Source organism: Schistocerca gregaria, chromosome 6 (assembly GCF_023897955.1).
Source record: "Schistocerca gregaria isolate iqSchGreg1 chromosome 6, iqSchGreg1.2, whole genome shotgun sequence".
In the NCBI taxonomy this organism is placed as follows: domain Eukaryota; kingdom Metazoa; phylum Arthropoda; class Insecta; order Orthoptera; family Acrididae; genus Schistocerca; species Schistocerca gregaria.
The window spans coordinates 321220332-321364510 of record NC_064925.1 but is presented as its reverse complement, the minus strand read 5'-3'; the positions used below and the strand labels follow the sequence as shown (position 1 = coordinate 321364510).

The following is a 144179-nucleotide window of genomic DNA, read 5'->3' as shown; positions in this document are numbered from 1 at the left end:
ACTTCAGAAGCAATGCTGCAAAGTGCCATCTGCCCTACACACACCAAAATTCCGGCTGCAACTGGACTTAGGTGCACCTGGCTGCATTGCAATATCAAAGCATCTCTGGCTGTGTGAAATACCTTATCAACATGGGTTCTGACCTTTCAATATTCTTGCAAGCTATGCTGAAAGACCACAGCACCATCAGGCACTGTCTTATGATGGTTAACAACAACAGCATAAAAATGTGTGGTACAAACCAGTGGGATTTTGAACCATACATTCATGTGAACATTCACTGTGGCTGGTCAATGAGCCTACCCTGGATGCAGATTTTCTTCACTACTAAAAGATGCTATCCAACATTGCAAATGTCCTACTAATTGAATTAATGATGAATTTAATGATATTCAGACCATGGCAGCAGTCTGCTCTCTTTAAAATGAAACTAGGAAACTAGTGCAGTGCCCAAACCATACACTAAAATCTCAACTAATTTCCATAGCTCACTCACCCACCTCGTGCACTTGGAGGACATTAAATACTGATAGTCCAACACATTGTAACCCTTCCCAGTACTCTCTGTCACCACTATTGGCTTGCACGGTCAGTCTTGTATCCTCAATGTTTTTCTTGCAGCATATCTGAATAAAAGCTTCTCGGTTTTCAAGCAGTGTCAGTTCGAATAAAATTCACGAGCTTTCAATAGCTATCTCCTCCATCATCATCAGGAGTAAAATTACTGACTGCCATGGCTGGCATGATTTTCTGCTTATATACCCACAATTAGGTTGCTGGCACTAATAAGAGAGGGCCAAAATGATGTGTGTGCAGAAGGCGAGTTGAGCAGCTCATAGCAGCTCCGACCCACCGCAGGAGTGAGTGACATCAGGTGGAGCGAAGGACCAGCACCATGTTTGAAACTGCCACTCCCTTCTCCCTACAAGCATTAAACATTCACCGTTGCTTCCTTTTGACATACAGAGCCCGCCCCTATGCCCTGCTCAGTGTGTAACCCTGGTCTTTGTTAAAATAGTTGCTGTTCATTCTAATCTCAACACGTCTTTTATAACAGAATTCCAGTATGTTGGCACATGAGCCTAGACTCTTGTGTTCTCAAACTGTATTTTGTGTCCATTTTCCAAGGAGTGCTCAGCTATGACCAACTTGTTGTTTAATATGTCTCTTGTGGTCAGTATAATTCTATGCAATTGTGCACAATGTCTCGCCTATATATATGCTGCCGCACTTGCAGGGGACACCATATGCACCAGGTCCATGAACAGCTATGTCATCTTTAACAGGGTGCAGCAAATCTCACATCTTGGGGGCAGGCTAGAACACTAGTCTCAATCCATGTACCTGCAGTACACGTCCTAACATGCTGCTCATTACCTCACAGCATGGCAGGAAAGTCATCAGCTTGGCTTCTTCTGCCAATTCACAATGTGTCCTTCTTTGCTGACACCTGAAAGTGCTTACAGTGTCTCTTCTGCTGTAAACATTCTCTCTGAACACATGTCTCAATTGCTGCAATTCAGACTGTAGGTGGTTGTTGTCAGAAATAATTTTGGCTCTGTGTTCTAATTTGTTCAGGACCACTTTCTTGTGTAGAGAGTGGTGAAAACCATTGACATTCAAATATCGATCAGTGTGAGTTGTTTTCCTGTAGACTGAATGACCAATTCAATCTCCTGCCTTTCACTCAACTAAAACATCTAAAAATGGTAGCTTTGCCATCCTTCTCCATCTTGGTGGTAAATTTAATGTTGGGACAGACACCAGTTATGTGATCCAGGAATTGCTGCAGGGTGTAGTGTATTTTCACTGTGAGGCCATATCAGGAAGGTGTCTTATAAAGCAAGACAGACACAACATCACAGAATTCAGAGCCTGCTCCTCAAAGTGCTTCAAAAAGAAATTTGCAACTGCACGAGACAGTGCTGAGCCCACTGCCATACAAGAAGTATATTGTCGTTAGAACATGATGGAACAACTTTTTGATTCCAGGTGGAAACTGTTGGGCCAAAAGATCCAGCATGTCTTGTACTGGCACCCCTGTGAACTGTGATGCCTGTTTTCATTTTCTTGAGTGTTTCAACAAATGTCTGTGAGTTTACAATATGGTGTTCACAATGTCCTAGTTTTGGCACTAATAGTCCTGCAAGATGTTTTGCCAGTTTATAGGTGGATGAGCTGATGACTAACATGAGGATGAGGAATGTGTTCCTTATGTATCTTTGGCAGCCCATAAAGCATGGGAGGTCTGGTGGCACAAAGCATTAATTTCTTCACCACTTCATCTGGTAAAGCAGATTCTTTTAATAACTTCCCTGTCTTCCTGATTCCAGATGCTGTTGGAATGTGACTGAGCTTCCAGTATATGTAATCTTGTAATAAATGTGGCACCTCCAGATGATAGTCTTCAGTGTTCATAAACACATTGGCATTTCCTTTGTTGGCTGGCAATATGATAATGTCTTCAATTCTCATGCAATAAGCTTAAGCAAGCCATGCCATTCCTCCTGGCTAATACTTGATTTCAGTAGCTTAGCGTTTGACAGTATACGGCTGTTGTGCCTCACATCCTCAGCATCACCATGCAAGAGATGACAAATGCACTGCTCTATTCCACTAATGTGTTTCAGCCCTTTCTGATTGGTGCCAGTAGCTGTAATTGTTGGTATATAAATGGTAAATCTGTCCCAGGAGTCAGTTGTTTTACTCCAGATGAAGATGACAGAGATAGCCATCAGAAGCTTGAGAATTTTATTCGAATTGACAGGGCTTGAAAACAGAAATTTTATTCAGTGTCAGGCTTACTACAACTAAGACTGATTTTGAAGCTACACTGTGACAAGGCACCATTTGACCATCATGTAATCCATGGTCCTCTACCTTGGACTTCCACCCCAAGAAGGACACTCTGTGTTGCCCATGAGAGGACTACTGTGCCCTAAATTCATGAACAGTGCTGAACAGCTTTCCGGAACTGCTCCTGTAAGACTTCAATCATGGTTTGGTAGGGCCAGCTATATTGCAACTGTACTCAGGCTCATTCACTACCTATTTATTCACATGGCTCATCTGCAAAGGGGGTTGGTAGTGAACAGTTGCATTTGCGACCCTAATACTGATTCATATATTGACTATCCTTTGAACAGCAGTGAATTGAATACACAATTGTCTATACCACAACCTTGCACAAAATGAGGTACACTATACAAGTTCAGATAGAAACTTATTTATTTAAGAAAAAAAAGAAACACTTTTAACTTTGTGCCCATGGATATTAATGCTCACAAATAGATCCGATCTGGATAAATAATAATTGGTGCAAATCATACACATGGTTTATTGTCTCATGCCTGCACACTTTCACGTTGTTCCTTCACAGTTTATTCGCATACACTGGCGTCCATGCTTACACACACTTTCACGTTGTTCCTTCACAGTTTATTCACATACACTGGTGTCCATGCTTACACTCACAGCACTTTGCCACTCCGAACTTACCACCACAACAGACAACGACCAAAGACCCCCTTTTCCCACTCATATCCCCAGTCCAGAGTTGGGTTACATGACACTACATTAATTAAAATAATTCCTAAACATGGCCACAATTCGTTTACAATTTTATACGATTTAAATACCTTCACTAAATACATTACATAATTTTACACACATTTATCACCGCATCATTTTATAATTTGTTGCAATAATGATAATAATAATAATAAACACTATGCAACAGAACTACAATGCTCATCAAAACACAAAACAAGTATTCTCATGTCCATTTTGCATTACACTATTTTCACTCTGCATTTAATACGTAATTTTATTCTTAAGTGTGGAAAATTAAAATCAGGACTAATTTATGACATGCTATCAGACTACATAATTAGAAATAACTCCATTTTTTGGCACAGCTTCACCCCTCTCCCTTCATTTAATGACATCTTTGCAGAAAATATGAGACATAAAAGTACTTTTCTGGCAGTACATAGATCGAAACTGAATGGTGTCTTCATAATAAAATAACGACTTACTTGGCAGTTGTTCTAAACATCTTTATAACTTAATTCTACTATGAAACATTTTGATTGAAGTACACCAGCTGCTGCTGTGCTGTAAATTTAAATTATGAACCACTTGGAAGAGCTCCATATTATCCCCCATTACGTTACATACCCCCACTTCATGGAGACATTACCTTAGTAATGGCAACATGAAGTAGCACCATACATAGCCATATTACTATGTATAACATTTTAATCATAACTATAATAGCACCAAAACATGTAGAACAATGTTATAGTGGTGAGTTAATCAGTGTGAGTACTGTCATCAGAAAACTTACAAACATTATCTGACAATGTATCTAACCTAAATATACTATTAGATAGTCTCATATTGAGTCTGATTGGGCTGTCAAAATGCAAAGAAATTTTTGTTATATAAATGCCCATATTAGTATATATGTAGGCTGCACACTTACTGCACATTAACACTTCCACTTTTTACACAGTTGTTTATGTAGTTGCACGAGGTGGTTGTAACTATATCCTTGTGTTCACAGCTTTATGCATTGAAATGCCAGATTTACAAACTTGTCAGCCAGCAGTATTATGTTTCCTCTCATTAGCCAAACTATCCTATTAAAATTTAATCAAATCCTCATAAATATTGCCTAGACATGCATACCCACATTTCCCAGCAGTCAGGCTATCCAAACCCTCTCTGGAACATCCTGTGTTCACTGATCAGCTCTTATTGTAGTATATACAAATGACAAACATGCACACAAATCAAACACAAACATGGTATGATTAAATATATTCTATTTCCCCCCTCAAATGTTCCCAAATCAGGAGCTCTGACATATTTCTACCTCGCACCAAGAGAATTTATTCCCAGATGCAGTTTTTTTTTTTTTTTTTTTTTTTTTTTTTTTTTTTTTTTTTTTTTTAAAAAAAAAGCACCCATACATCTACATCACTGTACATAAATAAACTCCAAATTTTTTCATGACTTCCTATATCATTTTGCACATGATATTTGGCAATATCTTGAAACCCATTATTTTCTACCATTTCCATGGATAACTAGATTTAATCATAAATTGCAAATAAACTCACTAAGGTCATAAAACTTGTACATGCATCCACTTAGCCATTAATGTTCTTTCCCTTACTTCCCTCATTAACATCTTATAATAAGGAAGTTAATTATTTCCCATATGCCTCTACAAGTTGCACATTTAGTAAGTGCTGTACATGGCTATCCCAGCAACAATCCTACCCCTCATGTACCAGTATCAACTCCAGATGCCACAGATACATTAGAAATTTTAATAAAATCTCAACTATTTTCAAACAAACTATTTGCAGATTTCCTCCCTGCTTCTATATTCTCCACACTTATTTATACAGAAATAGAGACTACATGTACAGTAGGTTTCAGTTACCGTATGACTATTTCCAACAAGGCTTCTATCACACCCACACCAGTTGTGCAAATTCATTCGACAAAAGATTCACTTAATACAAATACATGCAGTATAATGAAGTTTGTTGACCACCAAACAATGGCATTGAAACATACATAGTTCCACAAATAATCCTCTAATTATAAATACACATATACATAGCCTCCAATATTTTTTTAAAAGCTGAAAATAATAGTCATATCACACACCCTAAAATTTTTTAACTAGACACAATAGTAAACTTGTGAATCTCTTACTTCCTTACACTTTATTCTTTCACCACATATTTTTCAAACTCCATTACATTTCTCAGTTCAAATGGCTTTTTGGATACTAGATATACCGACCTACATGCATTAGGGTAAAGACGACCAGTTATCTTGAAGGGACCATGGTACAATTGAAATAACTTTTTGATTTCACTATCAATGTCACTGGATTTTTTTCTTGTTCCTCACCAGCACCTTATCTCCTTCCTTGAACTTTGTTGTCTTATACCTTTCTCCGTGCCTCCTCTGTCTCTCATGTCCTTTCTTTAACATTTGCTATCTGGCCAGCTGCATCTTTTCTTGACTTGTCAAGCCTTGAGATGAAAGAAAATCCATGTTTTCTGCTATTAGATTGTCTGGTTTGATATCTTTCTTGAGCTGATAGGGTGAGAATCCTGTCGCAAACCTCTTCACTGTGTTCATAAGCTCCTCGAACACAGTTATACAGAGGGGTCCAAAAAAGTGTATCTACTGGTTAAAAGTCCATAACTGGCAAACTAATTGATGGAGTTGTCTCATCTTTGGTAGTGTAATAGTTTGTAGTTCCGCCAACTGCCACACAAGTGTTGTAGTGCATTGTTTTTGTTTTGGCAGATGACAGTCACCAGACAGTCAGTGTTTTGTTCTTAGGTTGGTTGGTTGTTTGGGGAAGGAGACTAGACAGCTTGGTCATCGGTCTCATCAGATTAGGGAAGAGTGGGGAAGGAATTCGGCCATGCCCTTTCAGAGGAACCATCCCGGCATTTGCCTGTTTTGTTCTTAGTTGCACCTAGTTACTCGAGTAAACATGGCTGGCTCAAAGCTTACATTCGATGAAAGGAAGTCAGTTTTGAAGCGGTATTTTAAGTACAAAAACATTAATGAGGTTCAATGGCAATGGCGAAATGAGTATCAAACAGAGCCACCAACACGTTTAGCGATTCATTGCATTCAAGACAAATTTGAAGCCGAAGGCTGTGTTAAAGATGTACACAAACAATGATCTGGATGACCTGTAACAGTAACAAGTCCAGTTAACTCCCGTCGTGTCTTACAACAATTCACTCGCTCACCACAGAAGTCTGTCAGAAAGTGTGCTCGTGAAACTGGAATGAGTCACTCAAGTGTTTGATGAATTTTGAAGACAGAAAAGTGATTGCTACGCGCAATGAACAAGGATGACCCAGATCATAGAATGGAGTACTGTGAGTGGTTTACTAACATGGTGCGCAATGATGAAGAGTTTGCAGAGATGATTGTGTGGTCTGAGGAGGCACAGTTCAAACTCAGTGGTACAGTAAATCACTACAGTTGCATCTACTGGGCCGCCAAAAATCCGAACATCCATGTAGACAAAGCCGTGAATTTGCCAGGAGTAAATGTTTGGTGTGGGTTGCCTTACTGGGACTTGATTGGGCCATTCTTCTTTGATGGCACAGTTACCGGTGAAGTGCACCTTCAGAAGCTTAAGACATCCATTCTACCTGCCATCTAAGATTTGTATGGAGAGGGAAGAATTTACTTTCAACAAGATGGTGCCCCAGCCCACTATCAAAATTGTTTTAGGGTGTATCTCGACAAAAACCTACCAAGAAGATGGATAGGCCATAGAAGTGCTGTGGAGTATCCACCACGTTCCCCAAACCTAACTCCTTTGGACTTTTATCTGTGGGGAACACTAAAGGACATCATTTATCGACAAAGGCCACACACATTGGATGAAGTTCTAGAATCCATCATACATTCATGTGCAAATATCCAACTGAACACATTGCAGTCAGTAGTTCATGCTGCAGTTCGGTGGCATCATTTGTGTGTGAATGTTAATGGTGACCATTTCAAACACCTACAGTGATGTCTTTAAGTTGGACTTTAAGCTACACTTTGACCAAAAATGAGACTGTCAATTAGTTTGCAAGTTATGAACTTTTAAACAGTGGATACATTTTTTGGACCCCTCTGTATATTCTGCCCAAGTGCTATGCTTTTTACTGCAATGTGTCCTACATAGCCTACCCAGCTCCCTGATATACCTCTCAGCCAGGTTTCCTGCAGGCTGATACACTGAAATTCTTATATGCTTTATCCCAGATCTTTGCATAAACTTCGCCCACACACTAGATACAAATTGTACTCCATTATCAGACAGAACATTCTCTAGTTTTATAACATTTACAAAGTAATCTTTCTCTAGCTTGTTAATTATATTCTGGCTAGTGGCCTTTTTCGGTGGATACAGCTTTACAAACTTGGAGAATACATCAACAGCTAAAAGAAGATACTTCTCACCTCCCCAGCCTGTTGGCAGCCTCCCAAACAAATCAATACTGAGCAGTTCACTATTTCTTTTAGGAACAATATTCTGCATCTCTTCTTGTACTGCAATAGTATTATACTTCACTTTTGGACCCTTGTCACAAGAAGCCAACTGTCTCTTTATCCTCCTGGCCATGTTGTTAAAACTAACATAGTCCTGTAGTAATTCCAAACATTTCTGAGCCCCTAAGCCCATGGCTAAGGTGAATGTAATTGAAAAATGTTTCCACATGCTCATCTGGAAAACATACCTTCCACTCCTCTTTCTCCAGATCGTAGGCTAAATAAAATCTTCTTATAAATTCTATAATATTTAGAATCTTTTTCATATTCTTTACTTCCAAAGTTTGTTTTGGTAAACTTCAAGGTTTGGTCCCCATTCTGAAGTCTCCTCATGTCCTTACAGATGGATCTGATTTCCTTCTCAGCACTCACTCCTTTCATATACAGTATTTGTAGTTCTTTCTCACCTTTAAATATGTCTGCTTGTGTCTGTGTATGTGCGGATGGATATGTGTGTGTGTGTGTGCAAGTGTACACCTGTCCTTTTTTTCCCCCAAGGGAAGTCTTTCCGCTCCCGGGATTGGAATGACTCCTTACCCTCTCCCATAAAACCCACATCCTTTCATTTTTCCCTCTCCTTCCCTCTTTCCTGATGAAGCAACTGCCAGTTGCGAAAGCTCGTAATTCTGTGTGTGTGTTTGTGTGTTTTGTTCATGTGCCTGTCTGCCGGCGCTTTCCCGCTTGGTAAGTCTTGGAATCTTTGTTTTTAATATATTTTTCCCATGTGGAAGTTTCTTTCTGTTTTATTTACACCACGTATTAACCTTTACATCACACTGAATAACCCTCTCCGCACCTTTTCCATAATTCTCCATACTATTTCCATGGACATCTCTACCCATTCACAAATTGCAACATCTTCTAGACTTTGCACACTAATTAAGGCCATAACAGCATGATGTTTTCTGATGGTACTTCTGACCAAAAACAATTCTGGCAGCTGGAGTTGGAGGTCATTGTTAGTCCTGTACAGGGTGTACATAAAGTCTGCTAACACTTAATTATTATAGGCCTATATAGACCTCCATCTGGTAGCCTAGATATTTTCTTTGATGTTCTTAACGACCTGCTTGTTGACATTGACAGTAAACACTGCAGTAAAAATGGCTGGGTTAACATAATACTAACTGGAGATATAAACATTGACCTGTTGTCCAATGACTCTATCTCTAAAAAACTAATGCTAATACTAGCACAGTTTAACTTAACATTTCTGATAAATGAGCCCACTAGAGAGGTCAATAGTATCAAATCATGCATTGACAACATTATAACTAACATGTCCCACTTTACATGCAGTGCATCAGTTCTGAAGCTTGCCATTTCTGACCACCACGCAATACAGGTATTGATAGAAGCTGAAAATCCTCATGTCAATAGAAAAGAGAAACAATATGTAACAAAAAGAATCACCAATGATGACAATGTTAAAGATCTCAACAGTTTGCTGAAAAGCTTACAATGGGGTGAAAAAAACAGTATTACTTTCAGTGAATTTGCATCAGATTTTTATTATTGCTTCAGTATTTCATGCCCAGAAATGACCTTTACAGTAAATGACTGCAAAAAGAGACAAAAAAATAACTGGATAAATCATGAAGTAAAAACAGCAAGAGAGAAACTTAGACTTTTCCAATATGCAATGGTAAATAATAACAATAATAATAGACTAAAGGTAGAATTTAAGAACTATCATGATTATTATAAAGATCTGCTGCTAGAAACTAAAAGTAAATATGTAGCCACAATGTTAAGGAACTCTACTAACACTGGACTAGCTGTTTGGAAAGTAATAAATAGCTTTAGGGATTGTAAGGACAGATCTACTAGTGATTTTACTATAAACCATAAAGGGCGTATCATGAAACTTCAATGTCAGATTGCAAATGTTTTTAATGAGTACTTTTCTTCTGTTGGAAAATCTGTCAATGACCATTTTAAGAATCTTCAGTATAGATATAAGGGCATTCCAATCAAACAAAGCATATACTTGGCCCCAACCAATAGCAAGGAAATCCAAACCATAGTAAGGTCATTAAAAAATACAAAATCAGCAGGCTATGATGGATTGTCTATCAGTACACTGAAAAGATGCATAGACAACATATCTGATGCCATGGCCACAGCAGTAAATGATGTAATTGCATCAGGTTGTTTCCCAGATAGTCTAAAGATAGCACAAGTAACCCCGATTTACAAGAAAGGTGATAAATCAAAAATTGAGAACTACCGTCCCATCTCAATCTTACCTGCATTTTCTAAGGTAGTTGAGAAAGTTATTTATACTAGATTAATGACATTCCTGAGTCAACACAATTTAATATTTGAAAATCAGAATGGCTTTATGAAAAACAAGTCAACTTCAGTAGCCGCAGCACAATTAATAGACAAAATAATAACTGCCATAGAGAATAAGGAGTATGTAACTGGAGTGTTCCTTGATCTAGAAAAAGCTTTTGATTGTGTCAACATCACCATATTACTTGACAAGCTATGGAACCTGGGTATTAGAGGAACTGGCTATGATCTAATAAAATCCTATATGTGCAATAGAAAACAATTTGTCTTGCTTAAAACAAAAAATGGGTCTTTCAAATCTAAAATTACTGATATCGAATATGAAGTGCCTCAAGGTTCTGTCTTGGGACCCCTTCTTTTCTTAATTTATGTTAATGACATACAGTATTGTTCCCTTAACTGTAAAAAAATATTGTATGCAGATGATACATCAATTGTGTGTAGACACGAAGACTATGACAGTCTGGAGGTGCTGTGCAACAGTGTAACTAATGAAATAGTGAAGTATTTTAATGAAAGCCATCTAAATGTAAGTGCTTCAAAGACTGCAATGATGGAATTTAACACAAGGAAACAAATAGAATTTGGTATGAAATTATCCATAGGAAATGACATTGTGAAAAAAGAAAAATGGACAAAGTTCTTGGGAATTACAATCCAGGACAGCCTCAAATGGGACATGCATATCGATTCCTTAGCCTGCAAGCTGTCGAAGAATGTATTTGCTATAAATATGATGAGCAAATATTGTAAGGATATGGGTGTACTAAAAACTGCTTATCATGCACTATTCTCATCAAATTTAAACTATGCTGTAGAAATATGGGGTGCAACAACTCAAGCCAACCTAAGCACATTATTAATACTACAGAAAAAAGTTATCAGAATTATTTGTGGTGCCAAACCCAGAGAATCATGTCGAAATCTGTTCCCAAAATTAGGAGTGCTTACCATTATAGGTTTATACATACTGAAAGTTATATTGCTCGTTAAAACAATAAATCCAAATTTCAACTGTGACCTGCACCAGTACGATACAAGGCAAAAGTTCAGATACCATGTAAATAGCCACAGAACAGCTTTATATGAAAAAAATGCACTTTATGCTGGGCTGAAGCTAGCTAATGCCCTACCAAAAAGTTTCACAACCCTTCCTAGTAACAAATTAAAAGATCAGCTAAAAAAAATTCTAATTGAAAACCCTTTTTATTCCTTAGACGAGTACTATATCTATACGAAAAGTGCTTCATAAGTATGTCAAGCTCATAGTTTAAAGTAACTTACAACTAATACGATGTTGATAACAACAATATTTGTAATATTGTGATTGTATACTACCAAATGTAAAATGCATCAAATGTAAAATTTATTAATAAAAAAAACCCATTAGTTTTAAAATTTATAAACTGACGTATTCAGAAGAATAATCTATATGATGTCCTGAAACTGTATTATTTCTAGGGATTGTATTTGATTATTCGATGTTGAATAAATATTATTATTATTATTATTATTATTACTTTCAATTATTTATTGCATTGTACAGATATCATACATATGTCATTTTGAAGAGAAACCCTGAATGGTTGTCCCCTCACCAGCCACCCTACGTATACCACCACAGTGTAGTTTGGTAATTTGCAGGTAGTCAATGCTAGTCATAAACATGGCACGTTCAGGTGCAGAGCGAACTTTCTGTGTGTTGGAGTTTGACAAAAACAAGTGTGCTACACCTGTTCACTGGATGTTTAGACCCAAGTACAGTAAGAAGCCACCAACAAAGAAGGCCATTTACCTCTGGCACAATAAATTCACACTGCAAAGCTGAACGTAGTGAATCTATGGTAAATCTACACTCAATCCCAGTACATTTTATCACTTCTTGTCCAAAATATTATAATCTTTAATTAAGTTTACTCACAGACTTACTCTTGGCTCACACTTATGACAATATGCATGCCCATAGCTGACATCAGTGCCAAATCTGTTGCATTTGTTGACTCCCTCAGACCTGCCACTCATGTCTAAATAAGATTTCAATTGCAAACTTTTGCAAATCATCTCTTTGTGTGTGTGTAATCTGTTCTTTATTGTGAACATATATGAAAGCCGGATGAATTATTCATAAATAAATATTGTGGAAACAACTAATTTAATAATTTTTTAAGTACTTGTCTTCATTTTATTGTATTTCACTGTCATTTTTGGCTCAGTTAGAAATATGATTTTTGCTTGCAGAAGAATATTCAGGTTTTGATTTACAATATATACTTGAAATGTGCTGTTAGAGCCTTATTATCTTTTGCAGAAATTTTTGTCATCTTTCTCAAACATACAGTACAATTTCAATAAATCAACAAGTGCATCACTTTCCGCTAAAGTCACACAATCAATGATTATAGATATTTGATAGTAATTGTTTTATATAATGAACAACTTTAAATTGATAATTTGTTATAAAATTATTTTAAAAATATATAACTGCAATTTTAATGTTTATGACAACCCCTCACCAACCCCTTACCATCCCTAGCCATTTCATGGAGCACATGACAACTCAGGTCCACCACTGGCAGAATGTCTCTGCAAACACATGGTCAGCATCCAACTGCATACACCAACATGGTATGACATCAGCAAAGTCTTCACACACATACCAGACCTGCAACACTATGCTCACATCATGATGAGCAGTGACAGTACAGCCACCACTTTGGCAGCCTTACTTGAGACCACACCACATTTTTTTCCATAAAGGAGCAAGAGAACACTCAGCATCAAGTACGACTGTACCCAACATGCCGGCTGCCATTTATCATTGAGCCCTCACAAGCTCCTCAGCCTCATCTGACTTCACCCAGACAGCTGGCACAACCACCCAGACTGCACCCATCACAGTCACCCAAACAACCCACTCCACAGCTGCCAGCAGAAGACATCACACCACAACTGCCAGCAGATAAGTCATGTGTGCTGGTCACAGAGTCTGCTTTAAATGCCTGTCCTGCAGCATAACCACATATCGGGCTTTACCACTGTATACCTGGAATCTGCGCTGGAGTCATGGTGCCACTATATTTCTGTGAGTGTAGACACTGTGTGCTGTCTCCAAGCCTCTGCTGTGTCAAGAAATGAGGATGGATCAACCGCCGCAAGAGAGTGCATCATGAACTCTAATGCCTGCCAATGGGAACATCCATGTTATTATGTGTTCTTCAGAAACAGCACAACTCTTAAATGCTTTATTTTATTATGTTGTCTTGATTGTCAGCGTTATTGGCATATTTTTGTGGTATCCACATCCTTCAAGCATACATAATAAATTACTATGGACAGTGGCTCATATTTTGTGTTGACTATACATCAGGCACACTCATTGGTGCCATGATAAAGACACACTTTCAAATCAGAATGACAGGCAGCCCGAGCTGCCCCCATATAGCCATGTGGGACAACACCGACCATGATCACAGCTGTTCACAGCCAGTAATACCTGTGACTGCTGTCACTAGCTGGCTGCATGATGACATATCTGCTGTGTGCCCATTCAATCCAGCACTATAGTGCTGGTGCTGACTTTACCATACCATCGCCACATCACCACCAGCTGGACTGCTGTCATTGCATTCACACTGATGTTCTACAAGGCAGACAAGCCCCAAACATGTCACATAACACAGGCTGATAACCTGCACTTTCTCATAGCTCCCGAGCTCTGCTCTCTGAGGGATTTGTGTGGCAGCAATACCACAAAAATATATGAATGACTGTTCACAGCCAGCTAAGAATGAGCGGTGCCTCGTATTTATCATTACACAAAATTTTGGCAGTGGAGTGGTGCACACAGATGTGAGGAAGACAAAGTAGTGTGTGCTGTGCCACTGTGCTGTAAAGGTGGATTTCTTAGTTCGATTCTGCAAGTCTTGGACAACATGGGTCAATTTTACTGTGAGCTCCCCAAGAATGTGCACATGGTGTCACTTTGGCAACATTCATGTCATTTTCTCACATTGTCAGCAGCAGAACAACAGAAAGGGAATTCTGAAAGCAAGAAAATGCAGGGCAAGCTGGAATTTTGTAACAGGAAAGTGTATTGCCAAAGCCATAAAATCTGCACTATGGAGCAATAGAAGAAAGTTATTTGGTCAGGTGATTGTTGTTTTGTGCTGCTTCCAACTTCTGACTGCGTTTACATCTCAAGAATGAAACATGGACAGGGTTCAGTGATGCTTTGGGCAACCATATCATTATATTCCATGGGCCCAGTGGTTGCTCCATACTGTGACAGTACTGCCAAGAATTATGTGACCACTTTGATTGATCTGGTCCATCCCACAGTACAATGTTTGTTCCCCAACAGCGATGCTGTTCATACAGCTTGCGTTGTCGAAAACATCTCCTCTAATCACTACAGTCACCAGATCACAATATTATTGAGCCTTTCTGACCTGAACTTTCCACCATCTTGCAGGTATAATGGTATACGATTCCCCTGAATGCCATACGGGATCTGTATTTATCCATTCCAAGATGACTGCATGCTACATTGTATTTGACATCCCAATATGCTATGTTCTTGATGTTCTGTATTTTTGTCCATCCCATGAGCATATAGTACAAGTTTCTTTCTCATTAGGTTTATATTAACTTAATAATTCAATTTTTCATAAAGTTATTTTTCTACAATGTTTCACCAATCCTTCAGATTATGTGTGGAATAATTGAAACTAGCTATTACTAATGACAAACACTTTCATTCACATCTCTGCCTCCAATACTATCCTTAATAAATTCTGTATTTTGCAAGTTATTATTAACTTTGTTACTGTAGCATGCCAGCAGAAACAAAACTAACTCCCCTACATTTCCACAGCCTTCCAACGAAGAACACAATTTTACGAATTACCTGTAGATAACCAGGTCTTTTACATACAGACCACTATATACATTAACTTGAGTATCACACAGTATAGCTAATCTTGTTTTCAACATAAAATGTAGATAAGACAATATTAAATATTTTAAAGCTCAGCACTAACAATAATTTATTACCAGAACAAAATTTTCATTCTGCAGCGGAGTGTGTGCTGTTATGAAACTTCCTGGCAGATTAAAACTGTGTGCTGGACAGAGACTCGACCTCGGTACCTTTGCCTTTCATGGGCAAGTGCTCTACCAACTAAGCTACCCAAGCACGACTCACACCCCATCCTCACAGCTTTACTTCTGCCAGTATCTCGTCTCCTACCTTCCAAACTTTACAGAAGCTCTGCTGCGAACCCTGCAGAACTAGCAGTCCTGAAAGAAATGATACTGCAGAGACATGGCTTAGCCACAGCCTGGGGCATGTTTCCAGAATGAGATTTTCACTCTGCAGTGGAATGTGTGCTGATATGAAATTTCCTGGCAGATTAAAACTGTGTGCTGAACCAAGACTCGAACTTGGAAACTTTGCCTTTCACGGGCAAATGCTAGTTATGCAGGGTTTGCAGCGGATCTTCTGCAAAGTTTGGAAGGTAGGAGATGAGATACTGGCTGAAGTGAAGCTGTTAGGATGGGGTGTGAGTTGTGCTTGGGTAGCTCAGCTGTTAGAGCACTTGCACGCGAAAGGCAAAGGCCCCGAGTTCGAGTCTTGGTCCAGCACACAGTTTTCATCTGCCAGGAAGTTTTAATAATATGCTATTTAGACAGTGCTTAGGAAAATCAGTAAATGCACTGTAGTGAAAAATTACAGTCCATATGGCAAATAAAATAAAACAAGAAATTAACGTATTCACTTATGAACAAAAATTTGCATGCATCACTATACTTTGTTGCTACCCATCAATTTATCAGATGGCTTCAATCATTTATTTATTATCAAACACTCTGGTACTTTACTTTTGTATTCTACTGTTGATCTTTGTAAATTTGTTTCACATGGAGACTACATGACATTTGAACATAAACCAACAAAGTTTTAGTATCACAGATTACAGTTCCTATTTCTCTCTCAACAAGTATTACCTGAACATTTTGATAGTTATTGACAAACTCTCAAATTTCATGTAAATTAGTCACTTCATTGGCATTGTTACAGTGTTGTTTCAAAATAAGGTTGCATAATTTCTGATCAGTTGTCGATGTATGATAGGCAAAATTACAAAATTTTGCATCTGGGTTGGGTGTTGATGTATAAATCCACATTATTCACAGCATTACTACAAAATTGAATATTACTGTTTCTAAGCTGACTGCCAAATTCATTCAAGTATTTCAACCATGAATTACGTGGTGGTTGACTACAAAATCTTAATAAGCTTTACAAAGCAGATACAGTTTTGAAAATCACTGGTACTTTTTTCAATACAAATCAATTGCAAATGGCAGATTCCAAACAGTTTTCTGTAACTAGGGTTGAAAGTTCATCTAGTGTTGACACTTCAGGCAAGGATTCATCTTTTAAACCATGAAAGAAAAACCAAGATTATCTACTGCATTTTTAACATTCTCTAAAAATTGTTCACTTCACTCTCAGTAAGATTTTCTATGTCATTAAATACATTATTTACATGTTCCTCTTTCCTAGCTATTTCAGACACATCACAGTTTTCAACAATAATAACAGAGTTCGATTCAACTACAAAAATAGTAAGTCACATTTTTGTCTACAGTTTCAACATTGTCTTCAGCATAACCAATATAAACTTTTACTTCACTACTGTAATAATGCTTCCTTAGTCAAAATCTCCCAGGTTCAGTTACTGACAGCTCAATTATTGCTTTGCCCTCCGCAGAAATAATTGAATGTTGCATAAGTCTTAAACGTTCATCATTTTTCAATCATGACTGTACAAATAGCACAAACAATAATCTTTTCAAGTCTGAGTCCCTCGATTATACTGGTTAGACTTATTGTCTTCTGTGTGCCGGACAGACACTCGAACTCAGGACCTTTACCTTTCGTAGGCAAGTGCTCTACCAAGCACGACTCATGCCCTGTCCTCACAGCTTTATTTCTGCCATTACCTCATCTCCTACCTTCCAAACATTACAGAAGCTCTCCTGCAAACCACGCAGAACTAGCACTCCTGAAATAAAGGATATTGCAGAGACATGGCTTAGCTACATCCTGGGGGATGTTTTCAGAATGAGATTTTCGCTCTGCAGCAGAGTGTATGCTGATATGAAAATTCCTGGCACATTAAAACTGGGTGCTGGACTGAACTTGAAGTCGGGACCTTTGCCTTTCAGGGCAAGTGCTCTACCAAGTACATCTCATGCCCATTCCTCACAGCCTTACTTCTGCCAGTACCTCATCTCCTACCTTCCAAACTTTACAGGAGCTCTCCTGCAAAACTAACATTCCTGAAAGAAAGTATATTGTGGAGACATGGCTTAGCCACAGCCTGGGGGATGTTTCCAGAATTAGATTTTCACTCTGCAGCAGAGTGTACGCTGAGATGAAACTTGCTGGCAGATTAAAACTGTATGCCGGACCTAGTCTCGAAATCGGGACGTTTGCCTTTTGTGGGCAAGTGCTCTACCAAGCACGACTCATGCCCCATCCTCACAGCTTTACGTCTGCCAGTACCTCATCTCCTACCATTCAAACTTTACAGAAGCTCTCCTGCAAACCAAGCAGAACTAGCACTCCTGAAAGAAAGGATATTGCAGAGACATGGCTTAGCTACAGCCTGGGGAATGCTTCAATAATGAGATTTTCATTCTGCAGCAGAGTGTATGCTCATATGAAACTTCCTGGCAGATGAGGTACTGGCAGAAGTAAAGCTGTGAGTACAGGGTGTGTGTTGTGCTTGGTAGAGCACTTGCCAATGAAAGGCAAAGGTCCCGAGTTCAAGTCTTGGTCCGGCACACCATTTTAATCTGCAAGGAAGTTTAATATCAGTGTACACTCTGCTGCAGAGTGACAATCTCATTCTGGATTTCATGTTCAAAAATGGTTCAAATGACTCTGAGCACTATGGGAATTAACATCCATGGTCGTCAGTCCACTAGAACTTAGAACTGCTTAAACCTAACTACCCTAAGGACATCACACAACACCCAGTCATCACGAAGCAGAGAAAATCCCTGACCCCACCGGGAATCGAACCCGTGTACCCGGGTGTGGGAAGTGAGAATGCTACCGCTCATTTTCATGTACTTCAGGCAACACAAACTGAATAAAACACCTTAGTCATGTATCTACATTACTGCTCGAAGTCCAATTTGAAGGTTCATTATTGGTCATCATATTACCATCCACCACTACTGATTGATGGACAGTCTGTCCATAATGCTTGCATTTCAGAAATAATGTTGTTGGCTCTTATTTCAGTGGAAATTCATACGCAATTTGTCATTCTTGATCCCTAAATCATAAATCCCCAGCAGTAGACACATCTTTGTCTTTTAAATATTCTAGACAATTCCCCAAATTACAGTGACCCACAGCTCTATTATTGTAAAAATCAGGTAAAAATTTTTGAATCTGAAAACGTCAAATGAAGTGCATTTTCTTAGCAGTGGTAATACTAGTGTAATGCAGCTAATGTCTGAGAAAAAAAGATCATTCAATATTAACTTATATTACTCATGAAACCTTGCGGCTTATTGACAGAAATGTCATTCATTGAAGAAATATGGCTCACTGTAAGAATAGTCTGCACCAAGGGGGTAAGATCAAGGTTTTTACTTTCAATTAAGAACATTGTGACATTAAATTTTCTTCATTTCACATATAGTATTTTAATGTTCCCACAGTGGTATTATTACATCTGTTCTATGAGCCAATTTGCACCAACAATGACCCCATTACTTTTGCACCAAGTACATACTCCTACTTCATCTTACAACAGAACAAAAGAGATTTTTCGTCTTACATGCACCAAAACATGTTAAAACAGAAAGACAGACATTTAAAACTCACAATAAAGCGATCTTATGGAGTATTGGTTTTACTTCTATAGAGATTTATATGTGTTTTTTCCTTCATAAATGCTTTCTAATTATTACAAAGAGTACATTATAGAAATAACAATAATGTCAATAAAAATAATAATTTTAAAAGTCTTCCCAAAATAAAAAATAGTTACTATAAATTTATGATACCATCTGACTTTATATTTTTGTAATTAAATGTAAATAATACTTCATGATTTTGTTTACTCTAGCATAAGAAGCAAATATTTTTATGATCACATTGAAAAATGTACTGTGTGATTTGGTTGTCTTAGTGTATGAGGTACTCCAAGTATTTGTATATATTGAGTACTCCCATGGATTGTGTATTGCGTATTCTTGTTTGTGGTGAAAACAGGCCCATTGATCAGTTCCATTACAGCAACAGAGAAAGACATGGCACCCCACAGGACAAGCAGACAGTCATACAAATGGAAGACAAAACCTTTGTCTTTCTGCAGTCACACATTGGATAATGTACTCATTCCACTAACCTTTTAAGTGCTCTAGACATGTTAACGTGTGCACCTTTGTACCTGTCCCAGTGTGCTCTGAACGTTTTTATGCACACCACCAGTCCTTCTACCTGGTACTCTGAACATGTCTACCGGTAGACACATTCAGAGTACCAGGTAGGAGGACTGGCAGCGTGTGTAAACACGTCCAGAGCACACAGGGACAGGTACAAAGGCATGCATGTTAACACGTCCAGTGGAGTTAAAGTGTTAAATGCCCCTACAAAGTGTTACACCCAGGTATTCATATGAGTGTCTGCCTCTGTAACTTAGTGGTCAACATAAGTGACTGCCATTTGGCAGACCTGGGTTTGATTTCTGTTATTTCCAAGGAATTCTCCTTGGTGAGAGGACTGGTGTGGGCTGCACTGAACCTGATGATGCCAATTTAAGAACTATTTGAATATGAAATGGCGGCTCCATGGTCTGGAAAGTCAGTAAATGGCCAGGAAAGCAGTGAGATGACCACATGCTCCTCCACACATTTGCATAATGCCACAATGGATAGGAAAACATGATGGCTGATTGAGCAGCTATGTCTCTCCCCTCCTTTTTAAAAAAAAAAAAAAAGAAAGAAAAAAAAGGTGACTCATTTATATTGTAGTCACAGGATAGCACATTTTCTCCGTCTGTGAAGTGGACAATTTTTCATTGCTGAACACTGAAAGCAAATTGGTAATCTTTGCAACACTTGAAAATCTTATTAAGATCTGAGTGAATATTTATGCAGCTTCTTCCATACAGTTGGCTGTGTAATTTTGTAAACATACCAGTACCTGCCTCCTTCCTGAATTTAGTGTGTGGATGCAGCAATAAAGCCAGTTTATAGTAAGACTAAGTTGTAAGCAGCAATTCGCCTGCTCTCCCATTTCATTGTTTGAAATCTTGACTCCAGTTCATTCTCTGAATTACACATGCTCTCTCTTCCTAGCACAAGATACTATAATTCTTGTAATTATTGAAGCCCTAGACCTGGCTTCTGTTCAGTTTCGCCCTTTATTTTAAGAGAAAGGGAATAGATCTGAAGCATAGATAAAGTTTACATCAACGTTATCTATTTTATAAATTTCTACCTAGCATTCTTTCCATAATTTCTCTCTAAATGTGTACCTGGACTGCAGACTTCTACCTACAAACAAACACAAATATTACATAACTTAATTTTTACTAGGTGATAATTAAAAAGTTATGACCATCCCTTGCACTTACTGTATATAAAAAAATTATATGCTTAAGTGAATAGTGGTTACTGTTATGAAATGTAATCAGGAGGATCACAGGATGGTTCAAATCATACAAATAACTAAAGAAATACTTAGACATTAATTAGTAAGTACTTAAGAAAATATGTGAATAAATTTAGTTAGTAAGTTATGTGGTCATAGTAATAAAGAATTACACACAGGAAAGTTCAGGATGAAATAACAGCAATACGGAAAGAATCGATTTCTACTCACCACACAGAGAAGGCTTTGAATCACATACAATCACAATGAAAAAGAACACTAAAAATATTTTAGCTTACAGACAAAGTGCTCCTTCAGAAGTAAAAAAAACACACATGTTTACTAGACAACTCACTCACATGTAGTCATTGCCTCTGAGTACTTGATTATGCTTAAACAGTGGAAATTAGGATTTATATCTGTTATTGATTTAAAAATTATTTAATATGTGAAATTAAAATCAAATCCAATTTTGGTCAATAAATTAAGTGAAATAACTTTTGACATTAATACCTCTTAAGTAGCACAGAAATAAATGTGTTATTATCTCTTCTAAGTTGTTTGTTGTTGTGGTCTTCAGTCCTGAGACTGGTTTGATGCAACTCTCCATGCTACTCTATCCTGTGCAAGCTTCTTCATCTCCCATTACCTACTGCAACCTACATCCTCCTGAATCTGCTTACTGTATTCATCTCTTGGTCTCCCTCTACGATTTTACCCTCCACGCTGCCCTCCAATACTAAATTGGTGATCCCTTGATGTCTCAGAACATGTCCTACCAACCGATCCCTTCTTCTGGTCAAGTTGTACCACAAACTTCTCTTATACCCAATCCTATTCAATACTTCCTCATTAGTTATGTGATCTATCCATCTAATCTTCAGCATTCTTCTGTAGCACCACATTTTGAAAGCTTCTATTCTCTTCTATCTAAACTATTTATCGTCCATGTTTCACTTCCATACATGGCTACACTCCATACAAATACTTTCAGAAATGACTTCCTGACACTTAAATCTATACTCGATGTAAACAAATTTTTCTTCTTCAGAAACGCTTTCCTTGCCATTGTCAGTCTACATTTTATATCCTCTCTACTCCGACCATCATCAGTTATTTCTGTTCAACTACTCTTCCAAGTCCTTTGTTGTCTCTGACAGAATTACAATGTCATCGGCGAACCTCAAAGTTTTTATTTCTTCTCCATGGATTTTAATACCTACTCTGAACTATTCTTTTGTTTCCTTTATTGCTTGCTCAATATACAGATTGAATAACATCGGGGATAGGCTACAACCCTGTCTCACTCCCTTCCCAAACACTGCTTCCCTTTCATACCCCTCGACTCTTATAACTGCCATGTGCTTTCTGTACAAATTGTAAATAGCCTTTCGCTCCCTGTATTTTACCCCTTCCACCTTCAGAATTTGAAAGAGAGTATCCCAGTCAACATTGTCAAAAGCTTTCTCTAAGTCTATAAATGCTAGAAATGTAGGTTTGCCTTTCCTTAATCTTTCTTCTAAGATAAGTCATAGGGTCAGTATTGCCTCACGTGTTCCAACATTTCTACGGAATCCAAACTGATCTTCCCCGAGGTCGGCTTCTATCAGTTTTTCCATTCATCTGTAAAGAATTCGTGTTAGTATTTTGCAGCTGTGACTTATTATACTGATAGTTAGGTAATTTTCACATCTGTCACCAGCTGATTTCTTTGGGATTGGAATTATTATATTCTTCTTGAAGTCTGAGGGTATTTCGCCTGTCCCATACATCTTGCTCACCAGATGGTAGAGATTTGTTAGGACTGGCTCTCCCAAGGCTGTCAGTAGTTCTACTGGAATGTTGTCTACTCCCGGGGTCTTGTTTTGACTCAGGTCTTTCAGTGCTCTGTCAAACTCTTCACGCAGTATCGTGTCTCCGATTTCATCTTCATCTACATCCTCTTCCACTTCCATAATATTGCCCTCAAGTACATCGCCCTTGTATAGACCCTCTATATACTCCTTCCACCTTTCTGCTTTCCCTTCTTTGCTTAGACCTGGGTTTCCATCAAAGCTCTTGATATTCATGCAAGTGGTTCTCCTTTCTCCAAAGGTCTCTTTAATTTTCCTGTACGCAGTATCTATCATACCCCTAGTGAGATAAGCCTCTACATCCTTACATTAATCCTCTAGCCATCCCTGCTTAGCCTTTTTGCACTTCCTGTCGATATCATTTTTGAGACGTTTGTATTCCTTTTTGCCTGCTTCATTTACTGCACTTTTATATTTTCTCCTTTCATCAATTAATTTCAATATTTCATCTGTTACCCAAGGGTTTCTACTAGCCCCCTTCTTCTTACCTATTTGATCCTCTGCTGCCTTCACTATTTCATCCCTCAAAGTTACCCATTCTTCTTCTACTGTATTTCTTTCCCCCGTTCCTGTCAATTGTTCCCTTATGCTCTCCCTGAAACTCTGTGCAACCTCTGGTTCTTTCAGTTTATCCAGATCCCATCTCCTTAAATTCCCACCTTTTTGCAGTTTCTTCAGTTTTAATTTACAGTTCATAACCAATAGATTGTGGTCAGAGTCCACATCTGCCCCTGGAAAAGACTTACAATTTAAAACATGGTTCCTAAATCTCTGTCTTACCATTATATAATCTATCTGAAACCTTCTAGTATCTCCAGGGTTCGCCGGCCACGGTGGTCTCGCGGTTCTAGGCGCGCAGTCCGGAACCGTGCGACTGCTACGGTTGCAGGTTCGAATCCTGCCTCGGGCATGGATGTGTGTGATGTCCTTAGGTTAGTTAGGTTTAAGTAGTTCTAAGTTCTAGGGGACTAATGACCACAGCAGTTGAGTCCCATAGTGCTCAGAGCCATTTGAACCATCTCCAGGGTTCTTCCATGTATACAACCTTCTTTCATGATTCTTAAACCAAGTGTTAGATATGATTAAGTTGTTCTCTGCGCAAAATTCTACCAGACGGCTTCTTCTTTCATTTCTTGCCCTCAATCCATATTCACCTACTATGTTTCCTTCTCTCCCTTTTCCTACGCTTGAATTCCAGTCACCCATGACTACCTGAATAATTTCTTTTATCTCATCATACATTTCATCAATTTCTTCGTCATTTGCAGAGCTAGTTGGCATATAAACTTGTACTACTGTAGTAGGCATGGGCTTCGTGTCTATGTTGACCACAATAATGTGTTCACCATGCTGTTTGTAGTAGCTTACCCATACTCTTATTTTCTTACTTATTATCAAACCTACTCCTGCATTACCCCTATTTGATTTTGTATTTATAACCCTGTATTCACCTGACCAAAAGTCTTGTTCCTCCTGCCACCGAACTTCACTAATTCCCACTATATCTAACTTTAACCTATCCATTTCCCTTTTTAAATTTTCTAACCTACCTGCTCAATTAAGAATCTGACATTCCACACTCCGATCGGTAGAACGCCAGTTTTCTGTCTCCTGATAATGACATCCTCCTCCCCGCCCGGAGATCCGAATGGGGGACTATGTTTCCTCCGGAATATTTTACCCAAGAGGACGCCATCATCATTTAATCATACAGTAAATCTGCATGCCCTCGGGAAAAAGTACAGCTGTATTTTCCTCTTGCTTTCAGCTGTTCGCAGTACCAGAACAGCAAGGCTATTTTGGTTAGTATTACAAGGCCAGATCAGTCAATCATCCAGACTGTTGCCCCTGCAACTACTGAAAAGGTTGCTGCCCCTCTTCAGGAACCACACGCTTGTCTGGCCTCTCAACAGATACCCCTGTGTTGTGGTTGCACCTACGGTACGGCTATCTGTATCATTGAGGCACGCAAGCCTCCACCAATGCCAAGGTCCGTGGTTCATGGGGGGAGGCTCTTCTAAGTAATGGGGTGAATTTTTAAAACATGTGGTACTACATCTGCGTACTGGAAGTATTGACCCACACATATTTTATGGGCATCAAATTGGCCCCTCCAACCCCCTGAACACACCCCCACAAACACACTTGCATGCGCGCTTCAAATGAGCGTTAGATTTAGCTTCTCAAATAAATTTTGCAGTGTTGTTTCCTTTAGATCCCATCACAGCTCAGTTAGCTTATTCTGTAGCCTAAAATCCTCTAGTGGATTAATTTTCTTAGACCCCAGAAAATTATTTTCTGCCCAATGAGTGGGAAAACTATATAATATAGTTTTTTATGGCTAAATTCATGATATTGGATATGACATTCATGATACAAGTGAGAATGTTCAGCCAACTTAGTAAGTTGTCCACATGATTGCTCCACAATTTATTTTGCTTACTAGTACACCAAGGAATCTGACACTGTTTGCAGTGTCTAGGCTTTTCCCTATGTAGTATATTTCACTTATACACTACGCTGATTGTTTTGTGGTAAAATGAATAGTTCCAGAATGAGATTTTCACTCTGCAGCGGAGTGTGCGCTGATATGAAACTTCCTGGCAGATTAAAACTGTGTGCCCGACCGAGACTCGAACTCGGGACCTTTGCCTTTCGCGGGCAAGTGCTCTACCAACTGAGCTACCGAAGCACGACTCACGACCGGTACTCAAAGCTTTACTTCTGCCAGTATCCGTTTGGAAGGTAGGAGATGGATACTGGCAGAAGTAAAGCTTTGAGTACCGGTCGTGAGTCGTGCTTCGGTAGCTCAGTTGGTAGAGCACTTGCCCGCAAAAGGCAAAGGTCCCGAGTTCGAGTCTCGGTCGGGCACACAGTTTTAATCTGCCAGGAAGTTTCAAAATGAATAGTTTTTATTTTTTTTTTATTTTAATTTCAAATTACCATTTTTGGTCCATATCTCCAGTTCCCCAAGTGTCTACTCAATATGTTGGATTAACTTTTAATCAGTTTCACAATAGACTGTCACAGTTAAGTCATTTGTGTCGAGGACAGTATCAGACTGGAAATGTCATGTCATATCATTGGTGTAATACAAAAATAGAGAGAGAGCATCCAGCCAGAGAGGAAATTCTTGCCACTGTTAAGATAAAGTACTTTTTGTTTTCTATTTACTAAATATTATGACACCCAAATAAGAGATTTTTCTTGAGGAACCATACCTTATCAATTTACAAAGAAGCAGGTTATGATTTACAGTATCTAAAGCTTTTGTGAGGCCACAAAAGAAAAAGCACATTCTGTTAGTGAGACAGTTTCTAAATTTTGTGCCCAACTTATTTACTACACGAGTTGTGCCACATCCTTTCCTGAAGAAGCCAAACTGATTCCATAAAATAATACTGTGTGGTGAATTATTATTTCATATCTGGACCTATGTTTAAGCATTTTCAGAGATAACATCCAAAGACGACATTACAATTATATATCTCTATATACAGAAGCTGCAGGTAGCTGAACAGTTCATTTATTTTGTGCCAATAATTTTCTTATGTTCAAGTAGGACCTTAGTCAGTTTCACAAAATTGTTGAGCCTTTTGTGGCCACTAGTTGACATACTGCCATTTGGCTTCTGTGTCAGACTTTTCAACCAACATTTGTTTGATGATTTTTCTGATCTTTCGCCAGCACGAGCAGTTTGGCATAATCAAAGCATGAGCAGTTGGCATAATCAAAGCTTCACCCTGCATTTCTTTAGGCAATTTTGTTTTTTACCTATTAGTGTTGTTTAGGAATGACATATTATTTATAATTAAATTTTTAACACAATTCCTCATAATAGACATTTTACAGAAAGATATTTATCAAACAAAACTTTTTTTGCCCACAGAATTTTATCTCCGATGTTTATGTAAACCTAGTAGAAGAAATGCATTCAACAGTGCACAGTTTGTTAGATGGAGGAGACAAAGCTTCAGAGAAAACATATGATGTAACCAATGATCAAAAGTATTTTTTTGCAATTGAATCAACTGAAGAAGGAGACTATGAAAAAGCAAATCAGCTTTATTTAGAAGTAAGTTTGTGAGCATACAAGCTAAATCACTTTATTAAACTTGCAAATGGCATTACGCAATATTTTACTGAATAATATATCCATACATACCATAAAGATGGATTTGTGTATGTGTGCATGTGTTTATGTTCCACATCTCCTCCTAAACGACTGGACAGGTTTCAATCAAACTTGGTACACATACCCATTACTGCAGGCAACAATTGCTATCAGGTTAAGAACCACTCACCCATCATAGTTCAGGAGATGTGATTTCCTAAACAGTGAGATGTATGAACAACTGCCATATCATGCATGACATTTAAATTTATTACTTCCTTGTTACTAATTCTATTCACAAAACGTTTTTCATGCAGTATGTTCATAACCTTCTGAATGGACCTACAAAATTACATCATTGTACGAAACATAAATCAGGAGATATGCTGGCATAAACATTGAGATGCATTAAAAATCTGTTGTGTCATGCACGATGTTTAAATTTATTACTTCTCTGCTACTAACTCTATTCATTACATAATGTAATTGCACAGATATATCATTGTAGGAACACAGTTCAAGAGACATGATCTCATAAACATTATGATGCTTGAAAAAAAATGCCACATCATGCATAAAGTTTTAATACATTCATTCTTCACTACTAACACACTCCTACAGCCAGGTCAGCTCAAGGAAATTCCTGACATCTGGCAGCACTTTTAAAGCTTTCAGCTTTCCAGCACATATTTTAATTTATTTTCCCAGGGATCATTCTATTACGATATATTATTTTCATCTTAATACAATGAAGAAAGATGCCATATATACAACACACATAAATATAAACAGATGTGTTTAATGAGGATAAGACAGGAGTTGGTCATGGCCTTTTGGAATTACTATCCTGACATTTACCTGAAATGTTTTGACTGATATCATGTGTAGAAAGCAGAGAAGGAATGGTGGTGCAGGTACTTTTGTAAGAGAAGGAGCAAAATTTTCTAAAATTTATGTAACAACTTGTAGCTTAGAACTACATGCAGAGTTCAGTTGTGCTAAGCTGCTGGATGAAAACATAATAGTAGTTAGACTATATAGATCCCCAGATGATGATGATAACCTATTTGTTGAGAAATTTGAATTATTAATTCAAAAAAAATTTTAAATTTAAGACAAGAATTGCTGTCTGTGGAGATTTCAATGTTTAAATGGCTAATACAGACAAACAAGTCATAAAAATATTTTTGAATGTACGGTGCTAAGTTCATTAAACTTATACTGTACAAATAAGTGTCCCACTCATATGGATGCATGCTTGGACAACATTAAAGTTAATTTCATTGAGGAAGATTTTAGAGTCACATTTGTAGGAGGACACTTTGCAGATCATTCTCCTTTGCTCCTGACACTTTATAAGAGGCAACCAATTAAAACTACTGAACCTAAGTCTGTACTGGTGAGAGGACAAAAAGAGGAGTTGATTACACTGTTTTTTGATAATTAAGGAAGGAAAAGTGGAACTGGGTATACAAATGTCAACCAGGGATATTGGGAACAGAAATAGCCTTTGATAACTTTTTGAGAAATTTATAGAACTATGGTGTTCTTGTTCTCCATTAACAAAAACTAGAGCTACAAGGAAACCTAAATATAAAATGCTTAACTGGTTTACTAAAGAACTTTCTGAAATTAGGGAAAACTTGCACACATTACAGCAGATTTATGAGCATGCCTGTATTCACAGGACTGAGCAGTGAGAGAGAATTTATAACTCTTATACTAAATCCAAAAAATTCTACAGAACTAAGCTCCTCCTCACAAAAAAACTAGCATCTGAAAAGTACATAGAAAGTGCTCCCAATAAATGCAAGGCAGCATGGTAAATTATAAATCAACGCCTCACTCCCAAACACACTCAAGTGCTTTTGATGGATCCTGGGGTACTAAATAACTTCTTTATTAATTCAGTTCAGGAAGTAACAAATAGTATTAAAGAAACAAGTTCTTCTGCAATGGACCTGCTGACTACCCCTCTGCCCAATGAACATGTATTTTACTGGAATCCTATCACACCCACTGACATTTTAAAAACTGTTGCCAAATTTTCAAATTCAGAAAGCATGGATTGCTAATGGTTGCCCAATTACATTATTAAAAAAACAATACACTTAATATGCTCACCATTAGACAGTATTTTCAATAAATGCTTAGAATTTGGAGTTTTTCCTAATCCTATCTAAAGTCATCCCAGTTTATAAAAAGGGGAATAACAAACTACCTGAAAGCTATTGACCAATTTCAATTGTGCCTATATTGTTAAAAATATGGGACAGTAATGCACAACCAGCTACATACCTACTTTGACGATCATGGATTACTTTGTAACTTTCAGTTTGGATTTCGCAAGGGAAAAAACACAACTGCTGCTGTTTTAGAAATCATTGATCAAACATTATCTGCTATTGAATACAAAAACAAAGTATCACTTGTTTTATGTGGCTTAAGCAAGGCATTTGATTGCATTCCTGTTGGCATCCTACTAAAGAAATTGGAATACTATGGGTTGCAAGAGAACACTTTAGCCTTCACTTCTTACTTGAACAACAGGAAACTATTCGTTTCAGTCAGGAATATGCATTCTTCCTTGCTTGAAATAGACACACGTGTTCCCGAGAATCTATCCTCGAACCCCTCTTTTTCATTGTTGCAATCAATGGCCTGCCTTACAACATACTACATCCTGTTGTATCTTACACAGATGATACTACACTGTTTACCTCTCATCAGAACATCTCTGAATTCAATCACATAACAAAAGAATCTCTTGACATAGCATTGGACTGGTTTACTGTTAATAAACTCTTATATAATCCCAATAAAACACAACAGCCCATAATAGGCATGATAAAGGATATAGAAACTAAATCAGTAAAACTTCTAGGTATTCACATTGACTCCAAACGTAATTGGCAAGAACGTATCAATCATGTCTGCTAACAGACATCTCAGGTATTATACCTCTTTTTGAAACTAAGGGATGTGGTAAGCATGGATTACCTTCGGATGACATACTTGGACTTTTCCAATCATATATATCATATGGCCTTATTATATGGGGACATTATCACAATGTTGATAACATTTTAAAAATACAAAAGAAAGTTTTGCATTTCATTTGTAAGACAGGTCATTTGGAACATTGTTTGCAGGATCAGGGGGGAAGTTCATGATCACAATATTAGGGCTAAGTCACCTAGGCACAGGTTAGCAATGACTGGAAATTCTCATAAAGTAAACCCACTCAGAATTTTCAATAAATTACCAAACTTTGCTTGTACCATGGATATAATTAGTTTTAAACATAAGTGGTACAACTCGTTGACAGATCACCCTGTTTATAATATTAAAGAATACTTTGATTTACCAGATTATTATATTAACTTTCAAAAACTGTTACTTTTAATTGTATTATTATGTACTGCATAAACATTTTAGAACTAATATTTAATGCTACACATTGTACTACTGTGAATTGTATGTACTTTATCTTGTATGAAATTGACAAAACCCAAATCATTGTGAAATGATTTATGGTGAATAAAGATCCTTGATTCTTAATTTAGGAAAACATTGACAATCTTGAATTTGAGGTCAGTGTCTTGAAAAATGCACTATCTCATTCACTATCTCATTTGATTCTTACCTAGTGTATTTAAACTATATGGAATGAATTCACTTATTAACATATAAAGTATATATGTACATTGTTCATTCTGACTCCCAACATATATCACTGCACATACTGTACACACTTATAGGCAACTTCTGGACCACATCCATGCTGCCACACCTCTGCCAAACCACCATATCTTCCCTTCTTGCATGTCTTAAAAGCTTGGTCAGTTTCCCACATGGATTAAAGACATGTTAAGCTCAGGAAATGGTGAGAAATTACTTTCATGCAGTACAGTCATTGGATGTATGACTTCCGCATTTATTCATCACATTCTGCAGATGCCATCAAGAAAGAGAACCTTCAGGGATTTCCATTGGGTCAAGGTATACATAGAACCTTAATCTGCATACAGTTCTAACAATAACTATCTTGTCAAAAGTAGGTATCATGAGAACTGTGGCTGTAGTGTAAATGTAAGGTTTATAAACTGAAACAGCAGTGGCCACAAGTGGCTTATAAGTATCACTATACTGCTTAATGTTATGCAATCTAGATTTAATCAATGTATTAAAAAGAAAGAAACTGTAACATTATGAAAAAATATTACAGTGTGACAGAGGTCTTATAATAGTTGTCACTGTCTTTAGTACTCTTCATCTATATGTAACTTTTCATTGTGTGGTATGCATTATTTTACAGATATGTTTTGACTGTATTTTTAAATAAATATAATTTAGGTACTTCTTTCATCTCCTTGGTGAACTATAAGTCCAGACTGACTCTTGGTCCATTATTAAGTAATAGCACTATTAGTCATATACTTACTAATGAATCCCTGATGTGCACAATAGACTGGTATATGTAGTCAGTCGGCACAATAAAGATGATCAATGGTTTTAAATAGTTCTTTACAATGAGTTTGGCAACTACTTTTAGTCATTGTGAACCTTTTCTAGAGTTGGAAAATTGTGTCCATATTTAGGGTATTTGATTCCCAGAAAAGTATTGTGACGTCTCCCACAGGATGACAACTGCCTGCCACCCACGGATGAATGGTCTCACAGGACACTTTGATAAGACTGTGACAGATGTGTTATTGATGTATGTTGATGTCAAACACAGAGATATGGATAAAATTCCGCTTATCATGACATTCACATACAAAAGAGTAAAACAAGACACTTCTTTCCACTCCATGGCCATGAGGCGAAACAACAGTGGATACACTGTTCTCATTTCAGTCAGATGATTGTATAACTGCATAAAATACTGCATTGTCAGAACTAAAGAACCAAGAAAGGTGGCTCTCATATGGGTCCTGGACTGAGAACACTGTGATATCAAGCATTGGCCAATGAAATACAGCCTGTGGAACTTGGTATGGATTTTTATGCCTGTGCAGAGAGTGAGATTGTCAGAAAAGTTGCTTAAGCACTCCTTTTGGCTGTAGCATGCCCATTGTTGCTTGGATATCACCTATGAAGTTGAGGACTATGAGCTTTCAAGTAGAGAAATATTGTCCATGTCCTCTGTATCCTGAGGTACAGATCAGTGATGGGGGTCTCTCATTCGAGGGAACTGAGATACCCTCAATGACTCAATGGAAAGGGGTACCTGGCCATCACAGTAAAGATGGTATGACAACATGACCAGAATATGAGGCTCTGCCAGCAATGCCATACAGAGGACAACTGGCAAGATCTAGATCCAGGATGTTGCAGTCGGCTCCAGTGATAACTTCAGAAACAGCAGCTATAAACTTTATATTATAAATTCTGAACTTCATGATTCTTACTTGATATATTCAGAAGAATATTCTGTATGATGTCCTGAATTTGTATTATTCTGTAGTACGTGTTAATTATTCAATGGTGAATAAATATTCTTATTATTGTGGCATTCAGATGGCTTTTTCTGTGGATCAAACTAGTTGTTCACCAGAAAAGCAAAATATCATAGAGTAGTTTCTGTGTTCACAGGTAAGACACAAATTACGTTGTACTATTCTTTTATTTCTTTTGTTTCCAAAAATAATTTTCTTTTTTCAGAATACTCAAATGTTCCTCTGAACTAATCTCCCCCACAGTTATGGAGCAGTACTCTAGTAGCTTACTTGTCACTCACTACTACCTTTTCTTTGTTGTAGAGAATATCAAAGTTCAAGAAAAATCCAGATTTTTGGCTTGATTATGCACTATTCTGCATGCAAACTAGTGACACAGCACAAGCAAGAGAATCTATCAGAGAAGCTCTTTCCTTGGACATCAGGCATCCAATTGGGTAACTGCAAAGAATTTCTTTCATAAAATAAGATTCATTATACATCTGCCACCTGGATAGCCACTCTAGTTTATGTGCTTAAACTTAATGTTATTTTAAATTACAAATGGCATCAAAATTACTAAATAGTATATTTCAATTAAGGGCAAACCTTCCAAATAAATGCAAAAATGATGGAAGTGTCCATGTCTAAGAGACCATTGATCTCCAGTAGTATCAATCTGATGGTCATGAAGTAGATTAGACCAAGACAGCCATTCCTCTAAATAGTATTTAAGACACAGAAAAGCAATTGTGCATTCTGGTCAGGTCATACATGAGCACACATAACTATATAATTCAAAGACTGTAATTTATATCTAAAGACAAAGACGATGTAACTTACCAAACAAAAGGGAGGGTGTAACACTGTGCCAAGATTTGATGGCCATGCACCAAGGCATGTTCAGCCACAGGGTGATCCTCATTACCAACATACACTGTCTGCCTGTGTCCATTCATGTGAATGGACAGTTGGTTGCTGGTCATTCCCACATAGAAACTTCACAGTGTAGGCAGGTCAGTTGGTAAATCACATGGGTGCTTTCACACGTGGACCTGCCTTTGATCGTGTACACCTTTCGGGTTACAGGACTGGAGTAGGTGGTGGTGGGAGGGTGCATGGGACAGGTTTTACACCGGAGGCGGTTACAAGGGTAGGAGCCAGAGGGTAGGGAAGGTGGTTTGGGGATTTCATAGGGATGAACCAAGAGGTTACAAAGGTTAGGTGGACGGTGGAAAGACACTCTTGGTGGAGTGGGCAGGATTTCATAAAGGATGGATCTCATTTCAGGGCAGGATTTGAGGAAGTCGTATCCCTGCTGAAGAGCCACATTCAGAGTCTGATCCAGTCCCGGAAAGTATCCAGTCACAAGTGGGGCACTTTTGGGGTTCTTCTGTGGGAGGTTCTGGATTTGAGGGGATGAGGAAGTGGCTCTGGTTATTTGCTTCTGTACCAGGTCGGGAGGGTAGTTGTGGGTTGCGAAAGCTGTTTTCAGGTTGTTGTTGTATTGGTTCAGGGATTCAGGACTGGAGCAGATTCGGTTGCCATGAAGTCCTAGGCTGTATGGAAGGGATCGTTTGATATGGAAAGGGTGGCAGCTGTCATAATGGAGGTACTGTTGCTTGTTGGTGGGTTGATGTGGACGGATGTGTGAAGCTGGCCATTGGACTGACCTGCCTACACTGTGAAGTTTCTATGTGGGAATGACCAGCAACAAACTGTCCATTCACATGAATGGACACAGGCAGACAGTGTTTGTTGATAATGAGGATCATCCTGTGGCTGAACATGTCTTGGTGCATGACCAGCACATCTTGGCACAGTGTTACACCCTCCGGGTTATCTGGATACTTCCCACTAACACCAACCTATCAGAACTCTGGAGATGGGAACTTGCTTTTCAATATATCCTTTCTTCCTGTTACCCACCAGGCCTCAACCTCCGCTAATTTCAAGTTGCCGCCGCTCATACCTCACCTGTCATTCAACAACATCTTTGCCTCTGTACTTCTGCCTCAACTGAAATCTCTGCCCAAACTCTTTGCCTTTACATATGTCTGCTTGCATCTGTATATGTGCGGATGGGTATGTGTGTGTGTGCGACTGTATACCTCTCCTTTTTTCCCCCTAAGGTAAGTCTTTCCACTCCTGAGATTGGAATGACTCCTTTCCCTCTCCCTTAAAACCCACATCCTTTTGTCTTTCCCTCTCCTTCCCTCGTTCCTGATGAAGCAACCATGGGTTGCAAAAGCTTGAATTTTGTGTGTGTGTTTGTGTTTGTTTGTGTGTCTATCAACATACCAACCCTTTTGTTTGGTAAGTTACATCATCTTAGTCTTTAGATATATTTTTCCCACTTGGAATGTTTCCCTCTATTATATTCAAAGACTGTAATTTATTAGAAATGGAGATGGAAGTCTGAAATACATTGGCTGTGGTGCTGCATCATAATTAAGTAAAGAAAGGACAAATTGCACATAATTTAATTAAGTTCATAACAAGTTTTGAGTTCTAACTACCAGCCCAATCATGAAATCGTGAAATGTGAACTAAAAATTATGTAATAGTGCAACTGGAATGACTGAAGTACTATTACTACTACTACTGCTACTACTATCACACAGAAAAGGAGGACAATAGATTTTTATATGCAAAATATTCAGAAAATGTACAAAATTGTGATTTGTGGGAAATGTTATGAAATGAGTCAGTAGGCAAACAATACCTGGCTTTATTGTGTGAAATAGTTAGACTGCATTTTCTAGAATTAGTGACCATAATTTGTGAGACTGTAGCTAATTTATTAGTGTATAGCCAATTACAGTTAGTAAACTGTCATCCACAATGGTTTGGAATGATGTAGTGGCAGTGGCTGGAAAATGTGTAGCAAGCTGATATCACGCATTTCCTGCAGGTGAATGTAAAACCTTTCATTATCATTATACCTATAAATGGGTTACCACAGGTATTGTTGCACAGAAGCTCTCATAAAGCTAACTAGATACTGGCAGGAGTCAGTATATCTGGCCCTTTGTACAGTGTGGATATTTATCAAGTTAAATTTCAGAACCGATGCAAGGCAAGAAATACAGTTTACAGTATTTTTGAACCTAGTGTTGATCAGATGTTCCTCTTATTGTTTAAGCCCCTTGGAGAAAAATTTTGCTAAAAATAAATCATTTTTGATAGCATCACATACATACAACTGACATCAAGCAAAGCAGTGAGAATGCTCCCTACACTAGATGAAAATTATATTTTGGATGTTTGGATGCTTCCCTTTCATGCCCCTTGACTCTTATAACTGCAATCTGGTTTCTGTACAAATTGTAAATATCCTTTTGCTCCCTGTATTTTACCCCTGACGTCTTCAGAATTTGAAAGAGAGTATTCCAGTCAACATTTTCAAAAGCTTTCTCTAAGTCCACGAATGCTAGAAATGTAGGTTTGCCTTTCCTTAATCTATCTTGTAAGATAAGTCATAGGGTCAGTATTGCCTCAATGTGTTCCAACATTTTTATAGAATCCAAACTGATCTTCCCCAAGGTCGGCTTCTACCAGTTTTCCACTCGTTTGTAAAGAATTTATGTTAGTATTATGCAGCTGTGACTTACTAAACTCATAGTTCAATAATTATCATACCTGTCAACACTTGCTTTCTTTGGGATTGGAATTATTATATTCTTCTTGAAGTCTGAGGGTATTTCACCTGTCTCTTACATCTTGCTCTCCAGATGGTAGAGTTGTGTCTGGACTGGCTCTCCTAAGGCTATCAGTAGTTCTAATGGAATGCTGACTACTTCTGGTGCCTTGTTTCGACTTAAGTCTTTCAGTGCTCTGTCAAACTCTCCATGAATTATCATATCTCCCATTTCATCTTCATCCACATTCCCTTCCATCTCCACAATGTTTCCCTAAAGTACATCGCCCTCTATATACTCCTTCCATCTTTCTGTTCTAACTTCCCTTTTTTTGCTTAGAACTGGTTTTCCATCTGAGCTCTAGATATTCATACAAGGGTTTTTTTTGTTTTTTTGTTTTTTTCCCCAAAGTTTCTTGTAGGCAGTATCTATGGTACCTTTGTGATATGTGCCTTTACATCCTTACATATTCCTCTAGCTATCCCTTCTTAGCCATTTTGCACTTCCTGTTGATCTCATTTTTGACACATGCTAGAAGTACAGAGTGAAAATTTGAAGATGAATTTAATGGAAAGGTGATGAGAAGTGAAATGAACATTGCAATTAAGAACTAGCATGACAGTGGGAAATGAAAATAAATCGCAGAACAAGAGAGGAGCAATGATGATAAGAAGTACTTACTAAAGACATAATTGATTAACAAAAAAATTAAATACTACCAACAAGGGGAAGAGGAAGGTTGTTAATTACATTGGCTGAACACAAGGATTTGTTAGAGAACAAGTTCCAGGCTAAATAGTTCAGGGAAATGGGTCCCGATGGAAGGATCCAAATGGCCCCTGTAGTGTACCTCTCACATAAGTCCATTTAATCACTTTGAAGAGCATCCTGAGCAATTGGCTGCTGAGTATCTCAAGGTACAGGGTTTGTCTGTGTTGATTCATGTGCTCAGGTAGTTTAGTGATGGCCATTACTATGTAAAAACCCATGCAGTCAACACATATTAGTTGGTAAGTGACATGCATGGTTCCCATGTTGTTCTGCCTTTGATGTAGAATTTTTGGTAGTGCACTGGGAGTATGTGGTAGCAAGTGGACGCACAGAGTGGGTTTTGCAACAGGAACAATTGTAGGGGTAGAAACTTTGGGGTACATATAGTGGGATAGGAATGTTACATGGGTTGCAAATGATGTTATGAAGGTTCTAATGATGATGTAAAGTGATGGTTGACAACAATAGGTGGGTTTGGGAGGATTGCTCATACTTTCAAATTGTCATTGTGAAAAGCTGCTTTAAGACTAGCTTGTGACAGCTTTACAGTTATATTATCGATATTTGTTTTGTGGGCATAAGGTCATGGTCAAAAACATAATTGTCTGCCTAACATTTTGTCTTCCAATGCTGGAGACGCTTGAGTGACAGAGAAAGCAGTTACAGTTTCAAATAAGCTTTGTAGTGATGAAATATTCACACATCTTTCTTATTAGTTTAAACATTGTGTCTATACTGTATCTTCTGAGTACTTTGATGATCATGCTCCATGACAGATTTTACAAATGAGAGGAAAACTTTCCCTTCAGCTCATTCTTTCTCAGTAGAATCTCTAGACCTACTATGGTGTAGTGCCTTCATAGCAATTCCAGTTGTCATTCTAAACAGAAAAATTGAGTTTTCAAAATCATTGGTGAACCACACTGAAAGAATCTATGAACTACAGTACTTGGAAGATGAGCTCAATCATTTATGAACTCCCTCAGAAATAGCTACTCTTACAAAGATAAATAAGGCTCTACACTGTAAAAGGTCTAGAGTTTCTCATGAAAAAATGAGTTACTAAATGGACAGTTTTCCCTCCATTTGTAAAAACTCTCAGAGATCACATCACCAGAGTACTCAGAAAACTTAGTATTGGTATAGTAATTAAATCAACACCAAAGATGTTTGGACACTGTAAAGGACACAATCCATTCTGCATGCCACATCAGAAGTATATAAAATCCCTTGCACTTGCCATCAAGAGGACATAGAAACTACCAAAATAAGCATTAACACACACCCCAAGAAATAGAAGAGCAATTGTCACCTGGGTTAGATGGAAAAATCAGCAGTGGCAGATCAAATGTTGGCACCAGGAAAACACCAAATTCATGTCTCTGACACTGTGGTTTTAGCAAGATCTAGACATTACTGTGGTAGAATGTAGAGAGAGGCATCAGAAATTCAAAACTGCAAAAACAATTTTAGCTGAAAAGATGAAGGATTGAAACTAGACATTTGTGTGCCTTAGTACTAAATAAAACAAATAACACCAACACTTCCCCAATACAGGCTCCGTTGGCATGACACTGTTATCTTAGGCAGCATCCTGATGACATCATGAACCAACTGTTGTGTGGAACAATTCAGTTTGCTGAGCTTGTTTGAGGCTGTAACTGCTTTCTTAGACATTAACGTTTTTGATTATGTCTCCTGTATTGGAAAATGAAACACTTGACAGAGAATTATGCCTTGGACAATGGTCCTATGTCCATAAAACAAATATCAGCAATAACACAATTACTAGCCATGAAGTCCTGCATTCTATTATCTTTACAGTCAGTTACTTCTTCAAGGAGACTATTCCCTCACTCCAGGGAGAGAAGGAGCGGGGAGGGGGGGAGTATCCATGCTAGCGAATGAGTCCTTAACTGCTGAATTTGAAGTAATCCTGCAGTGAAGTTATTCAAAATGTACTGCATTTCCAATGACATGGATGGTTTAGAACATGACATAATATGAGAGGAGTGCCAGGAAGGAAGATGTGGCATTAGGATTACAGTGATGATGATGACAGTGATGACTTAGATGTTAGGCAAAAAGAGAAGTGAAGATAAAAGTTAATGTAAGTCATTTCCATTCTTTTTATTTTATTTCTCCTTGTATTACCAAAATCTGAATAGTCAATAAATGGCTTGAATTCAGAATAGATATAATGTTAGCTTTTTAAGCACATACTTAATATCAGTGAAGTAGTTTAATGTAATGGGATAGATGAACTTACTTGGAGTTGCTTCGCCGATCTTCTTTACATGATAGGCAGCTGCATTGTCCTGCACAACTTCTTCTCCGAAGATAAGATGCTACTTTGGAGGAATTTTCTATACTTTTAAAATAACTCCATACACTTGATAATACTTTGAACTCAATCTCACTGTATTTTCATCACACATACCAGTTTTCATACAACTAAAACATTTTTCGTAACCTCGCCACCTTCCGGTCTGTCAGAAACTATCACATTCATTTGTCCATAAATACAGTCTACAAATCTCTCCAAGTTTAACAAGACAACAGCCCAAATCTTACGGAAGTAAGAGAAAGAATGAATAAGTAACTGTCTCTTCTCTTCTTTCAAAAACATCCAAATGTTCACACAATAATGTTTGATGTCGCATGGAGTACGACACGTTTATTCCTTAAGCTGGACATGTAACTTCTTAGGCAGGCTCGGCCACTACCTGCCCATGCCAATCATCCATCCGATACACGTCCATCCTGCACACACATAATTGTGGTGCAGTGGACACAATTCTACTTTACCACACTCATCTCTAAAATAACGCATGTTCGTCACAGTCGAAATATGAGGGTCTTTAGAATTTACCCCAAAATTCTCAAGGCACTACAAGAGTTGTGAAAAGTTTCCCATAATCCATTTCAGGGGTTACTTATCAAATGGGTTGAGAAGAAAAGAATAGAAAGAATAATACCTAAAAAAAAAAGGTCAGTTCGACTCTTCAAGAAAAAGGAGCCATCATATCCTCAGGATCATCTCATAATCAGATAAATACGGTAATTGCAGTAAATATAAGAAAAGACCTCTTCTTGGAATTTCCTGATAGATTAAAACTCTGTGCTAGAATACATTCAAAACCAGACCGTTGTCTTTTGTGGTCAATTTTTTTACTTCCTGAGCTACTCTCCACCCAACTATAAAGATTCAGTTGTGTCAGCACATCTCTTCTACTTTCAAAACCCTTCAAATTCTCTTTTGCATAGCTTGCTGGATCTACACTCCCTGCTCTTCTAGGATATGTAAGAGATCTTTTGTAGGGTTCGGAGAGTGACAGAGAAGTACTGGCAGAATTGAAGGTCAAAAGGTGAAGTATGCTTAGATAACTCAGTCAATAAGACTATTGCCCATGTAATGTAAGGATTTGGGTGTATCATTTAATTATAATATGTCAGGAAGTCTCTCAGCTGTGACATTCTGCTGCAGAATGATTCATTCTGAAGTCTTCTTGGCTCACCTTTGATGTCCTTGTTATGTAAATGTATGCATTCCAAATTATTTATGTATTTAACCAAGAAAAACAGAGTATGCTCTTCTTATTCTGGCTACAGGTTATTACTGTATGGTATATTTCATTCAACAAATGGTGATCGGCAGGAAGCAGAGCTATTCTTTGGGGCTGCCATTTATTTCCACCCTCGTATTATGGAAGCATGGATAATATTACACTTGTTCTATGTAAGCATTGAAAAGAATGAAGGTGCTGATATTGCCCTAAGGAAAGGTGAGTGATGCTTAAGTGACATTTCTGATCTCAAAGTAGAAAAGTAAATTAAAGATATGTAAATTTAAGAAAATGGAAGCAAACAGTATTTTCACCTCACCAGTAATTATATAATTATGTGGATATGGTGTCTGTTCTTTTGGACATGTCCGAAAGAACAGACGGGCATTGATATATGTGAAAATGTGTGCCCTGACTGGGACTCAAACCCAGGATCTCCTGCTTACATGGCAGACGCTCTATACATCTGAGCCACCGAGGGCACAGAGGACAGTGCGATTGCTGGGACTATCTCATGCACGCCTCCTGCAAGACCCACATTCCCACCTTATATGTCCACACACTACATTCATAGTGTCCCTGCCCAACACTGTCCCTACCCAACACATTCACTACTCATGGAAGACATTCTTACCAAGTCCCGTAAGAGTTCAGGTAATATGTGTGCATCCGCACAGAAGAGGAAGGTCATAGTTGGTATTGCCAGAACTAACTACTTGTATGGATATGGTGTCTTTTCTTTCAGACATATCCATATCCATAATTGCCAGAACTATATACTTATATGGATATGGTGTCTGTACTTTCGGACATGAGTAGCTATTTGTAACTTATTATGCTACTATCACTATTTTCCAGTTAACAAATTTAGATAATCAGATAATTTACTGAATACTCTCGCACTGTTACCCCACACTGAAGGCTAAACAAGGAAGTAAAATGTATGTAAAACTACTTTTGTGAATCATTTTGCATTTGTTTAAACTGATTTTTTATTAGTCACATCCACCATTCAGGAATAAATGTGTAAATGAGCACAAGAATTGCCTGAGCTTTGATGATGATTGTCCAAGAAGTGTAGTTATTCACTTTCAATAAACTTTTGTTATTCTTTTTCCAGAGTAAATGCTTCACCAATTTTAGTTTGCTATCCAAGAATAAAGAAATATCACCAGAGCAAGTTGGGTTTGTATGTAATAAAGGAACACAAGAGCAGATTCTCAATGTCAGACATATCACTGAAAATTGTGGGGGATTCAATACTACATTAGTTCTTTTTTTCTTGGACTGTAGCAAGGCTTTTGACTGTGCCAAATGAAAAGAACTGTGGAGCATACTAACAGAAATGGGTATTCCTGATCATCTTATTATGCTTAGGTGGTGGTTGGTGGTTGTTGGGATGTTTAAGCGGGACTAAACAGCTAAGGTCATCAGTCCCCCTTATTATGCTTGTCAGAAATCTCTACTCTGATAGTAAGGCAACAACCAGGTTGTCCTTTTAAACATATAAAGGAGTTAGGCAGGGATGCATTCTATCACTGGTTCTATTTAGCATCTATGGAGAATATGTTATGAGCAAATGCCTCAAGGGCTGGACTGGTAGGATCAAAATTGGAGGATGAAGCATCAGTAATGACACCACACTGTGTGGGGCTGCAAATGGAAATGAAGGAACTACTGGATAGAATTAAGAGAGAAAGCAAGAAATGAGGATTGTCAATTAATGATAAAAAGTCAATTAATAATAAAAAGTCTAAGATTACACAACTGAGTCATTATGAGCTATTGATGAACTATCAGAATATCAGCATAGGAAGAAGTAGATCACTTTGCCTACCCCTTGGGCTCAGTGGTTCAGAGAGAGGGTGGTTCTACACAGTAAATATGACATAGGATTGTTCTGGATAGGGAATGTACATCAAAGCTGACAGTGATGTGGAAAGACTGAGCCCTAACCAGACATACTAAGCTGAGAGTGCTGAAATCCCTGATGTTTTTGGTTTTTCTTTGTGGCACTGAAGGGAACTACAAAAGAATTGATGCTTTTGAGATGTGAATGTGTAGGAGGTTGCAGCAAATAGTAGGGATGGACAAACAGACAGCAAATCAGTCCTTCAAGAACTCAGGACGGAGAAGAAGTTGTCCAGTATAAGTTTCCAGCAAATCCTGTAGTTCTTCGATCACATAATTCGACGATAGGATGATACCTCAGAAATGGTGATCATCCCAGGCAAAGCTGAAGGGAAAAGATTGCAGGGAAGACCTCTGAGATGAGATGGTAGATATACCAGATAAAGGATAAGACAAACAAACCACTGAGCCACCTACTTTGAGATGCAGAAGACCAGGGAAAATGGAGACAGACTGATAACAGGATTTTGTGATGGGTCACCAATATATGAAGGATAAAGTGTTGATGATGATGATGATACAAGAATATAATTTCATATATAAAAAGGAGCAAGCATTTTTGCGTACATGTTAACTCATGAGATGCACAGCTAACAGTATCCAAAACTGAACTTATTGTGCTACCTCAGTTTTTGATCACCGTTAATCTGGATCACAAAGAATTTTATACATATATTTTTCTTTAGTCTGTGACCATTACAGTCTATTTATTGTATATGTAAATTATTTATAACTGTATAATGTAATTGGATAGGGAATAGCTCCTTCCTCTGGCAGAAGAGTTGAAAGGGAAAGGAGAAGGATGAAGGAAAAGGACTAGTGAGGTGTAGGAAATGAGGAGAGTTTGACAAAGATGCCCAGAAGCCGGGGTGAGAGGAGACTTACCAGACAAGATGAGAAGGAAGAATATTTTTAAAGTGCAAGTGTCTATCTTGTCAGCTGATTGCGTTTCAGTTTACATTTCATTAAAAATGATAGTGCTCTGTGGTCTGTGTGCACAGTGATGTATCAGATGGAATCAAAACTTAACTAAAGGCTTAAACAATGGTCAATTCTTCTCTCTCAGTAATGACGTACTTTGTTTCCCACAAAGTTAATGTCTTGCTAGTGATGGCAGTCATGTGGTGCCCACATACTATTGACCTCGTACACTTGAAATAGAGGGGAACCTATCCCATCCTCACTACCATCTGAACCTGTGTAAAATGTTGTGCCAAATTCAAGTGGGTCAGAATGTGTGCTGCCAGCAATTCAAAATGAATATCTTCAAAAGCTTTCTGCTTCTCCTCTCCTCAGGTCATACTGCATCTCTCTTTACTAATTTCAAAATATAACGTGACTAAAGGGTGTGTCCAGCAAGGAAGCAATGGTAACACTCAGTGGAAGTTCTCAATGGTCTTCAGGTTAAGTCCCTTTTCCAATAATCACACGTCCTAGAAATATTATTTGCTTCCTTCCAGACGCCACCTTCAGCAAGTTTATGTTAAGTCCAGTTCTCTTAAATGCACTTAGGAGATGATATTAACTGTCAAAATGTTCCTCCTATGATGCTGAACCAATTAAAATACCATAAACATAGGTAGTAATGGACGTAGGTAGTTCTGGCCCTTTTACCTGATCAGATGCTCTCATTAAGGCAGCAGATGACACATTCAAAACAAATGCTGTTCTTTATATTGGTGTCTCTTACCATTATGTAGAAATATAGTATATTTTTTGTGAGGTCTAAACTGCTCAGATGTTTTGACACCATTAAATCATTGTAATAGTTTCTCAGAATTCTCAGGTTGATTCATTTGTGAAATAATGATTCTGATGATTACTCTAGCATCTAATAAAATCTAATACTATTCTGACAGTTTAGTTTTGATTCATTCCTTACTCTATGATTGCTTAATGATACACTTATCTAATATTCTCTGGATCTCTTAGTCAGTAGCAGGCTTCTTGACTCATGCAACTAAGTAAGATATTATTTGAAATGCTTCTTGATGTTGTATTTTTAGCTTGCAAATACATCCTTTCATTTGTCCTGCCTGGAATGAAAATACATCTTGGTGACACCAAAATGTCTCTCTCAACTTTACCTTGTGATGCTTGGCAAGTGCTGTTAGCTTGCTTAGTTTCACTTGAATCTTTCCAGCAGCATTATTCACATCCTGTAGCTTCATGTCATTCTCTTTCTCTCGAAATTGTAGCATCACAATTCTCGTTTCTTCTTTCACACTAATAACACAAAGATTCATGTGCATAGTGCCTTCACAATCTTCATCTAAAATTCCTTTAAAGAAAATTGCCATCTCTTCCTCCTGGTCCTTATTTGCAAAACCTTCCTGTCATCCAATTTGTACTGAATATGATTCCAAGCACAGAAATGGAATAAGAAGAACTGGATGCTCAATTTTTCCCCAAAGTTTGATATTTCAATAAAATTTGCTTTTCTAATTGGTTTGCTTCTACTCTCAACTATGATTGCAAGTTTTAGTCCAGTTAACAGAAAATAGTTATCTTTACATTATCATTGAGCTCTTGAAAGTTACTCATCTTCCCTTAATATCTTCCACAAACTTGTGTCCTTTGTATATGTGCATTAAATACCACAATCATAAAGTTTTGAGAAAAAATATCTTACTTACATAATGCCAAAGCTGTAAAAACCCAAAAATATTATGTTGGTTATAAAATTTTCATGCTACTTTTGTTATCATAACATCTCTCTGGAATCTTAAACACACATAGATGTTGACAAGAATATTCATTTTTAAGGATATAGAAGTACAAAATTGTTACTCAGTACTTACAGGAAGAAAATGTAGTATCAGTTTATAGTGACATCAAAATTAGAAAATTGTTTAAAAAATGAAATCTTCTTTTGCTGTAGATGCACATCAACTACAACTGCTTTGTGTTTTTATTATGTATAGCAAAGAAACTTATGACCCAGTATAGAGAGGAGCTGAATTACCTATATATGTCAAGTGAGCCTTTGGCATGGTCACCAACAGCAATGAAGGATGAATCAGTGTTCCTGTTAACTGCAAAACTTCTGCTGCAACTTCATGCATATCAGGTGAAACATAATGTTATCTGAAACATTTCATTCTAAAAAATATAGGCGAGTTCTGGTTTGCTGAATCAGTGGTAGAGATATGTAATAATATAATGTTTTAGCAGATCAAGTTGTCTGCCAACCTAAAATGTCAAATTTATTTTTGAGTGCTGAATATATAAACAGTATCTGCTGTAACCATCATATAATACTATGCATGAGTATACACCCCCTTGATAAATAAGGACAAACTTTTTGAATTGGGCAATAATATAAATAACAGACAACTAACTACTACCATATAAAGGCAACACTGGCCTGCAAATAGGCATCTGCGCAAGATCTCTTTAGCTCAACTTTGGATATTATATCCTCCTTCAGGTGATGTACAGATGTGTGTGCGAGCACGCGCGAGCGCACGCGCGCGCGCGCACACACACACACACACACACACACACACACACACACACACACACACACAGTCATTCTTTCTCCCAACTTAATGATTCAGCTGGAGTATTTGTCTTGGGTGTGGGTGCAATGGATAGGCAGAGTAAGCAAGATGTGAGGATTCTAGTGAGGAGATATGATCGGCAGGAAGTGGGAGGGACAGGGAGAAAGGGACAGGAATTCATGAACACAGTTGTCTACTGTACATACAATCAAATCCAGATGTGCATGTGCATAAGAAAGGTATGTGGGAGTGGGGGAGATGGCTAGTAAATCAGGTAAATCAGTGTGGAGCAATGTAGAGAAAATGCTGTATGAGAGGTATCCAAGAATAATAGGGGGATTTGTACCAGGTTGAAGATATGAATATGATAGGATAAAAAATGTGTTGGGAAGACATACATTCTGCTCTTGGATGGAGGGAGAAGGGAATGATCTAGATACACAAATTACAACACTTACTGAAGCAATCTTGTGCTAATTATTGTGATCTGAAATTGGATGGTCAAGCATGCCCAGTATCTCTGTTCATCATTGCCTATTTATGGAAGAGATCAGATACCTGGTGATTTTTTCCACAAAGGAAGCTATGCAGGGATTGCCAAAAGTAGTGCTTTCTGCAATGGAGTGTAATACACTCACAACAAGACTGAAATGGTGTGTCCTGACAGGTTTTGCACCTTGAGCTTTCAGTCATATGGCAAGAGAATGGGTAAAAGAGAATGCAGAAGGATAGACAAGGATATTTTATAGGATGCATTTGACTTACTAAACTGCCTGTTTCAAGGGAGCAGTCAGGAAATAGAGGCAGAAACCAGTAAGATGTTGTTATTGTTGTTGTTGTGGTCTTCAGTCCTGAGACTGGTTTGATGCACCTCTCCATGCTAATCTATCCTGTGCAACCTCCTTCATCTCCCAGTACCTACTGCAACCTACATCCTTCTGAATCTGCTTAGTGTATTCATCTCTTGGTCTCCCTCTACGACTTTTACCTTCCACTCTGCCCTCCAATGCTAAATTTGTGATCCCTTGATGCCTCAGGACATGTCCTACCAACCGATCCCTTCTTCTAGTCAAGTTGTGCCACAAACTTCTCTTCTCCCCAATCCTATTCAATATCTCCTCATTAGTTATGTGATCTACCCACCTAATCTTCAACATTCTTCTGTAGCACCACATTTCAAAAGCTTCTATTCTCTTCTTGTCCAAACTATTTATTGTCCATGTTTCACTTCCGTACATGGCTACACTCCATACAAATACTTTCAGAAACGACTTCCTGACACTTAAATCTATACTCGATGTTAACAAATTTCTCTTCTTCAGAAATACTTTCCTTGCCATTGCCAGTCTACATTTTATATCCTCTCTACTTTGACCATCATCAGTTATTTTGCTCCCCAAATAGTAAAACTCCTTTACCACTTTAAGTGTCTCATTTCCTAATCTAAATCCATCAGCATCACCTGACTTAATTCGACTACATTGCATTATCCATGTTTTGCTATTGTTGATGTTCATCTTATATACTCCTTTCAAGACACTGTTCATTCCGTTCAACTGCTCTTCCAAGTCCTTTACTGTCTCTGACAGAATTCCAATGTCATCGACGAACCTCAAAGTTTTTATTTCTTCTCCATGGATTTTAATGCCTACTCTGAACTTTTTTTTTGTTTCCTTTACTGCTTGCTCAACATACAGATTGAATAACATCGGGGAGAGGCTACAATCCTGTCTCACTCCCTTCCCAACCACTGCTTCCCTTTCATGCCCCTCGACTCTTATAACTGCCATCTGGTTTCTGTACAAATTGTAAATAGCCTTTCGCTCCCTGTATTTTACCCCTGCCACCTTTAGAATTTGAAAGAGAGTATTCCAGACAACATTGTCAAAAGCTTTCTCTAACTCTACAAATGCTAGATATGTAGGTTTGCCTTTCCTTAATCTTTCTTCTAAGATAAGTCGTAGGGTCAGTATTGCCTCACGTGTTCCAACATTTCAACGGAATCTAAACTGATCTTCCCCGAGGTCGGCTTCTACCAGTTTTTCCATTCGTCTGTAAAGAATTTGCGTTAGTATTTTGCAGCTGTGACTTATTAAAATGATAGTTTGGTAATTTTCACATCTGGAAACTCCTGCATTCTTTGGGATTGGAATTATTATATTCTTTTTGAAGTCTGAGGGTATTTCACCTGTCTCGTACATCTTGCTCACCAGATGGTAGAGTTTTGTCAGGATGAGCTCCCCCAAGGCCGTCAGTAGTTCTAATGGAATGTTGTCTACTCCCGGGGCCTTGTTTCGACTCAGGTCTTTCAGTGCTACATCCTCTTCCATTTCCATAATGTTGTCCTCAAGTACATCGCCCTTGTATAGCCCCTCTATATACTCCTTCCACCTTTCTGCTTTCACCTTTCTGCTTTCCCCTCTTTGCTTAGAACTGGGTTTCCATCTGAGCTCTTGATATTCATACGAGTGGCTCTCTTTTCTCCAAAGGTGTCTCTAATTTTCCTGTAGGCTGTATCTATCTTACCCCTAGTGAGATAAGCCTCTACATCCTTACATTTGTCCTCTAGCCATGCCTGCTTAGCCATTTTGCACTGTATCTATCTTACCCCTAGTGAGGTAAGCCTCTACATCCTTGCATTTGTCCTCTAGCCATGCCTGCTTAGCCATTTCGCACTTCCTGTCGATCTCATTTTTGAGACGTTTGTATTCCTTTTTGCCTGCTTCATTTACTGTATATTTATATTTTGTCCTTTCATCAATTAAATTCAATATTTCTTCTGTTACCCAAGGATTTTTACTAGCCATTATCTTTGTACCTACTTGATCCTCTGCTGCCTTCACTACTTCATCCCTCAAAGCCACCCGTTTGTCTTCTACTGTATTTCTTTCTCCCGTTCCTGTCAATTGTTCCCTTTTGCTGTCCCTGAAACTCTGTACAACCTCTGGTTTACTCAGTTTATCCAGGTCCCATCTCTTTAAATTCCCATCTTTTTGCAACTTCTTCAGTTTTAATCTACAGTTGATAACCAATAGATTGTGGTCAGAGTCCACATCTGCCCCTGGAAATGTCCTACAATTTAAAACGTACCAGTAAGATACTGAAAATAATCATTCATCTTGTTAAGAAGATGTCTCTACAAAAGAATTTAAGCTGACTCAGTAGGTTCCATCTTCAAGTCTATGACTGGAAATTACTCCAAGGATCTTTCATAAAAGACTGAGACATACAGTATTAGTGCATGTATATAAAATATGTCTAGGCGCGCAGTCCGGAACCATGCGACTGCTACGGTCACAGGTTCAAATCCTGCCTTGGGCATGGATGTGTGTGATGTCCTTAGGTTAGTTAGGTTTAAGTAGTTCTAAGTTCTAGGGGACTAATGACCACAGCAGTTGAGTCCCATAGTGCTCAGAGCCATTTGAACCATTTATAAAATATGTAAGATAAGCAATTAATTTCTAACCGTAGACTTGTCTCACTCCTGTGATTTCTCAAAGATGTTTGATAGAACATGCATCTTCTTTCATGCCAGTAATATATTAATTACTGCGTGGGCACACCCTCTGCAATACACGTCACTTACGAATTGTAAGTGGAATATCTGAGACTTGACCAAAGACTGCAGTGTGTTCTGAGTCATGCTCAGTATAAGATAGGTCTCTGTCTGTTTTGGTTCAATAAATTTTACTGAGTTATAACTGCCCTGCATACATTATTGGCACACTACCTGTTATCTGCATAGGGATATCATCAACAATTGTCCTCTTAGTTTGATTTCTGTTAAAATTTCTCTAAAGAAAAAACAATTGTTTTATTTGCAGTTTGTATTAGAATAACAGAAATTTCAGGGTGGAAATAAAAGTAAAAAATAAGGAAAGGCCACCACTCACCTCTAGCTATGAGTGGGTGCATGTGGAAGTATAAAATGGTTACATGTGTAAGAGAAAATGTTTCAAATGGCTCTGAGCACTATGGGACTTAACATCTGAGGTCATCAGTCCCCTAGAACTTAAAACTACTTAAAACTAACCAACCTAAGGACATCACATGTGTAAGAGAGTTTACTTTATCTAGAAAAAGAATGCTTGCTTAGAAGCTAATAATTTCTCTGTTCTGCCATATTTTTTAATATGGCATGCATCAGTCAACTACAGTTGAAAGTTTGCCTTTCCTTATTTTTGATTTAATCGCCATTTTGATGACCAAAGTTTTTAACCATTTGCGTATAAATATATAGTTTCAAAAGAAAGATGTGCTATCAATGGTATCCCACTTCCATGATTACAGACTTACCTCAGTTAACAGAAAACAAAGCTCACATGAAAAGAGTACACAATATGAACAAAATTACAATCAGAATGGTATAAAATAAGATATTTACAATCTTTGTTACTTAATATGTGTCAGTTTTTTTATTTACATAAGTAACTTAACATAGTCATTGAAACCCTCTCAAAAACTGCAGAGTTTCCATTTGCATAGTTACAAAGGTTCTTTCAAGTTATTGATATTTTTAATACAAAGGGGACTGATGATCATAGATGTTAAGTCCCATAGCTCAGAGCCATTTTAATGCAAAACATGTAATAGTAATTGTGCCAAAATAGAACTACCTGTGTTGGTACTTTGATCTATGAAAATTGTGCATTTAGCAGGGTTCTGGTTATGTTTAAGCAGCAGGGTAGGTTGATTGATTTGGGAGAGTGGACCAAACAGCGAGGTCATTGGTACCATTTGATTAGGAATGAAAGGAAATCGTCTGTGCCCTTTCAAAGGAACCATCCCGGCATTTGCCTGAAGTGACTTAAGGAAATCATGGGAAACCTCAATCAGGATGGTCGGATGCGGGTTTGAATTGTCATCCTCCCAAATGTGAGTCCAGTGTTCTAATCACTGCGCCACCTCCAAACAGCAAGATAAAAAAATGTACCAGTGTAACTCTGGCATGGAAACCACTGAGAAAGATAGTATGGCATGTGAATAGTAAAGAGTATGTAAGCAAAAATGAAGACCAGACATTAATAACAAGCTGAGTGTCAAAAATTCTATCCTGAGTTATTTGATTTTATTCATTATGTCAAAAATCTTTAAATAAAAAATTTGAACCATTCTTTTTTTATTATGTAGGGTGTAAATCATATTAATATTGCTAATTTTTTGACTAACCTTTTTCTTGAGACTAAAAAGTAGTATTTTTTCAGATAAATGTAGAGTGTGCAAAGTACCATACTCTTACTAGAAAAAGCAAAGTAAATGCCAATGAATAATAAATCTCAAGCTTCTCTGGTACTTTTTAATAACAACATTGCACAAGTACATGATCATATGACTAATTATTTTGAAGCCTTAATTTTACTTATAAAGAACTTAAAGCAGTTTTAATTCATTAATTATTCTAAGAATGCTCTATTATCTTCATTATAATATGGCAGTATCAGTTACAGATAACTCTTCTACTCAACTGACAAGCTGTATTTTTATGGTTGCAATGGTAAAACCAAGTCCTTGAATATATGAGGTCTGTTCAAAAAACTCTGGAACTTTGTCCACAAAATTTTTCTACACTCGCCTTTTACTTATTGTGCATGGTCTCCTTTGAAATACTCTCCTCCACAATTGATTCACCACTCCCACTGCCGTTTTCACTTCCAGAAGTAGTCTTAGTACACCTCTTTCTGGACCGCACGAAGCACCATCTGCGAATTTTCTTTCATCTCATCTGTCTTTGTAAATCTCCGTCCTTTCAATGGGATTTTCAAACTTTGGAAATAAAAAAAAGTCCAGAGGGGTCAGGTCATAAGAGTATGGAGGATGAGACAGCACAGTGATTTCACAGGTGAAGATCTTTCTGGTCTTGACTCATGAGCAATGGGACAAACTGGCAGTAACACGATGCATTCCAAAATGCTGTGTCAGGATTTCATGACATAATCCAACTGAAATGTTATGTTCACCTGCAATCTCTTGGACTGCCACTCTTCAATTGTCATGCACAATTTTGTTGATGTTCCTGACATGAACATCATTGGTAGGTGTTGAACAGCATCCTGAAAGAGGGTCATCTTTAACTTCCGTCTTGCCATTTTTAAACCATGTGAACCATTCATAAAATTGAGTATGACTTAACTCATCATCATAGGCTTCCTGCATCATTTGGTGTGTGATTGTAAAGGTTGTCCTGAGTTTCATGCAAAATTTAATGCAGACATTCAAAATTTAATGCAGACGCTTTGCTCCTCTAACTCTGTCATCTCGAAATTCGCAAACTGTGCAACACAATGTTCTACTCAATACAATACTAAACTATAACTAACAGACATACCACAATGAAACTTCCAGCACTTACACATTAAACACATGTGTGTGCAGGGATGTCAATGACATTTCGCCCCAACAAGCCATTGCCGCGAAATTATAAATGTTCCAGATTATTTTGAACAGACCTTATATAAGTGGTAGCCCGTTACTGTTTTAGGTCCTATTATCCTGTGAACACTATATTAACTTCTTTTTTGGGTGACACCAGATCATTAATTACTGAAAAAAACATACATAAAAATGTTCTTACTGACCATCCCATCTCCCAATAAATAACAAACTTTAGTTTCCTGTCTTCTGTCCTTTGCCCTATCAAACTGACCATGATACCCCTCCTCCCCCTTTTTTTAAGGGCATAGAAGTTGGGGAGAAGAATCTTCTTTGTTTAATTCAGGCCCAAACACACCATAGAGTACATGTAGCTTAATTGAAACAAAGCAAGACATAGATTCTGCCATCAAGCAGAGTAAGGAATGAGTAGTAGGTCATTCCTTTGAAAAAATTACGAAAACTAGTCATATATGAAATAGTAACATTGAATATTAAAAATAAATGTTTGATGCATACCTCTTCTTTAGGCTAAGTTTTTACTTCCACTAACACATTTTTATTGTTTACATAAATTTTACCTTCATTTCAACTGTTATTCTTTACATCCAAGGTTGATTCTTCACTTTTTTCTTTTTTACTTGTGTCACTGTTGATTTCCACTTTTGAAAGACAATGTAAAAACTAAAACTGAAAACCATAAACTGAAGTCTTAATCAACAGATTTCACTCCGAAGATTAACATTAGAATTCATAATGAACTGTAAAGTACAATGTTAAGGAATATCTTGAGACGAAGTCCAAAAGAAATTAAAAAATATTGTAGTACTAAAGTAATATCCTGCAACATGTGGAACATATACTGTGTCAGTGAGAACTGCAGTGAAAAGTCTTAATAGCCCACTTTAGGCTCAGAAATTTACCAAGACATACCTCTCATGTCATTTGCTGAGCCTTATATGCACCACTATAGATGGTTGTGGCATTTAGCCTGCTTTTGAGCTTATTAGTATTGGCATCTATGTACCATATGTTTTTGGGTTAACTCTTTTTTTTTATTTTGGCCCCTTTCACTTAACTCATTATTTAGGACTCTTATTCAAACAATCTATATAGTCTAATAAGCTTGGAAAACAATGGGTTCATGTGCACATCTGATGTTAATTCCACATATGTCAAATATGTTCAATAGCTCCTCATTGTGAACTGATTCTATAAGTGTCTGTGATTTTGCAGCAGAGGTGAAAATCAGTATTAGAATAGAAAAAAATAGCAAATAATATGGAATGACATATTCAATATTTTTCTAGTAAGAGTGTATTTTTTACTTTTGTTGCATATTTTCAAAGTGATCTTTGCTTTTCCCTCCTGGAGGTCAGATTTGATTAATTCTTTGGGAGTGGAATTTTTAGTAGCTCACAAGATACAAATACAATCTTTCTTTAGGCACACAAATGGCGAGTCCCACAAAGTGATATTTAAGACTGTGAATTCACAAACACTGTCTGATATACTGGGAACAATGAGTACTACGCTAATAGTCAAAATTAGCACAAGTCTGGTTTTGAGTGTCAAATAGTACACACTATCCATAGCAAAATTCAAGACCATTATGAGCAGAGAATCAACAATGCAAATCATATCCACCTCAAAAGTTCATGAACAAAATGCAGTTCACAACAATACGCAACTATTGCACATCAATGAAAGCTTCATACACATATACTGACTGACTGAACTTACCTGTATTCATGTCCTTATTTGGAATCTCTATCAAGGAGTCTGCCCAGTGCAGCTGTTTTTGCTCATGACATCTGCCAGTGCTAGCCTTAAATGCAGAACACTGCACCCTGCTGATGCAGTTTATAGCCTTGATTTTCATTTCACTGCCTGATAAAAATACAGGCGGGTCTGTCTGTGCATTGCTTTTCACTAGGCACTCAAAGGACATTGATACCACAAAGCCATAATTTCTCTTACAAAATGTGATTTTGTATACAACTGAAACTATCAGAAAGGATAAAGAAACAGGTAACAAGATTGTTGGATGCAAAACTAAATGTCATTTTTTATGCTTTTATCAACGAAAGTTGCCACTTTCTCCTTCAGTTTATTGAGAATTGGACTTTGAATCAGAGATTCACTGCACAGATATCAAAGATTTTAAATTCTATCTGCATTAATTTAAGCTCACTGTATTCAAATTCTTATGCTTAGCCCCCCACAGGTTACTACCATTAACTAATACAGGTGAACCAATTATAAAACCAGCTCGCATTTAATATTGATTTATAATGAAAAATATATCAGTGTATGTAACCATGTATCAACCTACTACAAACACTGTGTAAGCAAAACAACATTACAGTTTTCAGAACTGGCCTTGTCACAAGAGCTCTTACTGCATGGGACTTCCACTGCTTACAGATACTATTTATCTGTTGGACATTACTTATCAGGGCGGTATGATGATGCCATATCACATCTGCAACAAATTGTTGATGGAGATTTCAAGGTGAGAACAGGTATAGAATTTAATAACAACAATAATTTAACAATAGAATCTGCAAGAAAGACTTCTTAAAAATGCAGAATTGAAACTACATTGGTACACTACTTTTGGAAAGTGATTTTTATGTGCTATTCCATACATTTGTGCGGTGACAATACTGCAGCCTCAATTGAACTTCAGTCATAATTATTGTCTTCTTCTTCTTCTTCTTCTTTTTGTTTTGGTCATTTGAATATCATGTTATTTAGGTCACTTCATTTCTTCTGGTCTTTATCCTTGTCCAGTATTCTTCCATTCTCACGCTTTGCAACCTTCTTTGCTCTTCTGTCTTTTTATGATTTTGCACTGTGTCTACTTCTATCCTGAAAACCTGTAAAATCCAGAATCTTTTATTTGAGAATCATCCAATTGTAAATATCTGATTTCTGTATTCCCAATTCTTCCAGATCCCTCTGCACCTCTTGGGTTTAGTGTACTTTGATTTTCTTGTCGCAATAAACTGTATTATTTGATCCGTCAACATCCCATGGTCCATTTTAAGCATGGGTCCAAAGAACACACTCCTCCTTTTCCTAATGATGTCCAAGATTGTCTCTATCTTGGTATACAGTTCTTGTTTCATCCACTTTCTATATTGATCATCTCCTGTTCTTTGAAGTTCTGTTATCCTCCTGAGAATTCTTTGTTCTAAAAGTTCAATGTAATCTATACTGTCACTGATGCATCCATACCTAAATCATCAGGCTGCCACAGAAGGCAAACTGTCCCTTGGTGGATCGATCAGTGTAGTGGCACTATACAGGACAGGCTGACAGCACTCTGCAGATTCATGCTTGGTCCGACAGCAGAGAACCTTCGAGCCTTTCAGTTAGCAAGAGCCAAAGCCTAACAGATAGTGAAGGAGAGCAAGAAGTAATCATGGCATGAGTTTCTGAAGTCCATTTAATTACTCAGCTTCCATTACTGCTGTATGAGAATCTGTTTCTTACTGAACGTTATTTCTGGTTCAGAGTCAGGAATACTCTTTCTGATCGATTTCCTCAAGTTCATGGTATCCCACAGGGAAGCATTTAATCATGACTTTGTTCATAGTCTCGAGCAAAGGCATATCATCTGCAGTGAGGGATCCCGTGCATTGCTCATGGTTTGTGGATGATTTTTCTATTTTCTGTCCCACTTTTAGTCCCATATCTTCCTCTCATCAGCTACAGATGACACTTAAGTGACTGGAAGAATGGTCTGCTCAGACAGGTTTTAATTTCTGCTCAGAGAAAACAGTACGTATTGATTTTAACCACAATCGTTCTCTTTTTACACCTCCAGAACTAAGGCTGTGGGATACGGTTTTACATTTTAAGGAAAAAATGTGATTTTTAAGTCTGTTATTTGATAGCAAAGTTACTTGGTTGCCACATCTCAAGGAACTCAAAACACGAGCCCTTAAAGCACTGAATTTCATGAAGTGCTTGAATGGGAAGAAATGGGGTGCAGATAGATCCTGCTTGCTGCTGTTCTACAAGGGTTTTCTGTGATTGCCTCTTCATTATGGTTCTACAGTCTATGGCCCATCATGACCAACATATTTAAAGAAACTGGACTCTGTACCCCACAAGGGCATCAGATTTGCCACTGGAGCCTATAGGACAAGCCCTATGCTGAGCTTATGTGCAAAGGCAGGGGAGCCACCATAGCTGCTCAGCGGCACTTCCTTGTGGCTAAAGTTCTTGACTTTTCTGACTTTCCCTGCAGCAATTAATAGCTATGAATCCTTAGAATGACTCTATTGCACTTGTCCATGAGGAGTGAAACTGTTCAGTATATGAGCAAAGCAGCTTTCATTCAATCTGGGAATGTCTCCACCATACATACAGAGGGAGGCTTGGTGCAAAGCTCCACCCTGGTTGTTATTGAAACCTAGAATAATTTTAGGCTTGTCAGAGCACAACAAATTGCTTATTCCAGACTTTGTTTTTAAGAATAAATTTATTACCATTTTAAATGAGTACCGGGTCTCTAATATAGTATACAGAGATGGAACTAAAGAGGGGGATTCTGTCAGTTGTTCTGTCATTTTTCTTGCCACTATCATTAGGTTTCATCTGCCTTGTGCATTTACTATCTTTCACACCAAACTTTATTCGATTTTTTAAGCTGTGGTTCAAATGAAATGTGAACATGGATCCAAATTCCTCAGCTCTGACTCGCTTAGTGCACTGCAGACTATCTAGTATACATACCCAGCAGATAGAACTGTCCAGAACATCATGATGTCATCCAGTATTTGCACTAACAAAGAAAGGAGATCTCATTGTGCTGGTTACCAGAACATTTGGGTATCTGTGGGAATGAGTTGGCCGATACCATGGCCAAGGAGGCATGTACCCTTCCCAATGTAACGGACTGCCCTGTCCCTGTGCATGCTGTACTGTCATTACTGATAAGGTCTGTCATGTGTTTTTGGTAGGAGGAGTGGCTGAGTGTGATGGAAAATAAGTTATCAATAAAGGATTTTGAGGCCATGGCACACCTCTTTCCGGCCAGTTAGAATTGATGAAGTCTGTTTAACTTCGAACAGGACACAGCCCCCTGACCCATGGGTTCTTCCTCAGTCATGAAGATCCACCTGTTTGTGTTTTTGATGCATGTGGTGTGCTGATTATGGTTCACCACATTTTAACTGACTGTATTTTACATAATGATGAGAGTGTTCAAGCTGGGTTACTGACAGACCTTGCTCTTAATCCTAGGTGATAATGAATTGATTGTGGCTTGTGTTTTACAGTTCTGTGTTTTGTCTTCACTTCTACTTAAGCTCTTAGTCTGATGCTTGTAGTATGTTAGAGAACAACTGGCTCATCAAGTTACTATTTTTATGCTCCACCAGTCTTCTTTCCTGAACTTGCCTCTTAGTGGCTGTCCAGATCAGATATCATTGTTTATAATGGCCTGCCTTGATTCATTTGCTCCATTGTACCATTTAGAAGAGTTGTGTGTGTTCATGTAAAAAGAGAGTGTATGCAGTCATATGTTGTATTTTAAGCTACCTCGGTTTGTGTGCCCCATTCCTCTCACACAGTTAGCATATGGGCACTGATGACCGCGATGTTGAGCATCCTCCAGATGCAGCAACAACAAGTTCAAGTCTCTAAGGTGCTTCTATTCATACTAAGTTCAGACTTTCTGCTGTGCTTAAAGTTTCAGGATATATCACTATCTAGTGCTGTCTCAGTTTTGCACTGATCAAGATATTCTTCTTATTTTAGATGTTCATAGTTAGTAAGCTTATTTCGTTCTGTTTGCTCATGCTTCTTTTTGTGACAGACCATTGCATCTGTTTTCCTAGGTATTTGAATCTCACTGCCTTCTGAGTGTTCCTTCCTCCTGTTGTCATCCATCTAGGACAGCTTTGCTGTTTGTCGTATACTGTGCCTTCTCAACAGACTTTTGTAGGCCTGCTTTAGCTATGTATTTCTGTAGTGGCATTCACCTATTTTAATGATTTCAGCAATATCAGAATACCATCTACAGTCAATTGATCCTGATTCATTTTTCCCTACACCCCAGTTGTAGGCCACACATTGCTTTCGTTTCTCATCGTCATTCCTAGATCGCCTTACCAAGAATACGGTTACAGAACAAAAGGGAGAATCCATCTCCCTGACTGACCCCTGTTTGGCCTTACTATAAGAAATCTGAATCACAGACAGGGTCTTTTGATGAACAACAGATAATTGTACCTATCCTGACTGACAAAATTTGTGATTCCACTGTTTTATTAGCTATGTTTTGTCTAAAATGACAAATCAGGTATTTAAAAGGGGAGCCTATGGGATAAATGTATTGTGTGGGAACATTTATTTACACTCCTTTCTTTTCCATGTCATCTGTACTACTTTGAAACTCCATTTCTATCTCTGATTTTTAAAGAAGTTAATCATCCTGTAAATTCCATATGACAATAATAGGCATAATATTGTTTTATGCAATATTTGGTTACAAAATTTTCTAATAACATTTATCTAACAATGGAAAATCCAGGATGGAATAATGACAATATAATAATGTGCACACACACACACACACACACACACACACACACAAACACACACACACATATTTACCCCCACCATCTAGATTCCTTTTTCCGTCAAGCACAGTTGCTCGCCGTCTGTTCTCTGTGGCAGTGGTCGTGTGTGTGTGTGTGTGTGTGTGTGTGTGTGTGGTTTGTGCTTGCATGAATGAGTTGGTGTTGTTTACTTTAGAAGAAGATCTTTTGGCCAAAAGCTCAAATGTTTAGCAGTCTTTTTGGTGTGCCTGTCTACCACTCGACATCTCCTCTATATGGTGAGTAGCAATCCATCCTTTTCATAATGCTATCACTAATAACTTTTCATCACAGGTTGTTGTGCTCATTTCTGAATGGTGTGTCTCCATGAACCAAGTGTCTCCATCTTGGATAGTTACCAGCTTCTCTGCTGAGGAGATAGACCAGAGATCTTCTTTCTTTAGGTTCTCTCTTCTCACAATGTGGCCAAAGAAAGGTAGAATTTTTTGATTAGCATGAGAAGAAATGAGCATGGAGATGTTGAGTTGCTCAGTGATGCACATATTTGTTCTCCATTTTATGTGCAGCCTCCTGTGTCTGGCCATAGCTCAAGTGCTTTGATGTGCTGTTTGTTTATGACTTTAAGGGTTCAAATCTCAGAACCATACAAAAAGATGAAAAACATAAGTGTTTCAACAAGCCAGAACTTTATAGTGTTCATTACTGCCCTGTTCTGCCAGATCTTGTTGGGCTTCTTCATAGCCTTTTGCCCTAGTGTGGTTCATCTTTTCATCTCATCACCAGTTTCCCAACTCACAGATGACTGACCCAAGATAGATGAAATATTGCACAACTTCAAGTTCCTTTAATTAGCCTGTGAACTGAACTTGTGCTCCTCAATCAGTTATCATGATTATGGAGTTGCTGGGATTGAGGTCCAATCCATATGTAACATTTATTTTCCATTACATTAAGAACTGTTATAATTTTCCAGTCACTTGGAAGAAAGTGCAAGATCTTTGTTATTTTAGCCATGTGACATACTTCATAAAGTTTATATAATCTCCATTTCAAAATTGATGTCTATAAAGTTTGCTTATCTCAGGAGAAATATTTTCTTTGTAACTGTTCATCTATGTATGCAGAAAAATATGTAGCAGAATGATTTTGATTAACTACTGGTCCTGGAAAACCTAGAAATCCAAGCTGCAATATATCATTGGGCTATGCACCAAAAGTTAGAGCAGTATTTATTTGACTTTCATGTAGAACAGTCTTTGTTTAGCTTTTATGTAGAGCAGTCTTTGTTTTATAGCTGCCTTGTATGTTTCGTCTGGGCACTGCCAAATTAAGTGTACCTTGTGTACATCATTTTTATTCAAACTTGTGACTTCTAATTGAAAATGTACCTTAAATGTAATACAATCTTATCAGTTTGTAGACAGTTTTTATTATAAAATATGTGGAAGTCTCCCTTTAGCAACGTGCACAAGCTATGGCGTGAAGCTGACTGTTTGCCCTCTGTGAATTGGAAATAAATCATGATGTCTTTAGAAGTTGAATAAGTATCTTCATTTATATTTAAAACCCTGGACCTAAACATTATCCCCTAGAAAACTAGATGATGTTCACTAGGGCCAAAACACTTTCATAAATCAAGATGTGTATTTTAAAAAAATCTTTCTGCTCATTATAACAACAATTTTAGAAATAGTCTTCTGAACTACTGTTTCTCATTCTATTCAACAAAGCATTTACCAACTGATTGACTTGCTGAAGAAATGCAAATACACCAATAACAGCTTATGTAACAAAGATTTTTAATTGGAGGTAGGGAATGACAGTATTGGAGATCTCAGATGGTTTCATCTGAACTTGACTGAGGATGTTCTGTTACTTATTTTCTGTGCAATCTGTTCACTAAATTTTGTATCAAAATCTCTGAATAGGAGTGTAAAATTTTGTCTCCACTGTTGTTGTTGCCCTGGTCTTCAGTCCTGTAGCCTTTTGCTCCCTCTATTTTACCCCTGCCACCTTCAGAATTTGAAAGAGAGTATTCCAGTCAACATTGTCAAAAGCTTTCTCTAAGTCTACAAATACTAGAAAAATAGGTTTCCCTTTCCTTGATCTAGCTTCTAAGATAAGTCATAGGGTCAGAATTGCCTCCCGTGTTCCAATATTTCTACGGAATCCAAACTGATCTTCTCTGAGGTTGGCTTCTACTAGTTTTTCCATTCGTCTGTAAGGAATTCGCATTACTATTTTGCAGCAGTGACGTATTAAACTGATAGTTTGGTAATTTTCACATCTGTCAACACCTGCTTTCTTTGGGATTGGAGTTACTACATTCTTCTTGTAGTCTGAGGGTATTTCATCTGTCTCATACATCTTGCTCACCAGATGGTAGAGTTTTGTCAGGACTGGCTTGTAGACAGTGTCTATTTTACTCCCGGTGAGATCAGTCTACATCCTTACATTTGTCCTCTAGCCATCCCTGCTTAGCCATTTTGCACTTCCTGTCGATCTCATTTTTGAGATGTTTGTATTCCTTTTTGCCTGCTTCATTTACTGCATTTTTATATTTTCTCCTTTCATCAATTAAATTCAACATTTCTTCTGTTACCCAAGGATTTCTACTAGCTCTGGTCTTTTTACCTAGTTGATCCTCTGCTGCCTTCACTACTTCATCCCTCAAAGTTACCCATTCTTCTTCTACTGTATTTCTTTCCCCCATTCTTGTCATTTGTTCCCTGATGCTCTCCCTGAAACTCAGTACAACTGCTAGTTTAGTCAGTTTATCTAGATCCCATCTCCTTAAATTCCCACCTTTTTACAGTTTCTTCAGTTTTAATCTACAGTTCATAACTAATAGATTGTGGTCAGAGTCCACATCTGCCCCTGGAAATGTCTTACAATTTAAAACCTGGTTCCTAAATCTCTGTCTTACCATTATATAGTCTATCTGAAACCTTTCAGTATCTCCAGGCTTCTTCCATGTATACAACCTTCTTTTAAGATTCTTGAACCAAGTGTTAGCTATGATTAAGTTGTGCTCTGTGCAAAACTCTACCAGGTGGCTTCCTCTTTCATTTCTTACCCCCAATCCATAGTCACCTACTACGTTTCCTTCTCTTCCTTTTCCTACTACCGAATTCCAGCCACAATAGTGCATTCACTACGCTGTTTGTAGTAACTTACATGCATTCCTATTTTCCTATTCATTATTAAACCAACTCCTGCATTACCCCTATTTGATTTTGTATTTATAACCCTGTGTTCACTTGACCAAAAGTCTTGTTCCTCGTGCCACCGAACTTCACTAATTCCCACTATATCTAACTTTAACATATCCATTTCCCTTTTTAAATTTTCTAACCTACCTGCCCAATTGAGGGATCTGACATTCCATGCTCCGATCTGTAGAACACCAGTTTTGTTTCTCCTGATAACGACGTCCTCTTGAGTAGTCCCCGCCCGGAGATCTGAATGGGGAACTATTTTACCTCTGGAATATTTTACCCAAGAGGACGCCATCATCATTTAACCGTACAGTAAAGCTGCATGCCCATCGGGAAAAATTACGGCTGTAGTCTCCCCTTGCTTTCAACTGTTCGCAGTACCAGCACAGCAAGACCGTTTTGGTTAGTGTTACAAGGCCAGATCAGTCAATCATCCAGGCTGTTGCCCCTGCAACTACTGAAAAGGCTGCTGCCCCTCTTCAGGAACTACGCATTTGTCTGGCCTCCCAACAGATACCCCTCCATTGTGGTTGCACCTATGGTACGGCTATCTGTATCACTGAGGCACGCATGCTTCCCCACTAATGGCAAGGTCCATGGTTCATGGAGGGGTCTCCACTGTTATTGATAAGCAATTACCAGTTTCAGGCTCAAGATTTGTTCTATGTATGGTCTCCCTGTCTGAAGCCTTCATGATACACAACCAGTTCGTGAATTCAGTTGCTTTTCCCTTGTTCAGCATTTGTTTTGAGACTATTGTATAGATCTCTGGCATTAATGATATTCCTCTGCTGTTCCCAGCATCTGACATCTACTTTTTTGTGTATAAGATGTATTAGTGCCAATGTCAACCCTCTTTAAAGCCGCTCTTCATCCAAAATTTTGCTTATAATAAGAGTCAGTTCAATGATATTATTTGTATTAGCATACTTCAAGAGTTCTTCAATGATGCTACCTTTCTAACTCACTTTCATCTAATATGTCTTCCTCTGTCTCATGGCACTCACCACTGTTTTTAATCATCCACAACTTAACAGGAAATATCCCTTCATGTAAGGATTAGGTATAAGTAAATGAAATTATACCTCATCAGCATCTGGTATATTCAAGCAACTGTTTAAACCCTTGCAAACCTGCATTTCCTAGATTACCACATTTTTGGAAGCAGTAAAAGTAACCGTATGTTCATCACTCTGAAATCACACTCCCCTGTAACAACTTTGGTTCACCATTTTCTGTGGCAGCACATGTTCACACTGCCTCCAAAGGTTTTGACAGTTACATTTTTCTCGTACTCTACAACACAAATTCACTTCCATTTCTGTTAAAATCTGTACCCAAACATGTCTTGCGACAGCTCTCTCTGTGATGAAGCAAACTGGGATCATTTTACTCCCTCTCTGCCTCCTTAAATTCCTTTTATTTTCATTTTTGCCTAATCACCATTAACATGCTTGAGTATAATCTGCATTTCCATAAAGGTGGCCCTCAGTCTTAAGGACTATAGCACCAGGTCTAATTTTGTGATTAGTTTTGTGCATGTAATTAATTTCCTAATTTATTTTGACCATTCCTAGTTAATATCTTTTGTTATAGGGTGAAATCAGTAATTGTTTCGTGACTTAGATTCTGTTGTTGACTTATAAACAAATACAAATTCTGTAATAATTATAAACATTTGGAAGACGAACTACTAGGATTCTTAAAGTATTTATTTGGCTCTATTTGAAAACATATTAGTAAACATCCCTGAATTAATTCCAAAATAAGTACCATGTTTGTCAAAAGTGTTGTTTGTATAACTATATCTGTTAATTTCATTACTTAGACAAATAATTTGGCCTAAACTTTGTGGTAGAAGAAACTGTTAAAAAGAAGGAATTTTTCGATGTATTCAGTTAAATGAATGAGTTATGTTTTAACTGTAATTTCTGTAAATTAAACATTGAACAATGTATAGTTTCAGTACCTGTTATTGTGAGGGTATATAAAAGCCCAATTTTTGGTCCCAAGTCGGTCAGTCCACGGCCGATTTTGGTTTAAAAATGGCTCTGAGCACTATGCGACTTAACTTGTGAGGTCATCAGTCGCCTAGAACTTAGAACTAATTAAACCTAACTAACCTAAGGATATCACACACATCCATGCCTGAGGCAGGATTCGAACCTGTGTAGCGGTTGCTCGGTTCCAGACTGTATCGCCTAGAACCGCACAGCCACTCCGGCCGGCGGACAATTTTCAGATGGGAAGTCTGTACCAGTTAAAGCAACAACAATGCAATAACTTAACAATTAATGTAACACAAATAGGTCATGTGTTAAGGCAATGACAATGTCTGTTCAAGCTATCTGAGAAATAGTGTCACACATACCTTATTATTCTGCAAAAACTGTGAACTGTGTGTTTAGGTATGTACTGCTCATAGATGTTCAACAGCAAACTATTGTAGCAGTATCCTGATGTTTGCCTGCAACCTATTAAAGAGGCTTAACATTTAACAGTGAACTGACCATAGAACTGTGTAATTTTGGGGGGTTGGGAACAGTGAAAGTAAAGAACTGTGAAATGCAACTGTCAACTATATCATTTACAGTAGTCAGTGTTGAACTTTCATCCTCCATTTGATCCCAGTATAAAAATGTAGTATTCCAACACTGAGGACTATCAGCAATAAAATAAAGCAGGCAAACATCACATCTCTCTCTGTACTTCACATTCTATTCTGAATGGTAAACACTAACATGGCATGCACCCATCTGCTCCCCATCACTTCAAACTTTATCATAAACTTCAAAGTTTTCATCACTTCACAAGACATTATTTGAGCGTACAGCATGCTGTACCCCACTGTTACCAGAAATATCACAAATGTCTGTCATGGAGCTGTCAAAGTCAGCTGAAGCAGAGTGCTCCGCCCCCTCGACTTACTTAAACAGCTGTTCGAGTATCATTACTGTGAATCGGTTCATTTTACATACTCTACATTCTCTGGCAACTTACACCCTTTCTGAACACCTCCCATCCTTACCACTGAACATGGTCAACCAAAACCTGCTTCCACTGCAAACATGTTTGCTTTTTCATTTCCTTTATGTTGCTCTCCAGGATTTGTTATTACCAATCATGGTACTATTTTGTTCCCTAAAATATCTTCTCCTTTAGACCATGAGCACAGCATAAATCAGCTTCCCTATCTTTAGCCTTGTCTAAACCTACCTCACTGCCCATTTCATCTTCCTCCATTAAAACCAAGTGAGGAAGCACAAGCACACTGGACTCACATTCAGAAATGTGATGGTTCAAATCCAGTCCAGCCATCCAGATTTAGGTTTTCCATGCTTTCCCCAAATCACTTCAGGCAAGTGCCAGGATTGCACCTTTAAAAGGACATGGTTGATTTCCTTCCCCATCCCTGAAACAGTTAGAGCTTGTGCCCCATCTCCCATTGCTTCATTGCTGACAGGGCACTAAATCATAATCTTCCTTCTTTCCTTCATTAGAATTGTTTTTGGGGCATTAAAATTCCCTTGTAACACTTTGCCACACCACTTTCTGAATTCGTGGTGGTGACTGCTAAAATAGTGCTAGTAACTCAGTTCCTTGCCACCTTGTAACTTTTAATAACTGCCGACTCCATCAGATAGCTACGTCAAAACACCTCTTGTCACTCACCTGCTGAGGCAGGTGCAACATTTTACACACAGCCTTGCCAGCCTTGTATTTTGTATCAATGTTTCCTAGCACAGTGCTCTAGTCAACCTCTGTAATGTTGCAGTGTAGGTACTGTGTGGTAAACTGCACAAGGATAAGACATGATTTTTTCCATTTGTAAACTAAGAATTGAATTATTAATTAATGCATGAAATAATTTCTGTTGTAGTCTACTGGAACAAATGATGTTTGTCATCTGCACTCCAAACTCGTACTTGACTCATTCCAGCAACTAGCAGAGAATGTAGTGAACACTAGATCTGCTCAGTGAGTTTAAACAAATTTGATTGTGTGCAGTATTGTTTCCAGAACTGATTGGGGCCCTGTAGTTCAGAGCTGCATAGAAGACTTGAACCAAAGACTTCAAAGATACTGTGCAATATGGCGGAAAACTGTATGGTCATGCTAAATCACTCAAGAGTACGCTACACATCAGGGGTCCCTATCCACTGTGTGTGAGGTACACACAAAGTTGGTTTTTTTGGGTGGGGGTGGGGATTGACTCTCAATCTGAGACAGATAATGATAGCTGTAGGAGAACTGGGAATTTTAGCGAAATGGTAATCTCCTTGATATCACTGCTAGAACATCCACAACATGATCCCAAGAGTTTGAAGAAGTCCTGAAAGGCAGCAAAGCTCTTGAAAGACTAGGCACAGAAAACTGGCCTAGCTAAAGTTTACAACACTGAGGATTTTTAGTAAATCTAAATGTATATTGTGACATCGAAAACACACTCAAGTGAAAATCCAAAGGAAGGGCCATCAATAAAGTACAACACTTAGAACTGAAAGTTTGTTCATAATTGACATCAACATAAAGCCAGGACAGAACTGATCACCTGGACAGCAAGTTCAGTTATTTGTACAAACATCAAATATTCCAGATATACAAACATTACAAACTTAAGATATTTTAAGAACCTTCTGTAAATTATAAATTAAAAATAACAAATAATTGCTGGTGGTCAGTTTGAACCAGCAACCTGCAGCACACCAGCAAGCAATGCTAACTACTACACCATGCTGTATGCACCAGAGCTCTCCACAATTCTCCTTGTCATGGAGAAACAGCAGCACCACTTCAGAAGCCCTCACTGGAGCTGACTACAGTGTCCTGGATCTAGATCTCATCAGTGCTCCTCTGAATGGTGACACTAACAGATACTCACATTCTAGCTTGTTGTTACTTCCTCTTCGTTATGATGTGTATCAAAGGTAGCCCTTATGATTATATTCTTTGGGATTTTCATCAAGTGGGTCTTAAGTTCTTTTCATGCTCCCGCCATCAATCTGCACATCTGGGCCCAATGGGGCTTCATGTGGAGGCTGTGGATGCAAGTCTCTGCGATTTTATATTCTTGATGAAGGGTCATAATTCTTGATTTCATATGTGATCTTCAACAAGCAGTGAAGCAGCACTTTAGTTTCTTCTCCGATAACTTGTTGATGGCACTAACAACTTTGAGGCACTCTTTTACAATTGTAGAATAGTTGTTCTTGAACTTGCTCTGAAAGCATAAGCTATCACCTCAACATGTTTCTGAATTTATACTAGAATGGCCCATACCCCAAAACCACAAGCATTGGTGTGAAATTTTGTTTAGGCATTCTTATCATATAATGCTACAATTGGAGAAGATGTTAGCACCTCCTTAAGAGCAAGGAAAATTTGGTGTCTCATTCAGTAGTCTTGCCAGGAACATGCCTTGGTACAGAAGTTCTTTAGGAATTGCCATTAGCGCGAGCACATTCTGATTAAAATTTTCACATCATGAATGTGCCAAAGAACCAGAAAATCTGAGACTGCTTTTATTTTCTTTGGATATGGATGGACCCCACTGCTGTTAACTAGGTGCCCCAAGATTTTTATTTCTTGTGCAATGAATGGATAATTTTTTGGATTCAACTGGAGGCCTGCAGTTTGTTCATACTTTGATACAGTTGTGAAGTGGCTTAAATGTTCTTCAGATACCACTGATAAAACGACACTGTCATCCAGAAAGCAAAGACACATTGTCTATTTAATGTGTCAGAGCAGATATGTACAAGCAATACATAGTCCAAATGGTATAATTTGAACTCATAGAGGCCATCAGCTGTTGTGAAGGCAGTCTTTCTTGCACAACCTCATCAACCTCAATTTGTCAGTAGCCTCCCCACATCTCCATAGTTGAGGAATAATGTGCTCCTTTCAAGCAGTCTATGGTGTCATTAATGCAAGGTAATGGACAGACATGTTACTTCATGATTTTGTTCAGTCATCAGTATTCAGCACAGAAAAGGACATCTGGAGAGTACAAGGGACTCCTTGATGATGGTTCACTGATGTCATCTTACAGCACCTTCTCCACTTTCTCTGGGATTATCCATCATTTAGCTCTGTATGAGTGCTTGCTAATTGGTGAATTATTGTCGGTGTTGATACAGTGTTTTTATCATTGGCTGATTAGTCTGTCTTTTCTCAACATCAGAGTTAAAAACATCCAAAATTGAACTTCTTTTGACTCATAGCATGGATGGCAGTAACATAATATGAAGAAACAGTCTTTGTTATTTATTTACCAACGACATATTTGGCCTGATTCAGGCAACTTCAGATTGTCCTACACAAAACAGTGGCATGACCCCATTTTGCAAAATTGGAGATACTGACAAGAAATTTTGACACATCATATTGGTATTAGGTGGTGTTATGCACATGGGATACCAAGCATACAAATGTCCCAGAAAAAATACCCTGATCAAATTATCAAAAACATTGTGCAGTTTCCTATAAATAAACAGAATGGAGCTGTAAAATGGTCAGGACCCAGTGACCAACTTTTTCATTAAAATATATATTACACAGCACGAAAAAAGGAAAAGAAAAAATTACAGGTTGAGGCATGCAACATACTCCAATGAATACAAAACAGGATTGGCTCCACTTAGATCTGCCACTATGTAAACAAGTTGTGGGTTTAATTGCTTATATTCAGTCTACACAAATAGTACTGGGCACAGGAACACACAGAAGCGTGCACCCAGCATCAGTAGCTTACAGTAGATGGTGTCAGTGAGTTGTGAATTATTGTTTAACTGTCATATATGGGTTAGGGTTAATCAGCAAAATATGAGAGCTATTAGAAGTAATGTATGAAGTGATATGAAACTAGCTTTTTTAATAATTGTGGATAATCTATTTGCAGATGTGAGCCAAAGAACAAGTAATAAATAAAAATGCGTGCTGTAGTGCAAAGACATGAGAATGGTTAAAGGACCCTTAATTGGTAATGACAATAATCAAAGATGTATGCAAGAGGTAATTGTTGGCACAAATCCAAGGAGATATAAAAATTAAAAAGGTTAAAATTTAAATAAGATTGTAGCATTAAGTACTAGAGGCCTACAACACTGTTAGTGTGAGATGCACAAAAATTGTGAGGTCGTCCATAGGGAACAAATGTAGAAGCATTTCTTAAGTACCAAAACATTTTCGTATGAAAGGATGTGTCGAGGCACATGCCAGCAGTAGTGAGCAACCCTTAATCTTGAAAGTATAAAGCAAATCTATGGTTAATAACTAATGTATAAAAGTGACTCAGCTTCAAATATCATATTATGAGAACTTTACAAAACCCTGGAGAGTCCACCCAGAAGTCTCTCAAGCAACTGCTGAAAAAAGAATTTATCTTTGAGCAGAATTTTGCAGTTTCCCATCAAAAAGACCTGGTTGCTCTACTGCAGAGACAGACCTTTCCACAACTATCATGCCTGTTGTTATAAAATATCAAAAATTTATATATTATCTTCCCCTTATAGGAGACTATCCTCCTCACACAATAAAATTTATTCAAGAACAACTGCACGATTACAGAGTAAATTATTAAGGTAACTTCTCCCCTATGACTGCTCACATTACACAATTATTTTACATTTACCAGTCACTTTTAAAAGCAATGTGATGGACTCTCAATTGGTAGTTGCTTGGTTTGTTTTCTCGTGAACATCTTTGTGAACCATCTTGAACGTAACTTTTTCAATAGAAATTCACCAGTACGCAATAAGTCCTTCTTTTACCAGTCTTGTGTTGATGATATTGTAGCTGTTTTTAATGGTGAAATGTCCTAGACTTTTATGCTGACTAATGAATTTAGTGTGATCCATCCAAAAGTTGTGTTTACTTATGAGAACGTGGATTTGGATGGAGTGCTTAATTCCTTGACTTATGGTTACACCCAGTAGATAGCAAAGTCCATATTGGTGTTTTCAGAAACGCAACCACCAACAAATCTATTATTCATATGTCATCATGCCACTCCTGGAGATATAATCTTAGCTTTTTTTAAAATTGCTCCTAAATGATTCTGGCATCAGTGCAGAACTGGAGAATCTTAAATATGTTACTACAAAAATATTGTTATAGTAGTTCCATTGCAAACCATCTTTATGAACTAAAAATGATCAAAGGCCGCAAATGTTTCCCACATAATTTGTCAGTGGTAGAAAGCAACTGTGTGCGCTTGCCATTTGTGTGCAATTTTTTATGTGATTTGGATAGATTTTTTTCATGGGATGGACATACCAACAAGCACAAGCCTCAGCAACCTGCAGGCGCTGTGCTGCTTCAGCCATGCTACCTTCCTGATTTTCCCCATATACAGCCAGCTCATATTTAATTTGTTGTTTTGTCAAATAAGAAATTCTGACCACTGGTCTTGGAACCATAATCCACCTTCATTAACAAATATACCTGAAACCAAAAATATCCAAACATTAATTTGATTCACATAAATTTAATAATAAAATTTTACCCCTACCACTAGACTGGATCAGAACCCTTCCACTCATTTACAGCCACGCTCCGCTACCATTGAAATGCACTAGGGAGCTGGTGTTGAGTACAAAGGCACTGAGCCATAATGAATTTATTAACGTTTCTAAAAACACTAACGAATTTATTTTTAAAAAGTAAAAATCCAAGAATAACATCAAATTGCCTCCAGAACTGAAAAGGCTAAATTACAAAAACACAACTGAGAGCAAACACTTTAAAATGGCCACAGTGTAGATTGTAGATTGTATTTTATTGGTCCTGTTGTCTACATAGCAGCTTATGCATAAGACATTGGACAAGTCAAGTTATAAATATACAGGCTGAAAGTAATTTCAAGGCATACATATTTAAGCGTACAACAATACACTTTACATGTAAGTAAGTATTTATATTACACATTTCATAAATTTAAATATTCTTCAATGGAGTAAAAGGAGTGATGCTGTAAATATGACTTTAGAGATTTTCCAAATGTATTGGCCTCAGTGATAGATTTTATGTTTTCAGGAAGTTTGTTATAAAGCTTAACTCCCATGTGAAAAGTACCTTTTTGACACAGTGCTGTTCTGATTTGAGTCATATGTAAGTTTCTGTTTTGTCTGGTAAAGTGCTCATGTATATCACAGTTTTTTTGTAGTCTCCGGTCCTTGCCTATTACATTTAATTAAAAGAACAAAAGGGTTTCCATAATGTATACACATGGTAATGGGGGAATACCAGATATCTTAAAGTTTACAAGAGTCTCTAGGCTTGCACCCAAACAAGATTCTAATGGCCCTTTTTTGTAGTTTAAAAGTGCTATTAGCTGTTTTAGAGTTTCCCCAGAAGGTGACCCCATATCTAAGACGAGAATGAAAGTATGCATGATATGCATTCAATACTGTTTTCTCACTGCAGCATTATTTTAATGAACAAAGAAGATAACATGTTTTGCTCAGTTCTGCATTGAGATTTTCAATATGCTTATTCCATCTGATGTTACTCTGCAGCCAAAGTCCTAAGAATTTGGTTTCAGTACTGTTACCAACTGGTTCGTCATTGATAGAGACTGATGGAATAAACATGTCCTTGTTAGGAATATTGTGGAATTTTAGAGCAACAGTTTTCTCACTGTTTATTACAAGCTGATTACTCTGTGCCCAGCTACTAAGTTGTTTCGTGACCGTGTTTACTGTCTGCTGTAACTGTTCATCGTCATCTCCTTTTAGTAGAATCGTGGTGTCATCAGCAAATATGATTGTTTTGTGTGTATCAATATTTAAGCTTAGATCATTTATGTACAGAAGAAACAGAAGGGGTCCCAATACGGATCCTTGGGGTACACCACATTTTATTTGTTTATAGTCAGATAAGTGATTAGATACAGTTTTTAGTTCAATATTTGTGTGCTTGACTCACACTGCCTGCATATGATTTGTCAGGAAGGAACTGATCCAATTGTTGGACAGACCTCGAATACCGTATCTTTCTAGCTTTGATAGCAGAATTTTATGGTCCACCATGTCAAAAGCTTTTGACAAGTCAATAAAGACTCCTATTGTTTCCTGTTTTTTGTCCATCAGGTTTAGGATGGAATTGATACACTCATAGATAGCAGTTGTTGTTGATCTCTTATTTCTGAATCCATGTTGATCATTACATAGGATGCCATTTTTATTAATAAATTTCATAAGTTTCTCATACATCACTTTTTCCAGTACTTTAGAGATGCAGGAGGAAATTGTGATGGGTCTGTAGTTATTTACATCATCTTTATCCCCTTTTTTATGTACAGGAATAACTTTTGATGTTTTCAACACATCAGGGAAAGTGCCTGCCTGAAGTGAGCAGTTGCATAAATGTGTGAGTACTTCAATCAGGTTTGATGCACTCTTCTTTAACATTGTTGCAGGTATACCATCAATACCTGCCGATTTGGAAGTTTTTAGTCCTTTTGTTGCTTTAGCTACTTCATCTTTTGAAACAGAACTGATGTACATTGATCCTCTACATGCACTTATTTTATATTCATTTGCCTGGGTGCTCTTAAAGTTTGATTGTAACATATTTTCAGCAACACCTGTGAAAAAGTTGTTAAATGTGTTGGCTACTTCTAAGGGGTTTGTTACTTTTTTATTTTCATGTGATAGTGTTATATTTTTCCAAGGTTGTCTGTATTCTCCACATTCTTTTTTTATAACACTCCACATAGCCTTTGATTTATTAGCTGAATTATAAATGATTTCATCATTATGCATTATTTTTGCTGCTTTTATTACGTTTCTTAATATTTTGGAGTATTTTTTATAGTATGCACGTACTACAGGTGAGGAATTTTTTGAGTTACATATTTCACACATATTTCACACATATTTTCACACTTGCTCTCCTCACTGCTCATGTCACACTCTCCACTTTTTCTCCAGGTCTCCGCAGCCCTTAACTATTTTCTCCTCTAGCCTACCCTCTACCAGCAACGGTAATGCTCCATGCCCTCTTGTGGTCTGAGGGATTCCAAACCAACAGGAATTATGCGAAATTAAATGCAGGTGCACAGCACAGATTCCATGCAACATGTCTAAACTATCTTGTGTTTGTAAATAAAATTAAATAAATAAATAATATTGGTTACATTTAAATTGTAATTTCTAGCCTTCATGTTTCATATATAGCTTTATTATTGGGTATGGTACTGGGGTCAAACAACTACCTGAAGTAATCTTTTTTATATGTACTTGTTGGAACTTCATGAACCTGGAGCTCCTGATCTTCCATGGTTTATGATTGCTTGCAAGGCCTGTAAGGTGTCTAATCTGAGGATTACATCATGACATTTTGTTAAACCATCAAATTTGATGGGATTTGTTCTGTCATTGACAGTTATTCTTGCAATAGATGTTCCTGTTGGCAGGACATGATGATATCAATAAGATGTCCTAAAAATCTTGGTAACTGTTTTTTCATGGAGAATTTTAGTCTGTGGTGCACTCAACTCCTATAGATGGTCACCTTGTTTAGTTTTCCTAAATTTGGCAGCTAGGTGAGTGGTTGATTCTCTGATTCTCTGTATAGTAATGGGGAGTGGATATGGTGTGTTCAGGAGTGACCTTGTCCATGGAAAACTGACTGGCTTGCTACCATTGGTCAACTATAATTGTCTGTCCTTCCATGTGATGTTATACTCAGTGAAGGAGCTGGTTGTACCTGCATTAGTTGAGTACTGGGTTCTCGTTTGTTGTTGGCAGCATTAACCCTAGCTACCCAAGTCGAATCTTTATGATCTGATAGTCAAATGTAAATACAAATATATTCTCTTATTATTTGTTGTATTGGAGAAGCCAGGGCATGCTGGTTTTCCACAACTGCCATAGGGACCACATTCAGGAGTCAGTTATATCTCCTTTTCAGGAGTCAGTTGCATCTCTTTTGTCCAACTTTTTCTGTTGCACTTCCTTCATGTTCTTGCACCCCTAGATGGATTCTTCTGTTCTTGTGACATCCTTTACCAGAAGAGCTTGCTTGGTATTTGTCTTCTGTAACTCCTTTCATCAAATGAGACATTTTGTTGACTTCTCTCATATTTGGATTCACAATGTTGTGAAAGGCCAAACAATTTGTGAAAGTATTCAAAAAGATTTCGGGCTTGCAGCCAGTCATCGTTAGCTTCTGTCTACGATATTTTGACTGGACATCTGCCAGCCATCCTCAGGTGAGCCATCGAAGACTGACGAAAACGCCCTCCATTCCACAATATGTAGCGTGCAGCTAGTATTCCGCGCATGCGTCAAAATCATATTGACAGGCGAAACACATTGTCCGCCAGCAGCGCCCTTGCTGATAGAACTGCAGAACTCATCTGTCTTCGGCATTATCAATTGCCGTGGCCACGGAGTACTCTGATGTCTTCATCTGGAGCAGATCTTAGAGATGATGGGATTCCATGCATTATCTAGCTGGTAGCCTGAAGAGTTTTTTTTAAAGAGAATTGATAGCAAATTAGCAAGACACTTGTAATTAAGCCAAAGAAACAGGGAGTAGAGAAAGATGAGAACACGCCTACTAAATCTTTAGCTTTTCTTCCCTTTGTTGGCAACATTTCCTTCAAAATTGCAAGAATCCTCCATGGTTTCGAAGTAAAAGTGATTTTCCATCCACCATCCAAGATTTCCGACCTGCTGGGATCAGTGAAAGACGATCTGGTATTATGGAAGCCAGGAATTTATAAAATACCTTGTCAGTGTGGCATGTCATATATAGGACGAACATTGCATACAGTAGAAGAACATTGCACTGAACATCAACACTGAACTAGCCTTTTGCAGCCAAGCAAGTATGCAATTGCTGAGCATTGCATTTCCACTGGACACTCAATGGAGGATGACAAGACAACAATTTTGGCCACAGCAACGTCCTTTTGGGACGCTGTCATAAAAGAATCAGTGGAAATTCACATAACAGACAATCTTATGAACCGTGCCAGTGGCTACCAGCAACATAATGCGTGGAACCCCATCATCATTAAGATGTGCTCCAGACAAAGACATCAGAGTACTCCGATGGCCACAGCAATTGACAACGCCAAAGACAGCTTAGTTCTGCTGTTACACCAGCAAGGGCGATGCTGGCAGGCTGTGTGTTTCATCTGTCAATATGATTTTGATGCATGCGTGGAATACTCGCTGCACGCTATATATTGTGGAATGGAGGGCGTCTTCGTCAGTCTTTGAAGGCTCACCTGAGGTTGGCTGGCAGTTGTCCAGTCAAAATATTGTGGATGAAAGCTAATGACGACTGGCTGCAAGCCAGAAATCTTTTTGAATATTTAGTTCACCGGGAAAATTTTTAATTTCACAATTCGTGAAAGGCCAAACCATTCTTTAAGCATGACCATGTCATTTTACGATGATGTTGGCACTTTTCTTGAATTTTATTTCTGCTAACAGACTTAATTGTCACCAGATTTTTTTTTTTTTTTTTTTTTTTTTCAGCTTAGCCTGGAATTTGTCCAGCTATTGAGCTTCTATTCACTGTTGTTCATCCATTGCTTGGATGTGTCATCCATGTAAAAGTGTATATTCATCAAACCCATCATGTCATCCCACCTGTTGTATTTGGTGACTCGGTTGAGACCTTTCAGTCTTTTCATCTGGATCTGACCTATGACTCCAAGATACACTGACGGATGTGTGATGTGGTGATGTGCAGCTGACTTACCATTTTCTAGAATCCATATGTTGCCTGAACATATAGATTTTAGGAACAGTGTATTGGCTGTATTTTGGTTCCTGTCTATGTAGGCAATGGCTTTTACATTGCCTAATTGGAGCCAAAGGTGATACACCCCCCCCCCCCCCCCCCCCCCTCTCCACTTTCCTCTTCCTCGGTGAATTTTTTTCTGACACCAGTGTATAGCCAGAACACAACTGACCTCCTGGATGAAGAGTGCAGTTATTTATACAAACATTGAATACTCTGGTTATACAAACATAAGGTTTTTCAAAAACTTTCCACAAATGTTAAATCCAAAATAACAAATAACTGCTGCTGGTCAGGTTTGAACCAGTCACCTTTAGCACACCAGCCAGCAATACTAACCACTACATCACAGTATTGAAAGGATTGGCTAATGGGAAAATGAAGTGGTTTATTTGTCTCACTAGACAATGAACTCAAATTCACCAAAGATAGAAACTGCAGCTGCATGTAAAATTGTTTGGGTAAGACTCTCTATCAAGGTTGGAGATCAACTTTTAATTTCAAGCTTCTGTCAACCACTAGACTCTGTTGCAGTGTTTGTAGGCTATGAAACAAATACTAACAAAGAGTTTGGGGGGGTGGCCAGTACTTACCTCAGCTCAGTACAGCCAATAGATACACAAAAAACAACCGAAAATTTACATTCCTAGTTTTCGGAATAAATGTTGCTTCATCAGGGAGGAGAGAGGGGAAAGAAAGGGAAGAAGGGAAAGTGGATTTAATTACTCACAATCCAGGTTATGAAGCAACAGGGAAAGGAAAACAGGGAGGGTAGCAAGGATGGAGGCTTACTACTGTAAGTACTGTGCCAGCTTCACACCAAAGAGGATGCATACAGAAGTAAAGAGGTATATAGTATAAAGATAAACACAACTATGTAGGATGAAAAGATGCGTGAATGGCTAAAGACGAAAGGGAAAGAGGAGAAGACTGAAGAGTAAATGGGAGTGAGGTTGTGTAATGTAGGTTCAGTCCAGGGGGATGGCGGGATGAAAGGATGTGCTGGAGTGCAAGTTCCCATCTCCGCAGTTCAGAGGGACTGATGTTGGGTGGGAGAAGCCAAATAGCACATATGGTGTAGCAGGTCCGTAGGTCCCTAGAATTATGCTGGAGGACATGCTCCGCTACTGGGTATTGGACACCTCTTAAGCGGACAGTTCGTCTGTGTCCATTCATGCGCTCAGCCAGTTCAGTTGTTGTCATACCGATGTAAAAGGCTGTGCAGTGCAGGCATGTCAGCTGATAAATGACATGTGTAGTTTCACACGTGGCCCTGCCTTGAATTGTGTACATTTTACCAGTAGCGGGGCTGGAGTAGGTGGTTGTGGGGGTATGCATGGGGCAGGTTTTGCAGAGGGGTCCCTTACAGGGGTAGGAACCGCTGGGTAGAGAAGGTAGTCTGTGAATATTGTAGGGTTTAACAAGGATGTTACGGAGGTTAGGGGGGCGATGAAAGGCAACTCTGGGTGGTGTGGGGAGAATTTTGTCAAGGGATGATCTCATTTCAGGGGTTGACTTGAGAAAGTCATATCCCTGGCGGAGTAATTTATTGATGTATTCGAGGCCAGGATAATATTGGGTGACAAGGGGGATGCTTCTGTTTGGTCTGGGGGTAGGAACATTGTTGTTGGACGGGGAGGAATGTATTGCTCAGGAGATCTGTTTGTGGACAAGGTCTGCAGGATAGTTGCGGGAGAGGAAAGCACTGGTCAGGTTATTGGTGTAATTGTTGAGGGATTCATCGCTGGAGCAGATACGTTTGCCACGAATACCTAGGCTGTAGGGAAGGGAGCGTTTAATGTGGAATGGATGGCAGCTATCAAAGTGAAGGTACTGTTGTTTGTTTGTGGGTTTGATGTGGACAGAGGTGTGGATGTGAGCTTCAACAAGATGAAGGTCAACATCCAGTAAGGTGGCTTGGGTTTTGGAGAAGGACCAGGTAAAATTCAGATTCGAAAAGGAGTTGAGGTTATGGAGGAAATTAAGGAGTGTTTCTTCACCATGAGTCCAGACCACAAAGATGTCATCTATAAACCTATACCAGGCCAAGGGAAGCAGCTGTTGGGTCTTCAGGAAAGCCTCCTCTATGCGACCCATGAAGAGGTTGGCATAGGACGGAGCCATCCTGGTTCTCATGGCAATTCCCCTTATTTGCTTGTAGGTCTGGCCTTCAAAAGTGAAGTAATTATGGGTGAGGATGAAGTTGCTAAGTGTGATGAGGAACGAGGTTTTTGGAAGATCTTCGGGTGGGCGTTGGGAGAGGTAGTGCTCAAGGGCAGAGAGACCATGGGTGTGTGAGATGTTTGTGTAAAGGGATGTAGCATCTATGGTGACAAGAAAGGTTTCAGGTGGGAGAGGAGTGGGAATGGATTTGAGGCATTCTAGGAAGTGATTTGTGTCTTTAATGTAGGATGGGAGTCTGCGGGTGATAGGTTGGAGGTGTTGGTCTACCAGAGCTGAGATACGTTCTGTTGGGGCCTTGAAGCCTGCCACAGTGGGATGGCCATGATGGTTCTCTTTGTGGATTTTGGGTAATAGGTAGAAGGTAGAGGTGCGTGGCTCAGGTGGAGTGAGTAAGTCTATGGAAGCTGTTGTGAGGCCTTGTGAAGGACCTTGGATTTTTAGGATTTTCTGCAGCTCAGTCTGGATGGAGGGAATGGGATCCTGGGTAACAGCTTTGTAGGTTGAGGTGTCGGAGAGTTGACACAGTCCTTCTGCCACATACTCCACTTGGTCAAGTACCACAGTTGTGGAGCCTTTATCCGCCGGGAGGATGACGATAGAGCGGTCTGTTTTCAGCTCCTTAATGGTACGGGATTCAGCTGGGGTGATGTTGGGGGTTGTCGGAATGTTTTTCAAGAAGGACTGGGAGGCAACACTGGATGTGAGGAATTCCTGAAATGTCTGCAAGGGATGGTTTTGGGGGAGGGGAGGAGGATCCCTTTGAGAAGGCAGCCAGAACTGTTCTAGACAAGGTTCAACACTGGGTCTAGTATTTGGGGGCTGTGGTTGGGTAGTGAAGTGATATTTCTAGTTGAGGTTCTAGGTGAATGAAAGGAGATCTTTAACCAGGGCAGTGTGGTTTAATTTAGGCGTGGGGCTAAAGGTTAAGCCTTTTGATAGAACAGATGTCTCTGGAGGAGAGAGGGATCTGGATGAGAGGTTTAGAACTGAATTGGGACTGGTGATATGTGACATTTGACTGTAGTTATAGTTAAGATTTGGTCTGTGTGGGGTATGTGCTGGGATGGGGAGATTGAGTAGGGTGGCTAGGCTAGGTTTGTTGGCCATGAGGGGGGTTTGTTGACGGTTCTGTTGTGGTTGGTGTTTGTGAGGGATAGGGAGAGGGATCCCACTTCTTAGGTGTTGCACTAGCACTGTGGATAGTTTTTCAGGTATTGTGTGGCATGGAACTGGGCTATTGCTGTCTGGGTCTCCTACTGATGTTCTGTACATCAATTCTTCAGTATTGGTATTAGATGTTTGTTCTGTTTGTTAATTCTTCTTTCAAGATTTTTAATTTTTAAATTTTTATTATTTTTTTTACACTTTTAATTCCTACTAAAAGAAAATGTACATGGTATGGGATAAAAAAAATCATCTCTTCTATTAACTGAAACAGCTATAAAGTGTCTTGTAACAACCAATCTCTTGCAAGTCTGATATTTTTAAATTTTTGTATTGCAAGGAAATTGTAAGTAATTTCTTCCAGAGCCAAAGGTAAATTGATATCTACTTAAAAATCTGTTTTACTTATAGTATTTTATACTATTGTGTGCGCCAACAACAACTCAGAAATGTTGCAGCAGTAGTACAATTTATAAATCTCTCACTTAATTATTATTACTAAATTTGGTTGTACAAATACTTTTTATATAAAATGTGAATAGGAATGCTCACTGTTTATTGCATCTATCACTTGCTTGTGCGAATTTCTTGCACTACACAACATGTGAAATGTTCTTTTTAATGACTTTTTTTTTTTCACAGAATTATCTTGCCCGAAGTCTCATAGGACACTGTTACTATAAGCTAGGTGATAAAAAAAGGGCTGCTGAATATTATAACTTCGTTGTAGATGCTGAAGATCGTCCCAAAAACCTACACCTGGTAAACATTAGGTAAACTCATGTATCACACATTACTTCTGTTTTAAATTTTTCATAGTGGACTTTAGAAAGTAAATTACACTTGTTGTTCCATGTTAAGACCTCTGCAAAACAAGATCGATGCAATATGAAAACAGAGTAAGTGTTCCGGGCTTCCTGCAGACTCAGTTCTGCTATCACACAGTTAACAGGTGCGTCATGACAAGGAAGTCAAATGGCACAGCAGCTGGAAACATAGACCAAAATTAAAATTCTTATGGACAAAATGCCTATAACACATGCAGCATTCACCATCACATTCTGGAAGTATATGGACCAATACAATGTTGCATCCAGCCATGGTGAAATGATGCCAACAATTTAACCAAGGCTGCACAGATGGTGATGAGGAAGGAAGGCGATCAAGATCAACCACAGACAACAATGTCCAGGCAATTGAGTAAATTCACAACTCATAAATTATTCAATAAAAGAGTGCTCACATGGCAGTTGTCAAATGGCTCCATGATCAAGGACAGGATTTCTATTATCAGGCAGGTGAGCTATTGGTAGAACATTCTGACCATTGGTTATGGAGACTTGGTGACTATGTTGAAAACTAGTGTCATACATCTGTGTCATTTTGAAGTGTTGTGCAGCATTCAATAAAAGTTATTTGGTATGTCACAATAATGTGGAACTTACTTTCTGAAGTCCCCTCATATGAAAGGTATCTATATATTGTCTGCTCCTACTTTAAGAACACCTAATGTGAATTTAGCGTTATCTCCATCCACACTGAAACACACACAAGTGTGATTTTCTTTGTAATTTTCTGTTGATAATAATTAGTTTTGCAAGCAAAATTAAATCATCTTATTCAACAGTCAAATGAGTTTTGTTGTTCAGGCCCACTTACTTATACCAGATAAATACACAAATCATATGATTTTATTTAATTATGCCATCCTAGCACAAGCTTTACAAAACTGTGCTCTTTTAACCCAATCAATTCATCCTTAACTATGATTTGTATTTGTATGATTTGTATTTGTATTTCTTTATTGGTCCTGTAAATCGTGTTTAGGTACATATTCTGCACAAACAATGTAGGACAAGTCAGGTTGGTACAGTATATACAACATCATACACATTGTTATTTTGAAAAGATAAATAATTAAAAATTATTCAATACATGTTGAATATTGATGACAACATTTATATAATAAAATAAAATGATAGATTGGTTAAGAATATTTGAGCAGCTACACTATACTTTTCTGGTACTCTAAAAACTCATAAACAGAATAGAAGCAAGTACTCTTTCAGTTTCACTTTAAACTTTTGTAAATTTTGCATATGTTTCAAATAAGATGGCATGTGATTGCGCAGCATTATGCCAGTATGATACACTCCTCTCTTACAAATGTTTGTACTTACTGTACTGACATGCAAATAACGCTTCTGCCTAGTATGATGAGGGTGGAAATCACAGTTATACTTGATGATATTTCCATCTTTTAAAATACTTCCTTCTGTGAAATTTAGTATTTCATACATATATAAGCAAGGAAGAGCCAGTATATTGAGATTTTTAAATATTGGTCTACAGGAGTCTCTGTACTTAGAATGGTTTATTATTCTAACAATCTTTTTCTTGCACCCCATCTCTGAGAATGAGACCTATGCCTTCCCATCTGAAAGATGAATAGTCACTACATTATGTTAAAAAGCTATATAAATTTCCTATGTCCCTTTCTTACCTGGACTACCACTACTGCTGTTGTTGTTGTTGTTGTTGTTGTTGTTGTTGTGGTCTTCAGTGCAAAGTCCAACTTCTTGCAACTCTCCATGTTATTGTATTCTCTGCAAGCTTTTTCATCTCTGGACAACTGCTGCAGCCTACATCCATTTGAACCCACTTGCCGTTTTTAAGCCTTAGTCTCCCTCTGCAGCATCCCCCACCCCTAACTGATCCTTTCTTTTAATCAGATTGTGCACAGCAAATCTTCAACACTCTTCTTTAGTACTATATTTAAATATATATTTGAAACTTGACCAACGTGACTTTGCCACATTGGTCTCACTGATGTCGTTTTGGTATCTGGTTCCTTGCTGTAATCTGATTCTATAAAAAAATTAAGTAATGGATGCAACACTGTACTAGTTAGCTTGGCTTCTTATTATATTTATTATCATTCATAGTTTTATGATGATGATCAGCTTGTCCATATGTGTTCACACAGCATTTTGATCACAGGTAGTAGTTGCACTACGTCATGGAGTATTTTGACAATGGTGACTTAATTTTGGTATTTTTTCTCTCTCCTATTCTTTTAATGAAACATAGTAAGACATTTACACATGTTTACATGTTGGTGACTAAATGAGCACCGAATCAAAGAACTAGCAAAAAGATATTTACACTGGCACAGAATAACAACATGTAGGTGTCAGCAATTTAGTTACTAGATGACAACTGAAATTGAGAAGTTAACTTGATGCTTTCTTATCATGTACAGCTAACTCTTATACGGAGATGATGATTGAGTGAATACTAACCATGAACATTGAGACGTTAATGTTAAATTGCTGCTTGCTGTACACACACTGACAGAAGCATTTTCCATTACTCACATTTATAGATGAACATAAGAATAAATTACAAAATATGAATATACATTCAGGTAATTCACACAAAAGAGAGCAAATTTAGAGGTTACTGAATTATACTGGGAAAAATAACAAGTCTATTTCACAACATAATAGTAATAACTATTTAAAAATGGTTTGAATAACTTTAAAATTAACAAAATAATAAGAACCATGCTAGGAATACAATGTATACATTCATGAGTACTTACCAAGCTACATGTAAATTTCACAGGTTCTTAATTTTGTTAATTTACTTAATTTCTTAACTAACACATTATTGTGATAACTAAAAGTATTTCCTAGGTCAGAAAAATTAGGGCAAGAAAACACATTTAAGGCCAAATAACACAAGTATTTACCTGGGTGGTAACTTTAATTATTAATAATTTCTGAAATAGAAAGTTCTTGAAAAAACCATAATGCTTGTTGAAAAGAGGGACTGAAGAGGTTTTGACTGAGGTTCATTATTTTACAAATTGCTTTTGCTTACTGAAAATCTCAACTCCATGTGTTATGAAGGTATCAAAAATGTTTAATTATGGTAACTTTTAAATAAATTTTTAGGTAAATTAATTATTTATTGGTAGTTATCCATAATGAACATACTTGGTGAACAATTAAATTTTGTGAACATTGGACTTAATAATAAATTGGTCATTTCATGTAGCTAAATCATATGTATTGCATAAATGAAAAAGAAAATATATATGTATATTTAAGGAGCAGAACTGTAGTAAGTGCAGCCATCTTCAGAATATTATGTTTTGTATTCTCTTCTTGTCTGAACTGTTTTTCCTCTTAAGTTTCACTTCTGTAGAAGGCTACACTCCAAAAAAATATTTTTGGAAAGGGCTTTCTAGTGAAGGAGATATCAAGGTGGTAAGGTAATGACCATGGTTCTTTCTTCTAATCATCAATACTTTTATTACACAACAAATGTCCAGGTCGAAGACTAGGCCAGAACTGAGGTCCTGGTAGCATACAAACAAAGATCAACTCGAAGACATAATACACATATGATGTTCTGGCCTATCGATCCATGGATCAACACCACATAGCCTCCACCTCCGCACCCCACCTTGCAGTATGGAGTACGTACTCGAAGATGGGGGGGGGGGGGGGGGGAGGGGGGGGTTTGGTGAGAGTTTAAGTGGGTTACAGTGAGTTCCTTTGCACCGTGTGGGAGGAGAGCATGTAGCACATCCTGGAATGCTGATGCTGAAGTCTTGAAGCGATGTCGGCGGTTGTAGTCGATGGCTGGTGCGGGAGCGCTGGTGTGGAAAAGTGTCGTTGGCAGGGAATCTAATGATCACCTTTCCACTTGGCCTAACGTAAGCATGTAGGTTACCACATGTAGCACTTCAAGAGATTTTGCAACACTTCACTACACATTGTGACACACCAACTAATAAGTCACACGAATAGTCACATGCAAGCAGCACTAATGCGGTATCACCACTAATGACGACAGATACACCACAAATGTCATTAGGATGAACGTGGGTAGAGAGCTCATAAGTGGCGCCTGCTAACAGAGAGGTATGCTGAGCCGGTGGGGTGGGGAAACCGTAGCAGGGTGAGGGCAGTGTGCTGCAAGTAGAGGGGTGAGTGTCAGACGGTGAGGTTTGAGAGGTTGTAGCAGGAACCTGCAGGCTACACCAGTTAGAAGAGCGGCGCGGTGTGCTGTTGCACGAAGATGGAACTGTTATATTACAGCCCTGGGAGCTGGGGCCTCTGCTATGGGAGCCAGGAGGTGGAAAACTCCAGAATGAGTGTGGGCTCGTTGACGGGGCCAGTGTAGGAATGAGTTTACTCGAGTCATGAGCAGAGGAAGAAGGCCAAGGGTGGCCAGAGAGCCAATGGTGGGTGAGGTAGGGGAAAACTTGATGTGAGCAGGTTTAACCTTTTTGAGGGAGACAGTAGTTACTGAGCCCTTAATTACGATGTCCATTGTGTTACTGGTTCATTTGACAACTCTGTGCAGGCCTGTGTAAGGGGGCTGTAATGGAGCTTTTACAGTGTCATCATGAAGGAACACAGATTCGCAAGTGTCGAGCGCCTTCAGAACATATATGTGCTGTGGAGTGTGGCTGGTACGGGGTGGGGGTTGAAGCTTGTTACAGTGTAACCTCACCCATTCTACCAAAAATGGCAGTTCTGATGGTTTGGCGACTGGAGTAGGAGCAACAAGTTCACATGGCAGTGTAAGGGACTGGCCATAGACGAACTTGGCCACTGAGCCTTTAAGTTCTTCCTTGAAAGTGGCTCACAAACTAAGATGAATGGCAGGGCTTCCATCCAAAGGAGGCCATGGCAACGTAGGGCCGTCTTAAGCGTCCTATCCCAGTGTTCCACAAGGCCGTTGCTTTGGGGGTGGTATGATGTTGCACGAATTTTCTTGATGCCGTACAACTTACATAGTTCAGAAAACAAGGCAGACTCAAATTGAGGGCCTTGGCCGGTTGTCAAGTAACCAGGGCAGACAAAGAGTGAAATCCAAGTGTCTATGAAGGATCGTGCCACTGATTCGGATGTAATATTGGGTAGCAGGGCAGCTTCCACCCAACGAGATGTTCTGTCTATAATAGATAGAATGTATCTGTAACCCTTGGAGGTGTGAGGGGGTGGACCAAGTCGATGTGAACGTGCTGGAAGCGACTGGGAGGAGCGGTGAAGCTGCCTAGTGGGGGCGATGGGTGCCGCAAAACTTTAGGAAACTTTATTTGTTAGCACAGAATGCAGGCACAGGCCCAGGCTTGGCAGTCATGACGCATGTTGCGCCAGACAAAGTGCTCTGAAATAAGTCTGGTGGTGGCTCTCACACCTGGATGAGCTAGGTTGTGTAATTTGTCAAACACTTGTCTCTGTAGAGGTTTGGGTATGAAGGGATGCACCGTACCACTTGATTCATCACACCAAACCTCATCTGTGACACCAGGAAAGGTGGATCGCACAGCTTTGAGTGATGAGTTGTGATTGGTAATAAGGTCCATAGTGACCATGTCGGCAGACAGCAGTTGAGGCAAGTTAGAGAGGTCTATCACAGTTGTGAGAGCGCTGACACGAGACAAAAAATCTGTGAACCCATTACGTGTATCCTTGATGTATCATATGTCAGAGGTAAATTACAATATAAAGTCCAAATAACAGAAGCGTCTTGGTGGAGTGTCGATTGGGGGGTTCTTTACAGCAGCAACCAAAGGTTTATGGTCAGTTAAAATGTAGAAGTCCCTACCCTCAAACCTCGGCGTGAAAGTGTTTCACAGCCTCATAAACTGCCAAGAGCTCCCTATCAAAGGCTGAGTACTTTTTTTTTTAGCACCATTGAGCTTCTTAGAAAAGAACTGCAAAGTAGAGGTAGTATCTCCGACAGTTTGGCTGAAGACAGCACCTACTGTGGTATCACTGGCACCCACGGTAATAAAAAATGTAGCGTCTGGATGCGGGTGGGCAGCAGTCACTGTGTTTGCTAGTAGGTGCTGTTTGTCAAAAGCTTGTTCCATGACAGGGGTCCAGGGGACCGGTCGGATACCAGTCGTATTTTTGCCAACAAGGGCGTCTGTTAGGGGAGCCTGAACCTCAGCTGTAGCAGGAAAGTGCTTCCTATAATAGTTAACTGTTCTGATGAACCTGCGCAGCTCCTTAAATGAGAGAGGGTGTGGCAAATCGAACACAGGTTTTATTTTATCCTTGGGAGGAGTGAGGGCCTTAGCTCACACGATGTTGCCTAAGAATCTTACCGAAGTCTGGTTCAACTGGAGCTTCTTATTATTGAGTTCAATACTGCAAATGTTCCTTGCTCTTTTGCAAAGTAGGACTGAAAATAAGAATTTCCTCCAAGTAAACAAAACAAAAATTCAGATGAAACAACACCTTGTTTATGAATCTCTGCCAAGTTTGTGCAGCGTTGCGGAGGCCAAAGGGCATGAAGTGGTACTGGAAAAGTCCAAAAGGTGTTGTAACAGCTGTCTTTTCAATATCCTCTGGTGCCATCGGAATTTGATGATAGGCCCTCCTACAGTCCACTACCGAGAAATATTTGGCGGCTGCAAGAGCATGGTTAAAATCTGCAACATTAGGAACCGCATACTTGTCTATGATAGTACGAGTTCAACTTAGTATAGACACCAACCATATGCCAGGTGCCGTCACTTTCTGTGACGAAGTGGATAGGTAAGGTACAGCATCCAGCAGATGGTTTGATGACGCCGGTTGTTAAAAGGTCGTCTATTTGTTTACGAGACACTTTCATGAGTTCTTGCTTGAGACAGCGTGGTTGGCAAGAGATAGGCGGTCCATCTTGCAAACGAGGTTTGTGGGCAGTGCTGTCTGTAGCCACGGAAACGCACGATGTGGTACACAAGGCGACAGTCTGTAGTATAGTGTGCGTGTTGGCCACTAGACTGGGTTGTGTCACGGATGACAAAAGTTAGCTTAAGTGCCAACTGTTGGGTGGCTGGGAGTGACAAACAAGTGAGCCACGTGAAACAAGGTTGGTACACTGTTTATTAGTAACCAAAGGCGCCACTGTCAAGCTTGGTGGTGGTAGCGGGTGCAAATGAACAGCTGATGGTCAGACGGCAGCCACCCAGAATCTTGCGCAGAGTCAGATGTGCTGTTGTTGTGCGGACGTGAAGGTGCAGGTAGTGCAGCACGCTTGACAGACTTAGGTTTAGTGGGGCATCCACATTGGTGCCCTGGTTGTGGTTGGAAACTGGCATAGGTGCAGGACTGCTGGGCACGGCATTCACGTAGTACAGCGGAGTAAGCTTGGTCGGCAGCGCACAAGCATTCACTATTTGGTCTATCTTCGTAGGCGGAGATGGCCGTTTGGGCAGACAGAGGCAGCTTTTCCCTCCAAATCTCAGTAAGTGTGGCATCTGGCATGTTGCATTGAACGTTTTCTCTTCTTATCTTGGAGACATGTTCCAGTATTGCTTGTTTAGCTGTAGTGTACTTCTCGTTTGGAGGAGGTGACTTAAATTAAGTCAACACGGTTGTGAAGGTGGTTCATGAGGCATGTGAAATGGGCGTTGTCATCAAGTACACAGACACTGAAAGTTTGCTCGACCAGATTGAACCAGAATTCCAGGTGGGCAGGTTTGAAGGCCGGAAGTTTCGGTAGATTCTATGAACTGGCAGTCGAAGAATGTGGACAGCCGCTCATGGACACAGGAGTATGCAAGTCAAAGTTAACAATGTGTTCATAGTAGCTGGAGGGCAAGCGAAATCCGTTAGCAGGAAGCCCGGTGTGGAGCGAAGCGGGACCAGTTGTTGCGGCAGAAGGTCAAAGTGGACACAGCGGTTGCGGTTGCTAGACAGGTTATTATGCAATTGGTCCTCCACATTTGCAATGAAATTGTCCATCACAGAGTCACTGATGAGCTTGGTGGAAACTGATGCGCTCAAATTACTGCACTGATGAACACTCAGAGTAACAGGCTGGCGAATGTCATTCACATAGTGTGTAACCGGCATGAAGTGATATACATGTGGAGCTTGCACATTCAAAAAGGCATCATGTTGTGGCACATTATGAAACTTATGCTCCCCATTATTTACAGTACTTGCATTAAAGTTCGGTATCAGTGTGCAGTGGTTTCTTGTGCTGCTGTGGGGCGAAAACTGAATCACTTCGAGGCTAACAAAGCTGGAGTTGGAGACTGCTGGCATCATGTTCAAAACCTCTGCACCTGACAAGGTTTCTGGGTTCTCGAGGCTTTAGGACTGCGGAAATTCATGTCAGGCACCAACTACAGCTGGCGTGCTTGAATTTAGTTGCTGTTGCTGGTGAAAACCGGGCGGTGGTGGTGTGTTGTAGAAGGCCATTGTGTAGCAGACAAAGGTCCATGCAGAATGCGGAAGCCGGGCGCGGTAGTCACTTTGTACTCGGTTTGACGGATTATTCAAACTACGGGGGCACGACTGAAGGAGATAAAAGGTGGTAAGGTAACAACCATGGTTCTGTCTTCTAATCATCAATACTTTTATTACACAACAAACATACAGGTCAAAGACTAAGCTGGAACTGAGGTCCCGAAAGTATACAAACAGAGATCAACTCGAAGACATAATACACATATGATGTTCTGGTCTATCGATCCGTGGCTCAATGCCACACTAGCATTTTTAAGTTTATATTCAGTGGACAAGGTTTTTCTTTTTCAGAAATGCTTTACCTCCTACTGCCGTTCTGCATTTTATATCCTCTCTATTTCAGCCATCATCAGCTGTTTTGCTGCTCAACTGTTAAAACTCAATTACTACTTTTAGGCTGTCATTCAGTATTGCCTGATTTAATTTGTCCACATGCCACTATTTCTGATTTACTGTTGCTGGTGATCATCTTATAATTTCCTTTCATGACAGTATCCATTTTGTTCACCTGCTCTTCCAAGTCCCTTATTGTCTCTGAGAGAATAACTGAATTACAATGTCACTGATAAAACTCAAAGTTACAATTTCTTCTGCCTGGATGTTAATTTCTTTTCCAAAATTTTCCTTGGTTTCCTGTAATGTTTGTACACTGTGTGAGTTCACAGAAATGATAACCATATTCCTTGGTAGACTTTGTATTTCCTAAGTTCATTTATTGATTACAAGGAGCTTTAAATGATTTTTAAAATAGTCAGACATTACGTCATTGGAAGAGATTTTCAATCTTATGTTTATTAACATTATTTGTCATAATGATGATGATGAAAGTGTTGAAGAACAGATAAAAAATAATGTGTACTGTGTGTGTTTTTAATGGTTGGAAATCATAAAAGGAGCAGTGTGAGTTATCTAAGTGCTTCTAAATGAAAACCTGTGGGGTTGGTTGTTATAGCAACGTAGCAACTTACATAGTTTCTAATCTGTGTTGTGTGTCTAATTATACTAACAATAAATAGAAAACAAAGTAATAAAAAAAACAGGTTATGGGCATAGAGCTCTAAGAATATAAAAATAAAATACAATAAAATCCACTTAAAAGGTGTTTCAAGGAAACAAAGGACTTTGTCATGTACAAGTGCTTAAAGACAGAAGTACATTCAGCCTCTGGTATGATGAAATTAGAATATTATTTAATACACAAGATTTGTATGATGATGTGGGTGGAACCAAAACACTAGAAAATGGTGAAAATGTTAAAATATTCCAAGACAAGCTGTCACAGTTGGAAACTATTTTCACAAAGGATATGGTAGATGTCTTTACACCATATCTCTCATTAACTTGCTTTCAGTGGGACAACAAATTCTTTGAGAAAATTGATGATGAAGGTGTAGGGAACCACTCAGCATAGTCGTGGTGAATTTTTACATGGAAACACTTGAAGAAACAATGATTGAGATGGTGAAGAAGAAATCATGACATTGGTTTCAGTACATGGATGATACTTTTTCAGAAAAAGAAATTGTGAATTTCTAAGTTTTATGAGTAATATTAATTCTAATATAAAGTTCATTGTAGAAAAAGGAAAAAAAGTCAGATTATATTTCTGGATGTACACATACCCAGAAAAGTTGACAGAACTTTATGGGATAGATTCTACAAAAAGCCCACTCACTCAGGTACCTTTAAAAATATTCCAGTCACCACCTCAAGCAGAAAGGATGAATGATCAAAATGTTGGTGGACTAGGCTAACAGAATCTGTGGAACCATAGTACTTGGACGACCAGCTTGATCATTTACTAATGGCCTTCAGCATAAACGGCTACTCTGACAAACAAATAGACACGGCACTGCATCCTAAAAGGTCTACATCTTTGAATTAAAAATAACCAACTAAAGAGAAAGCAACAAAATACCTGAAAGCACAGTATTGATACAGCGGTATTGACATGATGTTTAAACCAATAAGGAGGGTATGAAAGAATCTGACCACAGCAAAGGATCTATGCCCACAGCTTGCCACAGTGGGTGTACATAAAATTGCTTGCACTTGCTGCCTAGTATACAATAGGAACTACAAAAAAGCATTAAAACCTGACAAAAGGAACACAAGAGTAGTTGTTGCCTAGGCAAGATGGATAAATCAGTAGTAGGAGATCATGCATTAGAACTGGGAAAACACTACATAAGTTTCTATGAATCTGTGGTTTCAGCAGGAGCTAACGATTACTAAAATAAAATGTATGAAGAACCTTTGAAATTCAAAAGCACAAAAACAATTTCAACAGAAAAGAAGTTGGATTGAAATTATACAAGTGCTAAGTAAAAGAACAGTGCCAAATCCTACTCACTACAGGTTCCATAGCAAATTTCAGCACAACTCCGTGATCTTAGGCTGTGATCTGATGACATCACAAACTGGCTGTTGCCATGGATACATATAAACTGTCTGGCATGCCGGTCTTGTTTGAATCTGAGTCATTATAGCCTCTGATGATGCCTCCAATACTTGTAGACAAAACATTACACGTAGAATTATGTGTCAGACCATTGTCTTATGCCCATAAATCAAATATCTGTGATATCACAAATACCAGCTATGTTTTACTAGAAAAATCAGTTAATCAAAAGATATCCCAAATATAAACTTCCTCCTGATTAAGCAATAAGAAAAACCTTGTGAGATAATATGTATTTCTGAGCTTAGTGAAACCACTAGTTATAGAGATTGGCAGTTCAGCTTTTAAATGACATATTTCAGATTCTGTGAAATTAATTGATTTATGGGATAATTAAAACTGAATTTCTGAAGTAGCTACATTTTCCATTGCAAATTTTGCCTCCAAGCTTTTGAAATGTGAAAGTTTGCCATTATACTTTTGTAGGCCTCATTTTAATGCACAAGGTGAGACACTACATAAATTTAACACATCATTTATTAAGGTTTTTACATAATTTACCACAAATTCCAATGCACCATTTGTACTCATAAGTCTGATATTAGCACAGAAGGTAAAATGATGCCATGAACTTTTCTAATTTCCTTAACAGACATATTTTTCACAAACCAAATTTTTATTAGCACTTATATCCCAAATAGCAAACTCTAACGTAGCCATTTTTCAAATAATTGTCTAGTTTCTAAAATGGCAATTTTTCACATGCCACTCTTTAAAAGGTATGACATCACTCAAAATTGACAGTCTGAAATCCCTCCTTGTTGACCTAACAAACATGTAACATCTCACTTGAGTCTGCTCCCAGTGTATGCTCATTCAAACGCTACGTAGAATTTTGTTCATAAAAATATGTGTATCAGATAGGCAAAAGCTCGGTAGTCTCTGTGGTGGTGTATGCTGTCGACACCACACCAGGCTCTTCATTGTGAAATTAGTTGTTGTTGTTGTCGTGGTCTTCAGTCCTGACACTGGTTGGATGCAGCTCTCCATGCTACTCTAATGCAAGCTTCGTCATCTCCCAGTACCTACTGCAACTTACATCCTTCTGAATTTGCATAGTGTATTCATCTCTTGGTCTCCCTCTACGATTTTTACCCTCCACGCTGCCCTCCAATACTAAATTGGTGATCCCTTGATGCCTCAGGACATGTCCTACTAACCAATCCCTTATTCTGATCAAGTTATGCCACAAACTTCTCTTCTCCCCAATCCTATTCAATACTTCCTCATTAGTTATGTGATCTACCCATCTAATCTTCAGCATTCTTCTGTAGCACCACATTTTGAAAGCTTCTATTCTCGTCTTGTCCAAACTATTTATTGTCCATGTTTCACTTCCATACATGGCTACACTCCATACAAATACTTTCTGAAATGACTTCCTGACATTTAAATCTATACTCGATGTTAACAAATTTCTCTTCTTCAGAAACGCTTTCCTTGCCATTGCCAGTCTACATTTTAAATCATCTCTACTTTGACCATCATCAGTTATTTTGCTCCCCAAATAGCAAAACTCCTTTACTACTTTAAGTGTCTCATTTCCTAATCTGATTCCCTCAGCATCACCTGACTTAATTTGACTACATTCCATTATCCTCGTTTTGCTTTTGTTGATGTTCATCTTATATCCTCCTTTCAAGACACTATCCATTCCATTCAACTGCTCTTCTAAGTCCTTTGCTGTCTCTAACAGAATTATGATGTCATCGGCGAACCTCAACATTTTTATTTCTTCTCCATGGATTTTAATACTTACTCCAAATTTTTCTTTTGTTTCCTTCACTGCTTGCTCAATATACAGATTGAATAACATTGGGGAGAGACTACAACCCTGTCTCACTCCCTTCCCAACAACTGCTTCCCTTTCATGTCCCTCGACTCTTATGACTGCCATCTGGTTTCTGTTCAAATTGTAAATAGCCTTTCGCTCCCTGTATTTTACCCCTGCTACCTTCAGAATTTGAAAGAGAGTATTCCAATCAACATTGTCAAAAGCTTTCTCTAACTCTACAAATGCTAGAAACGTAGGTTTGCTCTTACTTAATCTAGCTTCTAAGGTAAGTCATAGGGACAGTATTGCCTCACGTGTTCCAACATCTCTACGGAATCCAAACTAATCTTCCCCGAGGTCGGCTTCTACAAGTTTTTCCATTCGTCTGTAGAGAATTCGAGTTAGTATTTTGCAGCTGTGACTTATTAAACTGATAGTTCGGTAATTTTCACATCTATCAACACCTGCTTTCTTTGGGATTGGAATTATTATATTCTTCTTGAAGTCTGAGGGTATTTCGCCTGTCTCGTACATTTTGATCACCAGATGGTAGAGTTTTGTCAGAACTGGCTCTCCCAAGGCCGTCAGTAGTTCCAATGGAATGTTGTCTACTCTGGGGGCCTTGTTTTGACTCAGGTCTTTCAGTGCTCTGTCAAACTCTTCACGCAGTATTGTATCTCCCATTTCATCTTCATCTACATCCTCTTCCATTTCCATAATATTGTCCTCAAGTACATCACCCTTGTATAGACCATCTATATACTTCTTCCACCTTTCTGCTTTCTCTTCTTTGCTTAGAACTGGGTTTCCATCTGAGCTCTTGATGTTCATACAAGTGGTTCTCTTTTCTCCAAAGGTCTCTTTAATTTTCCTGTAGGCAGTATCTACCTTACCCCTAGTGAGATAAGCCTCTACATCCTTACATTTGTCCTCTAGCCATCCCTGCTTAGCCATTTTGCACTTCCTGTCGATCTCATTTTTGAAAGGTCTGTATTCCTTTTTGCCTGCTTCATTTACTGCATTTTTATATTTTCTCCTTTCATCAATTAAATTCAATATTTCTTCTGTTACCCAAGGATTTCTACTAGGCCTCATCTTTTTACCTACTTGATCCTCTGCTGCCTTCACTACTTCATCCCTCAAAGCTACCCATTCTTCTTCTACCATATTTCTTTCCCCCATTCCTGTTAATTGCTCCCTTATGCCCTCCCTGAAACTCTGTACAACCTCTGGTTCTTTCAGTTTATCCAGGTCCCATCTCCTTAAATTCCCACCTTTTTGCAGTTTCTTCAGTTTTAATCTACAGATCATAACCAATAGATTGTGGTCAGAGTCCACATCTGCCCCTGGAAATGTCTTACAATTTAAAACCTGGTTCCTAAATCTCTTTCTTACCATTATATAATCTATCTGAAACCTGTCAGTATCTCCAGGCTTCTTCCTTGTATACAGCCTTCTTTTATGATTCTTGAACCAAGTGTTAGCTATGCAAAATTCTACCATGCGGCTTCCTCTTTCATTTCTTAGCCCCAATCCATATTCACCTACTACGTTTCCTTCTCTCCCTTTTCCTACTACCAAATTCCAGTCACCCATGACTATTAAATTTTCGTCACCCTTCACTATCTGAATAATTTCTTTTATTTGATCATACATTTCTTCAATTTCTTCATCATCTGCAGAGCTTGTTGGCATATAAACTTGTACTACTGTAGTAGGTGTGGGCTTCATATCTATCTTGGCCACAATAATCATTATTAAACCAATCCTGCATTACCCCTATTTGATTTTGTGTTTATAACCTGTAGTCACCTGACCAAAAGTCTTGTTCCTCCTGCCACCGAACTTCATTAATTCCCACTACATCTAACTTTAACCTATCCATTTCCCTTTTTAAATTTTCTAACCTACCTGCCCAATTGAGGGATCTGACATTCCACGCTCCGATTCGTAGAACGCCAGTTTTTTTTTTCTCCTGATAACGACATCCTCTTGAGTAGTCCCCGCCCGGAGATCCGAATGGGGACTATTTTACCTCCGGAATATTTTACCCATGAGGATGCCATCATCATTTAATCATACAGTAAAGCTGCATGCCCTCGGGAAAAATTACAGCCGTAGTTTCCCCTTGCTTTCAGCCGTTCACTGTACCAGCACAGCAAGGCCGTTTTGGTTATTGTTACAAGGCCAGATCAGTCAATCATCCAGACTGTTGCCCCAGCAACTACTGAAAAGGCTGCTGCCCTCTTCAGGAACCGCATGTTTCTCTGGCCTCTCAACAGATACCCCTCTGTTGTGGTTGCACCTACTGTACGGCTATCTGTATCGCTGAGGCACGCAAGCCTCCCCACCAACGACAAGGTCCATGGTTCATGGGGGGGTGAAATTAGTATAAGGAAAAATACCTGGGAAGAATGCACAAGAAAGACCAAGTATTCAGTACATCTGGCGGATGGAACAAGATCTGAAACGAACAACTCAGTCTGAGCTGAAGATACTTACAGAAGACAGGGAAATTTGAAGAGTGAGAATTGCTACCAATCAATCTGTGGAATGAGAACAAAAGAAGAAGAAACATAAATTCCTCTGAATTATTTTGAGCTACATGCACAGTTATCCACATTCAGAATTTAAATGAAAAAAAAATGAAAAAAATCAAAGTAATCGAAACACAATAAAAGAAAACCTAATCTACACAAGAGAAAAATTGTCGCAACACATTCACAAACAATATTCAAAAAGCCTTTTCTATTCAAATGGCTTCTCCACCATGCAACATGCACTGTGCATGCCACCATGCTACCAATCTCTTCAAACCACAAAAGAGAACAATACTAACTCGCTAAAAATGTATAACAACAACAACAATAATAATAATAATAATAATAATAATAATAATAATAATAATAATAATAAACCAACTGGAAAATGATTTAAATCCAAATAGAAGGAAAACAAAGACAGAAGATGAGATGGTCATATGAAGTTAATGAACACCTCATGTTCTGTTATTACCAAGCAACAAAACCGAGGAACCAACACGTTCCCCGTGGAGGCCCGGGAAAAGAATAGGCCTCCGGTATGTTCTGCCAGTCCTAAAAGGCGACGAAAAGAACAAACCACTAATAGGGCTAACCCCCCTTTTAGTGTGATTAGTTGGTTCAGGACAGAACTAAGGAAGCCTCGGACAAACACTGTCATGGTCGGGGACAACGCTTGAACCCTATGCCCGTCCACAATGGTAATGACACTGCTAGCCACATGGAAAATGATTTAAATCCAAATAGAGGTGTTTTGCAGGATATGCTTCCTGCAACCAGTCTAGAAGGGAAACAAAGACAGAGGATGAGATGGTCGGATGAAGTTAATCGACACCTTATGTTCTGTTATTACCAAGCAACAAACTTAGGAACCAATGCAACTGGATACAGATCACAAGTATACACAACATTTATTACCAGATACCCAGAATTAAAATTTTTAACAAAACAATGAATAGCTGATCAGATCCATGTAATAATCAAAAATAACAGGATACCCCACTCAGAATTAGAGAACATCAAACAACAAGTACAACAAATACTGGAACAAAATAATGTGCAATCAGAAGAAGAAGAAGAAAATACAGTAATGGACTCAAACATCCCAGAGCAAACAAAGAAAGGACAACATGCATCAATTAAACAATCAGAGGAAAACAAATCTTAAGACAGCCACCAGAACAAGCACAAATAGAACACAAAGTGATACACATGTTAGATATACACTCCTGGAAATTGAAATAAGAACACCGTGAATTCATTGTCCCAGGAAGGGGAAACTTTATTGACACATTCCTGGGGTTAGATACATCACATGATCACACTGACAGAACCACAGGCACATAGACACAGGCAACAGAGCATGCACAATGTCGGCACTAGTACAGTGTATATCCACCTTTCGCAGCAATGCAGGCTGCTATTCTCCCATGGAGACGATCGTAGAGATGCTGGATGTAGTCCTGTGGAATGGCTTGCAATGCCATTTCCACCTGGTGCCTCAGTTGGACCAGCGTTCGTGCTGGACGTGCAGACCGCGTGAGACGACGCTTCATCTAGCCATAAACATGCTCAATTGGGGGACAGATCCGGAGATCTTGCTGGCCAGGGTAGTTGACTTACACCTTCTAGAGCACGTTGGGTGGCACGGGATACATGCGGATGTGCATTGTCCTGTTGGAACAGCAAGTTCCCTTGCCGAATTGCTCAACACATGGGGCGTGTGGTCTCCACAGTACATCGATGTTGTCGCCAGTGGTCGGCGGAAGGTGCACGTGCCCGTCGACCTGGGACCGGACCGCAGCGACGCACGGATGCACGCCAAGACCATAGGATCCTACGCAGTGCCGTAGGGGACCGCACCGCCACTTCCCAGCAAATTAGGGACACTGTTGCTCCTGGGGTATCGGCGAGGACCATTCGCAACCGTCTCCATGAAGCTGGGCTACGGTCCCGCACACCGTTAGGCCGTCTTCTGCTCACGCCCCAACATTGTGCAGCCCGCCTCCAGTGGTGTCGTGACAGGCATGAATGGAGGGACGAATGGAGACGTGTCGTCTTCAGCGATGAGAGTCGCTTCTGCCTTGGTGCCAATGATGGTCGTATGCGTGTTTGGCGCCGTGCAGGTGAGCACCACAATCAGGACTGCATACGACCGAGGCACACAGGGCCAACACCCGGCATCATGGTGTGGGGAGCGATCTCCTACACTGGCCGTACACCTCTGGTGATCGTCGAGGGGACACTGAATAGTGCACGGTACATCCAAACCGTCATCGAACCCATCGTTTTACCATTCCACCCGGCCTCCCGCATGCCCACTATACGCCCCCGCTCAAAGTCCGTCAACTGCACATACGGTTCACGTCCACGCTGTCACGGCATGCTACCAGTGTTAAAGACTGCGATGGAGCTCCGTATGCCACGGCAAACTGGCTGACACTGACGGCGGTGGTGCACAAATGCTGCGCAGCTAGCGCCATTCGACGGCCAACACCGCGGTTCCTGGTGTGTCCGCTGTGCCGTGCGTGTGATCATTGCTTGTACAGCCCTCTCGCAGTGTCCGGAGCAAGTATGGTGGGTCTGACACACCGGTGTCAATGTGTTCTTTTTTCCATTTCCAGGAGTGTAGAAGAAAAATTTCAGCTGTCATATATAGAATACAAAGAGACAAATACAGACATTAGACCATCCTTGCATAGACCCCCCAAATAACCCACAAGTCGAAACAACAATAACAACTATGAACACAATCATACACAATAAAATAAATGAAAATAAACTATGAAAGAGTTACAATTACTGGTTTATATAGGAGCACTCACTACACTAAATAGATGAAAAGAAACAGAAATTACAAGCATTGGCCAAATGACTTAGAAGATACAAAAAAAAGTGAAAATAGAAGGAAACAAAATCAAACATTCAACACAAACTAAAAGAAATTTTATCAGACAATAGATAACACACACATTAAAATAGACAATCCACCAAACATAACAGACATGGAACACTTCTGGAGCAATATATGGTCAAACCCGGTACAACATAACAGACATGCACGGTGGATACAAGCAGAAACAGACACATGTAAGATTATACCGCAAATGCCTGAAGTGATAATTTTGCAACATGAAGTCACCCAAGCAATTAATTCTACACACAATTGGAAAGCCCCTGGAAAAGATAAAATAGCAAAATTTCTGACTACAGAAGTTCATCTCAACACATCCACATCTAACTAAATTATTTAACATTAATGATACAAATATCATTTCCACGTGGGAAAAATATATCTAAAAACAAAGATGATGTGACTTACCAAATGAAACTGCTGGCAGGTTGATAGATACACAAACATACACACAAAATTCAAGAGGTTGAAATGTCTGCTTGTGACTGTGTATGTGCGGATGGACATGTGTGTGTGTGCGAGTGTATACCTGTCCTTTTTCCCTCCTAAGGTAAGTCTTTCCACTCCCGGGATTGGAATGACTCCTTACCCTCTCCCTTAAAACCCACATCCTTTCGTCTTTCCCTCTCCTTCCCTCTTTCCTGATGAAGCAACCGCTGGTTGTGAAAGCTTGAATTTTGTGTGTATGTTTGTGTATCTACCAACCTGCCAGCGCTTTCATTTGGTAAGTCACATCAGCTTTGTTTTTAGATATAAATTATTTAACAGTTACATTGCAGATCCATACACAGTCCCTGATACACTTACATAAGGAATAACTTATCTGAAACCTCAAGATCAACCAGACACAGCAAACCCAGCAAAATATCACCCCATAACATGCCTACCGACAATATACAAAATATTAACTTCAGTCATTACACAGAAATTAATGACACATACAACACAGAACAAAATTTTAAATAAAGAACAAAAAGGCTGCTGCAAAGGAGCACGAGGATGTAAAGAGCAACAGATAACAGATGCAGAGGTGACATATCAAGCTAAAACTAAACAAAGGTCGCTACACTATGCATACATTGATTACCAAAAAGCTTTTGATAGTGTACCCTACTCATGGTTACTACAGATATCGGAAATATACAAAGTAGATCCTAAATCGATACAGTTCCTAAACATAGTAATGAAAAATTGGAAAACCACACTTAATATCCAAACAAATTCAAATAATATCACGTCACAGCCAATACAGATTAAGCATAGAATATACCAAGGAGACTCATTAAGTCTTTTCTGGTACTGCCTTGCTCTGAACCAACTATCCAACATGCTAAATAATACAAATTATGGATATAATATTACTGGAACATACCAACACAAAATCACACATTTGCTGTACATGGATGATCTAAAACTACTGGCAGCAACAAATCAACAACTCAACCAATTACTAAAGATAACAGAAGTATTCAGCAATGATATAAATATGGCTTTCGGAACAGACAAATGTAAGAAAAATAGCATAGTCAAGGGAAAACACATTTAACAAGAAGATTACTTATTGGATAACCACAATGACTGCATAGAAGTGATGGAAAAAACAGATGCCTATAAATATCTAGGATACAGGCAAAAAATAGGAATAGATAATTCAAATATTAAAGAAGAACTAAAAGAAAAATATAGACAAAGACTAACAAAAATACTGAAAACAGAATTGACAGCAAGAAACAAGACAAAAGCTATAAATATTTATGCTATACCAATATTGACCTATTCATTTGGAGTACTGAAATGGAGTAACACAGAACTAGAAGCACTCAATACACTTACACGATCACAATGTGACAAATATAGAATATATACAGTGAGATGGAAGGATTCATGATTGCAATACAGGATGAAACAATAAACACCAGATATTACAGCAAGCATATTATTAATGATCCAGATACCACAACAGATAAATGCAGACTATGCATACAACAAATAGATACAGTAGAACACATCACAAGCAGATGTACAATACCAGCAAATACAGAATACACCAGAAGACATGACAATGTGGCAAAAATAATACATCAACAACTTGCCATACAACATAAACTAATAACACAACACGCTCCCACATACAGGTATGCACCACAAAATATAATGGAGAATGATGAATACAAATTATACTGGCACAGAACCATAATAACAGATAAAACAATGCCACATAACAAACCTGACATCATACTCACCATTAAAAAGAAGAAATTAACACAATTAATCGAAATATCCATACCCAATACAACAAATATACAAAAGAAAACAGGAGAAAAAATTGAAAAATACATCCAACTGGCTGAGGAAGTCAAGGATATGTGGTATCAGGATAAAGTTGACATTATACCAATTATACTATCAACCACAGGAGTCATACCACTCAATATTCACCAGTACATCAATGCAATACAGCTAGATCCAAACTTATATATACAAATACAGAAATCTGTAATTATTCATACATGTTCAATTACCCGAAAGTTCCTAAATGCAATGTAGCATATACCGTACAGTTAAAAGGAAGTCACACTTGAGCAAGGTCCATGTCACTTTCCGCTTTTAATCAGACATAATGCCTGAGAAAGGAAAGAAATAATAGTAATAATGCTAACAATACCAAAGAAAAATGTCCAGAGATGAAATTATGAATTCAAATTCAATCGCTCTCCTAAAGAGGAACAATTGTTATAATAATAAACTACAACACTAAAATGCTAAAATCACACAAGGTCACATACATTAGCTGGACTTGATGAGGACCCTCATTATGCATTACAAAGGCAAATATTTTTTTATGAAATGTGACTTTTGTACTTGGTAAATTTCTGGGTGAAATTCACCGAACTGATGGAAACTGTTACAAACTAACATCATACCCTGAAATGAGGGACATCATACCTGAGATCTGTCCCACGCCTCCTAAAGCAGTGTGCCATCACCCACCCAACCTCTATAACAACCTAGTCCATCACTATGCCACTCTTAATCCCTACTCCTTGCCACAAGGATCACATCTCTGTGAAAGACCTGGCAAATCCATCCATGTACCACTTCTTATTCCAGTCCTGTGACATGCTTATCCTACTCCATCAGAGTGTGGGCCATCTGGGAAAGCAGACATGTCATACGCCAGCTCTGCTGAAATCATTGTACAGCTTTTCATGTTGGTGTCACTACCAACCAGCAGCCCACCAGGATAAACAGCCACCATCAAACTGTGCCAAGAGCAAAGTAGAGCAGCCTTTGGCAAAACATGCTTGATTTCAATTCCTGCTTCACTACCCAAGCCATCTGCATCCTCCCCTCCATCACCAGCTTTTTTCTGAATTGCACAGATGGGAGTTATCCTACAACACATTCTCCTCTCCTGTAATTATCCCAACCTCAACTTGTGATAATGTACTGTCCCCACTCCATCCACCCAGCAGCTTCCACTCGCTCTGCCCTGTCACTTCCTCCCCGTTCACATCTCCCACACTCTTTGTGTGCCAGCCTCAGCCAATGCAAATGCCCATCTTTCCCCACTCCTCTCCTTTTTCACTCTGTTTCCCCCACCTCCCTTCCCTCCAAACTTCCTGAATCTGTGCCTATCAACAGTCTAGTCTCTGTACACTCCATAACGCAGTGCTCTTTTCTCCCTCCCACCTGTACACTGCTATCCTTTCCACTTCTCTGACCCCTCCACATTGCTGCTTCCATTCCACGACAGTTGCATTCTGGTTCAAGCTGCCAGAGTTGGCCGTCACGTCATGTAAGGTGTGCTTGCTTGTGTGAATGAATGGTGTGTATTTCTCTTAGTTTGCCTGATGAGGCTGTGGTGGAAAGCTTAATTGTAAGTGTATTTTAATTGTGCACATCTGCAACTTAACGTGTCATCTTTACAGTAAGTAGCAATCTATCCTGTCCTACATTGCTTCCACTACAAATTTATAATTTGCATCAGTGTGGGGTATCATGTATAGACTTTGAGTTATTTTGGGATGTTCACTTGGAGACTTTCAACATTTCTCTGTGATATTCTGAACTTAGATTTTGGATAAAGTGAAGCTAATTTGTACTTGGAAGTATTTTACCAAATCACTTATGGGCTTATATGTGAAGCATGTGTTGAACTCAGTTCAGAATTTGATCTGGGTGAATATTAATTTAGTACTCATAAATTAGTAATCAGAGTTAGAGAACATGCTTTCATGCAGTCAAACTTATAAATATTAGTTATTTTGCCTAAACTGTCAAACTGAAGATTAACTTTCTCTCTCTATCTCTCTATCTCTCTCTCTCTCTCTCTCTCTCTCTCTCTGTTTAGATTAGATTATATTAGATTAATACTTGTTCCATAGATCATGAAGACGACACTTCGTAATGATGTGGAACGTGTCAGGTTAATAAAAGATGTCTGTACAAGAAATTACATTACACAAAATATTGCATGACACTAATGATTAAGTTTTTTTTTTTTTTTTTTTTTTTTTTTTTTACTTACTTTATATCTAAAAATTCAGCCAATGAGTGGAAGGAGTTGTCATCTAGAAATTCTTTTAATTTATTTTTAAATGTTAGTTGGCTCTCTGTCAGGCTTTTGATGCTGTTTGGTAGGTGCCCAAAGACTTTTGTGGCAGCATAATTTACCCCTTTCTGTGCCAAAGTCAGATTTAACCCTGCATAGTGAAGATCATCCTTTCTCCTGGTGTTATAGGTATGCACACTGCTATTACTTTTGAATTGGGTTGGATTATTATCAACAAATTTCATAAGGGAATATATATACTGTGAGGTTACTGTGAGGATCCCTAGATCCTTAAATAGATGTCTGCAGGATGACCGTGGGTGGGCTCCAGCAATTATTCTGATTACACGTTTTTGTGCAATGAATACTTTTCTACTCAACGATGAATTACCCCAGAATATGATGCCATACGAAAGCAGTGAATGAAAGTAGGCATAGTAAGCTAATTTACTGAGATTCTTATCACCAAAATTTGCAATAACCCTAATAGCATACGTAGCTGAACTCAGACGTTTCAGCAGACCATCAATGTGTTGCTTCCAGTTTAACCTCTCATCAATGGACACACCTAAAAATTTTGAAAATTCTACCTTAGCTACAGACTTCTGTTCAAATTCTATATTTATTACTGGAGTTTTGCCATTTACTGTACGGAACTGTATATACTGTGTTTTATCAAAATTTAAAGAGAGTCCGTTTGCTGAGAACCACTTAATAATTTTGTGAAAAACATCATTTACAATTACATCACTTAGTTCTTGGTTTTTGGATGTTATTACTATACTTGTATCATCAGCAAAAAGAACTAACTTTGCATCTTCATCAATGTGGAATGGTAAGTCATTAATGTATATCAAGAACAGTAAAGGACCTAAGACCGAACCCTGTGGGACCCCGTGCTTGATAGCACCCCAGTTTGAGGAATCAGCTGTTTTAACATTACACGAACCACTTATTTCAACTTTCTGCATTCTTCCAGTTAAGTATGAATTAAACCATTTGTGCACTGCCCCACTCAAACCATAATGATTTAGCTTATCTAAAAGAATGCCATGATTTACACAATCAAAGGCCTTTGAGAGATCACAAAAAATACCAATGGGTGATGTCCGGTTATTCAGAGCATTTAATATTTGATCAGTGAAAGCATATATAGCATTTTCTGTTGAAAAGCCTTTCTGAAAACCAAACTGACATTTTGTTAGTACTTTATTTTTACAAATATGGGAGGCTACTCTTGAATACATTACTTTCTCAAAAATTTTTGATAGAGCTGTCAGAAGAGAGATTGGGCGGTAGTTGTTGACATCCGACATATCCCCCTTTTTATGCAATGGTTTTACAATGGCATATTTTCTGTGTGTGTGTGTGTGTGTGTGTGTGTGTGTGTGTGTGTGTGTGTGTGTGTGTGTCTGTTTAACAAGATTCTTGACAAGTAGACAGATATTTTATTTATTAATGTTGTATCCTAGTGCTATACCCTAAGAGTTAAGCTAGACTATAACACAGCCGTGGATCCTGAGCCAGTAGGTGTCAACTGACAGTTTATAGTAGTCTACCAACAGTAAATAATGGCACAAGCTGGTATCCACCACTGGTAGATAAGACTTTTACTAGCTGTCCATTGGAAGACTCCATGCAAACTCTTTGTGCCAGGAATGCCACCCATGGTTCCCACATCACCACAGGTGGTGCTAGTCACCAGGTTATTTCTCTACACTGGTCATGTGTCCACCTGGAAGTAGGACATGTAACCTTCTGCACCATTATGAGTACTTAAATGGTTGACCAGAACCTAGCACCCAGTTCCATTCATGGAGCCAATCCTGGATCAGTTCCTCTCCAGCACATCAATGAGCAGCCAAGCCCCAATGTGGAGCTGTTGTTATCACCATGAACCACTGACCTGTTGAACTGAGCCTTCAAGCAAACAGTAATCTACTAGTTGGACTTAGTCTCCAAGTGATAATCAACCTTGTCTTCTGTGGACTTAGCCACCAAGTGATCAAATTATCCTTGTAATTGGACTTAACCTTCAAGTGATCAGGCAGCGTACACTTAATAAACAAGTGAACATTATTTTCCATATCTGGACTTGAAAGTCAGAATGATATTAACTTCCCATTCAAAGCTATCATTTGGTTCCATTACTTGGACCTTGTATCTCAATATGGTGCTTGGACTTGTTTATAATGGTTTGCCACTTGTAACATATAGACTAAAATCTTTGCACCTTTACTAACTGTTGGATAATGTTGACACTGTATCCACTGATAGACTTAACTGTATTCACTGAGGCTTAGATAAAGGTGCTTGTTAGTATTTTGTTGCCTCAGAATATTGGTTGATGCCGGTTGTTCTGGGATGGTCACAATAATTAGCACCAGAAGCATTGCTTGTCACTATGAATGATGTGTCCTTGTAAAAATACCCGATAATCATGTTACCATAGAACATTTTCCCTCCCATCTCTACCTGACATCAAAAACACACCATCGTGTTCCTAATTGTTTTGACCAGCTGCATTCAGACCACTTATTATTTCTGCTTTGAAGTTCAAATCTGCAGAAGTACCATAGGTGATACATGGTATCTTCACAAACTAGCCTTCTCATGGACCACCTAGAGGAATTCTTTCAGGTGTACTGGTGGCATTTTCATTTGCTGGAACCATCACAAAGAACACATCTGTTCTTTCTTCCAGAACTTGAAACCTGCTTCATCAGGTCAGTCTCAGTTCTAGGCGATACTACATGAATGGTAATCTGCATTTTCTCAGTAGCTTCATAAAAATTCTTTTCAAATCAGATCATCTATCAAATGTATCACTGACTGGACAGCTACTTTCCATTCCATATAATTAATGTTTTCTCTGTGCAGCCATGACTCACATGTAAGCATAATCTCATAATCTGCCATGGCAACCAGCAGATGACCCAATATGCTGTAAACTTACCAGAGCCTTTAAAAACAGACAAATTTTTCATGTCATTTCTTCTCATGATATTAACAAACCCATCAGCACTGTGAAGCATCCATTGACTAACACTCCTCTCTGCACTCAGTGCCACTTCCTTCCTGTGCTTGGTCCTTGACTACCTCTTGCTGTTTCATGTGATGAATGATATTCCACCCAAAATCTTGTTATACTGTCCAAAGTTATTCTCTAGTGCTTACCTAACCTGAGTTATATTCTAGTTTATAGGAAGCCACTATTCCTTCAAACTGTGTGCCCCGTAGGTCATTTTACAGTAGGTAAACCATGTGTAATTCATCCTCCTTACACACAACCAACACCTAATGTTACAGTCCAGTGACAGGCATTTCCAGTCTAGTCAAAAGTAGAACCACAGTTGATTGCAGCCTCATCATCTGTTAGCAGTATTTTAGGTACTACACAGAGTTGTATGTGAATATGCCATTAAATGGCTGTGTACACACATGAATCATCACTGTAAAACTTTTTAAATAACCCAATGTTGAATCACTCAGTTGATGGACATACTGCACAGCACAACACTAAACATTTCAATAATTATTTCAGTACCCACAACAATTTGATTCCTCCCTTCCTCATTCCTCTCTTCCCCCTCTTGCTTGTTGCATGTTATCCTCTAAACTAGAGTAAACAGCAAATATCTCTCCACCATATCCTTCCATTTCTGCAATCCTCCAGGCCTAAATTCCACTAATTTTCATCATTAGTCACTTATTCTGACTTCCTTAACTGCTTACCACTCTCCTTGCTTCCTTGCTCCCCCTTTCTCCTTGCATATCAGTTTTTAATTCTCTTCCCAGCCCCCCCCCCCCCCCCCACACCTCTCTCTCTCTCTCTCTCTCTCTCTCTCTCTCTCTCTCTCTCTCTCTCTCTCATAATGAAAAAACCACTGTGTTGTACAGTTACTTATTGACTAAAGTCTTCACGCCATAGGTGGCAACAAGCGGCCTATGGGCCACATATAGCATGTGTTGGTTTCAATCCAGCGTGCAGAAAAAATTCAGAGTGAACGTAAAATGAATATACTTTCAAAACACGTATTTTGAGGCATTAAGTACTATTCATATCAGTACATTACCCCCTAAATATTAAGGTCATGGGAAGTATAGTTTTGACTTTATGCACTAATAACACTGCTGTCATGTTATGAGGCAGCCCACGAGCTTAAGTAAGTATGTGAACCAGGCATGCATGTTACCATAGGTTGCCCATGTTTGCTTTATACTAACAAGTTTCATGGTCTTAGCCTCCCCAGGGACTTAGCCTCATCATCAGCTGTATCTGTACGTTAAAAAGAAAAACTATATTTCTAAACTGCAGGACCATAAACAAGCTAACAGTAATAGAAAAAAATATAAGTGAGATCATGTAAATCCTCTGCATTTAGCATACCTATGAATAGTGGGTTGCAGCATTAATGTCAAAGATAACTTCCAAGGTAACACATCTCTCATACATGGCTCATCAGAATGAATATCCAAATGTTGCCATGCAACAAGCACCTTTTAACTATTACTTATTTAAGTCACCCTTGCCCTCAAAATGTTAGCAGGAGAGAATGCAGTGTAAATAAACCAGATAAGCCAGATCAGACTCTGTCAGAAGTAAAAAGTTGAAAAAGTAGGGTAATAACTATGTAATATGTACCTGCACTTACAAAAGGTCCAAATGAACAAATGTTTATGTAGCACTGTCTCTGGAAGGCAGCATGCATGTATCATGTAACTGGGACAATGAAGCCATTGTTTGAGTGTCATGAACTGAGAAACCAAAACACATGAAACACAATGCTACCGTACTGCAGCCAACACCTACTAAACACTTGAACAGAGTGCCAATGCATCCCATCTCCCAATGGAAGGAGAAATGAGCAGTTGTGCTGGGGACCACACCATTGTAAACATGGCTGTGTAGATAGGGCAAAGGTCAAAGACAGAATAAAAACTGGGAATCATAACTGACTAGTAATCCTGACACTGCTCTTAACAAGCAAGTAGAGCTTAGCATATGAATATATTGAGTAGTTTTATGATACAGACCATCCTGGATTTTCCATTGTTTGAATAATTTTGTGCAATTCTTTCAATATCCCATTACTTTCTATAGCTAGCTTTGACTGTTGGAGCTATACTATAGTACTTGGATTGTTGGTGCTGTACCATAGTGCCTGGAGCTAGTGTTTTGAAGCTGTTTTAGCACTATGTTATCTGAATATTGTATGGTAATGTGGTCTCCTTTTTTCATTTGGATACTAATTTCAACTTTTTCCTCGTGAAGTACCCCACAATCTGGCATTTATGTTATGTTTGGGCATATTTGCCATTGGTTCTAGACTATGGCATTGTTATTCATTATGCCATGTGGTTGACGATATTATTATTGAAACTTACTTGCAGATTAGGACTGTGCCATTCTGAGACTTGAACTCAGGACCTTTGTGTTTCATAGGCAAATCTGCCAGGAAGTTTCGCATCAGTGCACACTCCTCTGCAGAGTGAAAATTTCATTCTGGATTTTGTTGCTGTTTTAACTATACATTTTTTTCTTAATTAGGTGGCCTAGAGTTTTATTCATGGCAATAGCTTCTTTCTGTAATTTATGTAGTATTTCTAACTTCAGCACATACTAATTTATTTTTCACATGCATCTGGCATTGAGCAGTTGTTCAGCTTTAGTAGTAAGTTGTGAGAGTATTTGTGTTCTATGGTTATTTTGAGTTCAGGTTTGCTACATGTTCCATTAACTGTGGTTGCTGTCCAGTTTTCTGTAAGAGTGAACATCTGTCACACATATGCCTTAATTACTTTGGGGTGTTTATCTACAGTAAGTTCTGAGTTCCGATTTTTGTTGTGTCTTTGACCATTACCCTACTTACGGTTCAGCCCATGATGTGCACTTCCTACAGAATATTTACATGATGTGGCCCATAGTGCCACTTCTCAGTTCTCTTCCCATTGGTAGATGGGATATATTGATACTATGGCTGCAGCATGGTAGTGTCATGTTTCAGGTGCCTTGTTTTCCTAGTCACTGCTACTTGAATAGAGGTTTCTTTGATCCAGTTACATGTTAGATGTGTGCTGCTTTCTAATGACAGTGCTACATAAACATCTGATCAGTTGGTCCTTTTGTATGGGCAGCTACAGATTGCAATCATTTCTAGTCTGTTGTCTCAGTTTCCTGCTTGCGACATAGTGATAATCTGGCCTTATGTGGGTTATTTAGATGCCATGTCCTCTTGACAGCACTTTCAGAATAAGGATGACTTATTTCAGTTACAGTTGGAAAGTGATTGTTGAGTGACCACATTTGGGTATTCAGTCTGATGAGCTATGGACAGTAGACATATTGCCTTCCAATTTAGCTTCAACATGGATGCTTTGATCTACTATTTACAGGTATGCTCAATGGAGCAGGTATATGTGATCCCAATTATCTTATTCTTTCTATTACTCTTAGTTTGTTTATGGTCTTGCAGTTTAGAGATATTGTTTTATTTTAACTTACAAGTGCAGCTGATGATGGGGCTGAGTCTCAAAAACCTATCAGTGTAAAAACTTCAGTCAACAAATGAATGTAAAACTTAGTGTAATTGGATAGATAAAAAATCTGTTCAGGAAGTGGCAGCAAGAGAATACACTGGAGTCAATGGCTCTTTCTTACAGCAGAAGGGCTAAAGGGGAATGAAAAGGGGTGAAGGAAAATGGTTAGTGAGGTTTAGCAAAAGAAGTGGAATTCAGGAAAGTCACCCAGAACTCTGTAGCTATAAATGTATTTCTCAGATGAAGTGGGCACTAAGAATTATAATTACAGGCTTCACATTTTGTTAATCACTTTCTGGTTGCCAATATTGTAGTTAGAGAGCCAGTGTTGAAAACAGCAAACAACAGCATTAAATAAATAAAAGGAACATTTAACAATTATACCACCCGCCGCCCCACACGATGATAACAGAAGACAATAGAACAGCGGCAAAAATTCAAGAAAGGGTAGCAGATGGGAACTGATGTTATTATTCCTTGCAGGATATATTCATGTCCAGAAATGTTTGCAGGAATACAAAAATCCAAATATATTTGACTATATTAAGATCTACAGTAAATTGTTGGATGATTACCACAAAGGAGGAAGGCTGGTTGTTAAGATGGGAAAGGAAGATTTTGAGAAAGATATTTGACGCAGTGAGAGAGGAAAGAAAGCTGGAGAACAGGAAAACTTGCAGAACAACTGGTGCTTTTTAGACAGAGGAGCATCATAGTGAAAACTGAGCAAGGAAGAATAAGATGGTCTGGACATATACAGAGAATGCCAGAAACTTGCAGTGTTAAGAAAGTGTTTCTAGTAAAGCTCAAAGGGAGAAGGGAAAATGTGGCTTGAAGATATGGAGGAGGATATCAAAGCAAAGGGCATCAAGAATTGGAGAAGGAAAGTGACAAACAGAGAAGAACGTAGGCAGGTGACAAAGGAGGCCAAGGTTCTACAGGGTGGAGCAGAAACACATTTTTTTTTTTTTTTTTTTTTCGCTATTTTAAGATTGGGACACAGTTTGATAAAAATAATAAAAACAAGCATTAAGTGATAGATCTTTAATGGAGTTTTGAAAAATACATACTTTAATTAGGTTCAGAAAATAATGTCTTGGAGATGACGTCCTTCTTGCTGGATACAAATTTGGATTCTCTCGCAAAAGTTATGCAAGGCTCTCTCCAAAATTTCATTCAGCAACGCTTCAATTTCCTGATGAATGGAATTCTTCAGGTCATTGATTGTGTGATGCTTGTTCGTGTAGACTTTCAATTTTAAATATCCCCACAAAAATAAGTTGCTTATCAACAAATCAGGTGAGCGAATGGGCCAGCAAATACCACAATCTCGAAATAATATGTCCTGGGAACATTTGCCGAACCACTTCCATGGATGCTCTTGCCATGTGAGCTGTGGCACCATCCTGCTGAAACCATATTTCTCTCATGTTCACTTGATGCTTTTCAAGTTCTAGATGAAGAAAAATGTTTAACATTTTAACGTAGCCCGCTGATGTCACAGTAACTGCAGTTCCTTCCTCTTAAAAAAATAGGGTCCAACAATCCACATCTTTGAAATGGAGAAGACCAGGTGGTTTCTTTTTCATCACAGATCCAGTATTTCTAAACGCTGCAACCCATCAGTGTACAGTATTTTAATCAAGCACTGCACCTCGACGTCAAACTCTAAAATTTTGACGGAAAATACGTTGCACTGTGACTACGCAATCATTATTTCAAAAGTACTGCTCGACAACGAACACATGATGCTCTATGCTCCAACGCTCCATAGCAATTGAAACTGCATTGTATTGGCAGTCTGCCAACATTCGTTCAAGGTCAATACCCCCTCTTGTCACCACATATTAGCAGTTCAAAAAACATCAGTTTCCTCTGCTTCATCCTGTACAAGGACTGTAGTGCTGACCAGTAAGTAAGTAAACAGGAAACTTAAGTTCTTGAATTGAGATACTCAGACAGTTTATAGAAGGGGTAGATAGTACTACTACTAGCACTACTACTACCATAGTAGTAGTAGTAATAGTAGTAAGGTAGGCATTTGCTTTTCTTTTGCATTTGCACAATTTCCAATTCTTGCATTATACTTGGTGAGAGGCCATCAAAAGTATTTGTACCAAAATACAGAAAATCCCCTATGAACCACAGAAAGGCACAATTTAAATGGAAATTAGTTTTTTATCTTTTTCCATAGATGCAAGAATCACATTTATCTTGAAAGTCACCATATTGTTAGAAACAATACCCTCCTCTGAAAGAACTGGAGCTTGTGAAATGTGGATATGGCACAGGATGATCATCTGGACAGATAATGTCAGGACCAAGGAAGTACTGAGATGGCTTGGAGGAGATCAGATGATCTTGCTGACAGTGAAGAACAGGAAGTTAAACTGTATAGGACATAATTTTACATAAGATTGCCTTTTAGTAGAGGCAATTGAAGGTTTTATTCCAGGGAAGGGCAAAAGAAGATACTACATGCTGGATGACTTCCAGTAAACCACAAGGAGAGTACCAAAGAATGGAGAGGAAAGTAAAGAACTGAGAAGCATGGAGGGTTATAAAATCTAAACCTGCCACGAGACAGATAACCAAAGGATAATTCGAAAGATATATGGTTATGGTATCTACTTTATGCAGTATTATTACTGTTTGATTCTGCTACAAAATTATATTTTTTTACTTACTGTCTGAAACAGAAGAAAAATTAATGGGCAATGCAACTGTCAGATTGAAATGATAGAGAAGTTAATAAATATGAAGAAATGATTTAGATATAACTACATATAAGTTACTGAACTATAACATTGCTTCCTTCTGAGATGACATATTTCTAGGTTGTAATGGGGCATGTGTTGCGATGAAGGTAAGTGATATATTAAAATTGTGTGCTTTACTGAGATTAAATCTATATGTCTGCCTTTGGAGGGTGCATGGCCCATTGTACCATCCATGCATGCCTTATTATTTCAGCAATGCTTAATATGCTTACAATTAAATTGCAGTGAAGTATGGGCACACATTTACATACTATTATCGGAATGATTTAATGACTCGTCTTTTACTTTTGTAATAATTATGTTCCCGATTGGAAACAGTATACAGAGATGAGGATGTGTACCTACTCCACTGCACATAGGCACATTTATAAATTACTTTAATATAATAATAGAACAGCAACTTCTTATCTCATCTTAATGTACAAATATGCACTGTGGATTATATAAAACAGTTTTAAGTAATTTTTATGAAACTGTCTTCTCATTTCTTCTTTTGAAGTAAAAGAATCAGACCAGGAAATAAAATTTGGAACACAATCTGTACTGCAAGAGCATATAGTACATACACAAGTTGTAGTTTCTGATCTGAACTGAACTGAACTGATTACAAACTTGTGAGTCACAGTACAATCAGGAACAATTATTTTTGTTTCCATGCACTATAACAAATTATAAATGTAACCTATTACTTCAGAATGTAATGAAACTGTTTGCCATAATGCCTCTATTTACAGCTGAGAAAATATAGTAGTAATGATAAATGTTTTCTTTCAGGCTTGGAATATATAATGTGCAAATAAACAATTTTCAAAAAGCAAAAGAAAATTTCCTTGAAGTGTGTCTCAGTTCTCCAACCCCAAGAACATGGTTAGGTTATGGTTCTGCTTCTTTCATGGTAAGAGAATGTTACAAATATTGACACATTAATTGTATGAGGGTCACTACAAAATAAATGCACACTATTTTTGTAAAAATACAGTTTTCATACTGCATATGTGAAAGTTTTACATTGTGTAGATACTTCCTTTCTGCTTGTTTTCAAACTTAGTTCAACCTGTTCCCATGAGTGGTGCTGTCACAGCATGTCTTCAAAATGGCTGCTACACTTGATGTTTGTCAGAAGCAGTGTGCAGTCATAAAATTCCTGTGCTGTGAAAATGAGACAGTGGAAAACATTCTCAAGATGTTGAAAAAGGTGTATAGAGATGCTGCTGTTGATCGCAGTACAGTTAGTCGGTGGCAAGCAGGTTATGTGATGAAAGCGGGCACGGCACTATTGAGGATTGTCCTCACAGTGGCAGGCCTTGTACTGCACACACTCCAAACAATGTGCAGAGAGTTAATGAACTGGTGACTGCTGACAGATGCATCACAGTGAACGAATGGTCACGACTCATTGGAATAGGGGAAGGAAGTGTTTGCAGAATACTGAAAGTGTTGGCGCTACAAAAGGCTTGTGCCAGGTGGGTTCCCAGGATGTTGACAGTGGCTCACAAAGAAACAAGAAAAACAGTACGCAGTGAACTTTTGGAACAGTATGAGAATGGTACAGATTAATTTCTTGGAAGAATTGTGACAGGTGACGATACATGGCTCCATCATTTTTCACCAGAGATGAAGAGGCGATCAATGGAGTGGCATCATGCAAATTCACCCAAGAAAAAAAAAAAAAATTAAAACCACACCTTCTGCTGGAAAAGTTATGGCTATGATGTTTTTCAGTTCTGAAGGACTCTTGCTTGTGGACATCATGCCAAGTGGAACCACCATAAATTCTGATGCATATGTGACGACACTGAAGAAATTTCAAGCTCAACCACATTGGAAAAAGCAGGGTGTTTTGCTGTTGCATAACAATGCACGGCTGCATGTCAATCAAAAAACTTTGGAAGTGATCACAAAACTCGGACGGACAATACTGAAACACCTGCCTTACAGTCCTGACCTGGCTCCATGTGACTATCATCTCTTTGGGAAACTGAAAGACTCTCTTTGTGGAACAAGGTTTGAAGATGATAACTCCCTTGTGCATGCTGCCAAACAGTGGCTCCAACAGCTTGTTCCAGAATTTTACTGTGCGGGTATACAAGCGCTGGTTCCAAGATGTCATAAGGCAGTTGAGAGAAATGGAAATTATGTGAAGAAATGAAAATATTGTTCCTAAAGGATATATCTACACACTGAAAAACTTTCAAACATGTAGAATAAAAGATGGATTTAAAAAATATATAGTGTGCATTTCTTTTGGAGTGATCCTCATATTCTATGCAAAATCAGTATCTCGCATCTTAATCATCATACAGTGATTAACGTGGGCCTTCTACAAAATGAATTGTTTTGCACCATTGCATCTACTAGATTCCAATCCTATTTTCTGTGTAGCCTCCCCAAGGTCCCACTGATTAATACCTACTATTATTATTCTCACATTCAGGTCCATTACATTTCAAAGCTCAGTTATCATTTGTATGTATTATCACCATGAAACCACTAATTATGCACTTCAACATTGAGTGTATAAGCACATGCTGTTTAGTAAGGAACTGCATGCATTACTATTATTGTTATTATTATAATTGAGGAAAACAGTGTAATTCGAATATAAACATTTCACAGGTAGTAGTGTCATGAAGAATCATGCAGAACAAAAGCTATAAGAGAGGTGACACATGTTAGGTGGAACAGACAGCTGTGATTAATGATGTGTTTATACTGTATGTGCTGTTCACCAAACAAGGACCAGTTGATAGTAGTGGGGTAAGGTGCTCCTGAAAGACTCCATGTATATTTGTACACATATCATATTTTCTTCTTCTGTTATTCCAATGCAGTGTGGCAGACATATGACATATACAAACAATGAATATGTGGATATGCTTCTGGTCCTTAGTGCATCTGATAACCAGGCTGGTGTCAGAGCTCATGAATATGCTGCTAGATATCCTGGTTGATGTCAGTCAGATAAAAATATGTTTTGTCATCTGGAGCTTCATTTTCGGGGCACAGGTCCTTTCCCTCCACCATCGCATGACAAAGGTCATCCACAGACTCACCGTACTCCAGCTACTGAGGAAGCTACTCTGGAGGTCATACACCTAGAACCCCAGTGAAGTACACATAGCATAGCAAGGTAGCTGTGTGTCTCACAATGCATAGTCATTGACATGCTGTACAAGTATGGGCTGCACCCCTATCATTATTCTTTAATGCAACTCCTGCATCCTGGAGACTGCCATCTGCAGATGCAATTCTGTGAATAGTTACAACAACAGGAAGCCTATGACAACTTAATAAACACAGTAATATGGACAGGTGAAGCAGTGTTCACTTGTGAGGCTGTCTTCAATATGTGCAGTGCCAACCATTGGTGTGGCATTAATCTGTACTTCACCTGTGACTGTGGATATCAAGTTTACTTTGGCATCAAAATCTGGTCCAGAATATTACAAGACAGGAGTGTAGATCCCTACTTGTTGCCTGACTAGTTGACTACTGCAGAACAATACCATGCATTCCTCTCAAACTATTTGCCTGACACACTGGAAGATGTTCCACTTTATGTTCACAGAGGTTATGGTTCCAACACATGGTGTACCCCCAGTCTTTGAAATTAATGTGTGACGGTATTTAGACAGATCATTTCCAGAAAAAATTGCTTGGATGTTGAGGTCCAGTAGTATGGCCTCCGCAATCACCTGACTGAAATACCCTGGATTTCTTCCTGTGGGGATGCTTTAAGGCACATGTGTATTCTACTCTGTCAACACATGTGGAAGAACTGATAGTGCATTTTCATGCTGCTCTTGTATCTGTGTATGCAGTCATGTTGCAAAGAGTCTAGAGCTGTATAAACCAGCACATTGCACAATGTTTGGACATGCAAAGGGCTCACATTGAGCATCTAAGGACAATGTATTCTTTTGTGAATGTCATGCAGTCATTAATATGGAAATTATTAATGTCAGTGGTTGCTATTGTGTTACATCTGATGTTTGAGTGGACAAACTGCGTTTAGTATAAATGAACAGTAGATGTTGAGTTATTTAACTGTGCAGTCACCTTTAGCATCTCGAAATTGATATTGTTTTTGTAGTTATTCTGTCCTATGACAGGTCATTTGTTTCAGCTATATTTCTAACTTGTCTGACCACATTTTTGTTATGCACCTTTGCAAAACACGCTATCCATTGCACAGCACTACTACTGCATCTTGACAGGGGTAGTTACCATATATGTGATTACTATGTTGCCAGACAGCCAATCTTCAATGTCACTTTATTGCTGGAAATACGTGCAGGGCGAAATTTTGTGAGATACTTTTTTGTATTGCTAGTATGTGAGGAATCACACTGCAAAATCCAAGTGTGCCAATTTTTCTTCATGCTGTATAATAGGGAAATTGACACTGGCATTGCACTATTGCATTTTACTTTATGTCTCTTATGACACCTAGCCTCGATTTAAATGTTATTTCTGATGCCCAGCAGCATTGTCAGAAATATTTCCATTTCATTTGTTTTATAGGCTACTCGTATATAATTTCATTCAGAACTTTTTAATTAGATGCAAATAAAATCTCTAAGAATACACAGAATTGAAATTGAGACAAAAAATGAAAATGCATTCAGGAGCTTGTGAAAAGGAGCAACTGAAATTTGGTTGACAGGGAAAAATTAAAAATATAATTATTTAGTATCTAGGTTTCTTTAAGCAGCTTTTTATGAGATAAACTAAGAGTGCAAGCATACAAATAGCAGAATAAGATGTGTAGGCATTAGACAAAAGAAAATTATTCCAATCCTGACTCATTAGAGGTACAAGGTGCAGGAAAAAATACAGTAGTATTAATACACAGACTACAGATCATGAAATTCCAGATGTACAATTAGTAGAGTTTTGATCAAGAGGTAATACTGAAGTGAAAAACAAGTAAAAGCAGGAAATAATAGAGGAGAACAGAGGTGATTATAGTTGATGTTGTCATTGTGGTCATCAGTCTGAAATCCTGCTTGATGCAGCTCTCCACACTAGTCTGTTCTGCACCAGCTTCTCCATCGCCAAACAACTGCTGCAACCTACATCCACTAGAATCTCTGAACCTGTTGACTGCGTTCAACCCATGGCCGTCTACATTATATGAATATAATAGAGGGAAACATGCCACCTGGGAAAAATATATCTGAAAACAAAGATGATGGGACTTACCAAACAAAAGCGCTGGCAGGTCGATAGACACATGAACAAACACAAACATACACACAAAATTCTAGCTTTCGCAACCAACGGTTGCTTCTTCAGGAAAGAGGGAAGGAGAGGGAAAGACGAAAGGATGTGGGTTTTAAGGGAGAGGGTAAGGAGTCATTCCAGTCCCGGGAGCGGAAAGACTTACCTTAGGGGAAAAAAAGGACAGGTGTACACTTGCACACACATACATATCCATCCGCTATATATATATATATATATATATATATATATATATATATATATATATATATATATATATATATATATTATTAAAAACAAAGATTCCAAGACTTACCAATTTACCAAGCAGGAAAGCGCCGGTAGATGGGCACAATAAATAAAACACACACACAGAATTTCTACATCTGCATCTACATCTACATCCATACTCCGCAAGTCACCTGACGGTGTGTGGCGGAGGGTACCCTGAGTACCTCTATCAGTTCTCCCGTCTATTCCAGTCTCGTATTGTATGTGGAAAGAAGGATTGTCGGTATGCTTCTGTGTGGGCTCTAATCTCTCTGATTTTATCCTCATGGTCTCTTCGCGAGATATACGTAGGAGGGAGCAATATACTGCTTGACTCTTCGGTGAAGGTATGTTCTCGGAGCTTTAACAAAAGCCCGTACCAAGCTACTGAGCGTCTCTCCTGCAGAGTCTTCCACTGGAGTTTATCTATCATCTCTGTAACGCTTTCGCGATTACTAAATGATCCTGTAACGAAGCGCGCTGCTCTCCGTTGGATCTTCTCTATCTCTTCTATCAACCCTATCTGGTGCGGATCCCACACTGCTGAGCAGTATTCAAGCAGTGGGCGAACAAGCATACTGTAACCAACTTCCTTTGTTGTCAGATTGCATTTCCTAAGGATTCTTCCAATGAATCGCAGTCTGGCATCTGCTTTACCGAGGATCAACTTTATATGATCACTCCATTTTAAATCACTCCTAATGCGTACTCCCAGATAATTTATGGAATTAACTGCTTCCAGTTGCTGACCTGCTATTTTGTAGCTAAATGATAAGGGACCTATCTTTCTGTGTATTCTCATCACATTACACTTGTCTACATTGAGATTGAATTGCCATTCCGTGCACCATGCGTCAATTTGCTGCAGATCCTCCTGCATTTCAGTACAATTTTCCATTGTTGCAACCTCTCGATACACCACAGCATCATCTGCGAAAAGCCTCAGTGAACTTCCGATATCATCCACCAGGTCATTTATGTATATTGTGAATAGAAACGGTCCTATGACACTCCCCTGTGGCACACCTGAAATCAGTCTTACTTTGGAAGACTTCTCTCCATTGAGAATAACATGCTGCGTTCTGTTATCTAGGAACTCCTCAATCCAATCACACAATTGATCAGACAGTCCGTATGCTCTTACTTTGTTCATTAAACGACTGTGGGGAACTGTGTCAAACGCCTTGCAGAAGTCAAGAAACACGGCATCTACCTGTGAACCCGTGTCTAAGGCCCTCTGAGTCTCGTGGACGAATAGCGCGAGCTGAGTTTCACACGACCGTCTTTTTCGAAACCCATGCTGATTCCTACAGAGTAGATTTCTAGTCTCCAGAAAAGACATTATACTCGAACATAATACGTGTTCCAAAATTCTACAACTGATCAACGTTAGAGATATAGGTCTATAGTTCTGCACATCTGTTCGACGTCCCTTCTTGAAAATGGGGATGACCTGTGCCCTTTTCCAATCCTTTAGAACACTTCGCTCTTCTAGAGACCTACGGTACATCGCTGCAAGAAGGGGGGCAAGTTCCTTTGCGTACTCTGTGTAAAATCGAACTGGTATCCCATCAGGACCAGCGGCCTTTCCTCTTTTGAGTGATTTTAATTGTTACTCTATCCCTCTGTCGTCTATTTCGATATCTACCATTTTGTCAACTGTGCGACAATCTAGAGAAGGAAGCACAGTGCAGTCTTCCTCTGTGAAACAGCTTTGGAAGATGACATTTAGTATTTCGGCCTTTAGTCTGTTATCCTCTGTTTCAGTACCATTTTGGTCACAGAGTGTCTGGACATTTTGTTTTGATCCACCTACCACTTTGACATAGGATCAAAATTTCTTAGGATTTTCTGCCAAGTCAGTACATAGAACTTTACTTTCGAATTCATTGAAAGCCTCTCGCACAGCCCTCCTCACACTACATTTCGCTTCGCGTAATTTTTGTTTGTGTGCAAGGCTTTGGCTATGTTTATGTTTGCTGTGAAGTTCCCTTTGCTTCCGCAGCAGTTTTCTAACTCGGTTGTTGTACCACGGTGGCTCTTTTCCATCTCTTACGATCTTGTTTGGCACATACTCAACTAACGCATATTGTACGATGGTTTTGAACTTTGTCCACTGATCCTCAACACTATCTGTACTTGAGACAAAACTTTTGTGTTGAGCCATCAAGTACTCTGAAATCTGCTTTTTGTCACTTTTGCTAAACAGAAAAATCTTCCTACCTTTTTTAATATTTCTATTTACGGCTGAAATCATCGATGCAGTAACCGCTTTATGATCGCTGATTCCGTGTTCTGCATTAACTGATTCAAATAGTTCGGGTCTGTTTGTCACCAGAAGGTCTAATATGTTATCGCCACGAGTCGGTTCTCTGTTTAACTGCTCAAGGTAGTTTTCAGATAAAGCACTTAAAAATATTTCACTGGATTCTTTGTCCCTGCCACCCGTTATGAACGTTTGAGTCTCCCAGTCTATATTCGGCAAATTAAAATCTCCACCCAGAACTATAACATGGTGGGGAAATCTACTCGAAATATTTTCCAAATTATTCTTCAGGTGCTGAGCCACAACAGCTGCTGAGCCCGGGGGCCTATAGAGACATCCAATTACCATGTCTGGGCCTGCTTTAACCATGACCTTCACCCAAATCATTTCACAATTCGAATCTCCGTCTAGCTTTCGCAACCGACAGTTGCTTCTTCAGGAAAGAGGGAAGGAGAGGAAAAGACGAAAGGATGTGGGTTTTAAGGGAGAGGGTAAGGAGTCATTCCAATCCCGGGAGCGGAAAGACTTCCCTTTTAAAATCCACATCCTTTCGTCTTTCCCTCTCCTTCCTGAAGAAGCAACCATCGGTTGCGAAAGATAGTAATTCTGTGTGTGTGTTTTGTTCATTGTGCCTGCTGCTGGCGCTTTCCCGCTTGGTAAGTCTTGGAATCTTTGTTTTTAATATATTTTTCCCATGTGGAAGTTTCTTTGATAGACACATAAAAAACACAGACGTACACACAAAATTCAAGCTTTCGCAACCAACGGTTGCTTCATCAGGAAAGAGGGAAGGAGAGGGAAAGATGAAAGGATGTGGGTTTTAAGGGAGAGGGTAAGAAGTCATTCCAATCCCGGGAGCGGAAAGACTTACCCCCTAAGGCAATGAATCAGACAAAGGAACATGAGTGAAGAGAGAGACCACATTAAAATTGTTAGAACATCAGACTCATTCAAATGCATTCCCTCTAAGTGATATAAGAACTCTACCAGGTTCTTAATGTGATGCTCACATGGACCTACTAGCAGAGTAGCAAGTTGTTTTGCTGCACTCTATGTCGGAGCACCAGTGTTACTCACAATTGACATGAGATGAACCCCTTCCTTGTGGACCTTTGGGAGACCATACAACCTACAGGGAACTACACAATAAGAATAAAAACTCTTGATAGTCTCCTGTGACAAGCAACTCTTGATAGTCTCCTGTGACAAGCAACTTTTCTTTATAAGGTTGTTAAATCTTTCTCCCAACACTATTTGTGGAATGAGCACTGATACTGCGATATACTGAAAGCACTGCATCTTTTGAGCATAATCTTGCTTGTCCAAAGCAACTGTAGAGTTGCCCTCATCTGCAGGTGAAATAACAATATCCGGATCAACTCAAAGTGAATGTAAAGCAGCCCTTTCAGCTGTTGTTATATTACCCTTGGGTGGAAATATTCACCCTTTGTCAAGTGAGGGTGTGTTTAAAACAAGGTTTTAAATTCCCTTCACATCACTTACTTGCTGCAGTTCTGCCTTGAGAATGACAGGGCCTGCTACTGTCAAAATATCAACAGTTGCTGATGATGTCACCTATATGCATACCCATAAATTATTTGAACATTGTATATGTTGGGAGAAACTTAGGTCTCACGTATTATGTACATTTTGTACAGAAACAAGGCTGCTGCCATAAAACATAAAAGGAAGACAGTAGTTGAGAAGAGAGTGCAGCAGAACTGTACCCTATCACCCATGTTATTCAATTTGCAAACACATCAAACATTAAAGATAACTATGGGGATGATTCTAGAACTATGGGGATATTTGTAATGGGAATAAAATTCCAGGAGACGAAAAAATTAAGGTATGCTGTTAATATTACAGTTATGTAAGAGATGGAAATGGACACACAGAATCAGTTGAATGAAATTGATAATGTCATGAAAAGACATCTGGCAGCCTACCTCTGAATGGCTTCAACATCTTCCTTTAATCTGACCTGGTTGGGATCTCACATATTAAACTGCACTCAAGAATCAGTCCCACTAGTGTTCCACACACAATCTCCTTTACAGATGAATCACATTTCCCAAATAAACTATAGTTTACCGTTCACCTTCCCAACTACCAACCTCACATACTCATTCTATTTCATATCCCTTTGCAGTGTTATGACTAGATTTTTAATCGACATGACTGTGTCAAGCAGCACACTGCTCATGTTGTATTCTAATATTATAGGATTGTTTTCATACTAACTAGATATTGTGTCTAAGTCATCTTACATCCTCCTTCAGTCATTCAATGATGACATCTTTGTGTACAGTACAGAGTCATCAACAAACAGCTGCTGATTGCTGCTCACCCTGTCCGTCAGATCATTTATGCATGTAGAGAACAAGAGTGGCCATGTCACACTTCCCTGGTGCATTCCTGCTCATGTTGTATTCTAATATTATAGGATTGTTTTCATACTAACTAGATATTTTTTCTAAGTCATCTTGCATCCTCCTACAGTCTTTCAATGATGACACCTTTGTGTACAATACAGTGTCGTCAGCAAACAGCTGCTGATTGCTGATCACCCTGTCCATCAGATCATTTATACATGTAGAGAACAAGAGTGGTCATGTCACACTTTCCTAGTGCATTCCTGATGATACATCTGTCTCTGGTGAATGCGTACTGTCCAGGACAACCCACTGGGTTCTAGTACTAAAGAAGTCTTTGAGCCACTCATGTACCTGGGAAGCAGTACCTTTGATAACAGTCTGCAGTGGGGCACCATGTTGAACACTTTCCAGAAGTCTAGGAATATGGATCTGACTGCTATGCTTCATCCACGGTTCACAAGATATCATGTGAGAAAAGGGAAAACTGAATTTCACATGACCAACGCTTCCTAAAACTGTGTTGGTTTGTGGACAGAAGGCAATATAACAGAAACTAACAAAATGTCACACTTGATGAAAGGGGTCACAGAAGACATATACCAAGCTGTCCTGGAACAGGATGTAACATCAACATGGCAACTTAAGGGGTCGGCAGGAAAAGTCTTAACTCTCACTTCAGTTACAATTGGAATGATCACTTTATCTGTTGTTTTTTTGAATACATCAAATGATAGTAACTCATAATTCCATACATATAGCAAGAAAGGATTGTCTACTACATAAATTGTTTTATCTTACTGCTTTTGCCTTTGAATTTAACGTAACATATAGATCTTGTAGGTGAGCACTCACTTCTGTTGACCCCCTTCACTTTATCAAGTGGTGCCAGCACATCAAGCAATTTTATGGTAGTCATAAATGTTGGACTGAGTGCACAAGAAAGAGCAGCCACAATTTTTGATCAGTGCATCATGAGAATGTTGAAAAAGAGCTGTAGTGGTCTTCAGTACCTGCCACCACTGAAATACACCATGAAATATGGAGTGGCCAACTTGGATTCATGCCACAGCCATCAAAAAACATTCCAGCACCTGACCAACTGAAGTGCAACCATCTCCTCCCCCATTAAAGAGCAGACATTTGGAGGGTGAATGACAACATACCTGTATGTTTCAACTGTGGACATACTGTATGCTACTGTTGAGAAAAAAAAAAGAGTGTTGAGTGATTATTATGCCTCAAGATACCAGCCATTACAGCAGTCCTATTCATGTGTCAATTGCAGAAAGTTATAATCAACAAATTGAACAAAGCCTGTCACCTTACCCTGGATGAGATTACTCCCCAAATGCTGTAGCCATTCTCTGTCACTGTAAACAGATCCCAGCCACTCATCTCACTGGCAAAGTCAGGAATACTAAGCAAGACAACCATCTAGGGAGGTGAGGCTGCCACAAATGGAAATTCTCCATGTATGACAGTATTGCAAAGATGCCAGGAAATCTCATCGACATCTTAGTCATTTATGGCCAATCTGTCCAGGTGCATCAACCTGGAGTATCTCCATTACTTCCTCGCATGTTTGAAGTTAATTGAATCTAGTATTTTTGGTGATAATTACAACAAAACACATTGGCTTACATCAAAAGAAAATAACTGCCCAATTCCTAACCAACAAGGCACTATTGAACAAACTGACTGTACCAGGGAGGTGAGGCCTAACAAGGTTGTGTGACTCAGTTGCAATGTAAACCTACCTGTTGGTGCCTGCACTTTTTAATTCCAACTGCACACCCTCATCCTCTTAAACATACTGGCCCTTAGCTGCAGTGCAGTTGTCAGTAAACAATGCCCCAACGTATGAAATCTGATTATGCATCACTCTAAAATGACACTACGGGAGAGGTTAGCACATCGATATCTGAACAGCAAACAAATCTGATAAAAATCTTAATACATTGTTGAGGTCCAGTGTTCCCCCAGTTTGGTTTGTGTACATTCATTACATCAGATGCACAAAGTTTGATTTGACTATCACATTTTCTTGGTTAGATCATTAGATATCTGAGTATGTACACAACTTATTCTCCACATTTTCTGGCATATACAGCTCCCCAGTTTTTATTTTACAGCAACAATCCTAGTCTTATGCACTTTCAAAAATCTAACCCTGCTCTGGTGTTTGATGCATCTCAGTATAGAATTTACCAACAGCATGAAATATTATGATGATCATCATCATCATCATTTAAGGCTGATTATGCCTTTCAGTGTTCAGTCTGGAGCATAGTCCCCCTTATAAAATTCCTCCATGATCCCCTATTCCGTGCTAACATTGGTGCCTCTTCTGATGTTAAGCCTATTACTTCAAAATCATTCTTAACCGAATCCAGGTACCTCCTCCTTGGTCTGCCCCGACTCCTCCTACCTTCTGCTGCTGAACCCATGAGCCTCTTGGGTAATCTTGCTTCTCCCATGCGTGTAATATGACCCCACCATCTAAGCCTATTTGCCGTGACTGCTACATCTATAGAGTTCATTCCCAGTTTTTCTTTGATTTCCTCATTGTGGACACCCTCCTGCCATTGTTCCCATCTACTAGTACCTGCAATTATCCTAGCTACTTTCATATCCGTAACCTCTACCTTATTGATAAGGTACCCTGAATCCACCCAGCTTTGGCTCCCATACAACAAAGTTGGTCGAAAGATTGAACGGTGCGCAGATAACTTAGTCTTGGTACTGACTTCCTTCTTGCAGAAGAGAGTAGATCGTAGCTCACTGCATTAGCTTTGCTACACCTCGCTTCCAGTTCTTTCACTATGTTGCCATCCTGTGCGAATATGCATCCCAAGTACTAGAAACTGTCCACCATATTATGATTTCTCACCTTAATATTACTGTAGAGCTATATGTCTGTTTTCTTAGTTTACTGCCCAACATTTACAGTTTATTCAACTGTCATTGTCACAAGGCATTTGTCTCCTTAAAACTAAACCTTTCCCTCATATGTACTCTACATTTCAAACTGATTCTTCATTTCCATTCATATTTCCTACATACTTAGACCTCATTAAATCTTTTTTAGCTTAAACCATTTGAACATTATTCAGATGTCAATATCTTTGAGCATAACTCCCAGATCCTGTTTTAGCCAGAATAATGACTAGTTTCTATTTTATCTTAACTCTGTTCATTCCCCTATTTTTCAAACTTTTTTCTCACTGAGCTAACTGGTAACTACCATCCCACAATTCTATATCCACCTTTTATTTGCTTGGCATATTTTCTTGCCATTTCAAGAATTTCATGGAAATATCTCCTTTGCCTAAAAACAACTAGAAAGAAGAAAAAAATTCGCTCACTGATGAGGAAGAAATCAGAACAAGAAATGGAAAATTTTTTCTTTACAGCACAGGAAATCCCCTACACGTATATCAATACGATACTTACTGAATGTACCTTTTTAGGTCCAGAAAATTCCTTACACCACCCGCCCAGGTAACTCTACACATTACAGTGCAGCTGCCAGGACCAGGAGGTGTGCTGCCCCTGGATCGAATCAACCTATCAGATTAACAACAATGGTCAGTGTGCTGACCAGCATGGATGTAGTTCTTAAATTACTTCCAACAACCCACTAGGTGAATATTGGGCTGGTACCCAGGTCCCACCTCAGTTACATGATTTGTATTTTGAAAAATTTCTTTTACTTTAACATGAATAACACTAAACTCAGACAGCTAGGTACACATATTCCATCCATGTAGGGTTATGTGGTGACAACAGGAAGGACATCCAGTCACCCCTTAAACTGACCATGCTAAATTCATTAACAACAATGCCGACACTGTGTTGAAGCAGGTCAAAGGCACAAGAAAAAGAAGAACATTCCTTAGTCGAAAAACTCTTCTAGATTTTGGGTAGACCAGGTGATAAGGATTGGTATGTGGTGAACACTGCACAAGAAATGTTCCATGATACACTAGTAGAACTCTTTGATTTCTTGTGGTGCTTTCTTTGACCTCTCTTTCGTCTTTACCAACACCAAGTCCCCTGGATTATTAGCAGTTGGCTTGGGCTTGAAAAGCTCCCTCTTGGCACAGCCAATGGACCAAACAGATTCACAGTGATTAATTGCCTGGTGCTTCCACTTGAGTGCTTTGACAAAAGTGCTGAATTGGTATAGAAGCAGCTTATACTTTTTGACCTGATCACATGCATTGATCCACTTCTGCACCCACATTCACATTCACATGATCTTAAAAAGAAGTGTCTCTTGTAATTAAGCTATACACTTGTGACCAGAATAATGACCATAGCTTTTGTGAATCAGGTTATTCAGAGCATCAACATGTTGACTCAGAAATCACTACTTCCAGTCTTCCTGATTTCTCTTTTTCCAACGAAAGAATACCACTGTGTATTTTATAATATACCTTCATTTTTGGGTGTTTTTGCAAGCCCAAATTGTGTTTTAAATGCTTCAAATGATCATGCCTATTCTGTTCCCTCTAATTTTTTGACAGATTCATCAAATGTCTCCACCAACACAATACTTGTTCCAACTAGTTACAATGCTTTTCGCTGTGGGTGTGGCTAACAATACATCATCAACATAAACTGACAGTTCCTTCATTAGCTTCAGACTCCATAGCTACACTGGGGATCATCGACCAATTATCCAGTACTCATATAGCTTGTCACCTGCTGAATGACAGATAATCTGAGAGGAAGTGGAGAAGATGCTCCAAGATGACTTCATTGAACATTCAGACAGTTGTTGGTCCTCTCCTGTGATCCTTGTAAAGAACAACTGTACATGACTGAACAAAATTAAGAAAAAGAAGTCTGCCACACATTAATGTATGCTAGGCTGCTTGAAAGAAGCATATTTTTTTCAACTTAAGACATGCACCAGGGCTACTGGCAAATCAAGGTCGATGAGGTGATGGAAAAAATTGGCTTCATAGCTCATGACAGCCTCTATGAGTTCAAAGTTGTGCTGTTTGGACTATACAGTGCTCCAGCAACCTTCAAAGGTATGACGAATGACTTGCTTCTACACTTTAAAAGGGCAATGTGTCTTTCTTATCTGGCTAACATCATCAATTTTTGACAACATTTAAAAACCTTCTAAGCTGTCTAAAAACCATGTTGAAGTGTGTTCAGATACAAGCCTCGACCTGAATCTGAAAAAGTGTCTCTTCATCACACAAGGAAGGAAAAAAAAAGCTTGTGACACCTAATGAATAGCAAAGGAGTCTGTCACAATCCAGAGATAGTAAGATCAGTCAGAGATTTTCGAACTTCTTGGCACATTCATGGTGTGAGAAGTTTTCTCAGAATGTGCCCATACTACCAGTGATTCATAAAGCAGTTCTGTACCAAATTCCATCTCTTGCAAGAACTACTGCAAGATAATGCTGAATTTTTTAGGAACAACATATAAGAAGATCTTTCCTTGTCCTAAAGAAGGCTCTAATATGTTCTCCAGTCCTAGCATTGTATAATGAGAATGTAGAGATAGAACTTCACATTGAAGTGATTATGGGATAGGTGCAATTCTAGCACCAATTCAGGAAGGTGCTGAAATGGTGATGACTTATGTTTCCAGAGTGCTCTCCAAGACTGAGATGAACTACAATACATCTTGAAAAGAGTGACTTGTGGTTATTTGGACCAACAGCAAGTTCCAGCCATCTTTATTTGGCAAACAATTCCTGGTGTGACAGATCACCTTCCACTACACTATCTTACAAGCCTGAAGGGTTTGTTAGGTCTATATCTACATAAATTCTCCACAAGCCACCACATGGTGTGTGGCAGATGGTACCCTGTACCACTAGTTCTCTTTTCCTTTTCTAGTCCACTCGCAAACAGAGTGAGGGTGAAATGACTGTCTATGTACAATGTATGTTGGCAGCAGTAGAATCGTTCAGCAGTCAGCTTCAAATGCCAATTCTCTAAATTTTCTCTGTAGATTTTCTCCAAAAAAAAAAAAAAAAACCTTCTCTTCAGGGATTCCCGTTTGAACTCCCGAAGCATCTCCAAAACACTTATATGTTGTTAGAACCTACCAGGAAAAAATCTAGCAGCCCGCTTCTGAATTGCTTCATTGTCTTTCTTCAAACCGACTTGGTACAGATCCCAAACACTCAAGCAGTACTCAAGAACAGGTTGCACCAGCATCCTATATGTGGTCTCCCTTACAGGTGAACCATTCTTTCCTAAAGTTCTCTCAATAATTCAAAGTTGACCATTCACTTTCCCTACCACAGTTCTCACAAGCTTGTTCCACCTCATATCATTTTGCAGTGTTATGGCCAGATATTTAAATGACTCGACTGTGTCAAGCAGGACACTAATAATACTGTATCTGAACATTACAGGCCTGATCTTCCTACTTATCCACATTAACTTACATTTGTCCATGGTTAGAGCTAGCTGTTATTTGTTTCACCAAATGGACGTTTTGTCATTGTCATCCTGTGTCTTCCATCAGTCACTCAACTTTGACACCTTACTGTAGACCACGGCATCATCAGCACACAACTGCAGATTGCTGCCCACCCTGTTTGCCAAATCATTTACGTATATAGAGAACAACAGCAGTCTTATCACACTGCCCTGGGGCACTCCTGGTGATACCCTTGTCTCTGATGAACAATCATCATTGAGGACAACATACTGAGTTCTATTATTTAAAAAGTCTTTGAGCCACTCACATATCTGTGAACTTATTCCATATGCTCGTACCTTTGTTAACAGCCTGCACTAGCACGCTGTGTGAAATGCCTTCTGAAAATCTAGAAATATGCTATTTTCCTGTTACCCTTCATCCATTGTTTGCAGTACATCAGAGAAAAGGGCAAGCTTAGTTTCACATTGGCAATGATTGCTAAAACCATGCTATCTGCCTGTTACCCTTCATCCATTGTTTGCAGTACATCAGAGAAAAGGGCAAGCTTAGTTTCACATTGGCAATGATTGCTAAAACCATGCTGATTTGTGGACATAAGCTACTCAGTCTGAAGAAAGTTCATTATATTCGAACTGAGAATATGTCCAAGAATTTTGCAGCAAACAGAAGTCAGGGATATTGGTCTGTAGTTTTTCGGGTATGTTCATTTACCCTTCTTATATACTGGAGTCACCTGCACTTTTTTTCCAGTTGCTTGGGACTTTGTGCTGTAGAAGAGATTCATGATAAATCCAAGCTAGGTAAGGGGCCAATGCTGTAGAATACTCTTTGTAAAATCTAACTTGGATTCCAACCAGACCTGGTAATTTATTTGCTTTCATATCTTTCAGTTGTTTCTCTACGCAAAGTATGCTTATTACTATGTTGTCCATATAGGAGCTGTCTAATTGTCAAACAATGGTATGCTTGTACGATTCTCCTATGTGAACTATTTCTTCAACATGAAATTTAAAACTTAAGTGTACATTTTGCTATCTTCAACTGCTGCATCAGACTGATCAGCAAAGGACAAATGGAAGCCTTGGACCCACTTAGAGATTTTATGTAAGGCCAGAATTTTCTTGGGTTCTCTGCCAGGTCTTTCACTAAGGTGTGATGGTGGTAGTTGTTGTACACTTCACGCATAGATCTTTCCACAGATGCATGAATCTCTATTAACCTTTACTTGTCACCATTTGTTGATTCCCTTTTGAACTGAGAGTGCAACAACCACTGCTTTCTCAGCAACTGCCTAATTTTGTTACTAAACCATGGTGTGTCTTTTCTATCCTTTATCCACTTACTGGGCACATAACTCTCCGGATCATGACTTACAATCTGCTTATCTGCTCTATCTAGCAGAAACACTGTCCTAGCCTTCTTGACTGATTTATTAATTTTCATAATCATAATTGCTATAATGACATCATTATCACTAACCCATGTTTCTATACTGACATTGTCGATAAGGTCAGGCCTATTTGTAGCTACAAGGTCTAAGCTATTTCCATTGCTTGTGGAATGCCGAGCTAGCTGCTCAAGACAATTTTCAAAAAAAGTGTGCAAAAATATTTTGCATAACTTTCTGCCTGTACCACCCCTCCCACAATGAACACATAGACATCCCAGGCTAAAGTTGCCTCTAACTAGCATTTATGCGCTACTGACCATACACCTACTTTGAATGTCTATATAACTGTCACAGTGGAATCAGGTGGCTGGTAAAAACATCCAACGATGAACTTGGTTTCACCTACATCTGTTATAAGCAACCAGATGACTTCACTGTCACACTCAGCTTTGACCTCAGTAGAGACAATATTTTTGTAAAATACAATGAACACTTCCACTCCTATGGCCTCTAATCTGTCTTTCTGATATATGTTCCACAATTCCCTAAATATCTCAGAGCTTTACACTTCAGGTTTTAGCCAGCTCTCAGTCCGAAGAATAATTTGAATGCAAGAACTTTCCTGGAGGGCAGTAAATTCAGGAACTTTATTAGGAATATTTTGACAGCTTACTGATAAAATTTTGATGGTCAAAGTTTTTTCATTCTGAACACTAACTTCCCTTGCTGTGTATCGAATGGTAAGTTTACATCAGAGCACCTCAAACTACTGCCTAGCCTAAAAAACCCTCATGTGCACTCCACAAGTACTCTGCTACCCATGTAGTTGCTTCCTTTGTGTAGTGAACACCTGATCTATCAAGGGGAGTCCTACAAATCCCCACATGATAATGCAGGCCTAAAAATCTGCTGCCAAGACCATCACAGAGTCAACAAACCCTTTGGTTGAAACCCTCCACTCAACTCCAAATGAAAGGACCCTCCTCAACTCTGTGAATGATGCTGTAAATTGTGAGTTGCGCTTGCAGCCCAAGCACAAGACCAGCAGTCTTCATCACCTCTGACAGCTGCCTATGCGAAATGAAGTCTCAGAACCCATGTGACAGGTGTTTTTGGTGCCAACGTGACCCACAACATGCAGATGACTACACCCTGCTCCCTCGATAGCCACAGGCAAGGCCACTTCAACATCTCAGATGAGCCCCCTCCCCCCCAGTAGGCATACTGTGTGAACATTGGGTTCATTTCCGGCTCTGAACACTTATCTGTCTAAGGGAGTCCATAACATGCCAAAGTTTGGGGCTCCCAGTAACTAGTAACCCCTCCCCCATTGTGCATGATCGGCCATTGGCCCTCCATCTTGAGTGATGCGAATGCATTACCACGCGCCACTCACCCTGCTGTGAGGGTGGTTCCACCACATTTGGTGCACTAGGAGGTGCCTCAGAAGCAGAGCCCCTGAGCAAAAAAAGTGAAACCTGAGATGCTCCGTATGATGCACCAGATTCCCTGCCACTGCTACACCCTGAGGCAGCAGCCTGAAGGTGACTGACCATAACCAAAAGCACATTCAGCTGTTTGTGAACTGTGGCCAGCTCCTCCTGCATCTGCTCACAGCACACATACATCCTAGCCATCCTAGCAAGACTAACTGAAGAGGTGAACAAGTAAAGCAGACAGTTTAGAAATGCAATTAGCTATCATCCTAATGTGTCACCACAGGATGCTGAAATGTTAATGAGCTATATAGCTGGCTGTTCAGTGAGCAACCATTGTGCTAGAAACTGAATGAATTTGTACTTACAAAAATGTGATATTAAACCTCTTAAACAGGGAAACATGCACAAAATTTAATAAATATGCTACGAGGAAACCACACAAAATGTTGAACACTCAATTTGCTGCTCTGTAGTTATACTCATACAGCTACCCAGAGTTGGAGCCTGACTGGCATGATGGGCACTGAGACTTCAGAGATATGACATCACAGTGATATACAAAACTAAACACAAACACAAGGACATTGACTGCCTTTCAAGGAATCCTCAGGCAGAACACAGCAGTGTGGGAAAAACGTGTCATTGCTGCATTAAATGGCATTGCTGCTGGGCAGAGAGGAGATACAGCACTGCTGAAAACCATAGAAGCCTTGAAGAAAGAGGAACTGACCAAACAACAATTAAAATTAATAAAGGGAACACTGTACAGGAGAAATGGTGCTTGCAATTCCAGTTCTCTTATGACCAGCTATCCTGAAGTTTTCCTACAACACACCAACATCTGGTCACCTGGGATTCATGAAGCCTCTAGACAGGATCAGATATAGTTATCATCATATAGTCACATGTATGGAAGTGGTATATATAGGTGGATATAAGCTTTCAGCACATGTAAGGAGAGACACTATGGAGAGAGGAGGAGTTGCCATGTTAAAATCAGTCATAGTGTGAAAAATTTGGAAACTAAAAAATTTTGTATAGGGCAACACATACAAGCATGTGCATGTGAGCTTAAACTAAATAAAGGCATTTTTATAATTGTAGCTGTGTATAGGTCCCCACTGGGAAATCTTCAACTATTTTTGAAAATCTTTAATTCTTTGTTCTGCCACCTGTCAGACAAAGGAAAGCAAATTATTGTTTGTGGGATTTCAACATAGATTTTCTGGAAAGGTCAGACAGAAAGCTTGACCTTGAAGTATCACTTGGTTCTTTCAATTTGAGATCAGTTATTGATTTTCCTACTCGGTTGGTACAGGAAAGCAGCATACTGACAGATAACGTTTTCATTGACCAAGATAAATTCAATCAAATAAAAACGTTTCCTGTTAAGAATGATCTGTCTGATCATGATGCACAGCTAGTTACAGTATATGATGTAGCTCCATACAGCAATGGAAAACAGTCCTCAAAAATAGTGCATTCCATTAACGATTTAACTCTTCAAAATTTTAGGGAAAGCTTGGGATGAGGTGTACAGGGAACATGATGCTAATTTAAAATTTAACCTATTTCATGGTACCTTTGGGAGTATATTGGAAAAGAGTGGCCCTAAGAAAACACAGAAATATAATTGTAAGAAACCATGTAAAAAGCCAAGGCTTACTAAAGGGATAAAAATATCTTGTAAACAGAAAAGGGAAATGTATCTTATAGCTAACAGGAGTAAACATCCCAAAAAAATGAAACATTATTAAAACTATTGCACTGTATTAAGAAAAGTTATTAAAAAGTCCAGAAGTATGTGCATTATGTCTGAGATTAGCACATCTGATAATAAAGTTAAAACAATTTGGAATATTGTGAAAAGGGAAACAGGGCAACTGAGAGCACAGGAAGACTGTATTTCTATCAAACACAGTGAAAAGTTTGTTAACAAGAAGTCAGAAGTAGAAAGCATTTTTAATAATCATTGTTTAAGTGTTGTAGAGAAAATAGGTTCCAGCTATTTGTTAGAAAATGCAGGGCAGTATGTGGAAGAGGCAGTATCTACACAATTTGATAAAATTGAAATTCAATCCACCTCTCCTATTGAAATTAAGAAAATAATAAATTCACTCAAAAGTAAAAGCTCACGTGGAATTGATGGCATTTCCAACAGAGTACTAAAAGCTTGTTCCCAACAAATAAGTAGAATTCTCAGCCACATATGTAGTAGCTCACTGAAACAGGGAATTTTTCCAGATAGACTGAAATATGCTATAGTGCAACCATTACATAAAAAAGGGGCTAGATCTGATTCTGACAACTACCACCCAATCTCACTTCTGTCAGATTTCTCCAAAATTCTTGAAAAAGTAATGTATTCAAGAGTAGCATCACATATTTGTAAATATGAAGTACTAACAAAATGTCAATTTGGTTTTCAGAAAGGCTTTTCAACAGAAAATGATATATACGCTTTCACTGATCAAATATTAAATGCAATGAATAACCAAACATCATCCATTGGGATATTTTGTGATCTCTCAAAGGCATTTGATTGTGTGACTCATGAAATTCTTCTAGATAAGCTTAAGTATTGTGGTATGAGTGGGACAGTGCACAAATGGTTTAATTCATACTTAACTGGAAGAATGCAGAAGGTTGAAATTAACGGTACAGATAGTCTATACAAACCAGCAGAGTGCTCTAACTGGGGAATTATCAAGAATGGTGTCCCACAGGGTTCAGTCTTGGGTCCCTTATTGTTCTTAATATATATTAACGACTTGCCACTCTATATTCATGAAGATGCAAAGTTAGTTCTTTTTGCTGATGGTACAAGTATAGTAAGCACACCCAAGAAGCAAGAATCAGCTGAGTAAATTGGAAATAATGTCTTTCAGAAAATTATTAAGTGGTTCTCTGCAAATGCTCTCTCATTAAATTTTGAGAAAACACAGTTTATCCAATTCTGTACAGTAAATGGCATAACACTATTGATAAATATAGACTATGAACAGAAGTCTGTTGCTAAGGTAGAATACTCAACATTTCTGGGTGCGTGTACTGATGAGAAATTGAACTGGAAGAAACACATCGATGATCTGCTGAAGCAATTAGGTTCAGCTACTTATGCTATTAGGGTTATTGTAAATTTTGGTGATAAACATATCAGTAAATTAGCCTACTATGCCTATTTTCATTCAGTGCTTTCATCTGGTAGCATATTTTGAGGCAATTCATCATTAAGAGAGAACATGTTCATTGCACAAAAGCGTTCATTCCCCCTTTCAACTATCGGAAAAACGAAAGGATGGCTGACATAGTGTTTAGTGAATCTGGGATTGTAAAACGGTTAAGATCCTTAGACGCCAGAAATGCATCTGGCCCACGCAGTATTCCCGTAAGATTTTATGTTGACTATGCTACAAATATAGCACCTTTCTTATCCGTCATCTATCAGAGATAATTGGAACGGCGGAAAGTTCCACGGGACTGGAAGAAGGCCCATGTCATAGCAATCTATAAAAAGGGTAGAAAATTGGATGCACATAATTACCAGCCAATTTCACTGACACTGATATGTTGTAGAATCATGGAACATATTTTGTGTTCAGATATAATGACCTTTCTAGACTCTGAGATGCTCATCTGCAGAAACCAGCACGGTTTTAGAAAACAGCAGTCATGCGAGACACAGCTGGCCCTCTTTGTGCATGATATACAACAGGCTCAAGATACCAGCTCCCACATTGATGCCATATTTCTCGACTTTCGAAAGGCGTTCGACTCAGTTCTGCCCTGTCACTTGCTACAAAAAGTGTGCGCTTACGGTCTATCCAGTGACATATGCAGTTGGATAGAAAGTTTTCTAACAGACAGGGAGCAGTATGTCGTTCTGAAGGGGGTAACTTCAACAGAAACAAGAGTAAGTTCAGGTGTGCCCCAGGGCAGCGTAATAGGTCCTCTGCTTTTTATGATTTACGTAAACAATCTGGTTGATGGTATTGACAGGGGCCTTAGACTGTATGCCAGTGATGCTGTAGTCTACAGGAAAGTAGTATCACATGAAAGTTGTGAACAAGTCAATGACGATTTACAGAAAATAAATGTGTGGTGTAATGACTGGCAGTTATCTCTCAATACTGGTAAGTGTAACCTATTGCGTATAATAAGGCGAAAATCCCCATTAATGTATGAGTACAAAATATATGATCAGCCTTTGGAAGCAGTAATATCAGTCAAGTATCTGGGTGTGACTAAAAAATGGTTCAAATAGCTATGAGCACTATGGGACTTAACATCTATGGTCATCAGTTCTGGGTGTGACTATTCAAAATGATCTCAAATGGAACAATCATATTACACTAGGAAACGAGTAAGGCGAACTCTAGATTGTAGTTTATTGGTAGAATCCTGAAACGATGCAGTCCTTCAACAAAGGAAATAGCTTACAATACATTAGTTCATCCAGTCTTAGAGTATTGTTCATCTGTATGGGAGCCTTACCAGTTGGGTCTGATTCAAGAAATTGATAAGGTCCAAAGAAGATCAGCAAGATTCGTGACTGGTACATTTAGCCATCGTGAAAGCATTAGAAATTTCATAGAAAGTTTGAAGAGGGACACACTTGCAAATAGACGATGCACTAAACAGAAGGGGCTGCTCACTAAATTCCAAAATCCAATCTTGACCGAGGATGTAGAGCATATATTGTTACCACCAACTTTCAAATTGGGTAATGATCATCATTGAAAGATAAGAGAAGTAAGAGCTCGTACTGAGGCGTTCAGACATTCGTTTTTCTCTCGTGCGATCTGCGGGCAGAACAGAAGGGGGAAATATGACTTTGGAGCTAATTGTGCCCACTTGGTGGCTAGCGGAGTATATATGTAGATGTAAATGTAGATAATAGCTGGAGCCCACCCAAGATAACCTTGTAGACATTTATTTGAGGAACAGGTATTCACAGTACCTTCCCAATACATATATTCACTTATGCAATTTGTCATTAATAACCCACATAAATTCAAAAATAACAGCGAATTGCATACCTACAACACTAGAAGAATAGATGATATTCACTATTCTGGATTAAATCTCACTTCTACACAGATAGAGGTGAATTATGCTGCCACAAAAATCTTTGGTCATTTGGCAAATATTATTAAAAGTCTGACAGATAGCCAAACAACATTTAAAAGCAAATTAAAAGAATTTCTGAATGACAACTCCTTCTACTCAATAGATGAATTCATAGATATGAAGCAGTAAAAAAAATATTTTGTGTAAAGAAAACTTATGTTAAAGTGACATGTTCCACATCATTATGAAATGTTGTATTCATGATCTATGGAACAAGGATTAATGTATGGATGTATGGCCAGCAACTCTACTAATCCTTTAGAAACTGTGTGAGCTGCAGTAAGGAATCCCAATGATGAAAACACAAGCTGCATTTACCTCTAGGCATCTGGTACCAATCCCACCGACAGCAGCACCATTCCATTGAATTGGAGTTGATTTGTTCCCAAATCCATCAGAAATTTATGGATAATAGTCCGCATTGACTACCTCACCCACTATTCTGTCATAAAAGCTGTGCCAAATGCCAGAGCTCCAGAAATAGTAAAGTTTCTTGAAGAAGACATCACTTTGAAGCTGTAGCACACAGTATGATAATTTTTTATTTTTTTTCCTGTTGAGACCACTATCAGAGATAATGTCATGTCATTCAATCCTGATGAATGGGCTCACAATAGGCTTTAATAAAATGCTGGCAGATATGCTGCTGATGTAAATTGGCACTATACAGAGTGATTGGGATACAATACTGCCCCTAGTGACATTCACATACAACACAGTGAAGCAAAACACTACAGGTTTCACACCATTCTTTCTGCTCCCCAGTCGAGGCCAAAATGGCAGTGGGTAAACTGTTTCTGTTTCAGCCAGGAACATTTAATTAATGCATGTAGGATAAAATTACAGATGCAACTCTCTCTCTCTCTCTCTCTCTCTCTCTCTCTCTCTCTCTCTCTCTCAAGACTTACCAAGCGGGAAAGCACCGGCAGACAGGCACATGAACAAAACACACAAACACACACACAGAATTACTAGCTTTCGGAACCGATGGTTGCTTCTTCAGGAAGGAGAGGGAAAGACGAAAGGATGTGGGTTTTAAGGGAGAGGGTAAGGAGTCATTCCAATCCCGGGAGCGGAAAGACTTCCCTTAGGGGGAAAAAAGGACAGATGTACACTCGCACACACACACACACACACATATATCCATCCGTACATACACAGACACAAGCAGACATATTTAAAGGCCTTTAAATATGTCTGCTTGTGTCTGTGTATGTACGGATGGATATATGTGTGTGTGTGTGTGTGTGTGTGTGTGTGTGTGTGTGTGTGTTCGTGTGTACATCTGTCCTTTTTTTCCCCTAAGGGAAGTCTTTCCGCTCCCGGGATTGGAATGACTCCTTACCCTCTCCCTTAAAACCCACATCCTTTCGTCTTTCCCTCTCCTTCCTGAAGAAGCAACCATCGGTTGCGAAAGCTAGTAATTCTGTGTGTGTGTTTGTGTGTTTTGTTCATGTGCCTGTCTGCCGGTGCTTTCCCGCTTGGTAAGTCTTGGAATCTTTGTTTTTAATATATTTTTCCCATGTGGAAGTTTCTTTATATATATATATATATATATATATATATATATATATATATATATATTTAAACAAAGATTCCAAGACTTACCAAGCGGGAAAGCGCCGGCAGACAGGCACATGAACAAAACACACAAACACACACACAGAATTACGAGCTTTCACAACTGGCAGTTGCTTCGTCAGGAAAGAGGAAAGGAGAGGGAAAAATGAAAGGATGTGGGTTTTAAGGGAGAGGGTAAGGAGTCATTCCAATCCCGGGAGCGGAAAGACTTCCCTTAGGGGAAAAAAGGACAGGTGTACACTCGCACACACACACACACACACATATCCATCCGCACATACACAGACACAAGCAGACATATTTAAAGGCCTATATATATATATATATATATATATATATATATATATATATATATATATATATAGAAAGAAACTTCCACATGGGAAAAATATATTAAAAACAAAGATTCCAAGACTTACCAAGCGGGAAAGCGCTGGCAGACAGGCACATGAACAAAACACACAAACACACACACAGAATTACTAGCTTTCGCAACCGATGGTTGCTTCTTCAGGAAGGAGAGAGAAAGACGAAAGGATGTGGGTTTTAAGGGAGAGGGTAAGAAGTCATTCCAATCCCGGGAGGGGAAAGACTTCCCTTAGGGGGAAAAAAATGGACAGGTGTACACTCGCACACACACACACACACACACACACACACACACACACACACACACATATCCATCCGCACATACACAGACACAATCAGACTGCTTTTTGAGACAAACATGACCCACTGCTTATTGTTCCAAGAGAGGGATTTTGTAGCTGAAAGAAACTAGAAATTTTCTAAAGTTAAGTAACAAGGGATCTAATAATGTTGTCTAAAATTTATGATCACCAATATGAACAGAAAAATTTGGGATATTTTATGGTATTTTTCCTCTCTAATTAAGAGTTAATGACAAATAACATTGTCTTGATATTGTTATAATGCAATAATCATGCTCAGCTCAGTAAATGAGAACTGAGTTTAGGTATACTATTAGCAGGCTACTATTTTGACTCTAAGTATGGGTTGCTGTTGGATATTAGCAAAACAGTACACATTTTATTCTATACATCCAGACAATCCACATAGTGACTGTAGAAATAGAAGACAGTAAAATCAAGCAAGTGTCACCACTAAATTCTTAGGTGTATGGACTGATAAATAACTGCAATGGGAAAACAAAAGAGAAAAACTGCTAAAGAAATTAAACACCCTTTTCTATGTTATCAGAATTCCTAGTCAATCCTGCAACATTAATACAGCAAAAACAGCATACCATATTTTGGTACATTTTGTATTTAATGTGGCAACCCCTTCAGAGAGGAAGAGGGAAGTGTTAATATCAGAAAAAAAATTAATGCAAAAAATAAGTAAAGAAAATTAAAAATCTTAAAAATCATTAATTGTCTAGTTCCACATACTATAACCAAAGCAACTTTTAAGGAAGCAAACATGTTGCCATTTTCTTTATTTGCTCCACTATAAGATAGAACAAAAGTACATTTAGAAAAAGTGTCAAAAGAAGAATAACTTACAAAAAATATTTTCCACACTGTTGAGTGTAAATGCATGAAGGCAAACCTACACTAGTCATTGACATTATTATCATTATAATAACAAGGAAGGGAGGAAGGTGACAATCATAAAACCTTTCATTTGCGTGTATTTTTAAGACTTTGAACATTTGATTAGCTGATAAAACCTCTTCCCCAATTTGAATCTGTCCTTAAATTATATAATAAAAGGCAAAACATTTTTGTGTGTTTATTTTCTCTTATGTAACTTATATACTGCTTTTAACATATATTCTGTATTTACATGACAATGTCCTATATCATGTACATTTTGTACATTGCGATAGGCATGGGACTAATGTGTGAATATGAACCACATTTCCATGACATACTTAAAGCTGTTAAGGATTCGATTCATCACTGTCTTTATGAATTTATGAATTTCAAACTTAGCTACTTATGGCTCTTATGTGTCAATGTCAGCCCTGAGTATGAAAGATCTACATTACTATTATTTCTAGTATTACTGACATGCACTTTGTATCTTAAGTTAAAATTCTTTACCATATATTAAACAAATGTAGGTATACCTCCTAGGCAATGTCATTACCTTATGTACTTCAATGTGATTTTTGCAGCTTTGTATTTGTGCGAGACTTAATTTACATCTAATTGCTTTCTTCTGCCACTTGAATATGGTACACGAACCCAGTGAATTACTCCAAAGTAGTACTGTACTCTGTATGAAATTATAATTATCATGATCATGTAAGTAAATCTTTCTTTCTACTAGGCAGGTGATGTGGAAGAAGCAGAGAAAGCATTTACTGAGGCTAATATGCTAGATCCACAGTGTCCCAATATCTGGGCATACCTTTGCCTTGTCAATCTTCACTTAGACAGAGAAGAGGAGTACAGTCAGTGCTACAGGCAATTATTAAAGGTATTACATTCCACAGACAAAAATTACAACTAATATTTCTCATTCATGCTTGCAAGTATAAACAAATGCAGTGCTACTAAAGAACAGAAATCTACATTTATACTCTGAAAACCATTGTGAAGAGTTTGTACAATATACATCCCACTTTACAAGTTATCACAGTTTACCCCATTCCATTCATGTATGGAATGTGGGAATAATGACTATTGAAATGCCCTCCATTTGTGCTGTACTTAATCTAATCTTGCACTCATAATCCCTACAGGAGTAATATGTAAAGGGCGGGGAAGTCTAGTAATTCCTAGTCATCATTTAAAGCCAGATATTGAAATTATGTAAACAGGCTTTGTAGGGATAATTTACATGATCTTCAAGAGTGTGCCAGTTCAGTTTCTTCTGCATCTCTATAACACTCTCCCATGAGTTAAAGAAACTTGTGCCCATTCATGCTGTCATTCTGTGCATGTGTTCATTAAACCCTATTAGTGTAATTTTGTATGGATTCCGCTCACTTGAGCAATATTCTAGGATGGACATTATTATTATGTCATGTCTTGCAGCTCTCAATTATTGAAGAAAAGACATTTTTTAATGTTTAACACCAAAGCTGCTGTTTATTTGCCGGCTGACCAGATTTGGGCTTTGTCCATTTTCATAATCCATCTTCGTTATCCAGAATAATATGATGCATGTGAGGATGATATTTTATACACAATGGAGAATTTGTTCTTATTGGGTTACATTGTGTGTCAAAGCTGGCTTATTTATTGTGTGCATTTTCATAATTTTGACAGATACTTATGCGAAGAATTTTTTTTCTCTTCATATGAAATACATTTAAATTTGACTACTTTCTTAAATATTGACATGAATTTTATATAGCTATGCAGAATTAAGATTTATATGTTCTACTGAAAAATGATATTTTCACAGAATCAAAATATTAGTGATGATAAAGAAGAAACACATCATCATATGGATCCCATTTAAAAAAAAGGACAACAATGTGATATGTAACACAGGAAACAACAGAAAACTCAACACTATCTCAAGCTTAAAGTGGTGTAATACTAGCAGGAATCATGTAGTTTGATAAGCATATTAAATTAAAATTGAAAAAAGAGAAACTCAAAATTCTCATTCTTTTTCCAACAGCCATGTAACTACTGCATTCAGTAAATCATTCTCAGTAAACTAAGATCCAAATGTTATTTATGACTTATTATGCCATGAGTTGGCACATCTTTAGCATGAAGTAATCTGTACAGTACAGTAGTGCCACCGTGAGGCAGTGGCAAGAAGCAGTTAGGACAGTCAGTATCATTGACCAGTATGAGGCTGATGGAATGGACTTCTAACAAAGGAGTCATCAGTTGGTTGTCAGATAGACCTGTATATCCCACCCAAGCAGTGTGACTTTTGCTGGCTACTACAGCTTCCTGTGGTCTGGAAGGGAAAGCTGTCCAGCCTGCGCTCAATGTTGACATTACCATTGATATATGCTTGTGGGACTGCATGAAGACTGAATCTGCTCAATTGAATATTGCAGTTGGACACTGTGTCGAAACAGTAAGTTTTATTTATTTATTGATTTATTTATTCATCCGTGGAACAATAAATATTGTATGGATGTCGTTAGTTTACAACACATGAGCACACATTTACATTTACAATGAAACAGGTTTCTCATATTTTGTATAGTTTTTATAACTAGTCATACACATATTTATAATTACATAATATTTTGGTGATAATGTCATATGTTGCTAATAATCTATATCTATGTTAAATATTCTTGACAGTATAACAACATTTACTTACTAAAATATTTTAAGCTTTTGTCTGAAAGTGAGGGGCTCATTTTTTCTTTAATTTCTTGTGATAATTTGTTATACAGTTTTATCCCATTATAAAATATACTTTTTTGCATCATTGACTTGTTCTTTCTATATAGATGGAGGTGGTGACAAGCTCTTGTTTCATGGTCAAGTATTAGGCTGTTTGTGTTGTACATGTTGAGATTTTTCTTAATGGACATTATGTTCTAAAAGATATACTCACAAGAAACAGTTAGAATGCCTAGCTTTCTAAATAATTCTAGACAGTGGGCCCTGTTGTTGCTGTTTGTTACTATCCTTATGGCTCTTCTTTGTACTTTGAACACAGTTTGTATGTTACTGGCACTTGTTCCCCAAAACATGATCCCGTAGCTGAGGACTGAGTGTAGATATCCATAATATGTTATTTTAAGACAGGTATTATTGCATACCGGTGCAAGGATTCTAAGAGCATAGCATGCTGTGGATAATTTCTTTGCCAAAATGTTGACATGGTTTGTCCATTTCAGTTGGCTGTCTACATTCATCCCTAAGAATTTGGTACTTGTTACACATTCTAATTCATTATTATTAACTTTTATTCTAGTGGCACTGTGTTTTTTGCTCAATTGGAAATTAATATAGTTAGTTTTCTTTACATTTAGGGTTACTTTACTTTTTAATGACCAGTTGTGGAATCATTGAGAACCTCGTTTGCTCTTTCTGACAGTTGTCTTGGATTTTCACCTGTTATTACTATGTTGCTGTCATTAGCAAAAAGTATTTTTTCTCCATGTCTGATACTTTGTGGGAAGTTGTTAATGTATATAAGAAACAATATTGGGACTAATACACTTCCTTGTGGGACGCCTATATTCACATTTTTCTGGATCAGACAGGTGTTTTATAACGGAATTGTTTGAAATTTGTGATATCTCAACTCGTTAACTCTGTTTTCCAAGTATGATTTGAACCACTTCTTTGTCACACCTCTTATTCCTATTTGCCCTAATTTATGAAGTAAGATTTTGTGGTCAACTGTATCAAAGGCCTTGGACAAGTCTAAAAAGATACCACTTACATTTTCACCTTTGTCCAGTGCTTCGAAAATTACTTTAGTGAACTGTGCTATAGCAGATTGTGTGCCTTTTCTGGGCCTAAAACCAAATTGGTCATTGGAAAGAAGATTATATTTATTCAGGTAATTTAGCAGTCTCTTTTTGACTAGTATTTCTATTATTTTAGAAATGATAGAGAGTATAGAGATCGGCCCGTAGTTCTCTACATTTTCCACATCTCCGTTTTTAAGGATAGAACTTTTGCTTGTTTTAGGTACTCCGGAAAGTATCCAGATTCGAAAGATTCATTAATTATGTCTGTTAATGGGCTCTTTATGGAGTCTATACATTCTTTAATTATGCAGACTAGGATTTCATCAAGTCCTATTGAAGTTTTATTTTTTAGTTGGTGTACTACTAGTGCCACTTCCCTTTCTGTAGTTGGCAAGAGCACCATTGAGTTTGTTGGCTGGTTCTGAGTAGGTAAATCATGCGTATCTGGAAATTTCTGCTGTAATTTTTTTGCAATACTACTGAAATATGAGTTTACAAAATCAGCTAATTTTTTAGGGTTACCTACTGGTACATCTTTGTTTTTAATATGTGAATTGAGGTCCTTTTTAGCAGACTTAGATGTTTCCTGTTTGACAATGTTCCAGGCTGCTTTGCTCCTGTTTTCAGCTTCAAGAAATATTTTGTTGTTTGAAAGTTTTTTTGCTGCTAGCTACACCTTTCTGTATATTTTCCTGTACTTTTT

At 38.5% G+C, this 144179-nt stretch overlaps 1 protein-coding gene, 1 long non-coding RNA gene and 1 other non-coding gene across 3 annotated transcripts; all 3 read left to right on the top strand.

Moving 5' to 3' along the window:
• Window positions 1-19944: 19944 nt before the first annotated feature.
• LOC126278865 (cilia- and flagella-associated protein 70-like) lies at window positions 19945-57770 on the top strand. The gene is made up of 9 exons (XM_049979140.1): window positions 19945-19976; window positions 25959-26026; window positions 26383-26447; window positions 26828-27013; window positions 32818-32951; window positions 40518-40690; window positions 45307-45452; window positions 54623-54769; window positions 57651-57770. The coding sequence occupies exons 1-9, from the start codon at window positions 19945-19947 to the stop codon at window positions 57768-57770; spliced, it is 1071 nt and encodes a 356-aa protein (XP_049835097.1).
• Window positions 25736-25810, top strand: Trnal-caa (transfer RNA leucine (anticodon CAA)). The gene has a single exon. It is a non-coding gene; the product is annotated as a tRNA-Leu (tRNA).
• A 22084-nt stretch (window positions 57771-79854) lies between the features above and the next one.
• On the top strand, window positions 79855-141630 carry LOC126279000 (uncharacterized). Its single transcript, XR_007550777.1, has 4 exons — window positions 79855-79935; window positions 112773-112893; window positions 140398-140547; window positions 141481-141630. It is a non-coding gene; the product is annotated as an uncharacterized LOC126279000 (long non-coding RNA).
• The last annotated feature ends 2549 nt before the right edge of the window (window positions 141631-144179 follow it).

Coding starts and splice junctions, on each gene's coding strand:
- LOC126278865 (XM_049979140.1), top strand. CDS start 19,945: ATGTCTACCGGTAGACACATTCAGAGTACCAG. Junction 26,448..26,827: donor TCTATATACAGAAGCTGCAG/GTAGCTGAACAG, acceptor TTTTGCCCACAG/AATTTTATCTCCGATGTTTA. Junction 27,014..32,817: donor CAAATCAGCTTTATTTAGAA/GTAAGTTTGTGA, acceptor TCTTTGTTGTAG/AGAATATCAAAGTTCAAGAA.